This window comes from Manacus vitellinus, unplaced genomic scaffold (genome assembly GCF_001715985.3).
Source record: "Manacus vitellinus isolate BGI_N305 unplaced genomic scaffold, ASM171598v3 scaffold_1_pilon, whole genome shotgun sequence".
Classification (NCBI taxonomy): Eukaryota; Metazoa; Chordata; class Aves; order Passeriformes; family Pipridae; genus Manacus; species Manacus vitellinus.
The window spans coordinates 9,272,160-9,382,626 of record NW_021939396.1 but is presented as its reverse complement, the minus strand read 5'-3'; the positions used below and the strand labels follow the sequence as shown (position 1 = coordinate 9,382,626).

The 110,467-nt window shown below is 41.6% G+C and overlaps 1 long non-coding RNA gene across 1 annotated transcript; it reads right to left on the bottom strand.

Moving 5' to 3' along the window:
- Nucleotides 1–8,712: 8,712 nt before the first annotated feature.
- Nucleotides 8,713–72,607, bottom strand: LOC108640225. Its single transcript, XR_001921008.1, has 4 exons — nucleotides 72,423–72,607; nucleotides 70,667–70,810; nucleotides 13,657–13,750; nucleotides 8,713–8,734 (listed from the first exon to the last, which is right to left on the bottom strand). It is a non-coding gene; the product is annotated as an uncharacterized LOC108640225 (long non-coding RNA).
- Between the last annotated feature and the right edge of the window lie 37,860 nt (nucleotides 72,608–110,467).

Here is a 110,467-nt window from a genome sequence, read left to right as displayed (position 1 = left end):
AAAGAAAAGAAAAGAAAAGAAAAGAAAAGAAAAGAAAAGAAAAGAAAAGAAAAGAAAAGAAAAGAAAAGAAAAGAAAAGAAAAGAAAAGAAAGAACCCCAAAATTACTTTACTTTTTGGACTGACTGCCCAATTCTCTTCATGCTTTTGCCAGGAAAGAATGGCATGGAGCTGAGAATAAGTACCTCTACAGAACAGATCTGCCAGTATTGCAATCCATTGCCCACTCAGCTTTCGGGATCCAGGATATTTTAAATTAATTAAAAGCCTATCTTGGCACCTTTCTCTCTCATTTTTGTGTGTGAACACAACAGATAAAACAGAGACAATGAAAACCACTAAACCAGAGTAGTAGCAGAAGGGATTTGGCTTCAGGTGCCAGTGCTATAAAACCTGTAAGCAATATGGTTAAACCCATTAGTCGTCTTCTGCACATCAGGGTTTTGCAGGACAGGGAGCAATAGCTGAGTAAGGGCTAATGCATCAATGTCCTTCAGGTGGAGCTACGTTTTGGGCTGACATTCCTAGATCACAAAGCTAGAGGAAACCCACATCAGTCACTTAGCCTGAATATTGTACAGCACAGACCACAGGACTTACTTGGCTAATTCTGGCTTCAAGACCCTAATTTAGGATTGAATGGTAGTTTTTCATTTTGTGGTCCATAGAAAGTACAAAACTTGCCATTAGAAAAGGGTTTTAAATACACTATACACAAGGGTATCGTGGCCTATCTTTGGAAGTGGGCCATGTTAGACAGGGCCTTGAGAACCTGATCTAGTGGAAGGTGCCCCTACTCACGGCAGGGGGATTGGAACTAAATGATTTTTAAGGTCCCTACCAGTTCAAGCTGTTCTCTGATTCTGTTATTACCTTCGGGAAATCCTCAGGGGTTCACATATGAAAGACAACCTGAGAGCACCTACTACAGCACAAATCTCTTTAGCATCTCCCCATATCGACCTGAAATTTTGCACTTCTACATCAAGGAGTCACTTAATGTTACCTTAGTTTCAACTACCATATTTGTAGTCCAATTATACCTTGCTTCAACCACCAGCTTTTCAATCTGATGTAACTTTTTCTGTCAAACTAAAGAACTATCTATAATCATGTTCCTGCTCTCCAAGTAGGTACTCATAGAACAGTGAAATCACCCTTAAAGACCTCAAGAAATTAATCTGTCTGCACTCCTTAAATCTTTCCAGTAAGTTATGTTTCATGGTTCCCCAAAGCTTCTCAGTTTTCTTCTCTGAACACTTACTAGCTAAACAAGGGATCAGACCCAGCCAACACGGGTTTAGGAAGGGCACATCCTCTCTGACCAACCTGATCTCCTTTTATGATCAGGTGACTCACCTGGTGAATGAGGGGAAGGCTGTGGCTGTGTCTACCTGGACTTCAGCAAAGCCTCTGACACCATCTCCCATGGCACACTCCTGGAAAAGCTGCAGCCCATGGCTTGGACAGGGGCACTCTGTGGCACTCAGTTCTGTTAGGAACTGGTTGGAGGGTGGGCCCAGAGGGTGGTGGGGAACGGAGCTGCATCCAGTTGGTGGTCGGTCACTAGTGGTGTCCCCAGGGATCGGTTTTGGGCCCAGCCCTGTTTAATATCTTTATCCATGATCTGGATGAGTGGATTGAGTCCACCATCAGCAAATTGGCAGATGACACTAAGCTGGGGGGGAGTGTCAATCAGCAGGAAGGCAAGAGGGTTCTTCAGAGGGACCTGGACAAGCTGGGGAGATGGGCTGATTCCAAGGGGATGAGATTCAACAAGGCCAAGTGCCGGGTCCTGCACTTTGGCCACAACAACCCCCTGCAGTGCTACAGGCTGGGGACAGAGTGGCTGGAGAGCAGCCAGGCAGAAAGGGATCTGAGAGTTTGGACTGACAGGAAGCTGAACAGGAGCCAGCAGTGTGTCCAGGTGGCCAAGAAGGCCAATGACATCCTGGCCTGGATCAGGAACAGTGTGGTCAGCAGGTCCAAGGAAGTGATTCTTCCCCTGTACTCAGCACTGGTGAGGCCACACCTCAAGTACTGTGTCCAGTTCTGGGCCCCTCAGTTCAGGAAGGATATTGAGGTGCTGGAGCAGGTCCAGAGAAGAGCAACAAGGCTGGCGAAGGGACTTGAGAACAAGTCCTATGAAGAGAGGCTGAGGGAGCTGGGGTTGTTTAGCCTGGAGAAGAGGAGGCTCAGGGGAGACCTCATCACTCTCCACAACTCCCTGAAAGGAGGTTGTAGCCAGGTGGGGGTTGGTCTCTTCTCCCAAGCAACTAGCAGTAAGACAAGAGGCACAGTCTTAAGCGGTTCTAGGGGAGGTTTAGGTTGGATATTAGGAAGAAATTTTTTATAGAGAGAGTAATCAGACATTGGAATGGGCTGCCCAGGGAGGTGGTGGATTCACTGTCCCTGGAGGTTTTTAGGATGAGACTGGATGTGGCACTTAGTGCCATGGTCTAGTAACCACGGCAGTGTTGGATCAAGGGTTGGACTTGATGATCTCAGAGGTCCTTTCCAACCTGGCTGATTCTATTCCATTCTATTCTAATTTATCAATCATTCCTGAAATACAGCACTGGACACAGCATTGCTGTGGATGCTGCACCACTCAAGTGGAGAGGTAAGAGACACTCTCCACACCAAGACATTGAAATTCTGTATTAGCATTTCTGGTAAAGTGTCTGTAGCTCATGTTCAGCTTATGATCTAATATGACTCATAAGTCTTTCCAAGACCTACACTTTCCCAGGACAGTCCTCATGCTGCAGAAATTACTTGCATTCATTGCTCTTCATTGTATTGACACTGTACCTGGTTGTTCAGATTTACTGGCAGTTATGCTCTTTATTTCCACTATTTTTGCAAAACCATTCTCATCAGGAACTCATCCTGACTTTAAGGTATAGTCAGAGAAGCTGTACCAATATTAAAGCTTCATTTGTGCTCTCCAGATACCTCCAACAGCATTCACTTCATACTCTCCTCAGCATTGCAAACACTTAACACATCCTCAGGCTTTCTGGAAACAATTAATGTGTTGTATTTATAAAAAATAAACCACAGGTACTGATCTGCTGTGGGCAAGCCTGATGTAACTTTACAGAATCTCCTAATATTTGTGAAATGTGTATTCACCTTCTGAATTCCAACCAAGCTTGATTTCACCAATAAAATCTGGTAAATTAGAAAAAGATCAATAATAAACATAGTTACGGGGGGGGGGGAATATTTTTGCCCATATTTGTTACAGATATTCACATTTACAGAACGATCAGACTTTGGAAACTCTTTGACTTCCTACATGGCTTTACCTGTATACCTCTGAGATGCAAGACATGAAAGAAAAAGAAAAAGAGAACCTGATTCTTGTGGATTTTTCCTGTATAAAGGAAGCAGCAATAATAGCATGCTGGCTTATGTCTCCCAAAGTCCACAAAGATTCAGCCTATGGCCCAGGGCAAGATCTTTTGATAGCATTTCATTTTCGTTTTGAGAGTACTGGGACATGACATGTGCTACAGACGTCATGGGTTTCTGAAAACACCTTGCTTATGTACTGCAGTTCTGCAAATATGTGATCCTTGCTTGCTTGTTCTCAGAAATATCAGGTTATTTCTGTACCTTTCCCAAGCCAGAGCCTTCTACAGGACTATTTGTCTTCATACAGGATTAGAGGATTAGTCCTGTCACATATAGAAAAGTAATACACCCAAAACAGCATTTTCCTGGTCAGCTCAAAATTTAGTCTCCAGATGTTTTGACCAAAAGCCATTGCAAATATTTGTGTGAAATGCTCTGCTGTTTGTGATTTCTCTTCATTTTCTGAAAATTTCAGAATTTTTTTCCTTTATATCTTTCTGGTTTGTGAAAAATTACCAAAGAGATTAAAATTCCCTCAGTAAATCCAGTTTCTAAGTCACACAAACACTCCTGAACATCCTATGACATGTTTTCAGAAGATGATAAATTGAAAAGAGTAGATTAAACTAGGAGCTGAATCTTCTATAACTTTAGCAGCTCTCAACACAAGCCCTTGAATCAAGAAGCTTCTGTAGCTCTAAAACTAACTTCTATCAGCATGAGCACTGAGATATTTATATCCAAAATTACCATAAAAACATAGGAACCTCAACTTGAGCTATATAAAATGAACATATATTGTTCTCTCTCTAAAAGACTTTCCCATCAAGAGACCTCCCAAGGCAGCCTAGTGTTTGATCCTCCACCCCAACACATGAAGGCAGATCCCACTGTTAACAGGATGCCCTATGAGAAATCTGTGGCTTCCTCTGGGCAAAAGTGTCTCCATTCACCTGATGGCTTTTCCATGACTGGAGGCTTCCCTGAGTTTGTAGCCTGCCCTGTGAATTAGATTGCACTTCACAGATATGTTCCATCTGCAATTTCCAAAGAGTAAACACAGCATTAATAACTTCAACTAATAAGGAATTAAGTACTTAGTGATTCAACAGACAATATGTGTGACCTGTAGCCTTGAGTCTGTAAATGACAATAAATTTCTCACCTGTGGGCCACATACAGCCCACAATATCACACAGTTTGCAGGCACCTAACTTCTTTCTGCATCATTATTGGGTAATACTACAGCACAGACAAAAGTCAGGCAAGCACATTTCTAAAGGGTGATTTAGCCTTCTGCTGAAATAATCATAGAATGGTTTGGGTTGAAAGGGACCTTGACAACCATCTGATTCCAGTCCCCAAATCTTTGCTGATGCTCTACTTTGTGATAGCCCTCTAACATTTAGGGCTAATTATTAGGCTTTTCTATATGGAACCATTACATGAAACACAATCATCAAATAGTTATGCCAAGGAATAATTTGGCCAACTGGATAAATAATAGATCTTATTGTGCTTTATTAATTTTAAATACATAAGTTTACAATATAATTGCCAGTTGCGTTTCTGGCTCTACAGCTTTCTGAGGAAGACCATCAAGGAACCAGTATTTCAGGCTGCAAACCCATGGAGACAGAGCCTGAGGAGACATTATCAAGAAGCAAAAATACCACAGTCACACACACAGAGGCACAACAGAGCTGAGGAAGGATTTTTGATCTTCAATTCAAACTGGTCCATGGTTAAGAACCTTTTGCTTTTCTAGAGGGGATGATGAGTCTCTCCTCGATGCAAAAAAACACCCTCACAATTCATCCTTGTATCACAGTCTCTTGAAAAAGGCAACACTCCACACTCATTGCTCTCATTTTAATCCACACTCTTTGAAAACCCAACACTTGCACTACTGCAGTTTCTTGTTCATGGTAGCATTTACTTTCTCAGCCTTCATTTCTCCAAATATATGTCCACACCACTTTCTAGCACTGAGTCCACACTCAGAGTCAATGTCAGATCAAGGCACTGATATATACAGTAACATCCACACATGCATACAAAAAGCCTGAGACAGTTGCCCAGAAGGGTTGAAATACCTCAGTTTATCTCAAATGATGGTAAATCCTGGACTCTCTTCTCTGGAAGTCCATTCAACATCATTTTACAAAAGACTTGTACTTTGACCAATCATTTCCTAATTTTACTCCTAAATAATCCGTTTCTGGGGGTAATAAGACATTTCTGCTGCCTTCTCTCAAAAGCAAACTTCTCCATGTAGCAAAAAGCTCCTCAGGAAAACAATCTTGCTTTATCACCATTCCTGCAGATTCTGGAAGGGAATAGAAGATCTAAAAAATTGCTGGGATGTGCCAGAAACAGCAGGTACCTTTTCAGGATGCTTTGTTAAATTTGTTGGTGACCCTACACCAAAAGCTTTGAACCAGAAAATCATTGAGGTCACTGAAACACATGTGTAATCTTCACAGTCACTGTTACCAATCAGTGGCAACAGCTGGACCCTCCAAGACAATGTTTTATTGTCAGAATCATTAAAAAAATTATTTGTCCAGTTTTAAAGGATTTATTTTCCAAGACACTATTTTTTAAAAAAGTTTTGACTCAGAGAGAATATGGAACGTTCTTAGCTGAGCAGCATCAGGACAACATATATTAATCTGAAAAACTGCATTAAACTGCATGGAAGGAATGGTCAGAAGGACAACACAGTGAAACACCCAAACTTTGAACAAACTGAGCTTGTTAGCAAATACTCAGGATATTTTGCTGAGATATCACTACTTTCTACCTCTTTGGAGTCAGTAAGTCTTTTTCATAGGTCAGATTCAGGCTAAGATTTCTCTTTATCTGAGCTTTTATATACTTGTTGAAGTGATTAGTTTAAGTACTACCTAAGATCTTGAGTAAGTCAGTAAAACTCAGTCAGGAGCTGCCTTTCGGGTGAGCTCAGACTGGGAACACGAAATCCGAGACTGCATTCCCAGAACTGGAATTGTTTCAGTCTTGAACATGGAGGTACCATTTAATTTGGGTTTTAGCCCTCGCTTAAATTCATTATTTCTGAAATCTATAGGAACACCATGGGCAGCTTTAAAATGTTCTTGATTGCCGTTGACACTAGGAGACTTCAGGAAAACACTCAAGGGATAACTCTTCAGCCGTTTACAGGCAGATATAAGCTTAGTCTGCCAAAGGTACAAGCTGACTCCTGGATGCATTAACTCGGTGCAGAGTCAGTGTATGCAGACTATCAGAAGACTTAGCTTAGTTTCAGAAACATGACAAGGAGGCCTACTGGGCTTCCACTTCGTTAACAGTACAGTCAGAGCAAACTTACACTTGTCTGGAAATACTACAGGGACTACTTCAAGAAAAGGTTCAGTTACACCTGAAAACCTATGCTGTTGCACCTGCAAACCCTGGATAACTTTATTCTTTCTCCTCCAAAACATAGCAATAGTGGCAGAAATGCAATTCTGATTTGTCATAGTAAAGGCACTGATGAACTTCGAGTGATGCTAGAAGACCTCATGAATCAGGTATTTGTCCTGCAAAATGCCTGTGTTTATGCACCACGAGTGATCCCAGCAATTCCAATAGCAATTTCAGTGTGTTTGAGATGCGGAATATCCATGTATCAGAACTCAGGAGAAAAGATTTTGTCACAATGACATGTACAGACATTTCTCCCCACTTTTTCTTTTTCTCTTTTTTTTTCTCCTGTCTTTGTTAGTCTAAACAGATGATGAAAAAGTATTTTTCTCATTAGCGAAAAACTAACTAGGATGATAGCAAAAGAAAAAAACTGAAAGACCAACTACGCTTAAGGTTGAATTTTACCAAAAAGCAACAAATTTTCTGGTTAAAAATATATATATATATATATATATTATGTATTTAGGAGTAGGTGGGCCTAAGTAGGATTAAAGGCAGAAAGGACTTTGTAGACAACTTTCTTTTTTTTTTTAAATAATATGAAATCTATCTCCTTTTAACATGTTGTTGGTCTGAACTGGGCTCTGTTTCTTTCATCAACAATTCAGTCTGAACCCAATACCTGCATGTGAGCCCTTGGTTAAGGTCAAATACCTATATTACACTGCCCTTCAAGCAATATTGAATCAGTAAAGTATCTTTTCAGCTACAGTTATATTAGATATAGCTATTGACTTCCTTCTTTTTTATTGCACTATAAAACACGCTGTAGTGAAAATAAAGGTTTACTTTGCAACAGAGAATTCACAGACATCTATTACTGCTGACTCTTCAAATCCGTGGACATGTGTCTTGCTGCCTGTGTTGATTGAGATATTCTGAAAACCAATTAACTGTCCTACAACCAGCATCTGACTGGTGTAATTAGTGCAGTGTGTTTCATGTATTTGTGTACAGAAATATTTGTCTGTGTCCCTTTATGTATAAACAATTAATAAAAGGTAAGGTTTCTTTCTTTCCTGTTTTCAGAAAACAGACAGAAAGCTGTCATCCTCACAGAGACTTTGGGAGTTGGCTACCTCCTTTTGATTTTAAAGATAATAGTGTCTCATCTTGATTCATCCCACTCGTAACAACTGAAGATCCAAGTGTTCTTTTGCCAAATATTGAGGTAGCTTTGAGACTGATGTAGCATCAGGAACAAGCAATTATATTCACTTTTATAAGCCGCAGATAGAAGGTTTGACAAAGAAAATGCTCTAAGATCCTGAAGTAAATAATCAGTAGCAAAAACAGGTTTAGATTTTTTAATTCCCAAAGTGTTCTACAAAAAAAATCATCTAAGACATTTTAAAGTGATATTTTTCAGACATCTGAAAGATGCCTAAACTGCATTACTGTAATGCAAACTCCCATGAGAAAATCTCTGGTCAAATTAAAAAAACATTCCCTCTTAGTAAAAAATAGCACTAATACCAAGGGGATATAATAGGAAGAAAGATGTTCCATAGTATTTATCTTCTGAAGGCATTCAAACACAGGCAGGTTAGGCAAAACCACGTTTTAACCATGGGCATTTTGTTTGCCTGGGTGCTGCAGATCCAGGCAGCTTCTCAAATTGCTGTGAAAATAGCAATAGTGTTCCCAGATCACAAATGGCTTTCACTTCCTACCTATCATGAAGGAACTTATAGGCCTGATAACCAAGATGAATCACAAAAGCACATATTGATGATTCCTATCAGGGAATGAAGAATCAAATTTGCTTCTCTGCTGAGTCATATCTCGTGAGGTCTGTCCACAAAGCACAAAGAGACTCCCAGTCACTGTAGAGCCAGGAACATTTATGCAGAAATCCAGGCCTGATTGCAGGACACCCCGTAATTACAGTCAAGAAAACAACATGGGAAGTGGGAAACCTGAAACAAGTGGGGACAAGGATAAGAGACACAAGCAGAGCAAATGACACAATAGCAGCAAACGTTTGCTATTAGGTCCACAGTCAGATCCCAAGCTTATTTTATTTTTATTTCTTTCTTTGAGGATGTCCAGGGAAACAATTGAAGAGGAAATGAAGAAACTAAGATGGAGGAAGGCTTGGAAGAGATTTCATACTGGAACAACTAGCCCAGGGTGTAATTGTCCCTTTGTGATATGGCCAAGCTCATCAAGAGTCACAGCAAACACCACTGCGGTTCACAGCAGTCCCAAAAGCTGCAGTGACACAGTTTGGGCAGAGAGAGAGAAGACAAAAGCGAGACATTTGAATTAAGAACCAAAAGAATGCATGGGTCCCAATTTCAGGTCTTCCAGAGAACTCATGAGTGAATCAGGCAGGTTCACCAATTTCCCTTTCTGTCCTCTGGACTGTCTGTTTGAAATCACAGGCATTTCTTTTCCGTATATTCGTATATGCTGGTACATACAGCAGCTCTTCCATTACTGCAAAAATTATATAATTTAACCATCTAACAAGTGTTAATTTACATAGTAAACTTTCAAAGTTAAACTAGGCAGAGTAAGTCATCTTTCAAATACTATCATGCGTCTGTTGAAGTGGTTGGGACTAGACAGCATCCTTGCCCTGGTGAGGCACAGGTAGGAGAGGTACTATTATGTGCTCCCAAGAAATCCCTTCATCCTTAAAGTAGGGTGTGCTTTCAGACGCAAACACACGCCTATTGGATTGTGCTCCAGAGAGGAAATGTTTGTCTGAGAGAGGAATCAACACTGTGAAGCAGCCTAAAACTAGACTGCTACTTGTGTTTTGACAAGGCTTTGAGAACCTCATTGTATGGGGAAATTATAGACTGATGAAACAAAAACAGTGAGGAGAGAGGGAGAGAAATGCCAAAGATGACACATATTATGATCCTTCTGCAGGTGAGTTTGCCATTTTAGTCTGTCACAATTTGCATCTACATTTGCATTTTAATTGTTCAGGGAAAACTTTTGCATTGGAACGAATCCAGAAGGAGCATGGATGAAACATGCATCCACACACGGATACAGTTCTTGGGTGGATGCCTAGTCTTATCCAGTGGGAAGAGCTTGCTGTAGGCAGAGTCTCAAAAATGAAACTATTTCTCCATTCACCTCAGGTGAGTTGAGAGAGTCCTTGCGGTAGGAACTGCAGATGAGCACTTGTCTGCTCAGGAAACCAAACAACTTACATCTATCAAAGATATCTAAACAGGGATTTAGGAGGCCTTATTCTGGTATCTGCCCTTAAAAGTACATAATTACATACTTCCAGTTGAACCATAGGAAATGCCAAAAGGCCCCAGCGCCGATCAGCAACGTCTCCTGCCAAGCACTGTGTTAACAGGAGAGTCAGGTCTTGCCTCAAACAGTTTACAAGACAGGGAAAGGAAATAATCACCATCTTATTTTTCTGGCATGAAACTGAGGCCCAAGGCCAAACAGAAGAGCTGAAGCTCTCAATTGAAGCAAGATTGCTTATTACAAATAAATGTCAGGCCAACAACTTAAATCAAGGCACTCTCCTTCATTGTACATCAACTCACTGATATCTCCTCAAATTCATGCTCAATTTCCATTCCTCAGCCAAGGAAGTTGTTTTCAAAGAGTTGATTGTGGGAGATTTATTGCAATGGAGGCTGGAAGTGAAAGTCTTGCCCCTTTTCTCTCAGCATCTTCAGAAGATGGCTCCTTTGTCTCTGTTCTAAGAATCATTCTCTCCACAAGAAGGGCATCTATTGTTTATTGACATCAACCATACAAACTGATCCGATTAAGAGAGGCTTTTGCAAAAGGAGGTGATTTAGGACATACAGCCTTGTTGCAGTTTTCAGTCCAGGGCTGTGGCACTTACTATGGGAACAGCATCCTGGAGATTGGTTTTGCCTCACAAGCCAGACCACAGTGGCAGTAAGTCAACCTGGATCCATTCTGCTCAATAGAAATTACATCTAGTTTGAGTATGGGAGGATGGAGACTCAGGGAAGATAATGATTTTTGCTTCACTGAAGCAGTGTTGACTTGAGGTTTCGTTAGTAGGTATCAATTTAACTACTATCAAATGCAAAGGGATGTTTCATTAAGTCAAAAAACGGGTAAGAAGTTCTGAATTACAGACTCCTAATTCTCAAACTGCAAAAGAGTTTAAAGGGGGTGTGGTCCTTCAACAATAGAAAAAAAGAGGGTACCCTGGTTTTTAGGTATCCCTGTAGAACAAGATTGTCCTTTGACATGGGCAAGCAGTTATTCCTGGGACCTTGCAAGATTCACTCAGTAATACAGATTTGAAAAATTATCTCAGTCAAGTGAGAGAGTCTTAAAAAAAAAGTAAACCCTCATTTAAAAAATAATAAGTCAAAGGGGGGTGGTTTTGCTTTTTAATTCAGGTTAGTTGCTGAATTGGGTGAGAAGTAATCAAACAAATGGTTAAAGCTGCAAAACCAAATTGGAGACAACCTTCACAAAGAGCGGGGTGGGAAGGCCCAGCAGGGAGATAGCTTTGTTTGGCTCAGCACTTTTCAGAGCTGTTCATCTGATCATGCCCTCAGCAAAAGAAGTGGGAGGATTTTTTTTTTTTTTAAATGCCTGTGGGACCTATTTCGGAGCTTGTGTTCTTAACATACTTGAAAAACACTTGGGTCTTTAAAATACCACCCAGATGGAATGAAAAACTCAAAATCAAGTAACTGTAGACAGACAACAGTACCATCCCTATTAGCAAGTGTCTTACCTTTCTTTAGGAAAAGAAGGAAGAACGGGGCAGGAAAATTTGTGAAAAAGTCATTTTTTATAACTCAGGGCTGCATTATCAGACAGCAAGAACTGCAGAAATTAAGACACACAGCATCAACTTGACTCTGCTCCTTTGTGTATCCCTAAATAATATATCTCTTTCTAGCACCTCTTAATTAGCACCAATCAGTTACTCAGTAGAAAACAATGCCTGTGTGTCTATTGCATATACCTCACCTCCACAGCAGAAGGCAAAGGGTTAAATGATATAGGACACAGTTTCCTTTTTTATATGATAACTAAGAGCTGCAATATAATTGCCTGATTGCTCTATTTCATTAAGGCTCCTTTTTCCTTCTACTTCAAAAGGTTAATGCCACTCATATTTCCTTTTTTTATTGTCTGGCTTCACATAATGCCATGGGACAAGACAAAATAAGCAGTTGCTTCAACAAACTATAATTCATCCCAGTAGAACAACGACCGGTTGTAACTCAGTCTATTTTTAAATCCAACATGTAATGAAAATCACAAAAAATAATACATTTCCTAGAGTCAAGACAATAGACCTAAAATGTATAATAATTAGTGCTCTGGCCCAAGTGCTCCAGGCTCTAAACTGTTTTATGACTGCAAGATCCGTTCTTAGCAATCAGCCCAGTCCATTGGTACCTACTTAACATCTTTATTATTAACAAGTTTTTCTTGTACTCTCTATGTTTAACCACAAGCTGAAAGCACCATATGCCTGCTTAACAAAAAAATCAGTGCCTCTCAACTTGCTTCCCACCAGTTCAGGACACTCAGAGGTTACATAAATTAATTCATTGTCTAAAAAGGGAAAGTCTGGCAAAAAAAATACAAAAGACAAGGAAATGGCCTTGACACAGTTTGATACATAACCATATTTATATATATATGAATGAAAGCAGGCTGTAGGTGGCCAGCTGCCTCCCCTCAGTGATATGAAGTGGCACACAGGGACTGATCTCCACTCCCTCTCTTTCACAGTAGCATTCAGTGATCTTCAGCAAGACTCTCTGGGCTGTGAGAGTTCAAACTGCATGTGTGAGGGTATAATAAATACACAAAAAACATGCGGAATGGCTCCTGACAGCCTGACAAAAAAACCTGCTACTTCAGCAGCAGTGCTTTTTCCTAATCTGCATATGCTTTTTCCTTTAATTATTAGTTTACACAATGCTCTGATACCTGCCAAATTTTTTAGTACCCACAGTTTTGCACCTTCAGAAATGGCTCTTTGGGCTGAATGCATCATTTGGAATAAAATAAAATTAAAATAAAATAAAATATTAAAATAAAATAAAACAAAAGAGACATCTGTCTTATGGCATTTAAGTGACTTTCAGTGCTGGGTCTGAAAGTCATACAATCATAGAACCATTTGGGTTGGAAAAGATCAAGTCCAACCATTAACACAGCACTGCCAAGTCACCACTAAACCATATCCCCAAGTGCAACATCAACCCATCTTTTAAATCCCTCCGGAGACAATGACTAAACCACTTCCCTCAGCAGCCTGTTCCAATGCTTGATGATGCTTTTAGTGAACAAATTTTTCCTAATATCCCATCTAAACCTCCCCTGGCACAACTTGAGGCCATTTCCTTTTGTCCTATTGTTTGTTACTTGGGAGAAGAGACTGACCCCCACCCAACTACAATTTCCTTTCAGGGAGTTGCAGAGACCAGTAAGGTCTTCCTTGAGCCTCCTTTTCTCCAGGCTAAACAACAGCTGCTCCTCATAAGACTTGTGCTCCAGACCCTTCCCCAGCTCTGTTGCCCTTCTCTGGACGTGCTCCACCACTTCAAAGTCTTTCTTGCAGGGAGGGTCCCAAAACTGGACACAGCACTCAAGGCGAGGCCTCACTAGTGCTGAGTACAGACAGACAATCACTTCTCTAGTCCTGCTGGTCACATTATTCTTGATGCAAGCCAGGATGCCATTGGCTTTCATGGCCACCTGGGCACACACTGGCTCATATTCAGCTGTCTGTTGACCAGCACCCCCAGGTCCTTTTCTGCTGGGCAGAAAATACTGGCCCCAATACCGAGCCCCGAGGAGCACCACCTGTGACCAGTCACCAGCTGGATTTAACTCCACTCACCAGCGCTCTCTGGTTCCAACCATCCAGTGAATTTTTAACCCAGGGAATAGTGCACTTGTCCGAGCCATGAGCAACCAGTTTCTCCAGGGAAACACTGTAAGAGACAGTGTCAAAGGCTTTACTATCTGTCAAAGTCCAGATAGACAACATCCCCACCCTTTCTCTCATCCAATAACCAGATCACACTGACATAGAAGGAGATCAGCTTGTTCAAGTAGGACCTGCCTTTCATGAACCACACTGTCTGGGCACGATCCCCTGGTTGCCCTACATGTGTTGTGCAATGGCTCTCAAGATTCCATAACCTTCTCCAGCACCAAGATCAGGATGACAGACCTGTAGTTTCCCAGATCTTCTTTGCTGCTTTGTTGTAGATGCGTGTCACAGTGGCCAAACTGCAGCTTTCTGAAACATCCCTGCTTCACTAGGACTTCTGAAGGTTTATAGCTAACCACTGCAGCATTCCAGCTGTGTGAGTTGTCCCACCATGCTGAGGTCACTTGGTTTGTTCAGCTGAAAGTAAAGGAGACTGAGGGGAAGCCTCATTGCAGTCCAAGGCTTCCTGATGAGGGAAAGCAGGGGGGCAGGCACTGATCTTTTCTCTGTGACCAGTGGCAGGACCCAAGGGAATGTCATGAACCTGTGTCAGGAAACATTTAGGTTGGATATTAGGAAGAGGTTCTTCACCCAGAGGGGGGTTGGCCACTGGAACAAGATCCCCAGGGAAGTGGTCACAGCACCAAGCCTGCTAGAGTTCAAGAAGTGTTAGCACAATGCTCTCAGGCACATGGTGTGACTCTTTGGATTGTCCTGTGCAGGGGCTGGAGTTGGACTCGATGATCCTTGTGGGTCCCTTCCAAGTCAGGATATTCTATGATTCTAAGATTTTATATTTCCATGATGGCTACTATGTAATAGTATTCCTGCTATGCAGTGGCTTTAAGCCCCTCCTGTTTGTTGTCCATTCTCTGTGCATTGGTGTAGATGGACTTCAGTTGAGCTGTTGATCCCACCACCTTTTGGGGGTGGAGGAGCCCCAGTTCCCATGGTGCTCTGTGGGATGGTAATCCCAGTTCTCAGATACTTCTGTGATTTCTAACACATCAATAACCCATTCATCTTTGTTGCTTCATGGATCTCCATGCCCTGCCTCTTCTGAGACAGCAGACTGAAGAACCTTACCAGCACACTGTCCCTCAAATATTGTCATACTGCCCCCAGGCTTATCTCTAGCAAGCCTAGTTTTATCCCTTTTACCCTTCGAATATTGTTTAATGTAATTTTGACAAGCCCTGCTATCTCCTGTGCAAAGATCTTTTTCCAGTTTTGAGGCAGGTGTACCCCATCTGTTGCCAGCAGGCCTAATATTGTCTAAGCTAATCCACCATCAAAAAACTGCAAATTTTGCTGATGACACCAGGCTCAGAGTCAAGTACTGACCTACTGAATCTTCTTCTTTCTTCCCTCATTGTACTCTGCAACTGGAAAGACAGAGTAGAATACCACTTGTGCTTCTGATTTCTTAATCAGTCATCCCAAGGCCACGAAGCCTCTCTTGACTGCTCTCGGACTTCTTGTTGCAAATTCATCATTGCTTATTTGAAAAAAATAATAATGGTTAATAATCCAAGGCTGTACCAGGGCAGGACTGCTGCTGCTTCTGTTCACGTCTTTAACTCAGCCCCAGGAAGGCAGCAGACTTACCCAAGAAGTGGGTCCAATTTGCATATTGGGTATTCTATTCCCTTCATAAGGGAGTGTTCTGTGATAAAGACATCCCTTTTTTCTTTATGGAAGCAGTTTTGTTTCAGGATGTGGGCCAACTTAACCTTGGCAATACCTCCATGTTACATAAGCCATGATCTTTCTGTTTGGTTCCACAGCCCAATTCATTCAGAACTTTGCTTTGTTGAGCAAACAAGATGAATTCTGTTCCAAGTCTTAGCTTAATTGAGTTAGTTAAGGACAGAAAGGATTCAAAAGCCCTAACATAGACTTAAAACTCAGCTCATTAACACGCTTTGTCACCCTAACATGGCTATTCTTTATAGGCCAACATTGCTGAGATTCCCCACCCCAAGCACCTCTATGCTCACAACTGTACAGAAACAGAGGGAAAAGTCCCTACCCCAGTCTAGCAAATCTTGAGAAGGAATTTCAGTTGCATTGAAAAAAACCACACTATTTCATATTTAAGGGTTACTTTTGCCTGTTAGAATATGTCTGAAGGCTGGGAACAGGTGAGCCTTTATGCATGCAAAACACTTGCTGAAGTGGAGCCTTGACTGTGTGAAAGCATTAACATCAAGTCCAACTAGAGAATAAATTAGATATAGAAAAATAAGAACAGGGTAGAAATCACCACTTTGCTTTCAGTGTGTCATGCCAACGACATTCATTTTAGCCCACTAGTTTACACCTCCCATCATACAGAGATTCATCAATCTTGTATCTGACATGGACACCACCATTGCTGCAACACCATGAGGGCGCTTCACACTGGTGAGCTTTAATCATCACTTCCCTCACTCTTTCCTGGTGTGGAAGCAAAATACAACTACTGCTTCCTCAAAAGACAACTGCTGGCATGCTCAGGCAGATTGAACCCAAGACAAGGCCCAAGATCTCAAAGGCCCTTAAATGCTGGGCTCCCGAGTATTAGTACAGTGAGCATCAAGAATTTTAATCTTTATGAGAATCTGGGCTTGTACCACACACCCAAAGTGTTTCTTCAGCTGGCCAGAACATTGAACCTGTCTCTGCTGAGCCCCAGCCAGCCCTCCAGCTACAACCCAGACACACATTTTGATGCTTGCATTTGTGTGGAGGTGTGTATGCAGCTTAGGAGTAATTTGTATCCAGAGTATTACAAAACATCCCTGAATATAAGAGGATTAAATGTTCTTCCTTATTTGAGCTTGACTACAGCTGTTGGACTTTAATGTCCAATATTTGGGCACCAGTGGAATTCACAACTCTTCCAAACATACTGTCATCAAACCGTGACATCAAGGCTATGGTCATGTTCAGACCCCTAACCACTACATTGAGACTTCATCATGTCAACCCTTAGAGTCCATTGAGTAACCCTCCAAGTCTGGAGACTAAGTCTGAGACAAAATATGTTCCCTTCTCCTCACAGCATGTTCTCTGATGCATCCATGTGAACTGAGAAACATGAGGAATCAGCTCATGCCAACTTCAGCTCTCCTACTTCTGATCTCTTCCCACCTGCATCCAGCCTCCTTTTTGTCCTCAGAGCCAACTGTGGAAATAGAGACCAAGCTTGATTTCTAGAGAAGAAACAGGCTAGAGAAGAGGTTGTGGGGTCTCTCTCACTGGAGATATTTAAGAATAACCCGGATGCAATTCTGTGTGATGTGTTCTAGGAAGACCCAGCCTGAGAAGGGAAGTTGGACCAGATGACACCACCAGTGGACCCTTCCAACCTGACCCATTCTGTGATTCTGTGAATCTGTAACCCAGCTGCTGCTCTGGAAAGTACAACATGACTGTCCTTTATGCAGCTTCACTGGTACAATAGAGAGGCAGCTCAGGGGCTTTGGTTGGGTAAGGATTGCCTTCGGGGTGAAAATAAGTAGATCAGAATGCCCCCAGAATGCAGTAAAAAGCCCAGGGGGCTTCATTGAACAGCAAGGGTAAAGAGAATCCAAGAAGGACAGGGCAAAGTGCTGAGTAGTTTGTCATTACAAGAGCATGGATTACCTTGAACAATCAGCAAGGTAGGTCTCATGAAAGAAATAGTTAGAAGCTGTTACTCACATGAAGTGGATGAAGTGAAACTATTTAAAGAATTCTAGAGGCCGTTAACTCAAAATGACTCATAAAATGTTGCCTCCTTTCCAAGATTCACCTACAGAAATACAGCAATTCTTGGTCTACTTGTGTATAAGTTTTCTAGAAAAAGGAAAAAAAGGCTCATAATAAATATTGCTTCTGTGATAAAGCCAAACTGAACTTGTATTTCAACAGGTGTAGTATCAAGCAATTCAATATCTAGGTTCTCTGCTTGAGCTGAGCCTTTGGGATTGACAGAAGAGACTTACTGGGTTGAAATTAAAAATTACAAGGTAATAGTCTATATTAGTCAATAGTCAAGCACACAGTAAAAGAGGTTTTGTTGTTTAGATAAGATTTACAGTCATTAAGATTTTGTGTTCTGCCCACAGCAAACCTCAGCTTGACAAAGAAAGATTTTTAAACTAGGGAGTGCCAAGCCAATGATTTCTGCTGTGTGGAGCTACATAAACAAGACGTATGAAATGATGAAGCAGAGTTTGGGTAACTTGAGACTGTCTGAGTATTGTTATTTGATTGTTTTTAACCTTTCAAGTTTTTATGTTTGTCCAGTGACAAATAATTACTTTTCAATATTTTTGGCTTTTAGATCAAAATGCCGAGTAAACATTGTTTGTGATAGAATAATTTAGAGATGAACATAGGTTGTTCTGCTTTTTCATTATTTGCCTTTGATGATCTGCAGTCCTAAAGAAAATAATCCTCTCTATAACTGAATCTCAGACCTGGCTTTTCTCTAGTGAATAGAAAGAACTTCTTTGCAGTTTGACTAAATAGTTAATTGCACACCAAAAAAAAAAAGGACAAAGAACAAGCTGGAAAGGGAAAAAGAAACAGTAAACACAACCCTTCCTTTCTGACACCCCATAACTAATATTTCATCAGGAATGAAAAACAGAAGTGATGAAATTTTTAGGAAATCTGTCTGGGAAGCTGGAAAACAAGACTTATTTCCTGTATGACCTTGGCTAGTTATTTAGGACCACGTTCCGGCCACCAAGGACTACCAAAATAGCGGATGGAGAGAAGCAGTCATGTCACCTGGGTTAGGCAGCTGTAGCCACAATGTGGAGCAATAGGGCAGTGCACCCACCTTGGGTGCTGTGATTTCTCCTTGTGACCCTAGTCAGGAGCTGTGGTGTAGCAATGAGAATGTGACACCCTCTTTCCTTCAACACAGACAATACACCTTATCCTATCTCACTTAGGTGTTATAAAAATTAACGTTCTGGTGGTTTGGTGACTGGGTGCCAGTGACAAAGGTCAGGTAAACCCTTGTGCTGTAAGTTGAGGTAGTATCTTTCATTAGACCAACTGCAAGAGATAAGGACATATAGAGATAGCAGGCCACAGGACCATAAAGATCCCAGTGCCTCCCATACTCAGTTTTCTTTCATGTCCAGGAGTGGAATCACAGAGCCTAATGGGTGGTGAGGAAGTCGTAAACAAAAGAAAATGTGTATTTTGCCACACAATATCCATCTTATGATCCCTGCTCCTTGCGAGAACAATCTAAAAAGCTAAATTTAAACTAGACTTGTCGAGGGAGGGGGGGTACCTTTCCATCCCAATCCTGCCAGTCAGATGCCAACACCTGTAATGGATGCCCAAAACAGTGCAAAGGCATTCCAGATACTCCAGCCAGCAAGTTGGCTTTATTTGGGGCCCAGCTCAGATGTCTATATAGAAACACACACAGCATGGGGAACAAACAAGAGGAAATAGAGACGTGCACACGTCTGGGTGGATATGATATCACTGCCATCACAGAGGCATGGTGGCACGGCTCCAACGACTGGAGCATTGGAATGGAAGGTTTTAGGCTTTTTAGGAAAGATAGGCTAGGGAGATGAGATGTAGCCCTCTATGTCAATGACAGGCTGGAGAGTATGGAACTTTTCCTGAGGAAGGATGAGGAACCAATCAAGAGCTTGTGGGTCAAGATTAAAGGGAAAGTAGGGGTAGGGATGTTATTGTGGGGGTCTGCTACAGGCCGCCCGATCAGGAGGATTGTGTGGATGAAGCCTTCTGTAAGCAGATAAGAGCAGCCTCACACTCTCAAGCCCTAGTGCTAAAGGGGTTTTCAACTACCCCAATATCTGTTGGAGGGACAGCATGGCAGGGCACAAGAAATCCCTGAGGTTACTTGAATGTGTCAATGACAACTTCCTCACACAAGTGGTTGAGGAACCAACAAGGAGAGGTGCTCTGCAGGACCTTGTTCTCACCAACAGGGAGGAGCTAGTGGGGAATGTAGTACTCCAAGGCCACCTTGGTTGACATGACCATGAGACAGTGGAGTTGGAGATCCTCAGGGCAGTCAGGATGACACGCAGGAAGCTCACTGCCCTGGGCTTCCGGTGATCAGATTTTAGCATCTTCAAGGACCTACTCAGTAGAGTCCCATGGGATAGAGCCCAGGAGGACAGGGCAGCCTTGCATGGCTCCTGAGATAAGAAGAGGTGATCCTTGAATATCAGCCAACATTCTCGTGCCTGGGCAAATACCAGGCACACCTGCAGGTTAAGCAGAGAAGTAATTGAGAGTAGCCCTGCTGAGAAAGAACTGGGGTGATGGCTGATGAAAAACTCAATCTGAACTGGTAGTGTGAACTCACAGACCAGAAAACCAACCAAATCCTGGGCTGCATTAAAAGGATTGTGGCCAGCAGGTCGAAGAATGTGATTTTCCCTCTATACTCTGCTGTTATGAGACCCCATCTGGAGTACTGTGTACAGTTCAGGTGACCCCAATGTAGGAAAGACATGGAACTGTTGGAGCAAGTATGGAGAAAGGCCATGAAGCTGATAAGAGGACTGGACACCTACCCTACTAAGACAGGTTGGGAAAGTTGGGGCTGTTCAGTATGGAGAAGAGAAGGTTGCATGGAGATGTCATAGCAACCTTCCAGTATCTGAAGGGGCCTACTGGGAAGCCAGAGAAGGACTCTTCATCAGTAACTGTAGTGATAGGACAAGGAGTAATGAGTACAAACTGAAAGAGGGGAAATTTTGGCTGGATAGTTGGAAGAAATTCTTTATGGTGAGGGTGGTGAAATAAAGGAACATGGGTATCCTGGCAGTGTTCAAGGTCAGGTTGGATAAAGTCTTGAGCAACCTGGTCTAGTAGAATGTGTCCCTGACTGTGGCAGGAGGGATTGGAACTAGATCATCTTTAAGGTCCCCTCCAACCCTTAAAATTCTATGTTTCTCTGATTCTATGATTCTAATCAACACTGGATGTTTGGATGCTAAAAAGGTTAAAAATTCCAAGAGAAATTAATATTGTCACCTTGTACAGACAAAAATGCCCTGTTTGTTTTTAGCTTTCCTGTTTGAAGTGTTTCTAAACCTCAGCAGCTGTAGGAAAGACAACAAGCAAGGAGTCTTCTCCGTTAGCTCCAAGACCAGAACTCTATGCAGGGCTCACAACATGGTGCTGGATCATACTGCTTGTTAGCTGGGTCATTTGGTTGTTAGTAATTGCTCACACTTCAAGTTCTAGGCTGCTTGTTAGCTGTGTGCAGCAGCAGTAAATCAACTGTGCACTAAATCAACTCTGTTACACATTTAAATGGCATTTTTGGTGTTGTGGAGCCAGACCGATTGTCCACATAATATTCAGATTTCTCCCAAGCTCTTTACCTTACTCTCCAAATTATGTGTCAGAGGAGAGCTGCTCGGCCAGCTTTCTTTGCACGGCCACCAAGGACCAGCAGCACATCTGGGATAAAACACACCCACTGACTATGGGGGTTTGCTTCAGTTTGTGTGTTGTGTCCATTTCCCACAAAGGCTGCAATAAACAATGCTGTTTCCTTAAAAATGTGATACTGTGTATCCAGTGGAAGTATTAACCAGAAAAAAAGCCCTAGGAGAGCCTTAATCCACCCTTCCTCTGACCCAGCCATGCTGGCTGGTACCTGCAATCTCCATGTCACACAGTGGACAGCAGCCACCTTCCTCCATCAGCAACACCATTCCTGGTCCTGACCCTGATGTTACTGAGCATCTGTCTGCACACATTTCACTCCTCGTGTTAGCAGCTTTCTCTTAAGCTCTCATCTGAAACCTTTTGCCTCTCTCAGGGTCAATATGATGTCAGCATCATGCAGGATTTTGTCTGGTTGGAAAGCCTGAGATGCCCAACATCAATCAAACACTTTCTTGTGCCAGCACTGTAACAGGAACTGAGTCCTTGCCCTGACACGGAGTTTGTCCAAATGCACAAGATAGACAGGGGATAAATGTAATAAATGTTCCCAACAGCAAGGCAACAGCTAAGCCAGCAACAGAGCCAGTGTACTTCTTCGACTAACACCAAACCACCCAGAACCAGCCAACAACAGTTCAAAACATAGCACGGGGAAGCTGCTTTGGATTCCAAATTAGCCTCATAAGAATGACTTGACAAGCACTACAGAATAGTGACAGAACACATTTTTATGAAGGCATTTGTTTGCTTTAATTGAGCAAACAGTTTAATTAGATTTTTCTCACACATCAGATAAACAGCATTTCGCTCTGTCCTGTTCTGTATCTTGTGAATGATTCTTAGATGTGGTTCCCCCAAAGTCATTCCTTAAATTGGAATGGTGAACCACAACCAGTGTATTTTTGCTTGTGTACTAAATGTCAAACTAAAGGCAAGAATAAAATTATAATGTCATTTTGTGCTGGCTCCAAATTCAACCAGCTGGAAAAATTTCAACACCCATGAATGCAACCATTTTTCTCTTCAGGCAGTCAAAGCAGATGTCTTCATCAGCTTTCTTTGTAAGCACAAAAGCCGAGGAACCTTGACAGTGCTGTACACCATGGCTCCTACAACCTCTCCTGTTGTGAGCCGTGGAGCACAGTACTGCAAGTCCCTCAGGATATATCACTGATCAGAAAGATCAAATTGTACATAGCAGAACAAAATGAAAGAGATGTAATTCACTTCAAGAGCAGTGTTGTCTCCCTGCATTTCCTCCCTTTGTGCCTCATTGAGCCTTGAGGAGAAAGGAATTAGGAAGCAAGTAGAGCAATTGCTGAGAGATAAAAGCATCGAGGCCAAAAATTAGGGAGAGATTCAGACCTATGAAGATGCCAGGCTTTTTCCCTTCATTGAATCAGCCCTTCAGGATCACTTATAAGGACAAGAAATCTCTGTTTGCAGTTGCCACTTCACAGCACTGAAAGCGAGAGGGGCAGTGACCGGTTTCCCTGGTATGCCCTCGGCAATAACAGATCCCGTGCACAGGCAGTGAGACTGGTGCAGCACCATGTGCAGATGAATGAGAGGAATTCTCCCTCACAGGGCAACTTGGGCTCTCAGCAGTTTAATTTGCCATCTTTACCTACAGGATTGAAGGCAGACGTAACCCTTCACTAACGACCCCCTTCCCCCATCCACATGGATTTGGGTGCAGTCTTCTGGCAGTAATGCAAGTTAAGCAGCAACTCTCCAATGAAGCAGAATCCATGGAAAAAGGCTCTGTTAGTGTCAGCTTTTCTGGAAGTTGGCTTTTGATACTTCCTATAACCCAAAAACTTAAATGACAAATTACTTCTTATACATCAGCCTCATGTTCAGTGGTGCTAGCTGGCTGTGCTAGGCAGAGACAGAGGTTTTTTTATTATCCTGCCAGTACGAATTGACTCCTACTCTGGCATTAAGAAAGTTGGGCTGATGATTTTAGCCATCAGATCAGTTCGCAGTGACTGGATATAGCAGAAGCACGCAAATAGTACAGGTAAAATGCTTGTAAATAAACTGTTTTTATCAATGGTTAAGTTGCCAGATTCAGAGAAGAACTTCTGGCCTCCTCTACTTTTTATGTTATAATAATACTGTAAGATTATAAATAGACTTATTTAGTGTGTAGTGTGTTGGGGTTGTTTATCACATTTAGAAAGGTGGGACAAAATAGTATCTCAACAAAAAAGTGCACGGTAATCCTGACTTAGTTGTTTCTGAAAGTTACTGTTATTTTAGCTGCTCCAAGATGTATTCCAAGACACATATTTGCTTTTAATCTTTAGCAAAGAATATAGAGAGTTAAGATGGGGAACCAAAATGCAGCACAGATGGTCAGGGACACAAACCCCCTTTTTATGTTTCTTGCAACTCATACTTTGCGTGTTCTGAAACTGAAAAGAATAATCTTGGAATAAGCACTCACTCAATACAAAAGAGATCTGATGAAGAGTTTGTATACCTGGAAGTTTGTTTGAGATATGATTTCACAAACATACCAGTAGGTGTAAGAACAGCGCTTCCACTTAACAGCTTCCTCTCAGATACATGACCCATCATAACTGCAATCACTATTTTTATAGAAATAAGAGAGGTAGCTCTGATCATTAAAACTGACATTTCACACTTTGCATGCTGAGTAGGGTTTTTAACCATAAAAAGTCACACTTTTCTTTGTAACTCTTTCAAATATGTGTTCCTTTATTTTAAACAAATTTATTCTTCCTATCAGCTCCTTGATATTCAAAGGCAGTTTAAGGCAGGACACTTCAAGACAGGTCAGAATCTGAACTTTTCCAGTGACATTTAAATCTTAACTATAAAATTATTTCCATTTTTCAGGTTCTCTCAACAATTCAACTCATATTTCTCTCAGTACCTACTGTATCATTTCATTATTTAAAACACAAATGGTTCCCCATGTTACGAATCAGTGACTTACATTGCTTCACTCATGAAATGAGAAATTTTTGGCACCACACACTGACAGCTGGCACACAGTAATCTATCATGGAAGCTGCAGAAAAAGTAACTCAGCCCAAAAAGCATGTGTGTGTAGCCATCATCTTGTGTCTGTAAAACAAGTCAGTTTTACTTCATGGGAAAGCACTGAGTTGCTACAGCATCCCTTAGCCTTTAGGCAGAATTGTCAGCATTTTGCTCTCCTCAAAGTCCCCATTACTGTGTCATTTAAACACCAGGAACAACATCAGTGCTAGGGAGCAGTGGACCTACCTATGAAAAAGGTACATTGCATTAAAAAAATTCAACTGGTCATCCACCTTAAGGGTTTCAAAGTTATTTGTTTCAATGAAAAAAGATCCTTTTCTTTGAAGACAGCCTGATGAAGACTTCAGCTCAATATGCAGGTACAGGAAAGAAAAAAAAAGATTAAAAAAACCATTGACTAGATATTGCAGGCATGTGGAATAGCATAAAGAGTAGTGCAAGACACACAGTGCATAGTAAACCAACTGCTTAGCCATTCCAGGAACAGGGTATGCAGTGTTTCTTACAGCACTTCAAAAGGGAACTCTGGAATTGTAGGGATCAAAGGAGGATAGCAAAATACAGATTTGATAAAGACAGGGATTGCTTATCTTTAGGAGGGTAAATCAGAGGAGGACATGAGAAAAGTACAGAGTAATGAATAGTCTGGGAAAAGTAGACAAAGAATTTAATCTTTTCACCAGGGCTACTTTTGTTCTCAAACAGTTCATAAAGGTGACACAATATCTAAAATGAGCTATGACCCTGCAGTTCATATGTTTTTGGCCTAGAAGAACATAGGTATATATATGTCTACCTCAGAATTTAAAGAAAATTCAAGGACAGAACATATTCTTTCATGAATAAGAACACTCAAAATGGTAAAAAACAGCACAGAATTGATCTGAGAGTATATAACAACCTCTGCTCCAAGCTTCAGGTCAACCTCTATTTGTGAGGCGTCAAGAGGAAGAATGAAATGACAGAAGATGTTCTGTACCATTGTTAGATAAAGTGTAAATGTGTTGCTCTTTTTTTTTGTTAAAAAACAGCAGAACTACAAGGTGAAGTTCCATGGCCACTGAGGTGTGTGTGGCTTCCCGCCTTGCTCAAGACCATCCTTCCTCGGAGATGGGTATTCCATTGCTCAGGTGAGCATGTGTTCCCCTTTCCAGGAACTCACTTCATGGCCCAAAAATGTCCCTCTCAGTGGGGGAAAACCTCTGCAAGTTTCTCATTTTATTGGGCAGAAAGGAGGTCAATACAGAGCAAAAGCCTAACTCCAGAGCTTTGAGTTGCTCCCTGAAGCAGGTTCCATTAACCCCAGAAGCATCCTAAGGAGGTTTATCTGGGATGCTGGATGCTACAAGGGTGGTGAGAGTCCACACAGTGTCTATACACTACAACCATGCCAAGGGTAATTATTTCTTTAATAAGTTTCTTAAAACCTTCATACCAGGTTCTAGTCACCTTTGTACCTGAAATTGGGAATTTCAATCTGAAAGTTGATAACAACTTTAAAGCAGTACAATAAAGCTTACACTTCAAAAAAGAAGTCAGGATAATGAGTAACAGGATTAATCCCACCAGTATGAAACTAAACTGACAGCAGCATGCTGTGAAGCCCCGTAGATGAAAATTCTTGAGTAGAAATTAATAAATTGAAAATAAACTTCCAGGATTTAAATCTACTCCTATTTACAAATATATAATTCTTATTTAGAAATATATAATTCAGAAGTGACTCAAATCAAGCCTGCAGAGTAATTCAGGAGTTGAACAATCAGAGATCAAACAACAGACCACAAAAATACACAGAGAATTAAAACCAAAACTAACATAATGGCAAAGTCACAAAACCAAAAGTGGACAAGTGATGGATAAATCTTTTGTATATATTTTTTGTGAGTAAATACTAATGGAGCAGAGGAATACCACTTACAGAACTATAGACTCATGTCTCCCCACAAAAGGCTGTATGGATTCATATGTGTTTAATGGATCTCCTCCATAACATGCACCCTCATCTATTCTTTCTCTATTAAAAATCTCCAATAAACAATATCCCCTGAGTTGATGAGAACAACACAAAGGGAGCATATTGCCACAGATGACAGTGAGACAGAATTGATCTAGACAGATTTATTCCCAGGTTCAGCAAGAAATTCACAATTACTGCAAAAAGAAAGGAGAGAAAAATTACTTTTGCTTGGGGCAGTTAATGGCTACTGCACTATCCCTTACCTCTTAATCACTTGCTGTGGTGAAGTAACAATCAATACAGTGTAAAAGAGATCACAGAGGACCCGGACCAGGTCTCACTAAAATCAGTAGTGGAAAAAAAAAATCCTTCTCCAGGGGAAGTTCTCTGAGAGCCACAGTACAGGACCTGCAGCCCAAGAGCTGAGACCAAGGTGACTGAGCCACAGTTGTACTTTCCAATCAGGGCTGCTTCAGAGGACTGAGGCAGGTCCTCACGGAATACATCCCAGTCAAGACAACATCTCTGGGCCACTGCAGAAGAACAACACTGCAAGTCTTGCTTTAGCCTTGCCTGATTGTATCACTTCCCTGACTGTTCTCCCTGCCCCAGCTTCCACAGAGAGTGCTCAGAAGACAACCATGGCTGGGCTTCCATGGTGTTTCCATAGAAGGGAAGAGAAGAAAAGAGACCAAAGCTGAGACATCTGAGACTCTGTTCCTGCGTCTCAGGCCCAATACAGGAGACGTAGAGCAGAGGCAGAAAGCTTCACACTCCTCTGAGACAGTAAAGAGTGAGAAGAAGGAAGAGGGCTGATCCAGGACAACAGCATTACTCCAGAGGACCTTTAGGCATTACTTCTTTACCATTGGATCTCTGTGTAACATAGTCACAGTCATTTTGTTTATCTGCCCCTCATTTCTACAGAAAGTATACTTCTACATCACTGTCTTCAGAGTGGAGAGATGGGAGAAAGAATGATCACTGACTGACTTAAACTGTGAGCTCCTAGGATTGTAACATGAGAGGAGTATCAGGTTTCTATTAAAATTGCAGGTCAGACACATTCAAAATTTTGTGTTTATTATTTTATTGTAAATAAATTTTAAAAAATGAAAAATAAGGGTTTTTTCCTAAAATTGTGCCAATAGACACAACTAAAGTATGTACTCTGGCTTCTCTCCAAGGCTGATTACAACCCTGGATCTGCAATATAATTTTTAAATGAAATAATTACAAGGCTTAGACGTGAAGAAAGGATTTTTAATGTTCCACACCCAGCTTTGCTCCTGATCCCTCACTGACCTCAGGCAACAAACCAAAACCAGCTTAAACTCCATCTAAGTTTCACATCAGGAGGTATCAAGTCAGTAGAAGTATTCTTGTAAAGTCAGGCTAAAGGTCTATCCAATCCAATATTATTCTTCCAAGCATGGTCGGATGCCCAGATGAAGGATGGAAGAACCAAGTGATAATGTAAATTACAATTTGGTCTATATAACTCAGTCTCTGCCTGTCTACGGTTCGTGAACTCGCTCAGCAATGGAAATATCTTTTCATGTAATAACCCTCAGTGCATTTTTCCTTCAAAAAGGTAGCTAATGATTTTTTAAGCTTATGTAAACATTTGGATCTCACAACCTCTTCTGCCATAGGGCTTTTTAGGTGCTGCTTAAATAGAAGCCACTTCACAGTTTTGATCACTGTCATTGTCCAGCTTCTGAATATTTTCCCATTCTATTATATCATTTTAGTGACTGGAATACCAAAAATGCATTTCGTTCTCACAAGGCTGTATACACCACACAGAATATTTTATTCTCTATTCTCCTCCTACAAATTCTGATGAATATTGAGTTGATTTTTTCATAGAATTCTTGCAGAATTCTTGTTTTCTCCCAACTTCTTGTCTATAATCCCAATATCTCATTCCTGATGAGCAATGTCTACTCCATAGCCTGTTCTTCATAAGTTTTTCTCCATGTGTGTTATATTTGTTCTTTCTTGTCGAGTATCACGGGAATTTTCCTAAATTCTTTAAAAGAATTCTTTAAAAGAAGCTTTCATTTTGTAACTTTAAATAGTTTAGAACCATGAGCAAACTTTGTCATCTTACTATTTACAATTTTCCTAAACCAGTTATGAAGATACTGAACTGTGTAAGCCAATTGAGAATGTCTATGGGACACCAGTGGGGCTTTCCACCATTGACAAAACTGACAACTTAATCCTGTCCTTTTTTCTTGTGCCTTTTAACCACTCTTTCATCTATGCAAGAACCTTTCCTTTTATCCTCTTACAGCTCAGTTTCTTTAAAAATCTTTGATGAGAAACTTTGTCAAGGGCCTTCTAGAAACCCAAGTATTGCCTGGATCTCCCTTGTCTGTGTGGTTATTGACTCCTTCAAAGGATAGATTTATGATGCACAGCTCCATAAATGCCACAGGGACTCTTCCCCAGTATATCATATTTACCCACAGGCCTGCTAATATTACAATTTATTATAGTGTCTATCACCTTATCTAGTGTGAATGTTTGCTTTAATGGCCTGTAGTTTCCAGGGTTTTCCCTTACTCTTCCACTTTTCATTCCACTGACACCACAATAGTTTTATGCCTGAAGTTCAACTAATAACCAGTCGCAAGGTGTCAGGCAGAATCATAGAATCACCGAGTATCTCAAGTTGGAAGGGACCCATAAAAATGACCAAATTGAACTCCCTCCTCCTTGCAAGTACTAAGAGCAGAGCAGATACATCTGGTCCCCTTATTTCAGGTACAAAATTTGATTTTAGTTTTGAAAAACTCAAAATTTATAAAAATGTAAAAAATTCGAAGTTCTATTGAAACTAAGGAGTATCTAATAAATAAAGTTATTCCTCAGATTCAACTTATTTTATTTCATCAATCTCAGTAAGACAGAGACAAAGCCTTTGGTGTTTTGGGTTTTTTTAAAATCAAAACAGCATCAGAAGGAAACATCCTCTTTTCTTGCATTGATTAATGCAAACCTACTTTTTCAATGTGCTAAGCTCATACAAGAGACCACGAGCTGGAGCAGCAGTAGCATGTCAGGGTCCTCTTGCTGCCATGGGGGTAATGAGATCCAGAGAAGGTGCAGACATTGTAGGGAGGGCAATAACTTTTTAAAACTAATATAGAAATCTTTTCCAGAAGTCATCTTGCAGATGGCTGCAGTGCTGAAGAAAATCAGTCTTTTTTGGTTTTGCTGAAGAAATAAAGATCCTGGTGCCTGTTCTAATGGTGCATAAACTGCACAGTATAACCAGGGAAAGGTCATAATTGTTTTGCATATATTGCACTTCCTAGAAATGTAACAGCACATGCAGGAGAGTAAAGTCTGACAGGTTTGGGAAAAGCAGGAGAAAGAAGCACCTATATGATGAACTCCATTCCCTGTGACTGTCCCTAGATTTGAAAGGGATGACACTGCTCTACCCACATTGTAAAAGCAAAAATGCATTTCACTCCACTTCTACTCTGAGGTGATTTGTATGTACTATTCACTGTGCTATTGCAATTTCCTTTTACTAAAATGCCCCTGATGGATACCCAGGAAAAGAAGCAGTTACAGTAACAGCTTTGCCTTCCAGCAGCATTTCAGCATCGTTTATAAACCATCAAAGCCCAGCATAAACCATGTATTTTTACACTTGATTTTCAGTCTCTCCTTACACTGCAGGAACAGAATTGTTACTACAACTCTACAAGCTGAGACCCGTAAAACCAATAGATCAATAGAAAATAAAATTTTTTTCATAACAAGGGCTTTTGGATTTCTTTTTAATGAAACAACAGTCTGCAAATTTTCGGGAAAGTTCTGATCTTCAAAAAAAAAAAAGGGATGAGAGGTTATTTCCAAATAGGATTCATGGAACAATTGAGAATTATGGAGACTATTTTCTAAGTGAACTGCTTACAGATACTGATGAGAAGAGAACTACAAATCTGATTCCAACTCACCCTATTGAAAAACAGACTGAGAGTGTATGTCTACAAGATTGTCTCCTAGTGTGTTTAATGCATTTTGCTGCTTTCTGCTAAGACAGATAGCATACTAAACAGATCTGAGGCGTTCTTCACTGCAACTCCGGAGCATTCTTTTTAATGGAGGGTATAATCTCATTACAAGCTCTGGTAATCATCTAGATTACAATCTTAATTGCCAAAGTAGGTAAAATAGATAAAACATATTTCATCTGTCCCCTCCACCTCCTTTTTTCTTTCTAAAGGTTCAGCAAATGAAGAGTGGAATTTTTTTTCTCTCTCATGAGCTTTTAAGTACCAGAGAGGTTTCTTTGTCTTTGTTATCCTCCACATAGATCCTGTGCAAGATTATATTTCAAATTTCAAATTTATGATTATAAAGACAGATTCCTGTGACAATCTTCCATCAGGCATTGAGAGCACTCAGCAACTCACAGGAGGTGTTCCACACCTTGTAGGATTCACTCCTCATTACACTGAGTCCTGGAGCACACCTCTTGGTGGTTCAAAAGGTACAATCTCCTGAGTGGAGATCTCATTAACTTCACCATTCCCCACAGCCTGTAGTAATCTACACCATAGGCTATCTACATTTGCAAATAACTGTATAAACACCCCTAAATCAACCTCACATTGCTCTGGGAAGGGACATAATGTCTTCTTGCTAAACTTAGTTCATGTATGAGTAAATGGAGGTAGCAAGATGCGAGATGATAAAGCTTTTAAGTGGAGGGACAAGGAAATCTTGGTGCTCCAGCAGTTTGCTGCTACCATAACCCTACTGATGCCCTTGATAGGTCATGCGTTTAAACAGGTATCTCAGGTCTTTATCTTGCCACAGCTGAGGTTCCAGCTGTGACCAGATCTGAAGCTGTGCCACATCAGCACTGAAATGAGGTGCTCACTAAGAAAGAAGAGCTGCTGAGAAAATAAAGATTCACGAGTCCATCAAACAGCAGGAGGAGAGGGTCTCTCTCTAGCCAAGCACTGCAGTTCCGCACAGTTTCTCCAAGACAGTTCCTCCCAAGCGGCTCAAATCCCAGAGCAAATGACACCACTGATGATCAGCACTAAAATCTGGTTTCCAGAATACACTCTTGGGAGACATTTTGCATCATGGTGAGAGAGTTGCCCACTGCTGAGCTACTCCATCAGAAGAAAGGCCATCTGACAAATTTTCTAAATCCTGCCATTAAACTGCTAAAAAATGGCACTAGCCCAGAACATGATTTGCAAGGATCTGGAAAGCACTCAGCTCGTACAGACTCATGGACAAAAACTGACCCTTTGATGCATTCCAACTGAAGAAGTGCTTAGACAGAGACATCTTGGGATGACATTTATTCTGGAGAAAAAGGACACCAGAGTCAGTCACAATGAGTTCTCAACTTCCTTAATTTCCCTTGAGAAAATGGCTTAGCTCTGTTTTCCAAACAGAAAGGCCAGTCATGGCCAGTGTTGAAACACAGATCTGGGCAAAGACCTTCTTTGTTGAGTCACTTTCCCCAGAAGCACTGAGCTCCCGGAGTATTCTGGTCAGGGAAAGGGAAGTGTAGGATAACCCATCTCTCCACTACAAAGACATAGGAAGTGAACAATCTGTACTCCTTCTCCACATTTATGATAAAACATAAGTGGCTCACTTCCATTCTCAGACTAAAACAACTTGTGAACGTTGTTTTTTCTCTGCAACCAGACCATGCTAAAATGTCCTTGCCCCTGATGTCCTGCTCCAAAACCTGAACTCTTTATATTCACATTTGTGTTCCTTCTGGATTCATGGGTGTATTAGCTGAAACACTGGTGTCAGCATAGTTCAGAGATCAGAGCAAACTCGATACACTTAAGTACTGCTCACCAAAAATTACATGATATATGAGATCCATTTACAGCTTTTTCACTTGTTTCTTCTTGCTGCAGCTAAACCTGGGATTTGCACATGTAAATGACAAGCTATTCTGCTGGGAAGGTGTACCTTAAGAATTATGTTTCAAAATTAAAAGGAAAAAAAACTCAAAACAGCGAAATGCCTTTCAGCAGACAGGAACAATATTCCCCTTTGTAATTAAAATGTAAACAAAAGTTCTTCTAAAATGTATTTATTAAAGGGAACACATTTCTTTTCATTGGCTTGAACATCAGCATAAAAAAGTATTTAAAGTCTTAATAATGAATTGTATCTCACAATTAAATCTTGTATCACAAGATCATCACAACTTTGACAATATTCCTGCACAACTTCAAAAGCACATGATGTGACTATACTTGAAGGGGAAAGATGTATATATGTTTTTCATAGACAGTAATTCCATTAAATTTCTAAACTAGCAGTGGCAAGAGTTATGGAACCAGACATTTGGAAGATTCTCATTCTTTGAAGCCACTACATGTGTAAGTCACTCTGTGGAACATTGATTGTTCATACCCTCTCATTTAGCAACAGGACAGGAAAGTTTGTATGTTTTACAAGTCTGGACTTAAAGCAAAATTCTTTTGCCAGGCTACAGCTAATCCAAATCACAGAAAATTATTTCCATTTGTGATTGTTCTTTTTCACAGTCTGCTGGTTAGCCTGTCCTTCATGCAGCATGTAAAGGTCATAAGAAGGTGCAGGCTTCACAGTGCTGCAGGCTTTGCAAACACGTTGTAAGTGATAGCTCTGTCACTCTAAAGGGCTTTCATGGCTGAGGAGCCTGTGCAGATCTGCTGTACCATCTGCCACTTTTCTTCTTGCACATAACTATTTGCCATGTGACTTCTTACTCTCAACTTGACATAGCTGAGTTCCCCAAAGATTGTCTGAGAACTTTCCACACGAAGGTCAGTATCTTCTTACCTTGGAGTCCTTCAACCAACACTGGAAAATGTGCCTTAAGTTGAAATATTGTCATCCACATCTATGTAGTAAGTTGATCCTAGTTGTCCAGTTCACCCTTGAACATATATTACTAGAGTTCACTTTCAGTCTAAGGTGCCTGTAAGTGACAGCCACACAAACAAGGGACTAAATTGTCTCACTCAAGCAAGGACTGCAGAACTCCAGCTGTGGGTTTTCAGGAGACCACACCGTGGTCTGGTGCCAGAAAGCTTGTACAGAGTGTATTCCCCACTCAGGAATCACCTGGAAAGGCCACAGACCTGCCTTGCTCCTTAGTCTGGAGCACTGACACTAGATTTACCCTCATACCATGCTCACAGAGTGCCTTGGATTGCAGTTCTGCATTCAAGCTGAATGGAAACTGAGCACAATGCACTGCCTCAATAGCCTGTTCTTGGACCTGTGGATTTAAAGAATATGCAAAGCTGGAACATCTCTGTGAGGTGACTCATTGAACTTCACAAGCCTTACAAAAAGACTGGAGCAAGAATAGATGCTTATAATGGAGACTGTGCCACCTATACATTAAAAAAATACATTTCTGCCCTTTTAAATAATTACAAGTCATCAGTCACTTAACTTATCTACACTATCACTAAGAAGGAATTAAGAGCAAGCTGGAATATATTTATTGTGTATAACATAAAAAACCTGCACATCCACCCAAGTTCATATACATATACGTGTGTGCACCCATGAGTGAAGGGGGGATAACCATTCAGCAAGAGATCTGCTTCATTTCTCATTCTGACATGATCCTCCTGAATTCAAAGGCAATGCAAACAGGACTTAGTGGGAAGCAGTTTCTAATAAAATACTTGGATTAGTTTGTCAGTCAGAAGCTGCAAATCTCAGTCAGCACTAAAGATCAGTTCCTGTCAAAGGGGTTTTTTTCATACAGTAAATTCCAAAGAGATACAGCAGTCCTAAATAGATCTATTGCTTTCTAAGAATATAGTGCAGTGTGCCTGCTAGGCAACTTGCCTAGAAATTCTTTTCCAATGAAGTACTGGAAGAGACAATTTCATTTGCTCTGCTTCCAGTTCCTTGAGTGGCCATAGCTCCAGTGCACTGCTTCGGTTTCCCATATGAAGGCATCATGTATCTAGAAATCACTGTCGTAGTATGAAGGAGGCATAGAGTCTAAGGGCTGAACTCTGCTGTCCATGATCCACCATAAACCAATGAAGGTGGTCTTGTCGAAGACAAAATTACATCATTATTTGTGATTTAATTCAAACCTTACAGATCTCAGCAGGAAACACTTACTAACAGTGATACACATTTCAGTGGAGTGGTCTGCAATGTGGAGAGGAGAGGCTATGGACCTTTCTGCAGAGAAAGTCAGGAAGGACAGCACATGCATATAGATATATTTGAGCTAACTCCCTAAGGTGTTTTCCCAAACCACAAGGGTCAAAAGTAGAAACAAAACTTTCCTAGCATTGCAGCACGCACAGTTGCACAAGTCAATGTTTCATTTGAGAAAGACTCTCTTCAAGAACTCCTGTGGATTGACCTGGGACCTTCCATCCTCATTCTCAGACCTTGACCCCGGTTTTAAGAAGACCTGAGACAAATGGCTCTGTACATCATGAAAAACAGATGTTCCTCAACATGCATGTTGGCAAGTTAAGTCCTATCATGCCCTGTCATGTCTCTGTAGCTGCATCAAGCCCCAAGGACTCACACTATTCATCAGCTCCCTTCTTTACAGCAGCAGGCTACAGGAAGAGCCTGATAATACCTGAAACCAGCCAAATTCAAGGCCTAAGCTTGGAGACAACCATTGTAACAATTACAGATTTTCAAAGCAAGGCAGCCAACAGAACCACACACTGGATGCTCCTGTGGGGGAGAAATCAGGGTCTCTGGAAAAGCACTGATTTCTCATAGGTAATGTAGTCTAATACATGTACAATGTTTAGAGGAAAATAAATTATAAGAAAGTGCTACTGTCAGTACCTGAGTCCTACCCTGCTGCCAAGACACCTTCTTACCAGTATTGCAGAGTCACTTTAAGAGACTGAGAAACAAAATATAAAATAGTGAGTCCAACTTAGACTTCAGCAGCTTTCACACCACCCCTCTCACGAAGTTTTCTATTTCTCCCTTGCATTTCCTGCTGGTAGGATACACCCAGAACAATAGTTCCTAGTTTGTTGAGTGGAAAATCTCAAGGAAGATGAAAGCAGAGATTGTAAAACCAATTCCAACAGCCCTGAGAAAAGCTCCCTGGAATGTCTGCTTAGGAATTCCCCTTCCACTCCTGGGTGGCATGGTGCCAGGTAGTGCTGGAAGCTACAGCTTTCTCATCAGCCAGGAAAAGGGGTTTCAGATCCCACTCAAACGGATTTTATTGCCCACGGGTAGACAGGTAAAAAGTAGTGTTCCATTCCCAGCCTCTTAATTTATTCCAGGGAATTGCCCGGGTACTTTTGTTCTTTATCCTGAGCTACAGCCAGGACAGCTCAGACTCTTTGCCATGACCTTTTTCCTCCAAATACTTTGTGTAGTGGTGACGACTAATAGGAGGGAAGAACTGTAATTCCACTGTGGTAGCTCATAAGAATAAAGATATATCAGCTGACAAGTGGCAATAATTCATACAGAACATCCCAGCTGGATATGACCCAGTTTACAATTTTGTGATTCTAGCACTAGAACCATCTTCATATTGTACATTATCCTTGGTGGAATTATTGACTTGGTGGAATGTCCAGCCAAATCACACTAATGCGATCTTGGGGAATCGTGCAATGTTGTTTTCAGTCCAATGCTCAGTGCCAGAAAGTAACGCCCCATAATATGTTAAACATACCACAAGCAATGTAAAAATACTGCTCTCACTTCAAAGAGGGCTGAGCCCCACAGACTTCTGAGGATCAAAGCCACAGTCATCAATTGCAAGAATCAGTCTACAACAGCAAGCAAAGAGCCTTACTTATTCCCCACTGCTGGCATCAGTGCTGATCAGCTGACAGGAGGCTCATGGCACTGGTGCATTTGGAGTGAAGACTGATCAAAATGGTAGGCTAAGTATTTTAGTGTTGCCAATCATAAGCTACCCTTTCATGAGATATTGATTTTTTATATACAGCCCACAACCATGCCAGCTCCTAGGGGTATATCTTGCCTGGTGGAAAACATCAGGGCAAAACATCAGCTTGCTCCTCATTACTCTCTCCTTTTGTTAGTATTTTGGTTTGGTTTGGGTTTTTTTAATGCACAGAAAGTCCCTCACAATATTTGCAGGAATTCAAAATGCATGAGCCAGGCAGGATCAGATGGCTGGCTGTTGACTTCATAAGGAGGTGGTAAGAAAGCAATGCTAAAAAGATGAGAATGGGTTTGTGGTCAAAGCGTTGGCCTGAGAATACAGATATCCGGATTCAACTCCTCCGTAGTAACTTCAGGCAAGTCCAGTGGGACAAGTTGACCCATAAAAATGCATACCCACACTTGCTCTGCCCATGCCCTGGTCTCTTTTTACTCTTCACAGCTGGGCTTGTTCACTCAGCTGATGTGCGGTGCCCATTCAGCCACTCAGCCTTTGAACTGAAGCTGCCACATGTCTGTGCATGAAGCAAAACTTTCTTGCACCTGTTTACACTCAGATGGTTAGTCATAACCTCCATCTCCATGTCTCCACACAGTCCAATTACCCTTCCTTTCTCTGCTTTTCAGTAAGATGGATAGTGGGGGAGAAGGCCAGTTTTTCAGCACTTACCTGTCCCTTCAGAGGCCTAGCATTAGAGCACATAGTGTCCTTAATATGAAATTATATTTACTTGTGATAGTCTGTCATCAGCAGCCCATGTGGTCACCTTTCCAAAACCAAGGTGGGATTTTTTTTTGTTAGTTCCAGCAGCTGAGTCTGGCCTGGAATCTCTGCAGCCATTTTAACTCCGTAACCTTTCACAGCAGCCTGTTCCATTGCCTAATTGAGTAGCTGAAACACATCTCCCACATATGTAGCAGAAATTTTCCTTTCTGCAGCTTAAATCAACTTCTATGCTTCTTTCCTCTCTGACTAATGAGAATAACTGGCCCCTGTTACCTTTATCATATAATTTCATGTATTTGTAGACAGCTATTATGCCTTCCTTTAGTCTTCTTTGCAGACTGAACATGCCTGTCTCAGCTGCTTCTCATAAGTCTGATTTTTTAAATCTTTTGTAATTTTTCTTATTGCCCTTTGAGCTTTCTTTAATTTGTCAGTGTCTTTTCTTAAAGAGCAGCATCCAAAACTGAATTCACTGTGCCAGTTGAAGCTTTCACCAGTGTCAAGTGGAGCAGAAAAGCGACCCTGCTTGTTTTACTCCTTCTTTATGCAGTCCAGAATATTTCATTGTAAAGCATCAATGGTCTAGATATGAGAATATATGGATGGGGGACAGCTAAGAGAAAAAGAAATGTCTATGAGACTTCAAAAGATGTAAACACTGAAAAAGAGGACTGTTAGGTATGCTTGAGAGGAAGGAGGAGGCTAAGAATAATGGGATGAAATGAAATAGCAGGCTAGATATCAGAAAAAATATCATAACAGTTCAAACTGTGTAAAACTCTCTCTCTGGGGAAATGGTGCAGACTCCATAAGTTGAGTCATTAAGAACTAGACTAGACAAAGCAATGCAAACTGTATAGCAAGATGACTTAATATATTATTGGGACAGGGGCTAGATGGGCTGATAAACTTGGCATTTCTAAAGTTTTTGTTCTACAGCACTCTCAAATAATAGAACTAAACTTTTCTTACGCATATTCACTTTTCGTCTTCACTAACACCTTCATGTGTTCTCCATTCAACACATAAGTGTCAGCAGAGCTAATTTAGAGAGGCTTTGAGAATTTCTGGAAAAGTTTGACAGAATTTAACATTTTTCTTGTCTTTGAATACACAGGCCCAATATATTTGCCAGGTTCAAGTCATAGACAACTAAACACTAACAGACCTCACTCAGTACAGATGGAGAAAGCCAACACATCCAGCAGAGAATATTATCACCGCCTAAAGTGCCAAAACTCTACCACCACCATTAGCACCACAACCTGCCAATGCAAGGGGTCACAATGGTGCAGCAACACCAATGCTGGCATCCAGTGGTAGTACTCAGGACAAATACCCAGTCTAGACAAATCTACAGTTGTCATGAGCAAAACTCTCCAATCTCTAGTTCAAGCTTTCCTTTCAGTAACACAGTTTTAATACTGGTGGAACTCCATAACCTTCAGTTCCTGACTCACATTCCCATAGACATAATCAGGATCAGTGCAGAATTTCCCTTGGCTGAGAAGAGCAAAGCTAAGTGATATTTCTTTAGTTTTCTGGTGATAAGAGAACAATATAAATTCAAACAAATTCTAAATATGGTCTTTGCTGGTTTGTCTCCAGTGATCACAAGTGTAAGGTCCAGTGACTTGGGGAAGACCAGAGTTAGAAGGTTGTGTGTTCACCACTGTGAGATACTCAGGATCTCTTTCTCTTGGTGCCAGAGGTGTTTAGCTCTCATCTTGTTAGCTAGACAAGACTGAGTCTCAGGCTCAGATAATTTACCAAACTCAGAATAATAGCTAGAATAAATGTAAATTTCAGGTAAAGAAATGGAAGTTGAAAGGGAGAAAGATATTGTTTCACCATATACTGTGTACTCGAAAACAACAGCTACGTACAGCTGATTTCCATAGCCAAAGAGCTGAATCATTCCAAGCAGAAGTCTCCATTCCAACCTACATTCACGTTTTTAAAAAAAATGGAATTTTATCTTCATTTTGAATATTGTTGTATCCAAGTGGATGATGCCATCGGAACTTTCAGACCAGGTCTTTTACAACTGTGAAAGTCAGAACTTTTATAAAATAACGGTCACTGCTCCAGAGAGTCTACAGTCTAGGACTGGCAGACTAGTAAAAGAAAAACAGAGAACTATGTGAGACGTTAAGATGAGCAGCATTATTGCAACATGGGGAATGTTTTTCCACCATCAAGTGTTTCATAGCTGCCAGAGCAAAGGAGAGTCTCAGGGGTTTGAACAAAGCATGACCTTGAAGAGCTCTGAAAAGCCAGCCTGAGGTTAAATGACAAATTATTGCTTAAAGAAGAGAGGTCTGGTGTGCTTAGCTGTGTTAGTTGGTAAGTGCTAGAACCACTGGTTTACAAGGCCAAGAAGTGGCTATTACATTACTGAGATTATAGTAATTTAGTTGATGCTGTTGTATAACAGGCTAAGATGCCTAAATTCAGCAAAACTCTCTTGTCTGGCAGGAAATTGTCTTCTTGTAATAGCTGACCAGCTCAGTAGCAGGAGTTCTGAATGCATTCACTGCATCTGGTGCCAACACATGTCACTGCCAGAGCTCTCTAGGAAGGAGATGACTGTCTTTCCCCTCTTCTCTGTCATACTACTTGGCATCGTTACTGGCAGGGTGCAGAGACCTGTCAATGACAGGAAAGCCAGGGAAGAGAGAAATGTAGGTTATTGCAAGGACCAAACAAACATTTTGCTACCATTTGCTGAGCCACCACAGCACCAAAACACCTGAGTCAGATGAAGGACCCCTTGGCTCAAGGTTAGATGTTCTGAAACTTCTCCTGCACAAGTGACTCTTCACTAGCATTGGCATGGACTTAGATCATTCAGAGTCTTCCAGCATTGTAAATGGCTAGCCAAAATAAAAATTGATCTAAAAAGAAGTTTTAAGGGTTGTTTTATTTTTCTGTGTTTGTGTCCTATACAATGTGTCATTCTGCCTGTCTCTGTTTGAAAATCAAATCTACCTTAAACTTTCTGGGATGTCTTAAACAGTCAGGATAAAAGTGCAGTATTTTATGCCTTAGTTTAAGTACTCATAACAATACTTTTCAAAGTGTGAAGCATCTCATTTGTCACTGCTCTTTGTACTCTACAAGAAAGTGTTTTCCTTTTCACTGTGACTTCCACCTATGGAGTGAAGCATTCCTCAGAATCTTGAACAGCCCAAGTGTAGCCCAAGTGTAACCTCTATTCAGAGGCTTGCACAGGTTCAGCGAAATACAATAAGAGTTTTTTTTCAGTCTTTGGCCTTTTCTATTCACTTTTTTAGTTTACCATGGAGTTCAAAAGTGTTCTGAACTTGAACAGCTCCTAACTTTTGAATTAAACACAAACAATTGAGCATTGTCTCCACCTACAGAAGTTTGAACTTGGTGACCCAGGTGTCCTTTATTTTTAGTCTAAAAGACTCTGCTTTCACTCTGAGCTAGGCAAAAGTCTTGGACATGATCTGGTAAGTCCTACATCTCATAATGACCTCTTACACCAACAGGAATGTAAAGCACAGACTACGTGTAGCAAAATGTGCTTCTTTTAACACTGAAAGTCCTTTGTATCTATGCACTAAAGCAGGTAATTTTGTAACATATGCTGTAGGTACTAATGGTCTAAAAAAAGATAAGGTCTTTAATCACAGTCTTTTCCATTACTCAAGAAGAGAAGGAGTAGATATTTCTTGACCCCAAACCTCAAAACACAAAGAAAATACAAGCATTTCAGGCTTCAGGCATTCAATATTCAAAGTGTGAAGCAAATTATCATTTGCTGGGTTTTTTGCTTCTAGCAAATGCTTCATCTGTGCTTTCTCTGCCAACATGCTGCCATCACCATCCTTCAGGTTCCTCTGTTTAGATGGCCCTTGGCTCAAGGAGGAGTTTTGCTTTCATCAAGGCACTGAAAAATCCTTGTCTTTTCTTGACATGGAAGTCATAAATTTTGTCAGCTTGAGGGATCTGCATCAGTTCCATTTGAAACCGTTAACAAGCAAAACTGTTTAACACACACTGACAAGTTCTTATTATGTCTGCCTAAAAGACTTCAATTGAAATTCAATAACAAAAGTCTTTGTGCATTTGAATTCTCTTGCTATTAATACTAGCTGATCGAGTGAAAACAAATGGGATACATCAAGCATACCACTAGACATAGAAAACAATGGCACACATCAGTGTTTAGTTTGGGCTTGTGTTTTATTTTTTAAAAAAAGTAGTTTTGCTGCAATTAAGTCAAACAAGGCATTTTGCAGTATAACTAGGTGCTGTGAAGTTTATCACAGCTTCTGCCCTGAACCTTCCCAGGAATTTTATAAGATTTCAAAGTGATTTAGTTCAGATTTTGTTCAAACTTATTACCTGAGGACCAAAAGTCTTGCCGGTGGTGGTGGGAGCAGCAGCAGTTCTGCCTGTTGCTGCCTGTCCTCTCGAACTCTTAGCCCCTAAGGGGGCTTGGGGCTGCTCTTGCACCTCTGCTCGCTGCCTCCACCTGTCCTGGGGAATGGCAGGCTGGTAGATGGTGCACAGGAATTTCTGACATCCAATTTTCTTGCACATCTGCGTGGCTTTTTACTGGCTTAGAGGGACTTTCTTTCTTTGCCTATTGAGATCAGGGTCTTTCGCATCTATTTTCTAGTCTCGCACCTCTACAGCTATTGCTGGAAACAGTGCAGGTCACATATTTAGGAAATGACTATTCCTACAATGTCTGACCATAGCCATTTAAAGTTTCCAAAGATCATGTACAATACAAACTCTTGGGCCCTTAGTTTAGTTACCAAGAAAGGAAAATCCAGAGGAAAATAATTGTGGTTGGTGTACAGAAAACATGTTCCTAACACTATATCTTTAACACCCTGAAGCCAAACATATTAGTATCAACTTAAAAGAACACTGGGATCTGTTGTCCTTCAAATGAGTGACATGTGGTGGAAAACTTGGAGAGTATATACCCCCTAATCTACAGACAGCTTTACTGAAGGCCAGGAGGAAAGCAGTCATGAATCAAGGGATACAGGTAGAGAGTAAACAGCTCATTATCATCTAACACTTGTTTATTCGATGGCCTAATGTCCTCTGCCACTGGGAAAGCATCAGAAATTAAGGTAATTCTGCCCTTTTTTAAGATATCGAGAAGGAAAATTGTACTAACAGGATGACTATCCTTTTGCCCCTATGGCATAAGCCGGTAAATTTCCTGGTGTAAATCCTTATTCAGAAAGACCTAAGGACTTCTCAACAGATTTCTTAGGGCTGTGGTCTGGAGAAAAGGTTCTACTCTGCCAGACACGGGGATTTAATGTGTGGAAAGATAGGCTGGCTGGCTGTAAACCCTGGCTTGCCCAGTTCTCAGTGTCACCCTCCTCACCTCCTTCTGACAGCCAGTGTTGACCTGGCCTTTCTTACCCTTTCTTTCATCTCCTTTTCATTTTGGCACCTTATCTGACATTCCTGACTCTCCATGTACATTCATACAGCTGTGACTTTTCTTCCCTTCCCATCCCTGCTCCATCAGGCAAATTCATTAACAATTAAGCAGTGGATCCTGGAATGTAAACCACCAGCCTTAAACACAAGTCTGACAGTAGTGAAAAAGTAAGTTTGAGCTCCTTCACTCCCTGTAACATCTTCTCAAATACTGAAGCCCCATAAGTGCTGCCAGGTCCCTGTCCCTACCAGGAGGGCTCAATGCAGGATAACCCACAGACCTGTGAAGGTTAGTGGGTCACCATCCCAACTAGGAGGGCTCCAACTATTCCTAAGGGAGTTGCAATCACCTTTCAGTTTGAGGACAGCTTTGAGCATAACAGCACTAATAATGGCTTTAACTAAAGCACAGGTGGACACACCCAGTGCCATGCAGTGGGGGTGCCACAGTGGCATCTCCCATCATGCTGCTGGGGTGGGAGGTTCTCAGTGGGATGCTGGAATGGTGAAAAAGAGCTAAGAAACTGAGGGGGCTCCTCTATTTCTTCATGCTGCAGGGAAGTTGAGAGGAGGGGGCCAGAAAGCCATCTCACTCAGGCATAGTGTCAGACAGAAAAGGGACAGAAGGTACAACTATTCCAGTACCCTACCTCAAGTGGCAGAGAGGGTCCTTCATCCACTCTGGGAAAAGTCTGTGCTCCCCATCCACACCCTGACATTCTGCAGTCCATCCACAGAGTCCTGTCACTCAGTATGACATCTTGGAGCCCCTGCCCTGTGCTGCAGTAACTTTCCAGCAGGAAAACTCACCTTGCTGCCCACCAGTTACAGCTACTCAATCCACATGGGCCATGCCCAGTGTCTAAACAGACGCAGGGGCTTCTCCTGTGGAAAACCTTCAGTGACCTTCCTCCCACATCAGCAGTGACCCCATGAGTCTTCCTTGGAAGAGGTAGCTGCAGAACTACTGCAGTTTCTGTGTCACCACAAGGGTAGGCTGCAGGAATAAATGTCCTTGTATTGTCCCAGTGTGCAGCTCTGCACAGCCAGTTCTTCCTCCAAAACACTGAGGTTTCTAGTAGACAGAGTCTGTAAATCAGTCTCTTCTACTGACTTGGCTCTCCTAACTGCAGCAAACATGGGGAATCACCTTCCTATCTCAAATTCACTTTAAGACCTTCTTTTAGCATATTGGCCAGTGAAAGGGCAAAAGCTGGGGCACAGAAGACAAAGGGGAAAGCAAAGTTCTTTGTTGAGCCAGATGGACAAAAACCACAGTGCTCTGCCAATCTCACAAGGTTCTTGCTGTAGCCTCTGGATGCTGCATCACCACTTCACCTTCAGGCTGTTCATGCCTCCTTTCACCTTGTGCCACACTCATGTGTGAGCTCACCCAGCTATTGCTTATGCAGTGCACTCCCTCATAAAACATGCAACAAACATCCCATGGCAGCCCCCTCTGCTGCACACTGAGCTGGGGCTCTTCCAAGTGGGTCTGTGGACTGCTCCCTTTTTAGCTTCACCTTATGGAAGGGAAAAGAATCCAGTTGAAACTCTGCTTGGGGTCTCTGCATTCTCCATTTGTCAAGCCTTTTTCATTTTCAGGTCTTTAAGAGCTCCAGAGGCAATTATACAGGTCTCTCACTGTTTCCAATCTGTCTTCTGCATCAGAAGAATTTGCCTTTAAAATAGGCTTAGTTACTGCCAGCTTTCCCGCATTCCTTTGTCCTTGAGATTATTTTCCTCAGAGACCTTACTTACCAGTTCCCCAAGTTTACTGAAGTCTACTTTTTTGGAGTCATTATCCATATTCAACTGGTCTAGCTTTTTCCCTTGGAATAATGAATTTTATCATTTCATGCTTGCTTTCATCCAAATTACCACCCAGCCTTTAGACTGTCAGGTTGTTCTTCTCTGCTAGTCAGAAATAGGTTTAAAGTAGTTGCTCACCTGCCCATTTCTTCCCACTTTCTGAAACAACATCACCTTCACCACATCCAGGAACATAACAGCTAATCTATATCTAGCTGTGTTGCTCTTGGTAGAGGTATCAAAATAATTATCACATCTTTCTACTAAAAGAGCTGTCCTACTGATGTATCTTCCTGTTGCTCCAAAGAAAAAAAAATAGCCACTACCTGTCCCTATGAGTTGATCAATATCAGATTCAACACCCATTATAATTGTCACTGGTTTTCTTCCTTTGCCAGAAATGTTCAACAGGTCTCTCTTCTGTTCCTTTGCAAACACCAATGCTTGGTACCCAGTGCCTCCCTTCTCCTCCCCTGCATCTCCAGGACAAACGACATCCTTCTATACCTTCCATACGTTCCCATGGTGTGCCCCACAAGACTGCCCTTAAGGCTTACAGTTCTGCTACCATGTATTATTGATTTTATTACTTTCTTTTAGGAATAAAATGGATAAAAGTTTAATAGACTTAAATGATACAAAAAATTTTGGTAAGACAGAGAATCACAGAATATCCCAAATTGGAAGGGACCCACAAGGATCATTGAGTCCAGCTCCTGAAGGGATGTAGGAAGGGCTTGGTCTCCAAAAAGTTGTATGTGGGGGTAAATGGAAGACTAACATAGTCAATAAAAACCAAAACCAAAACCCAAACCAAAAACACAAACAAACAAACAAACAAACAAACCAAAACAAACAAGAAAACCCAACACCCTTAGTTTTGGCATCCAGGTTGCTGAAAAGCTGGAAATCCTGCATTGCAACAGATAGACAAAACCACTACATAATTTCTTGGACAGACCCCCACATACAGGTTTCTCCTGGATTAACTGCCAACTGATTTAACAGCAGCATGACTGTGGAATCCCCTTGTATATTAGAGAGAAGGAGTGGGCTAAAGGGCTGCAGCTCCTCATTGACCATATGAGGAAAACCTCCTTTTTTCATAACACATTTTTTCCCATGAAAGGGAAGAATGAAAGCTAACAGATGCTTTCTTCATGAAAACTCTATTTTCTTAGTGTTTCTCTTCAGAAGTGAAGCGTGCAATTCGTCCTGGCCAGACAGACCTTTCACATGCAGTATAAATCTACTGCATCTCTTGGAAGAGGGTTTGGAAGCCTTCCTAGCAGGGAAAATATCTACAGCAGTTCCCACTGGATTAAACTCACTTCTGTTCTCCATTTCAGTAGATTAAGGTGGGTGATCTGCACAATCTGTACCTTCTATAGGTTTTCTAGATGTCATTGCTTTCACGGACTTTTATAGATGTTCACTTTTCCTGTGAGCATTTTTGCCCCTGTGTCTTTAGACATATTTAATCTTCCTCTCCTCTGCTCCACCCCAGAAATGGCTGCATTGAGCAAGTTGCTGACTGAAGTTACATGTGAAGTACTTGATCTCTTAGGATAAAAGGTGTAATTTGAATGCAAAACACTGAAAGCTTCCCACTTCTAATGGTTTTGCTTTCCCACGCTGGAAAATATCTAGGATGTTTATTTCCATTTTTATTTTGTTTCCACTTTTGTGGTGCTTACCAAACTGAGGAATGCATGTCATCTGAGTGAGGGGAAGAGCTATGTGAGCCTCAACTCAGACTCCAACGTGCCAGATAACTCCTGTTCTAAGTAATGGTGCCAACCAGCTTCCAAATTCTGAATAAATCTGACCTTAGAGGGCATCACAATTACCATCCAAACTTTGTAGTGTGTAGGGCTAGAAGGAATATCTGCAAGTTAACTAATCCAATCCCTTACCCTCAGGAAAAATTTAACCCTCTCTCTGACTGTTCCATCTGTTCTTACCCACCAGTAGTCTTTCACTGGGCTCTTAGATCACTAGCAGGTGATAACCAAGATAGCCAAGTCCATATTCACAGCACTCTGCCCTTTGCAAACACCACATGAGTTTGCTACAGACATTTTATGCCCTGGGATGACATAACAAATAGCCAGACAAACCACTCAGAGTGCAGCAAGAACCACACCATCTTGGGATTGTGTCATGGTTTAGGAATGGTATTCTCCAATTTAGTGTTCCCACTTAAACCACTCCAAAACACGCCCCACTCGCTCCCTCTCCCCTCTCCCTTCCCTGTGGGGGCTGGAGGGGAGAACTGGAGGCCCAAAAGGTAAAGATCAGGAGTTGCAATAAGAATGATTTACTGGAAACAGCAATGAGATAAGAAAACAAACTGTAACAGCAACAATACTAATAAAAGAGCATACAAGAAATGAAGGATTCACATGTGAGTTCTCATCCCCAACAATACTCAACCCCTGCCACACTACCCATGGGGAAGGGAGCCCTTCCCCTGTACCCAGAAAATAAAGTGATGCAATATAGAACAACCTCCAGGTCCCAGCCTTGCCCCCTCCTGCCCTCCTGGCTACTGCAAAAATTAACCCTGTCCTGGTCAGAGCCAGGACAGGTTGGCACTGCAGCCCTCAAGGAGACACACATGGCAGCAGACACCACTGTCATTTGGGAAGGAGTGACTGCTTTGCAGATGCCCAGCAATTGAAATAACCTGCATGAAACAGGTCTGCCACCATGGGGGACTGTGCAGCCCCAAATCCTATTGATCTGCCAGCAGAGGCACACACACAGTCTTCTCACCAAGAACTGCTGTGCCCAGCACCCACTGCCCCAGTGCCCAGGGGAGGCTTGCCTGGCTCCCTCACCCAGCAGCATTCACAGCTGGGCTTTGGATTCTGTCTCGGATTGCTTGACACATAGTGATCTTTAATCACAACCAGCCAAAGCCTCTCTCAGATTATTTCATTTGCCTGCCTGTAGCTCCACAGTAAAATACATATGTTATCATCGTCGTTTTCTCATTTTGTTCCATTGCAAGAGTCTCAGATGGGGCCGGGTGTTCTGGGCTTTGATGTGCGGTTTTTTAAAGTGCATGAGAACTATATTTAGTTTCAGTTCACTTGCAGTGTCAGGCTTCCCTGTCGTGGCCCTCTGCCTTTACCTTGGCAGTGTTACAAGATCCAATTATGGCTTAAAAATCTGGCTGTGGAGAAGCAAAACTGCTGGCTTTTTCTTCATTACTAAACAAGGACCTTCTGTTGTCCACAACACGTGTCTGACGTGAAACCATTTAGGGGGCCCTTGAAGAGGCAGTTCTGCTGCTGTCCTGCCTTCATGATCTCTTGAAGTCCTCAAAGTCTTAAAGATTTTCCTGCTATAAAAGCCCATGAAGCCTTTGGTGTAAAAACAGAACTGAGTTCCCGTTTGCTCATCTCTTCTTTCACTTCCAGTCTGACCTGTCAGACAGAAATCCTACTTTACAAAAAAAAAAAAAAAAAAAAAAGGGGGGGATGGAAGTGGGAGCACTCATTTGAAGCCAAATAACCTGTTACAGATTCATCCACTTACCCTATGGGCTGAATTGTAGTACTCTGCCTTAGAGCCAACACAATGAAACAACATTTCTCAGAGAATACAAAAGGATTTTTTTTTTCCCCTTGGTTTTCCAGCACCATTTACAGTAGCTTTTATGTTACACTGGTTAAGAGTTAACTTCTGGCTAACACATATTAGGTTCATCCTCAAAGCAAAACATTTTCTTCTCTGACACTGGAAGTGAAGAATATATTTGTTTTAAAGTGACTGTTTCATTAATATATTTAATTGAATTATACACCCTATAAAGAAATATTGTCCCATTGTTAACATATACTAAAGTAAAATCCAAGAAAAACTTCTGGAGGAAATAACACAGTGAAAAGCCAGCTCTGTCTGCACTTTGCATCTTTTTTTTTTTTTTTTGAGCAGTGCTTTATGTTTCCTTGAACATAAAGGAGATACTGTCAGCCCAAAATTTTAAGAGTTTTATTTTCCAGATCAAAAGAAAAATAAGGGAATTCGTGCTAGTTTCTCCTTGAAAATGGGTTTGGAGTATTTTAATCTGTGACTGTGTTTCTCCGGTTGAAATCCACTACCAATGGTTTACAATAAAAACCTTTTTCATTTGCTTGACACATAAATGTCCCAGAAGAAACTCCCAAGTGATCTCTAACAAAATTATAAAGCCACCAATCAAGAACCCTGTTTAGGACTAAGAGTGAGTCAAGCTCCTGATGTCATCTTCCTCAAGGTAGCCATCCCCAAGGCACCACAAGTAGGAGGAGCAGCACTCCCTGGTCACTTCACCCTCAGAGCATAGGGGGACACTTGGACTATCAGGATACTTCTCCAACTCACATAGGCCTGGCTACACACGGAAATTGTCAGCCCTTAATGCTCAAATTGGTTGATGAGCACTTTATGCTGATTTAGCTTAATTTGGGAACAAACTCAATTAAGCTGAATCAATGTTATATACTAAAGGGGTTGCACCGATTTAACCAAATTAATTTAGAAACCTATTTAGTTAAATTGTAACAATTTGTGTAGTAGACAAACCTCCATTTAGCACACACTCCCTCACTGAGTTCGTTTGAAAGAATAAAACCCCTTGCAGATTACGCCTCCTTATACCCTTGCCTAAGGCACTGCATCTCAAAGGCAGATGTATGTACATGTATGGGCATATAGGTGCACACGTACACCCATCATTTCTTACAGACCCCTCCTTCAGTCAAATTTTCCCATTTTGCCTAATATCCAGCAAAGGTGACTCAGCCCAAGTCCCTTTATTTTGGTTCACACTTCACAAGTAAATCAGCAACAACCTCAAGAAGGGGAGACTGAGGGATGACCTCAGAGAAGTCCACAGCTTCCTCATGAGGGGAAGCGGAGGAGCAGGCACCAACCTCTTCTCTCTGCTGATAGGACCCGAGGGAATGGCATGAACCTGCATCAGGAGAGTTAAGACTGGATATTAGTAAAAATGTTTGGACAACACTCCCAGTCACATGGTGTGATTCCTGGGGCTCTCCTGTGCAGGGCCAGGTGTTGGACTCGATGACCCTTGTGGGTCCCTTCCGACTCAGGTTATTCTATGATTCTATGCTTCTATGATCTGCAGAAGACCTATTTTCCTTTCTTTTTTACATCTCTTTTCCTCCAGCACAGTTGAAGGGATATGCACACTGTAATAGGCCCTTGGAAGCTGTGATCCCTCAGCTGCTCTGCTCAGTGATGGAGGATGTCCCAGCAAGCACAGGGCAGGATAGGGACCTCAGCACTCTCAACTCCTCAGGACAGGACAAGGAACAGGCAAGGGCAAACGTGCTTATATTAGTCCTTGTTGTACTGGCTGGTGCTGCCACTTTGTGCTTCTTCTCTATTTGAGGTGGGGTCAGGATCTACTCATCATCTCCTCCCAGCTTCTGGTCACAGGTGAGACAAGGAACAACAGAATGCTACCCCCCATCAGATGGCATTGGTGGGAAAGAGGAGCAGATGTCCCTCTGTCAGCCCTAGTGGCATTTCCAGGGCAGATCTGAGGGTGGACAAGCAAGACAATTTCCAGTGTCACGAAGTCACACGAAGCCCAAATCTCTTTCTGCATTGGTCATTCATGCAAAAGCAGCACATCTCAAGTCCCCTTCAGAGGGATGAATTAGTTCCTTCCTACCATGCCTATACCAAACACACAGGGAATTGCAGAGCCCAGCTACCTGGGCTATGAACCCCCACCAGCTTTCTAAGGCAGAAAATTTTTCTGGTGGCGTAGTGGTCAATGTATTGTCCCTTCATTCTCCTCAAAAGATCTCTCCCTAAAATATCATAAAAGAAGTTCTAACCAAATAAGTTTAAATATAAATCCCAGTCTTTATTTTTGTTTCCTGCTTTATAGCACTAGAATACTGAAATGTAACACTGGAAACATGGTCCTGGCTCTCTTCTTATTCTGCTGAAGCAGAACCCTGGGTGAGCATCCCTCCATCGCCTGTGCTGCCTCCCGTGCCGCGTGCTTTGATACGGCTGGGTGCTGATAAAATTGCAGTTAGCAGGAGCAATATCCCTGTCCCCTTCTCTGTGATTTCAGCTTCCCAAGGATTAAAGTGGTTTCTCAGAAGGAACCTCAGTATATAGCGCAACACCAAAGCTCAGCGAGGACAGAAACATCCTTTGTTGTGCAAAGTTATGACAGGAAATAACACTGCGTTGGACTGATAAGCCTTCAGCATTCACCTGCTGCATATCAAATGTTTGGGAAAGGTGTGTAGCAGGACATTCGAAGTCAGTTATTCAACGCCAAATCTTTATAGCAGCTTTGTAGATGGCAGGCTTCTGGGTGCAAATAAACTTATATCTCTCCCACAAAGAAGGTTTGAAAAGTGTATTGATAATGCCTTGGTAAAAAGACTGCCTGACTGCATTAGTATTAAAACTGCTTCCATCCCTGCCAAAAACAAGCCTACGATGAAACAAACACCACTTTATTTTTAACACTACGGCAGTTCTGTGTTGAAATATTTTTTCAGATTGCCAGACACTGCGCTTGTGATCAGATCCTGTTGGATCACAGAGGTTTCTAAGCTGCCTGTCAGTATTTACATAGTGTGAGCGTCTGTTGTGTTTCATATGGGATTAAGTATAATCAAAATTCATGTTACCCTTTGCAAGCTAGCATCAGAGGAAAGCATGCATATTTCAGCTAATTAATTAACAGGATGGATGTGCTAACGTGAGCCTCTTGAGACTCAGGTTAATAACCCACTAAGGGTCGTATTTGCAAGTGGCAAAGCTTCTGTGGCTATACAGTGAGCCATAAATTATGGGCGAGGCCATTTTCTTTTCCAGTCCTGACTATCTAGATACAGGGGGTTGTTATGGCTCAGCTTTCACAGGAGGGTGGAGTTTGGGTTTTTTCCTTGTATCACTCCTGTTTCTTTCTGTGTAACTAATTAAAACCCTCTAAATGGCACTGATCACAGTGTGAGGAAACACAAGAGTCTCTTTTTCACCCACTCAGAGGAGGCATGGAAGCTGTGAGGCCTTCATTATCTAATGCTTCTCTGGTGTTGTTAAGTTGGGAACTGAAATTAATTTGCAAGCATCACACCAAGCCATGCCCATGTCACTGTGAAGAAACAGCAAAGTGATATGCTGTGGAGACACATTGGCTTTGCAGTGGCCTGTTGCCAGCTGAAGACTGACCCTGTTGGAGGTCATCTTCCTATCTCTGCTGTCAGTGAGTCACTGAGCATCTGAACCTACAGGGACGGGGACAGTCCGCCCTTTCACTTGATGAAGGTCTTTCCTTGTATCTCCTACAAGCTAAGCTGTGGAAGTGGGAACAAGCTGAGCAGTGGAACCCACCTGTAGCATTCCTAGACCCAATTCCCAGACGGGCACACTGAGCCTGAGGCCAAATCTAAGTTCAGCTACAAAATTCAGATGAGAAGCTGAGAGCTGCTGCATCACCTATCCACACTCCCTGTTCTGTAGAACACTTCACAGATCTTCAAGTCTTTGTAAACCACCAGTTAGCCAAGATTTTGAGTGTCTCTTGAGAGAAGCTGGTGAAGGCCAAGCATGAGATCACAGCAGACTCCCCTCTGCTTTCCTACACACGGCCCACAGCATGAACCTATGAAAAAAAGACAAGTCCTTCTGCAAAAAGCAAGAAGCTTGCTTTTTAACACATTTTAATTACAAGAGTGGTGCAAAATAAATACTGACAGGGCTACATGCAGCTGGCAGAGGTGGGGAGTACGCTTTCCTTGGAAGTGCTAACTTAGCAGTTGGACTCAATGGCCTTGGAGGTCTTTTCCAACACTGATGATTCTGTGATCCTGCCCTGGTGTGCTCAGGGGTGTCTACCACAGGTTACATGCACAGGTTCCTCACAGAACCATGAGCCTCCACGCAAGAGCAGAGCATGAGGGGAGGCCAGAGCAGCTGGAAGAAGGGTGTCAGGACCCTTTTAGGGAATCTGGCTCGTCAGTGGTCTTCGAGGGAGAGAAAAGTTGGAAAATGGAAGAAGCATAAAATCTTGGATGGTGATTGCTCTGCTGCTGGACTCTTGCTGCCCTCTTCTTCCCAAAGAGCACAATAGGTACAGAGCCAAGCCATGAGCTTGGGCCACATCCCTCTCTGGACTGTTGGGTCTGGGGTTACAGCTGCACTGGCAGCCTGTCCTGAAATGGTTTTGGAAGGGATAAGAGTGTTCCCCACTGGGATGGCTCATAGGCAATGATCTCAGGCAGGATCAGTGGAACCCTGTGCTGAAGGAATCTTGCAGAGACACACAGCTCCACGCCAGCTGGGTTGAGAAACAAGACTGCCTTATCACCACCTCCCTCTGCGGAGATCCTCCAGGCTTACACACACCCTGGATGTGTGGGAGATGGGGTATAAGGGATGTTGAGTTTCTCAGGCTTCTCACTCCTCCAGCCCAGGTCTCTCCACAAGAAAGTCCTCATTATTTGGGGAAATTGCAAATCCATGGTGTAACCTCTTCAGTGACAACACAGGGGGAGGGAACAGCCTCTAATAAAACAGAAAGCTCCAGCATATAATCTGAGGTGTTCATTTCAACTAGGGATGAGCTCCATTACTCCTTAAATTTTATAGCAACTGTAGGTCTCAGCTCCTATGAAGTGTTAGGCTACACGACAGGAGATACCTGAAAAGTCTGGTGGAAGAGTGGGTGAAATTGCACAACACATTCATCAATGAAGTGCCTAGGGTCAGGGTTTATTTGAACAGGTCTCTGGCTACAACCAAGAGGCTTATGGATCTTGCCTTGAGGAACAGAGCAATTCAAAATGCCACCGAACACATTTTTCCCACAGCATTTAATTCCTTCTTAGTCCTGTTTGGAGTTGGTGAGTTAATGGCCTAATCACTTGTAGCACAATGGCCCAGCATAAGCACCAGGGAGAGTGGGAAACAGTACTGTTCATCACTGCTGAGCTGGCATTTATCTGTATAAATAGGAGCACACTGGGTTACAAAGCATGCCTGAGTTGAAAATTGAGGGAAATGAGATCTTAGTCCTCTCATTTACTCACACTTTTGAGCTAGAACTCAATAGCACACAGATGCACATCTGCCTTAAGAGGTGTGTTGCACAGGTCACAGACAAGATTTCCATTCTCCTACAGGAGTGTGGGGAGTTTGAAGATGCAGGGTATAGGCAAGAAAACCAACCCAAATACTGCAGTTAAATCCCATGGTTGCTATTCCTCCTTTTCGTGCTCATTACCTTTTGCAGGGCAGTTCATATCTGCAATTCAGTGGATCAGCTGCCCACCAAGCTACTCTGACCAGGCTTAGGGAGAGGACGCAGCAGTAAGTGTATTTCCTTGTCCTACCAGGATCCCATCAGACCTCAAACAAACAGGTGCTATTGAAGCATCCCTCCCAAGAAACATGCTCAAGAGCTTCTATCAAACATGTCCTTCACATGCTTCTAAGTGGAGATGGTGTTTCTAGCTGCAGCCTGGAGAAGCCACAAACTCCTGACTAGTTTCTCAAAAGGCTGCATTTAGTGATCTCTATCTCACTGAACACTTCATTAAGGTGCTGGGCATCCACCAGCAATAGTAGGGGGGGTCATCAACTAATCACCAGTCTCTTCCCATGCCCTGAAGTTGCCAACCCTCCAGATCTATCAGTGCAAATGTACAAGAGTTGTTCCCTACAGCTGTCTCATCTGCTCACATCTGCAGGCGTGTCCTCTCAGCAAATGGTTGTGTTCCTTTCTCTTTCTCTCTGCCCCAACTGCACAGTCCAGTCCTTTCCTCTACCAGTTCTGGTGCTCACCTAACCCTTTTGAAGAGCTGATTTGACTCATTCACTTAGTAAAAAGTTCATGCATGGATGTGACCAGCACCTGAGCCTAGTACAAGAGAAACAACAGGAGTGTCTGCTCATGTTAGTGGTAAAAGTGGGTGACTTCACTTAGTGACAGTAAATTGGTGTAATCCATACCACCAGCCCACTGGTATATTAACCTTCCTCTTCCAAAAACACATAGTTCAGAAAATCACTCATTCAATCAATAGATAAATAAATAAATGTTGCTTACATTATTAAGTTTAAACCCCCCTCATTTGGTGGAAAGTTCAGGTTAGGAAGCGAGTTATTTCAGGAGGAATTGGGATGGGAGTACTCAGAGCAGTGAAGATAACCATGACAAGTAGACAGACACAATAACCTCCTGCCCTGGCTCAATTCTATCTGGAATAACATGTCTGATCACAGCCTAAGACCACAAATGAAAAGCTAGAGGTATGAGTTTACCTATCCCACACACCAGTCATCAAGCCCGGCCACATTCTGCTGCAGCACACCTCTGAGAAACCATTCTAACCATGCTGCAGCTGTGGTTTTGTTAGGCTTGGATTTGTAATCGCAGGCTCAGCATTCACTCTGGAAGCAGCCTGTTGTATCTAATTTCAGGCAGTGCCCTGCCTAACAGTCACGAGCAAGGTGCCAGCTAAAGCTATGCAAGAAGGCTATTGTTAGAGCTGGAGAATAAGAGGTGTCGCAAGGAAAAGACCTTGGCAGCCCTGCTGGAGGACTACAGAGGTACATGCAGGCTGCAAATAATCACACTTACTATGATAGCCCAGCTTCACTGAAGTGCCAATGGAGTGGCAGAGGCTTTGCAAGTGAATCGGGTCTTCACCACATCTGCAAGTCGGCACAGAAAATATGCTCCTCTTTCCACTGCATTTTTTCAGTTGTTGCCATGATGAGGATGAATCTCAGATCTCCACCACCAATTGATTAAAGGAGGGTATAGAGGACAGTCTCCACCTCATTTGCCTATCAGTTAATTAGCACATAGGAATATGATGTGGATAAAGGTTATTTTTCCATTTGATTGGTCTCTCAAAAGCAGGTTCTGAAAACAGATTTCTTACCTGAAAGAAATGAAGAAGTACAGCCACTGATGCCCTCCGTCACAGAGCAGCTCTTTGCATGGGAGTGGGGAATAGAAGGGCAACCTCTGCCTCACTTGAATTTCCAGCCACATGGATACTTAAGAAGGCCAAAAAAAAGGAACCTTCCACCTATTTCATAGTTGGGTGTGAAAACCGAGCACAGCTTTAATGGTACAAGGTACCAAAAAGATCCTGAGTGCTTTTAGAAAGAACCAAGCATGTGATTCAGTAGCTATAACAAAACTCCAGACATTTAATTTCCATCTGACCCTCCACTATCTTAGTGTCATCAGCTTGATAAGATACTCAGAGTTATCTTGAAGTGCCACAGCACAATGTGTGAAAGGCACCTCCTTTCAATCTGGAAACAAAACATTTTTGTGACCAATGCCTGGGTTTTATTTATAAATATATATACACACACACACATATATATGCCATCAGCCTTTAGCTAGACACATGTGAGTCCTGCTGCCTGGATGGGCCCCTGCTGTTGTTAATGGAATTCTGTGCACCTATGAAAGACTTCCTGCACAGATTGGATTCCTTGACAAGAGCCTAAATGTAACATAAACTCTGTGCAGATACAGGACTCACTGTTCATAAAGAACCCCAAGCTGTCTGGAAGGGCAATGCATCATACTACTTCCTCAGCCTAATTCTGGTTGTTCTCTGCAGCAGTGCACTTCCATTAATGTCACTGGAGTCAAATCACTGTAAAATAAGGTAAAGAATTTTTTTTACTTAGTTGAAGCTGATCAACAGACTTGGGTGTACATCATTGACCTTAATGACAGTGTTTTTGCAAAATATGCAAGAGGCACCCAGTTATACAGGTGTATGTATGTTGTCGAGATACAACCTCAGCCAGCAAGTAAGTACCACACAGCCACTCACTGCTACCTGCTCCTCCTGCCTCCAGTGGGATGGGGAGGAGAATCAGAAAAAGGTAAAATCCGTGGGTTAAGATAAGAACAGTTTAAAAAGACAAATAAAGTTTTTAATAATAATGATGATGATGATGATGATAATAATAATAACAATAGTAATTGTAGATAAAAGAGAGAGAGGAATAAAACACAAGAAAGACAAGTGATGCACAATACAATAGCTGACCACTCACTGATCGATGTCCAGCCCATCCCCAAGCAGTGATCAACCCCTCCTAACCAACTCCTCCCATTTTATACATTGAGTAGGAATATGGTGTGGAATATCCCTTTGGCCAGCTCAGGTCAGCTCTCCTGGCCACACTCCCTCCCAGCTTTTGGTGCACCTCCTCACTGGCAGAGCATGGGACACTGAGAAGGCCTTGACTCAGGGTAAGCACTGCTTAGCAACAACTGAAACACCAGTGCATTATCAACTTTATTCTCATATGAAATCCAAAACACACCAGCTACTAGGAAAAAAATTATCTCTATCCCAGCTGAAACCAAGAAACATGCCATGAAAAGCAAGCTTAGTTGTTATGAAGGTTTTGTGCACCAGAGTCCTTCTAAGTTATGTAAGGTGCAACCAGGAATCATTTCCCACACTGAACAGCTAATGTAATATAAATTTAAAATGGAGAGAGGGCAGATTCATCAGATATAGAAAATACCAAGAGATGATTAGACAAATAGTGGTCTGAGGGATGGGAGACCTAGCTCACCGGCTGCTTAATGCTCACATGATGCACTGACCCAGAAAATTGATGTCTTCATAGGGATAACTGTCCCACTCTACACATGGTGTGTATATTAATAAGTAAGTAAAGTCATACATAAGTAAGCCAAACATAGGAGCAATGTTGCTTAATGGCAGGTGTCACCTGTTAAGTCAGAGAAAATCTAGGTAGTCATGGCCACATCTTCAAGAAGAGCTACAGCTGTACAAACAGTTGGGCAGGTGAAGCCTGTGAGTTCTCTGGAAATATCAGGAGGATTATGCAATCCTACTGCAAATGTTTTGGAAACACTGTTCATTCTTTTTTCTGTTCACTCAGCAGGGATTACTGGCACAGTAACTTCATCTATCATTTACACAAGGAGATAAGGGTAAGGAAGGTGTAGAGCAGATCAAGTATCTCTCCTTTCCCCACTCTCACACTTCCTCCACTGCAAATTTAAAAGACGCACAGAACAGCTCATGTGAGCACCTCTTATCTAGTTAATACAGGGCAGGAGAATGTTGAATTGGTTTATTACTTCCTGCAGCTGTACCACCTGAAGCTCTGATCTATCTCATCAAATATCGTAAATGGCTGTAACGATGGACAGACGTGGACCTGCCTACCAGAAAGGGACCTCTAGAGAACCTACAAACAGCATGGGGGTCTCTGTAGTTGGAAGCATTTTGCTGCCAGCTTTCAGAGGCCACAGGATCCAACATCCAACAAGGACATTGGGCCCAAATCCTGGGCTGCATCAAAAGAAGTGTGGCAGGTAGGTTGAGTGAGGTGTTTCTCCCCCTCTACATTGCCCTTGTGAGACCTCATCTGGAGTACTGCAGTCAGCTCTGGGGCCTCCAACATAAGAAGGATATGGAACTGTTGGATCGAGTCCAGAGGACGCCAGTCAGATGATCAGAGGGCTGGAATGCCTCTCCTACAAAGACAGTCTGAGAGAATTGGGTTTGTTCAGCCTGGAGAAGTGAAGACTCCAGGGAGACCTCACTGTGACCTTCCAGTACCTGAAGAGGGCTACAAGAGAACTGGAAAGGGCACGTAGTGATAGGACAAGGGGGGATGGCTTCAAACTGAAAGAGGGAAGAAATTGTTTCCTGTGAGAGTGATGAGGGACTGGAACAGGCTACCCTGAGAAGTTGTGGCTGCCCTGTCCCTGGAAGGGTTCAAGGCCAAGATGGATGGAGCTTTGAGCAACCTGGTCTAGTGAACGGTGTCCCTGCCCATGGTAGGAGGGTTGGAGCTGGATGATCTTTGGTCCCTTCCAGCCCAAACCATTCTCTGATTCTATGACATAAGCAGACTGCTTATTACAAAAATATTTTGGTGAGTTTAGCCCATATCTCAGTGACCAAGGTATGGAACATGTTCACATTTATTCAACGAACTTTGTGCAGAAACACATATCAGGTCTTTGAGTGTCTTCACCTGGCCTGATAAATATTTCATTCTCCTTAGTTGTATAGAGCAAAGAGGAGACCTACAATGTGCATTAGGACCCTAAGTTTACCTAATTTTCAAAAACCTAATCAAGCAATTCCTAAATTCACTATATGGTCAAAGAAGAGAAGGGCTCTAGAGGGAGATGCTGCTAATCAAAGTTTCCCACTTGGCTTTGTGCCCAGATGTAATTTGATTGAACTAACATCTTCTCCAGTCTCTGAGAGGTGAGGGGGCTTTGCTTCAGAGAAGATGACTCCATACATCTCAAATTTCCAATTTGTGACAGTGTCAATTCAAGAAAAGGGCACTGAAACCCATGATGTTACATGTGATACAAGTGCAAATTATTATAAATACAAAGTGTGATTAGTTCTCTAACTGCTTATTGAAAAACCTCTAAACCTTCCACAGTGATGATAAAAAGCATATAGTGAACAGTGTTTCCCAAAAAAACAGCTATGTTCTCTTGAACAGCACTTTTTTCATACATGATTTGGTTGACTCCCTCTCCCATCCCCAGAGGCTCTTCTTTGAGGGTGCTTGAGGAACCCACAGAGTAAGAGCCACTGACAATATTTACTAAGAGTCTGGTAGCAATCAAGCAACCTATATGTCTGTTTCTCATTATTAAATATTCCAAACTTTTATTGAGATTATTAGAACCTATTTAATGGCTCATTGATCTTAGAAACCATACAATTTTCCTGTTAGCCATTTCCATCTAAATATTTATGAAAGCAGTTCATATGAGAAATAACAAAAGACACAGAAAATGAGGAAGAGGGAGGCTTTTCCTCAGATGCCTGGGAGCAAGATCTCTCCGTAACTCTAGCATAAACCAGTGGTGCAACTTGAAGGAAGCTGACTGAGAGACATAAAGCAAATCTGATGATGATGAAAGGAGAACTTGGTCACGTCTTTAAGGGAGTCTGCATAAATTTGGATACAAGGCTCTTTTCCATGATTAAAGAGAATATTTGTAACTACTCATTTCATTTCTTTTGGGTGTGGTAAGGAGTATTCCAGTTGAATCACTGCCTGGTATATACTGATTTATCTATTTTGAACTAGACTATAAGTCAAAAATCCAACATATTTTCCATCAGTATACCAAAAGCACAGCTGTGGAGGAAGAAAAGAAATAATTTTGATTTCTTCTTTGGATGGAGTATTGATAGAATTTTGAGGAAGACATAGTTGTGAGGGCTTGGCAACAAATTGATGTAACCTGTATCTTCAGATCCTCTAAAACCCCTATATTTCTAGATAGTCTGAAGTCTGAGCTATCAACAGAGCAGAAATTAAGAAGATGGAACTGTTCTGTTTATCTAATTATGAGAGGGCAGTCCTGCTCCCAGAATTCTTCAATACATGTTGTTTGGGTGCAGTTCTCTGTGCCAGTCAGAAAGTGCAAGCAAGTCAATGCAGGTAAGCACCCTCAGAAGAATGTGAAGACGACACAGGCTGTGGGGGCAGGCGCCCACTGTCTTGCTTCTGCTCTATGCATGTTCCATGAGAACAGACATGTGTAAGCCCAGTTGCATTAACGTGGCACTGAGCCCGAGTTAGATGCCTTGTCACTAGACAGGAATTATTGGCCCAGGCTAATACTACGATGCACAGCTCCCAGGCAGGATCTGGCTTGCACCCAGCTGGCTTGCAGCACTAGGAAAAAGGACATGAAAACTTTCTGACCCATCCACAAAGAAACACTGACATTCAAGGGCATAATCTTCAAAATTGCTGTCTCATGGTACAAACACCCTTAGTTTTCAGCTTAAAGTTGTGTAGGTTTCTAATGTTCTGCTTGAGGGCTCTGTAGGAGTGTTGCACAATACCAAGAAGAGTGAAACTTGGCACCTAGTTCAATCCTAAACCTGACCAGGAATGTCAAAAGCCAGCTGCTCTTCATTTTGGAAAAGAGAGAAGGTGATAGTGTGTACAACCTACCAGTATTAGAAAGGTGAATCAACAACAACCAAAAATAATGTGAAGTTCACTTTTCTTGCTTTTCCTTTGCTCCAAGGATAAAAGGCTTGAGCAGAATAGAAAGTAATTGCACACAGAATACTGTGAAAGCTGATGTGGGACTGGTTATGTGCAATATACATAGGTATGATTTGGAATCTAAATATAGGAGTGACAAATCACTAGGGCTGGGAATTCTCCACTGACATAGCCACTGTGATGCTAAAGAAGAGCATGGCTCCAGCTAAATTAGGTCATGAGATATTAGCACCTTTCTCTTTGTGTTCCTTTTTCATAAGGAAATAAAATAACACAGGACCCACAGATAATAAGATTATAAAGCCAGTAATTTGAAACACATATAATGGAAGAACTGAAGTCATGTAGGTGCCTCCTCATACCATCCACACATATACATTAAGGAACACTCATTTTCCAGGAAGTTTAATCTCCAAAATTAGTTCTGAGGAATCTTGTCATGCAATGTGAGAAATAACAAACATCCTACTGTCTTCTCCTCCCTTCTGATGGAATTTGTTCCTCCCAGAGTAAAACCACTGGAAAATGCACCTGTTTTCATGCAAAACATAGCAGTTTTGGTGGGAGCTGTTCTAAACCAAAATGCCAAGCCTTGCAGAAAAATGACAGAATATAAGCACGCATTTATTCCTGCTAATTCTCACTAAGGTGGGAAGGTGTAGACATGTCTGGTGGCATGCAGCAGGACAAGTAACTCTGGGATATACAGTGACATATGCACACTTGTTTGAGTGCTCCAAGTGAGTAAGATTCTGGGCATGAGGAAACCTGATCTTTTCAGACAGGAGCCTCAGGGAGGGGAAGGTGGACTAGCGAGGGGAAGGTGGACTAGCGACCAAACTGATGTACAATGTGTCCCTTGGCCTAAACTCTGTATTAAAATTTCCAGCTAAAGAACTTCAGTAATTCTTTGCCTGAAAAAAACCCAGAATGATTGGCTGCATGCATGCACCAGTGGAAGAAAGAAACTCATCCCAGTTCCCCACAGCTCTCTGATATGACAGGATGGCACACCACAGTGCATGGTGGTAGCTCAGCTGAGCCAGCCCCACCTCAGCTATTCCCTCTGCAGGCAAGGCTTCCAGGGTCTGCACTGCAGGAGGGCAGGGGCTTCAGGCTTGAGTGTTGAATTTGGACCATACTCAAAAGGAAGCATATAGATCCTGCACTGATCCCAGAAGAAAAACTGCAATGCTAGAGAACAGAGCCTCTTTCTGTGGAACAGGCTCTTCTCTTTTACACCCAAAAATGTCAATTACATTATCAGGATGACACCACACAAACTCAGGATAGGGCTTGTGTCTGTAAGGCTCCCCTGTGTCAGTGCATGTGTTGCCTAATTACGCTTTTTCTCAATCAACTCAATACTGATGAATTTGTCATCATCTGCTTTCTTTTTAAAATACAGCAAAGCTGAAGCAAGAACATGATTTTTCTATGTCTATGACATACAACAGACTGAGTGATAAGCTACAGTATCAATAAAAGCAGGGAATCATAAGCAACGAACTTAGTAAATACTGGTTTTCAGATAGTACATTAGATATAAAGCCATTTAGTTGGAAGATAATAAAGTTAATACAGCTAATAAGTAAGTCTTGTAAAGAGTGTTGCAGACTTCATTGTCTGTGTTAAGTCTCAATCTCTACTCGTTGAAACTCTGACCTTCCCCTAGGTCTCCTTCTGTAGCCTGCAAAGAACGACTGGACTTTAAAGAACCTCCTCCTCTCTACATTTTGAAAATAGAGGAGGTACATAACTAAACACAAGAACTACACTGGGTCAGACCAGAAGTCCATGGAGTGCTAGATCCTGTTCCTGGCAGGGGCTAAGAACAGGTAGAACAAAAAAGAGATAACAAGATGGTCATACAGGGATTCCTTCCCAGAGAAGTCCTGCAGCCTGGAAATTTTCCAAGTGGAAAATAAACACAGATTGTTCAGAACTGGCCTGCCCCAGCACTTCTGGTCTTCATATCTTCATTACGGTGGTACTGCTCTGCCATGCTCCAGACCATCTCTGCTCAGTCCTGTAGACACAAATGACAAGACAAAAGCTGAGCACTTAGCTAGTAAGAGATTAGAGATGAGAAGGTAACCAGGACCACCTGGAGACCGGGGAGGAGAACCCCATCTCCTGACTCCCAGCCCCATGACAGCACAGTCCTTCCCAGCACACTGACTCCTCCATGCTTTTGCAGGAGCTGGTCAGCCAAGGCACATGCTCATTTTCCCATTTTGAGCCTCTCTGCTACTTGACACGTTCAAGACAAACACAATAAATCTCTACTGACAGATACAGTGAGCAGTGCTTATTCTTTGTACAGTTCCACTGAAATCTAGGCAAAGTATTACCAGCATTGATGCAATTTCCCTTTCTGCTTGCTGAGTGCAGGAACAGACAGAGCCCAGCTTTGCTACAAGAGGTTGATTTCTCCACACCTGACTCTCATTGCTTTCTGAGGATATAAAGAGAAGAGGAAAACACATCTGTCACAAGAAAGGAGAGACACAGAGATAAGTTGCAGCACTCCTGTATGAATACCAGAGCTCCCAGTGCCATCACAGAAAAATGGGACAGACAGCAGGTGATACAAGTGCCTGAAGCCCTCCAAGTACCTCATTGCATGGCATACACCTGCAGAAAGGTTGTATATGTGTGTGTCTGAATTCCGAACAGCGGCCACAGATTAACTGTTGCATTTTTGCCCATATGACAGTTTGATATTCAAGTCATCGTTCTTCCAGCTCTTTTCCCTCTTGGATGGGTTTGGAAATTAATGTTCCTTAGTGGGTCAGATCAAGCAGCACTCTGATTTTCAAATGTGGCTAGGCTTTCAAATGAGATATGGACTTTGAGAGTTTGGAGGCTATACATTACAATTGGAAACCAGAAAATACCTTCTCTACCCTTTTTCCAGTTCTTTCTCCTGAAGAAGTTTTCCCAGATATTTTATGATTAGACAGATTGGAAGTACAATGGTCAGCGCAATTTCTGCTTTTTTCATCTCTCACTTTTTCTTTTCAAGAACATGTTATATAGACTTCAAAAAAACCCTAATTTTATAGCATAATGCAGCATCATATGGCAAAAAAACTCTGGAAATTGTGGGAGATGTAAACATATAGGAGTGATAGTCATTGTATAATGTTTCAGTGTACAGCAGAGAGCACTGTTTGTATCTCTGTTAGATTAAATTTCCTTGCTGCCATTGAAGAGCTTGCTTAACAATATCAGTTAAGACCTCAGCCTTTGAAATCACTATTTTCATTTCCAGAAGAAGGAGAACAGGATGAAGATCAGTGTATTTCATCACAAATCTTCAGCAAGAGGCATGTATATGAGTTCTCTGGGATGTAATTTTTAGTGGTATCAAAACTGACAGAAAGATAAAAGAACTTAAAGGAAAAAAATATACACATCTGCAAATGAGGTCCATCTTTTCAGTTGACAAGCATTGGAATTAAAAGAGAATACAGGAAAGAAAAATAGAAAGGGACCCATCCATACCTACCTCTTCAGAAAACTGACCATGTGAGAAAAAATTATCACGCACAGGAGACAGCCTCACTCTCAGAGCAGGCTGGCTGTGAGGAGATGAGCCATGGTGCCACTCGCCTCAGTGCACAAGTCTGCCCAGAGCCCTCTCATGGGGGTCCTTATTGGTAAATTGGGACCTCACAGCACACTCTGCACCCAGGAATGTCATCATGTTAGTAATAACACTTATTTGTATTGGGATAGGTTCCCAAAGGTCTGCCTTTCCAGGTCAAGGACCTCATTGTGTTTGGCATAGTAGAGTGAGAAAATCTGTCCCTGAAGAGCTGACACTTTAAACAGAAAGTACTAGCTGCAGTGAGAACCCAAATTGAAATTCAGGAGATACTTCATTTCTTCATGTCATCATACCACTTGACAATGAGTGGTACAGAAAAATAATATGATGAGACATATACTATAAATAATTTAATTCATAATTAAACGTTTGCGTGTCAGCTATCCTTAGATGTAGGTCTTCCAGCAACTACTGAAAACAGGAGTCTACTCTAAAAACAAATCAGTTAACACCTGAAGGCTGTAATCTGCACAAATGCAATCACTTAAATTAGTAACATTTTTCATTTCATTGTGTTTGTTTATATTCATTTTTTGGAGCTAAATTGGCCATGAATGATGAAGATATTGTAATTTGATTTCATACCAGATGTAATTGGGCCAACAGGGCATCATTTTATATGTCACTGTAAACAGCACTGCAGAAATGAAAGCATAGGAGGGTACTTGGATTTTTAAGCTTGAGAAAATGCTGAGCTGAGAAGTTCCTGTCTATGTTGATCCCGGAGCTCAAGAGAGGTTTGTGTCCAGTGTGACATTTCACGTGCACCACTAATACAGGCTCCTTAGTAGTCACTGGATAAAATCTATTCAAATGCATCAACTTCACAAATGTTTTTATTAAAGATCAGGCATGGACAAACCAAAAGGTTAACTCTATCCTCTGGGTGTAGGGGGACAGGGAATAGCATCATCTAATCATGCTGCAATTCCTGGGGATCAGGCAGTTCAGCTGCTTAATAAAATGTAACATCTCTACTGAAAATTCAGAGGTGTTTAAAGGGACACCCTTAAAGCAGTAGTGTGCAGTATTTTATATTGAAATATTAGTTGATCCAGCTGAAATAGAGATGGATTCTTTATACTTCTTCCTTTTCTCTACAATTTCCTCACGAGAGTGATCCCTTACTTGTGGCATCCATGCCATTAAAATTACCAGAGTGAACAAAAGCATACCATGGCAGTAAGAGGCTCCAGCTAGACAGGCATCCACCAGAACTGAAATCACCTTCATTATTTTTAAAATTTGCAATATGTCACTGACACGCTGAGAGCCGGCATCTGAGATTTTCAGTGAGATATTGGTGACGTATTTATTGCTTGTCCTCCTTTATCTAAAAGCCAAAACACATCCAGTGGCTTTGAACATGGTTCTTTTCTCTTTCACTGGCAAACATGCCTGCTGCGGTAAAGTTTCCCAAAGCCGATTCTCTCCTCCTATGGAAATCATCACCTGCCTTGCCAAGTTCACTCCACAAGGGTAACCTCAGCTCCTTCAACCCTGCATCCCATAAGTCCCATCCAGTATTTTAGTTTCCTTCCTTTTTATTCCCCTCAAATCCCATTTCCAGACATCAGAAAAGACCCTTAATGGCAGGTAGCGGTAAATGGCAAGTCATTCACCTGGCATCTTCTGCACCAACTTGTTTCAGATAATGGGCAGGCATTAAGAGCACTACATTTTAAAGCAAGGTACCTCACATTTGACTTCTGAATAGATGTGTTGATTCCCAGGCTTTCTGAGTAACCAATTTCTCATCATCAGGTTATATTTTTGCAGTATATTATTCACAGAGTAGATGCCCCAGATAACATGTGGTCTTTAGTAAACAACAAAAACAAAGGAACATAAATCATATATAAACCTCTTTGCAAATTTGGTTAGCTACTTAGCACAAACATGCATCTTTAAAACTCAATTTCTATTTTTTTTCTCTTCTTTAGGGTGAAATCTGGATTAATTTTTAATTCTTTTTTTCTAGTAAAAGTTTGCAATTCTATAAACTCTCTTTGTCTTGGCGGTGGTATGAGTTTGCAAGTCTTGGCCTTCCTTTCCAGTCATGGGTTACAGCACAGTTAAACTATAAACTAAAGTTAGCAAATTCTCTTCATTAACATTCCAGACATGATTTTGAATTAGAGAGCAGATTGTACAAATGTTCTTAAGAGAAATTCAGTTTAGTTTATTGGGATGGCAATATCTGTTGAAGAATTTTAGTGGAAACTTGTATTTACCCCTGGAAACATCAAAATACAGACCTGCTTCCATCTCTGTGGGGTCACAATGTTTCCAATACTTTAAAACATAGTTTTGAGTAAGATATGTTTTATGGGTGTTATGAGAGGGACTTTTGAGGTCTCAGGATCTTCAAGCACTGCTAAATCCAGTAAGGATGTAGAATTACCAAGGAAGAATATTGGTACTTCCCTCTTCAGTAAATGGTGTTGAGATCTTCTGATGAAAAGCATACATAAGTGAGGTACTATCTGTGCCACCAGTCAAATCAGACAGCCTCATGCACAATCTGTTTATTTTTACAGTGAAGTATATTGTACTGTCAAAGGACACTTAATCATCTATAATAAATATTCATCTACATGTATCATGCACTTGAGCTGCATGAAAGTTGAGTTCAGAGTACAGAAATGAATGAGAAACTTGTAAGATAAATGTCACCTTTCAATGCTGTTCTTGTGGATAAATTGCAGATGGATATAAACAAAGTCAATTATTTCATACAAGTGTTCCTTGACTCAACATGAGTGTTCCTTATGCCTAGACTAAAATCCTAAGCCTCATCATTTACTTTTTGTCAGAGAATGGCAAGAAGACACAGTATGAAGTTCCACTAACTGAGGATAAGTACAGTAACACACAAACATTATCAAATATATTTTCCCAGAAGCAAAGGTTGCATGCTGTGGTTTAGAACAAATCTCACCTGTGCTTATTAAACGACTCTATTAACTTCTAAAGAAATATTTTTATTAACACTAGCAGAGAATGTAGCACACAAATTGAATTTCCACATGCAGTTATCAACCAGCAATGACTCTGAAGCATGGCAAAGTATCATTTCCATGGCCTCAGTCACAGAAGAAAAAGCAAATTTAAACTAATCTTTAAATTTGCTTCTCTTTAGATTTGCTGAATTTTGAATATATTAACATATGTTTTAACTACTTTACTTTTATTCTTAATTTTCTAAGGAAATAAAATATTTTTCCTGGGACAGTCTTTTATTTGGTTTTAATCTGTCCACATTTAAATAAGAACTCTTTTTCATGAGCAACAAGAAGAACACTAGATGCAAGAACTCTATTTTGTGATATACCCAGAGAAGCAAAGTCACACAGTTGGGAAGGCCCATTTTCCTATGTTCTGTCATCTGCAGATAAAACAAAACAAAAAGAAATTGTCTTGAAGAAGTAGTATTAAGATTCAATAACTTGTGAGTGTTAATTCTGAAAATAAGTTTTATGCTAATAAGAAGATACTGAAAGTGGTGTTATGGCACTGTCACCTCTGTTAAAAAACATGACATTTAAGAATTATGTATAACCATTCTTGTCTTAATTTTGATTATTTTTTTCTGCCTACTAGAAGTTTGGTGTCATTTTAACATTAAAGCCTGGAGAGCATCTGAAGGTTCAGTTGCATGGCTGAATGCAAACACGCTGTGGCTGTTTAGCAAGCTAACTGTGACTGCCCTCCTGCCCAGCCAGAGACAACCACCTATACATCACACTTGGTCCACACAGCCCAAGTCAGGAGGCCATGCACATTAATTCACCTCAGGTAAGGCAGCTCAATTTACTTTGTCTCAAAGCCAAGGCAGCATACAAACAGGGCAGGGTCACTTGTTCCACCATATTCAGCATCACACTTGCCCATATGCCCAAATATTTCTTTTTCATGCTGTGTCTAACAACACAACCTAAAAATCCACCAAACCCAACTACATCACTGTATCACAGGGGTCTAGGCTTTAAATTTTTCTTTTTTTTCTAAGTATTGAAGCAGCCTGTTCTGCCACTTACTGACTACAGCAGTAAATGTGTTGCTTGTGCTGCCTTGTGGGGCTGCAGGTTCCCACTCCATGATTGTTTGAGAGATCTGACCCTGATTGTCTGACTCGTGCCTCCACACCAAGAGCCAGCCAGCCCTGCCTGCAGTGTTACTGAATTGTGCCTTAATGAAATATAGGAGAATAAACAGAGATGCTGTTCCCTTGAAAGACACTACATCTGAAAATTGGCAGGCTGCAGTACATTATACCACCAACCACAGGGTCATAATGTCTAAATACATTGTATATAGAAAATAGTTACCGAAAAGTAAGTATAGTCAGCATTTGTAATAAATAATAGCTAATAAAATAGTGAAAGCATTACATTCTAGGATGTAGGATTCTATGTCTTCCATTATTTAGTAATTTATCATGTGAAATCCACTGACCTTTCCAAGCTTTCCTTTTTCTCTTTCTTTTTTGTGAAGCAGGAGTGTTAATTATGCTTTCGCTTTTTTTATTGAGCAACATTAGCATACAAATAGGCCATCAATAAGCAATTACAATCTCCATCTCAGAAAGAAGAGAACTACAATATTAAGTGTAGCTGCTCACGCATACACACAAGTCCTTTTAAAAAAAGACAGAGCAACTCACAATTGAATAAAACAGGAATGCACAGGAAAAACAGACAATGATAGATGGATAAATATCAGGCTAGCTCCCGGGCAGGGAATTCAAAAAGGTCCTTCTTATTCATCAGCCAAACATAAGACTCAAAATAACCCTAGTTTTCCCCAGACTGCCCTGCCACTGACTCCAGAGATTAAAAATCTGTTCAGATCTCATGCTGGTAACATTTATGAATTTTACTCAAGTGGAAACTATCAGTTGTGTCAAATGGCACTGACTTATGTCTTAAGCAGCATTTGACTTATTGCCAGCGAAACACTAAATCTGCTTGCTTCTTTTTTATAGTGGGGGACCTATATGGGAGAAAGGGTTCGTTTCTTGCATTTATCACTGCAAGAGTAGATTTGTGCTAAAGATGAATAATAAAACAATCACCACAATATTTTTTTCTGTAAGTACAATACATTGCTGTTGTGCCTTTCATCCAAGATCCAGTGTAAACCTGAACCTGCACTGATTTAAGTAGATATGTTATTTTAAACCTTTTTAGGTTTCACTTCATACTGATGGCCTAAAATTGACTTCAAATGCAAATAGAGGGAAAATTAATTTTTAAGAGTCCACATAAGATGTTTTCACCTAACATTTAAGACCATTTAATCTTAAAATCAGTTATGTTTAAACATACTGTCAATCAGCCAATGCAGTTATAGAAGTCACTGACCCTCAACTGAGATATAATAAATAACCAGATTCTGATTCACAGACCATTGTGGAAAATGTAAATAGCTTACTTTAAAACCATCTTTGATTGAAAGAAGACCTCTTACACCACTATGCCTTGATCTGTTGCAAACTTCATGTCTGAAGCAGCTTTTGCATATTCTGTTTGAGCTGCACATGCTCTATGGCAAAATATAGAGTAAACACCCTGAATTAATGAAACTAAAGCCCACTGAAGAAAAAGCTGCTTACAGGTTTCATGCAAGTGATCTTGACCTCCTGCCCTATGGTTTTTTCCATCAAAATAATAAATAAATCTTTGAAAACTACAAACATTGGTTGTCTAGGAGGTCTTCTATTGTTTAGGACTTCAGCAGTTCTGCCAAATCCTGCCTCGTCAGCTGTGGAAACGATTCTCTTGGCTTTCCACCTTGCCTGCCAGCAGCAAATACCATCCAACATGGACACAGAACCACACAGGAATCCACTCAGCAGAAACTAGTTTGCAACTACCATTGCAGTTTAACCAAATACGGGTTAAGTTGTGAATTTCAGTTGTCAGCATTGCCACTGCTCACTCCACTGTTCCATCTCCCCTTTGAGGGTGCTATTTTCTCAGTTGCTCAGGAGGATTCAAAGATATTCATTAACAACAGCATCCTCTTAACACAGTTTAACAACCTGCCTCTCCAGGTTTCCTCCAGTTCAGGCAAGATTTGAGCTGCTAAAGTCCCAGCTGCTGTCGAAAGATTTCTCCAGTTTTAAAATACAATGTGACATGCCTAGAGAGTGATAAATACATTTTAACTCCACTATTCTCTTCAGTTTTGTAAAATCTCAATTTTTTTCCTCTGGCATTTTAGTGCTTTACCACTGACACTTTGCATGACATTTTCTGATGGCTTTTTTCTGGTGGTGCTAGTACATGGGTTTATGACACTGCCAAGGACCATACAGAAAAAAATTTTGATACCCTGATATCAGCACTGAAAAGAGCACAGAAAAGACTTGAGGGCAGCTGTTCAGAGGAGCAGGTTTTAGGGTGAAGTCCCATGACTTCGGGTGAGCCAACCTAACAATTCATTGTTGACACTGGTGTGATTATTGTGGTTCTCCCCATCTTCCCTCTCCTCCCTATGACACTCGTCCTCCCCCTATTCTTATCTCGGGCTGGCTCTGATGTCTTTGAGCCACTCCTTTCACCAATTCATTTCTCTAACCCAGCACAAACTAGGCTGTAGGCTGGGAGGAAAAGATCAGATAGTAGTTTCTGTAGGCTTAGTGAGATCAAGGACCAAAGTCAATGAGAATCTCGGGCTGGAAAAGATCTTTAAGATCATCAAGTCCAGCCATTAACCTTGAGGTCGTACAACCAAGAGAAGAGGAGTGACACCCACCCTTCATGGAAACAACTGGACACAGGAAACCAAAGTTTAACCCGACTTCGTCTATCATGGTAGGACGTTTCCAATCACTCTCAAAGAGTTTGCTGACCTGTTCACAGGCTTCTTGCTCTTTGATTCAATTGTCCAAGTGGTAACATCCACAGAATGGTGCAGACAGGGGAATGGGCTATTGGAAAGGAACATTTCATACACAGACTTCCCCGCTGGTTATCTTTGTGATTTCAGAAAGTACCTAGAGAATAAGAGTGTAAAAAGACAAAAGGGTCTCAAATTCTCAACAATGAGAGGCAGAAAAATCTATTCCATTAGTTGATTAGCAATGTGCTAACAGATTCTTTCTCCATAATTAATAGCACCAGACTAGTATTATTAGAAGGAAGGGGACTTTTCAAACTCAGCTCTCCAACATTGTTATTTTGGATTTCTGTATACTAAATGTATCTCAACTTGAAATGAAAAATTTCACTTTTAAGTGTTGTGATTTTTGTCAATTTTAAAATAAATATATTTTTTTGAATCTTTTCTCTATTTAAAAATAGAAAATATAATCAAAATTAACATTTTTTCTGAAAAAATAGATTTTTAAGAATTCTAACTTGGCAGAAAATCTTTTTCTTGAAAATGTGGGACCTCCCTTTAATTAGATAAGCTTTAACACTCTTGTTGTAACTCTCTTTATAACACTGCACGACCATATACCCAGGCAAAGCTTTTGAATTATAATTTTGCAAGGCAATATTGCAACTCATTTTCAAGATATTTCAAATCAGCAGCCCAGCCCAAAGACATCCATTCCAATTGTTCTCTGATTCTAAGATTGCTAAACGTTCACACTTAATCATAAACACAGACTGTAGAACTGCAGCTGTTATTAAAATGGAGATAAGATAAATCTTAATTGACTGGTTGTACATCTGTAAACAAATAAACTAATCCTATCTCCCTGAATTGCAAGTGACAGCTTTGCATCAGCCTGAGGAGAAGAGATTTTTTTTTTAATTTCTTACTGGTTATAAATTACAGTGATAGAAAATGTACAGTTTGAAAACAATAGAATTTTAGCAGTTCTTTCAAATTTATCTCGATGATTAATCTGAGAAAGAGAAGAGTTAATGCATATTCTTATGCTTGTCTTACCAAAACAGACATAAGCTGGACTAGTAAGTGACACTGCATTCAGCTGTGGTATTTTGTGTGACAAATCCATCACCGGGGCAACTCCAATAACTTTAATGTTCCTGCCATTCCTCTGAGAAATAAAGTGAAACAGAAAAGTTAAGATCACAGCTCTAATGGTGTCTTGCCTTTGCTGATGACCACTTTTGGATGTCTCCAACAAGCACTAATATTTTGTTACAGTTTGGATATTCTGATATGATCTATGTCTGTGATCAAAATCTTCCCAATCTTCAATAAATGTCTACATATTATACTCCCATAAATACAGAATTCTACATCAATATTTCTAAAAGGCTATCTTAGAGTTATTTCAATGATGTTTTTATGCATCTTATTGCTAAGTCAGTAGGGAGAATAATATTCCTTTAATTTACTTTTAAGTTGATTAAAACTTACCAGTTCTGTGATGTCTCAATAACTTCCCTAAAGTCACCAATTCATTTTACACATGTTACAGAAAAAGACAGCTGATAGTGTCAACTTCTGGGTCTCTTGTTTGGTCCACATACACTTGACCAAGTTAAGGTGAGAGGTTATGACTTGATATTGCTTGTTCTCACACAAATGAAGATCTGGAAGTGTGGATTCTATCTGACGAATCCCCTGGTATTTCTGAGATGAGTCGTGGTTACTCACCAAACAAAAAATTTATGTCACCAAATTACCTTTGATGCTGTTATCTCCAATGAAGGAAGAAATGTGGTCATTACTAGATGCAATGGAATTTCATTCAGCCTAGAAGTGTTTACCCTGCAATAAAGCCAAACTGCTTTGGTAGAAGAGGTCAAACAATACTCTTGAAAACAACCCTGAAAGCAAAATTTTGTTTTAAAGGTATTAATTTCAGTTTCTGATTTCCTTAATAAATGTCGATTTCTTTAAACATAAAATCGAGGACAAAAAAAAGAAAAATAAAATTTTTTGGTTGGTTGGTTGGTTTGGTTTTGAGAGGGGAATCATAGAATCATAGAATGGTTTGATTTGGAAGGGACCTTAAAGATCCTCTAGTTCCATCCAGCCTGCCACAGGCAGGGATTCCATTCACTAGATCAGGTTGCTCAGACCCCCATCCAACCTGGTCTTGAGCAATTCCAAGGATGGGGCAGCCACAGCTTCTCTGGGCAACCTGTTCCAGTTGCTTCATCACCCTGTGAGTAAAGAATTTCTTCCTAAAATCTAATCTAAATCTATCTTCTTTTAGTTTAAAACCACTGCCCGTTGCCCATATAAAAAGTCCGTCTCCCTCCTTTTTATAAGCCCCCTTAAGGTGCTGGAAGGTGCTGTAAGGTTTCCCCCAAAGCCTTCCCTTCTCCAGCTTGAATAATCTCAGATCTCTCAGTCTGTCTTCATAGGAGAGGTACTCTATTTCTCTGATCATCATCATAGCCCCCTTCTGGACCAATGCTAGCAGGTCCTCGTCTTTCTTGTGCTGAGGTTCCAGAACTGGACACATTACTACAGGAGGGGTCTCACGAGGGCAGAGGGGGGAAGGAGAATCACCTGCTTCATCCTGTTGACCACCCCTTTTTGATGCAGCCCAGAATACAGTTGTCTTTTGGGGCTGCAATCGCACACTCTTGGCTCATGTCCAGCTTTTCATCCAGCAGAAGCCCCAGGTCCTTCTCCTCAGGGCCGCTCTCAATGACTTGATCCCAGTCTTTACTCACACCTGGGATTGCCCCGACCCTGGTGTAGCACTTTGCACTTGGACTTCTTGAACTTCATGAGATTCTTGTGGGTCCACTTCTCAAGTTTATCCAGGTCCCTCTGGATTGCATCCCATCCTTCTGTTGTGTGAACTGCACCACACAGCTTGGTGTCACCTGCAAACTTGCTGAGGGTGCTCTCGATCCCACTGTCCGTGTCATTGATGAAGAAATCGAAGAGCATGGTCCCAGGACAGAGCCCTGAGGAACACTACATGTCACCAGCCTCTTTCTGGACATTGACCACAACACTCTGCATCCATCTGGCCAATTCCTTATCCTATGGATAGTCTATCCATGAAAACCATGTCTCTCCAATTTGGAGATAAAATTGTCATGGAGGGGCATATCAAAGGCCTAACAGAAGCCTAGAACGATGGTATCTGTCGACCTTCTCTCATCAACCATTGCCATCCCTCCCTCTTAGAAGGCCACCAGATTGGTCAGGCATAATTTGCCCTTAGTAAGGCTGTGCTGGCTGCCTTGGATCACCTCCTTGTCTTTCACGCGCCTTAGCATATCTTCTAGGAGGATCTGCTCCATGATCTTCCCAGCACAGAAGTGGGGCTCACCAGTCTGCAGTCAAGATAGAAGAGAGGAAAGAACTGAGGAAGATTTTCAGGAAAACTTAACATTTCAACAGAAAATTTACAGTTTTTATTTAATTAAAATTTTCAAATAGAAATACTTATCGTTCCTCATACTATGTCTTTGAACGTGCAGTCTACACAAAGGTAATCTGATAATCCTTAAAATACCAAAATGTTGATATAAATAGACTTTTCCAGGAAAGATAAAAACACTGGCCAGATGTTAACCACAATATTGAAGCAAGATTAGACAGCAGTGAATATTTGTACTTCTTAAGATATGAAGTTCTAATCTTACATGGATAATTTCACTCAGGATTTTTTAATTGCTGAAGTAAATTGCTGAGGTGTAATTTTGGCTTTGTAACTCACTTGCTGTTTAATGACAGCAAGAAAAGAAAAGCTGCCAAGATTTCCAGTGAGATGCAGTTGAAAGTATTTGTCTTTATTATATGCTTAATCATAATCTTTACAAATTCTATAAAATAGCCAATTGACTCCAGAAATTAACAAAATGTTAACATTAGCGGGAATTTCTTACTAATTCTTACTAATGTGAGAATCAGTGACCTATGTTTGTCATATATACATGTCCAGGGGAAAAATATTCCTAGATTAGTTCTGAAAAAGTTACTACAATAATCCCAGGGATACAATTAGCCTGCTCAGCTTAAACCAAGAAAAATTATCCTGAACTGTATGTCTCTCCCTCTCTTCCACTAGCAATATAGATACTAGAAAAAAGTGAAGTATAAAATAAAACAAAAGCAGATATATTACAAAAAGAAAATCTAAATATATATATTTTAAAAGCTATTTTGATGAAAGACTTGAGAGAAAGCTACTTATTCCTTCTCAGTTTCTCCCCCTCTTTCCTGTTTGGCTTCACTATAAAGCAGTAAGCACCATCTGCTTTTGGAATTTTTTGCTGCTTTGCCCATGGTGCTTCTTCTATGAAATTTCCCTTGGGCCAGAATTTGCTGAGCAACCTTATCTTTTCAGAAGTTAGTGGTTTTAGGAGGGATTCAGATCCTCAAAATCTCAAATTCCTATCATAAACTTCATGCCTGTTGATGTATGCCTGGATCCCCTTGACTTGCCATCCTCTTAGAGGGCTCTGTGAAGGACCTCAGTCATTCCACAGCATTCAGACCGAGGACAAGCACGTCCAAAGCATTTTAGACCAAGGATAAGCACTTCTAGAGCTTGGGTCTGCACCTACCATTTGTTGCTTTTCTCTTTCCCTCCTTTCTTCTCCCAAATGAGGTAGGTAAGGTTAGATTTCATGGCTTTCCCCCACCATGAGAAGGGGACTTCTTTCACAGAAATCTTTTACACAAATCACTGCACTCAGCCCCTGGCTGAGACATAGACACAGAGTTGAACCTCTGTATCCTGTGCTGTACATGACACCAAATCCTCTCTGAACACAGGCTGCCACCTCTCCCCTCCTGAGTGACGACATGCTCGTGCCATCCATCTGCAGCACACTTAGAGAAACTGGGGCTGTGAGATGAGACATTTTGCCTGCTGATCTGATGAAAAACTGTCACTGGTTGTCTGAACTGCGATCTGGGCTTGCTCATCCAGGAGTTACAAGCACCTCACATCAGATTCAGGGTGGAGAGATGGGAAACATACAGCTGGAGGCACCAGCAGCAGAACGTCTCTTTTTAGGAGAATGTGGCTACACTGATAATATGTAATATGAAATTTTACTGTAGGTTGCGTGTCCTCTGCAAAATATTTCCTGGGAGACAGCACATCCCAGAAATGCTTTGTAGGGTATGATTTTAACTGGAGATTTTCCTTCTATATTAACCTTAATGGAGCATTTGCAAAGTAAAACAAGCTAGAGCTACCCTTCCCACAGGTAACATAGACCCCCCTCAGTCCTGGAATAAATGTTACAGGAGTATCTGTGTTGCCTTTATCTAGTATATGAATTAACTCAAATAATCTGGCAATCAGTTAGTTTTAGAAGAAAAGTTCTCATCTGCACATGCCCTAAGCAAAGATCATGTTTCTTTTTTTGTCTGATCTCTCTCTCTGCGCTCTTTAAACTCCTCCACAAGTGTATCATCCTTTAGCTGTTCCCCAGCACACAGGCTGTTGCTGGCATGCAACCAGTAAAACTCCAACCCATAACAACATCAAGAAACAATTGCTGCTCTTACTATCACAAGAATCCTGTTCAACTTTGGGGGTGGATGGTTCAATCACAACCATCACAACAGATCACCCAGGCCAAAGAACAATTCCCTTCTGAAGCTACAGATGAAGAAGTAGTAGAGAAATGAAAAATGCCACCCAAACACCTCTGAGGAATTATTTTCATTATGTGGAGATTTACTCGTAATATTGTTAAAGAGATTACTGTTTACAAGTGGTCTCGTATCTTTAAAGTATTCCTAACTAATACGTATTGGATGCTTCCTCATATACGCACCACCATTGTCCCTTGGGTTTAATACATTACCAGTTGTGGAAAACTATGGGGATACTTAAAACAGCAAACATGCTATTAATTTTGTGATTATGAAAATTAGTAGATTGCAGCTTGTTTCCTGGAACAACTTCTTCTGGGGGAGCTGAGCACAGTGCTCATTTAAAAAAAAAAAAAAAACAAACACAAATTGTTATTCACTGAGTGACCAAAGCAACAAATCCTTAGATATTAGCCCAGATATCTGAATATGTACAGAACCAACAAAAATATTGTAAAAATCCACAAACAGAAACAAACAAAAAAATAATCTGGAATTGAAATTCACTAAAGTTGATGCATATCTACAAAAGTATGTGCCTGTATTTGGGAAGGACATCTGAAGATGTCTTTACAGGCAGCAGAGAATTAGACAAACAAATTAATGAAGATGGTGACACAATTCACCTCTTTAGTCTCCTCCATTCTTAATTGCATCTTACCAGTTCTATTAGCTACTTTGACTAGATCTCCCTTGGCTATATTAGATGTTCATGATGCAGAGATCTAAAAACGATCGACCTCACCCTGATCTGCAAGATGTTCTCAGCTCTCCAACACCAGAGGACCTTCATTGTGGTCTGAACATAAAAGAGTTCACTTTCACATTTTTACTTATTCTGAATCTTTCTCACATTGGAAAATTGTACTGAAATCTCAATTGAGGGCCCTTCTAATCCGTGCCTAACTGCTTGAGAGACAGTGTGTTCAAATCTTTAAATATTATTCATGTCAGTGTTCACATTGGGTATGATGCTTAAATAAGATTCATATGCCTGAAAATTCTTTATTAAAAATGTGATGTAGGGGTACATGACATATAGTGACATGCCAGCTCATTCACTACTAACCTAACTGCTCATAAATCACCTCTTCAAAGATGAACTAGAAGAGCCCAGGAACAGTTTACTTGCAAATACCCAGTGGCTCAGGAAATATAAATTCCATGCTGGCAGAGCATGAGTATGTTTAAGAGATGAAATTATTTGCCTCTATCCCATAGTTTAGGTATAAGACAGCTGAAGAAAACAAAAACATACAAACAAAAAAATCCAAACCACCCTTATGATGCCATGTGTACATCATACAGGAAATTGGCCAGGAACCTTCCTGCTGCCCTGATCTCTGTGACGAAAAGACAAACAGGTACCTGACCTGTCCAACTGCCCCTAGCAGAAGGGCAGCTGTAGGTTACAGAGGCAATGGCCACTCCACCTTTCTTTATTGGCATGATTAGTGACCCTCGTGATCAACTCCCTTGATGGTGCACACTAAGCATTGCATAAGAGAGCAATAAATCACGGTGCTGTTGAACAGTGACCGCAAGTTTTCCCGCCAAACTTATCAGAAGTAAAGGTGAAGGAAGTTCATAAACACAAATAAAACTGAAATTCAGAAGTTGGATCTTCAGGACTTGCCATCTGGGTCAAATCACATCTTTCCACAAACTTCCTATGCCTGTTTGGATGTGTTGCCAAGACTCTTTCTGCCTTATCCTGTTCTTCTCACCAGTAAAGGAGAGCAACACTTCCCTGTCTAAGGCTGAATACATCAAAGATTATGATGTACCCACATATTTTGGCAATAAAGTTGTAGCAGTATCTCAGGTAGATAAAATCTCCTGCAAACAGAACACTGGATTCTTTTAAAAGATTTTTTTTTTCAGTTCAATCAAGCTAAAAGAACAATGTTCATTATACAAACGGGTTTTCTGATGTAATTACCAGGGTTTCAAAGTCCCCTCCTGTACTTAACACTCAGGGTTATGGAACTTGTTGCCAAGCAATTACCCCTTAGATTTGCTTTAATCCATGCCGATCATTTCCCAGAGTTGATCATTACTGCAGACTTTAATTGCCTTTGTTGGCTTGTATGTTGCTGGAGTTCAAACAGAACAGATTAACAGGAGGCTGCCAGCCACAGAACCCTTTGAAAAAAAGGCGGGAAGCTGAGTCAAGAACCTCACAGTGTACTTTACTTCAAGGACTTCCCAGAAATTGTGGTTCACACCTATATTAACCTCAGAAAAGGTCTGCAGGAGTTATATCCTGATCTCACTGCTATCAGTTTTATAGTGGTACCAGCCATCTGTGTTGTATGGAGTTGCTGGCATGAAAGTAGGTAAGGAATTGGAAAACCAGTGACTGAATCCAGCAGAAAGAAGGATAAGAACATTATTTGCAGATAGAGCAGTATGCAAGACAACGGAGATATCCAGTGCATGTAAATCTCAAGCCCATGTCAATAGGAGAGCCGGTCCCACACTGTCACTCCTGCGTGGTTTGGGTTTGTAGGTCTTTGGGAGAGAAGGGCATTCTCATTCCTACCCCAAACGCAACCTGGTTCCCACCCCTTTGGATCATGTCATTTATCTTAAGGAAGTTGCCAGGTGTAGCAAGGCAGCTGGATTGAGTCCATGATAAAAGCAATCTTTTCCTTCAATAATGTGGTTTATCTATTAAGTGAAGCTGCTTTTAGAGGAAGTTCAGTGTGTTTGCAACATCCCCCTGGTAATGAGGTTAATGTGCTCGATACAGTGATAACTGTGGAACATTCATCAGGACCATCTTCATTTAAACGTCAGATATATTTGCAGCTGTTCAGTACCTTCCCATCTAAACCAAACTCGTCAATTTTTCTGGTTTTCAGTTTGTTTCCTACATGAACATAAAAACTCCTTCTACGTTTCCTTACTTTTAACAGAGATTCAGGATATTATAAATGAGAGGGAAGTTTTGTCCACACAATACATTTTTCTTCCCTCCCACACCATCGTTATCTCTTTTCCTTAGTAGCTCAGTAACACCTAGAAGCTTTGGCAGCACACCAGGGGTTTCACCAGCGCCCAGCATTGTACAGCCATCTCAGGCAGTCTCAGGCTTGATTAAGGTGGTATCACAAAACCCAAGAAAAGCAGGGACAATGCACATACATGCAATACAAGAAATGAGCAAAATCTATGAAGAATAAAGGAAGGGAAACCAAACATCACATAGAAATATGATGAGGGATACCTGGATCTACAGTAAGTTAGTGGTGACATACCATCATAATGGAGTGACAAGTTTATGTTTACATAGTTTATGTGGCAGGAACATGTTTGTAGGTGCTACAGCCACAAAACGATTACCAGACATATTACATGTTTGCACACAGCTGTGCCAAGAACAAATTTTATAAGGAGAGAAAGAAAAAGAGCTAACTTCACGGGAATTTGATATGGCAGCGCACAAACAACATTTTGGGAGCCCATTATGCGGTCCTAATCTTTAGATATCTGGGGACAAACTTTTTAGCAGGGCCTGTTGCTATAGGACAAGGGGTAATGGTTTTAAACTGCAGGAGAGTCGATTTAGACTAGATATAAGGAAGAAATTTTTTACAATGAGGATAGTAAAACACAGGAACAGGTTGCCCAGACAGGTGAAAACATTCAAGGTCAGGCTGGTTGGGGCTCTGAGCAAGCTGGTTGCTAGGGGGCTGGACTGGACGATCTTTAAGCTCTCTTCCAACCCAAATCATTCTATAATTTTGTGGCCCAAACTCACAAAGAATACTTTCTTAAAACTCCCAGTAGAGGTACCCACCACAGTCTCAGGATAAAGGCCCAGAGTAAGAAAGATTTTAATACAGTCCCTGTGAAAGACACAGGCTGTGCTCTGCACGCAGAGAGGCTGTAAGGCCAGTGCTCCAAAGTCCTTCTCTTTCCTCCTTCCTTGTCTAGATAAACAGATATTCTCTATCTGTAAGAAAAAAATAAACATATTTAACAAGAAGGTGCAATCGTGCTGTGATATCTCCAGAACAACAGACATTTAGCATGTAGCTGTCACCTTGAAAATTATTTAAACTGAGCAAAATGGAAAATGAAAAATAGGAGTTTGCACACCTTACTTGCTCTTTGGGGGAGAAAAAGCAAAAGACTATGGTAAACAGGAAATTTGGGAAACGCAAAGAAATTAGAGTGGAGATCACCAACCCCAAGACAAAATATTTTAACTGAGAAATTGATGATGCAGAGATGAGAGGCATTGCTTACACTGCAGAACACAAGATCATCATACAAGGAGAACAGGAGAACCTTTAATAGAGATGGACTGGAATGCAAAAGTATTAAATGCAAGGTCCCACACTTAGGAATTAACACCACTAATATTAATCACAAATAGGGGCTCAGTAAATAGATACAGAAGATATTGTGTATACAGTCAACAGAAAACTGTGTGCAGCCACTATGTTACAACTGTCAAAAAGGATAATGGAATGCCAAACTGTTTTGTGATGTGATATTTCAAGAAAAAATGAAAAGGGACTAAAGCCACCACACCAAAATGTAAGAATAAAGTGTACAATTCCAGCCACACATTTTCAAAGAAATTTAAAATGGGAATACAACATTTTTTTTCCTTATAACTGTAGGTCTGAACTATGGACTGAAAAAACATATTTAAGCTGAAGGACTTTGTTGACTCAAGAGGGAATCAAGTACAAACCAGCCATGAATAGAGTCAGCTTGGAAATTGCAAGAAAAAAAATCTATCTATCAGAGCAATTAATCTCCAGAAGTTTCCATAGGAAAAACTCCAAAGCATAAACAGAGTTATGGTGGAACTCGATAAATTTACTAAATACATTTTTATTACATATTTGCCTCCAACAGAGTGGGAACAGATTTAGTGAACCAGGAGATCACTTTCCACTCTATGTCTAAACCAAAATTCACCCTCTGTACAAAAAGCAAAATTCAAAATATAAATATTCTTGAGCCTAGAGTTTGAACATTTACAAGGGTTTTAAATAGTTTTAAGATTCTTAAGTTTCACCCATGGCTCATAACTTGTATATCACACGTCTGTTTGGCTCTTAGGTTTTTATAAGTAGTTTAGAGAGACATTTTTTCCTTTTGTGGGATTTGTTCCTTTTCATTTGTGGGATCTTCTGAACACCAGATTAAAAGCATCTGCATTGAACCCATCTCAGACATCACTGCCAGCATTCAGTTCTGCCTTCACCATAGAACAGGGTTTTGTCAGGCTCCCTCAACTTGACAGTATTTTACATCTGGAAACACAAACCGAGAAAAGCTTAGGGAAAATATAACAAGAAATAATAATACTCATTTTGGCTGAAGGAAAGTGCCAGAACTTGCTGCAGAAAATGACTGGTTTAGTGCTTATGTAGGCTTTTCCTGCCCAATTTAAAGGGAGAACCCTCAGAAAAACTTGCTCTGAGAAATATTTGCGCAGAAAGGCTACAAGTTAACAGCGTAGGAAAGACAGAGACAGCTATTCTGCAGTGCACATATCAGATTTTCTCTTCTATCCACATGCATCAATGAATTGGAAGTAAGTTGCTGAAACTGTGCCAGCCAGGATGCACACAGCTGAGGTGCTCACCCGCATGCGAGGCTTGCCCTGACCTCATGTCGGTGTCGTGGTACCAGAGGTTGTTCCAGGGGATTTAAAGTCAACATGAGCAGATATTCACAGAAACTGGGAAAATTCACATTTACATCGAACCCCTCCAATGCACCTCCACTTGCTATTTTGTTAAACCCAGGTCTTCTCAGACAACCTAACCTGCAGACCCTGATGTATATGGTCATATTTAAGGACAGGAGACAGAGATGTTGTATATCTTCCCTTCCTTCAAACTGTATCAACATGAACACCAGTACTCCTGAGAGCTGATTTCTGAGGAATCTGCACCTTGAGGCATCTGCACCTCTTTGCTGCCCATGGTACAAGCTGTGGGCAAAACTCTTCTCATGTCTGAGGTGTCTACAGGAGCTCTCTAAGGGGTGGATTCTCTATTTCTCTCACAGCTGAGGGCATGCACAGGGTAATTTTTTTTATCTGAGTGATAATTTTCACTAAATTTAGAAGAACCTAGTTATGTTTACAGTTTTGCTTTCTTCCACTATGACCAGAGTCATCAAACAGGTTCAAAATGTACCAGTGTAAGACACATGGACACACTTAAGCAGTGTATTGCAACATATGCCTTTTTTTCTTTGAAAACAAGGCTAAGAAGCCTGTTCTAAAATATAGAAAATAAGTTAAAACACACAACAGTATTTACTTTTCTTTTCAAAACTTGGGATACAAAGAGCCTTCCTCCCACTTCATGGACTTAGCTAGCTGACAGAGAGAGGATTAATTACTGCACTCACAGAAGCAGCAAGGTTTGGATTCATCACATCTCAAGCAGGTTGAAGACTCTGCCTTGTACTTAGTGGAGACCAAAAGGGTCAGAATTGCCTCCTCACAACACTTTTCTCTCTATGCTGGTGACAGAGAAAGCCCAGAATGATTTTGGTCCTGGTAACTGTGAGTGCTGACTCTGGCTGGAGCACTGTGTTTATCCCACCACAGCATTTCCTCTGGCACAAATTGATCTGGAAGAGCTGCAAAGGCTTGTGAGCAAAAACTTGATCTAGGGCCCATAATTGCTGCACAGGATGATGGTTTCTGAAATGGAGGGGGATGATGAAAAGGTTTGTGTTTCAGGAACTCTAAACATGGGTGGCAACTGCATCATTTGTGCTGATGGTACCAGTTTGCCTTCTTTACAGCTATTGCATAAGGAAAATATCTACTGCCCACTTTTCAGTGATTTGCTATTTTTACTGTGCCAAAGCAAGGTTTTGTAAGTGTCTCTGTCTTTGCACATTAAATCCAGGGTGTGTAAGGCAAAAGGAATGTGGGCCTGGTGGAAAAAACACATGGGATTTCTTAAGGAAATTTTTCATTGTGTGGCAGAGACAAGAGAACCAAAGGGTCTTTTATCTGTAAAAGAAGAGAATTTGAGAAACAAATTTTAGGCAGAAAAGTCTAATGCTTTTTCTACTTCCTTTGGCCTCAGGAAATGGAGAATCACTTTAAAGATTAATTGTGAGAGAACACTTGAATTTCTTCTTTCAATTAAAATGAGTACTCACTCTTAGATATTTCAAATAAAAGCAACACTTTTGAGCAGTACTCAGTCAAAGAAATCAAGGACTGGCTCAAAGAGGAAGGTTAATCAGTAGATAGAGTATTAGCACAGAATTTACAAAACTCATTGCAGAATAGGGAGCTGAATACAAGCCTCCTATATGACCTTAAATTACTTCGCCTTTCTCGATCTTGCCTTTGCTTTTTTTTTGTATACTTGAGGTGTTCCCACAGTACAGTAAAAAGGGGCACTGGAGAGAGACATGGATTAAGCAAAGCAAACTTCAAAACCAAGGACAAAACCAACTCAGTTGTGACGAGAATTAATAAACAAAATTAAGTGAATTATCTCAAGTTTCAGGTCCTGTTGCATATATTTTACACCAGTCTTTGAATGAGTACTTTGCCCTGCACATTGAAAACATTTGTGGACAAGGCATTATCTAACAGGAGAAGGTGGATGAGGTTCTCTTCAGTGAGGACAGTTTCTTGGAAAAAATGAATGCAAGGATATGAAGTGAAAGGAAAAAAATCCAAGTTGCATTGTCATATCAACTATTCCAGGTTTGAACTGGTGTGTGTGCAAAGACCTATGCACCTCTGCATCCTCAAAGCCTACTGAATCAAATTCGCATTTCACAAATACAAATTAATCCAACAAATGTCATACATGACTGCATATGCCTGTAACCTTCTCTAGCTAGAAATCTGTGACTTGGTTCCAGCTAATCTATCTTTTTTCTTTCCTCAAATTGCTGTTTCCTAGATGTTAGCTACAAAAGCCCCTTCCTGGCACACTTAATTCTGTGTGTTTTAGTCATATACTCCAGTATGAATGAGAGGTTTTACATGTTAGTCATAAAAGAGCAATCCCTTCAGAAAAAGTATCATTATCTGACACTGTAGAAAGTGCATACCAAATTGCCCTTAACTTTTAGTCATTTAAGGCTTTTAATTTCTGAATGCAATTGTAAAAATGAGAGCTTTGCTCCCATCTCAAGCTTGGTTAATCACACAGTTAAAAATGAGACAAAAAAACATCATCAACAAACCCAACTCCACCTGATAATGGTTACCACCTTCACTCAGTGACTGAACAGGTTTCTTCATTTCCACAGGATGCAAGAATGGAAATTCTTTGAAAATGTTATAAGTAGCATTTCTACTTAATCTGTCTTTATCTTGCTTTATTTTAGTAATCTACTGTTTACTTCTCCTTGCACTGGCAAATCAGGAAGCCAAAATATATGTCATCAATATATTTACATCAGTTTTAAATACCTCATAAAAAAAGCTTCTTCTTCCCTTAACATACCTTTAGTAAATCCATTTTTCCATCAACAGCTCCTGCTTTTGCCTCTGAGACACCGCCCTCTGCTCTGATGTAACACGCTACATTCACACACTCATTTCCAGCCCAGCTCAGGCAATGGTAATGAGTGCTTTAGGAAAACAGACAGGTGGATATCTAAGTTTGAGTTCGTGCTCTGATTCCTTGCTATCAGCATCCCATAATCCTGTTTCATTTCCTGCTTTTGCTACCCACTGCCAAATCACAGCTAAATGCAGGTCCCGACCATAAAACCTCATCTGCCCAGATGGGTTCCTGCACCTGTCTGGAGCCTGGCACCTCCGTTTGGCTCCCTGTTGGTGTGAAGATTTGTTTATAGCCGTGCAAAAGCCAGATTAAGGCTGATGTGGATGAACTCCACAAGGTACTCTGTTCAACAGTAAAATCTCGGGCATGTTCACTAATACTCTGAAACGGCAAATTAATTTTCCAAAATAATATTGTGTCAGATCTGCAGATTGCACTGATGCTACCAATACTTTCATCACTGGGTATTAAGATTTCTTTTTCTTTCCTTTAATCTTTGAAGATACAACTTTCCACCTGATAAAAATCAGAAAAGTATGTTGATAAGCACATCAACAGCTACGCCTTTAGATTAGGTTATATTTGATTTACCATTATTAATTATTCTGCTTTCCAATGAGTAATTCAGCCAAGTGATTGCCTACCCAAGCCATAGCAGAACCTCCACATATATTGTGTAACCTGCAACTGTGGTAGCCTGAAGGATTCCTCACAGTATAAAGGTCTGGATAGGAAACTCGATGAGTTTCAGGAATTTCTTCAGTAGCTACAGACACCTATAAGCCAAAATCTGGACACCATGTGCAGGTGTAGGATGTACAAAAATCAAAGCAGAAGCAGGACTGTAAGACCATGAGCACATGTTAGCATCAGTAGCCTTCATCCATCCTGGGCAATAAAACAGTTGAGGTTGAAGTGTCAGCGTAGGGCAAGAGAAGAACCTAAAGGTGAGCACAAAAAGACAAAATCTCTGTTAATATAAAGAGCTCCATCAAAGACAAGAAAAGACTAAAAGACAAGAAACCATGGTCAAAGGAACTACAGAACTTTATGCCAACCAAGCCTGCAGTCAAGAGAGTCTTATATGCACACCAAGACACCAAATATTTCTTCATAAACTTAAAGCTAGACAGGCCCATTAAAAGATTAAGTCTAGCCTCTTGCATGATCCATCAAACCACATACTACACTTCTGGGTTGAGTGTAGGAGTTTAGGTTTGACTAAAGCTCATCTTGCAAAAATGCATACAGACTTGATTTGAAAATGCCAAGAAATGGAAAATCCTGTCCTTTCCTTCAGGACTCTACCCCAGACTAAAATAAAAATTAAAAAAAAATCCAAATGAAACCCACAACACAATGAAACAAAAAAACATAAGCTGTCTCAGTGGCAAAACTTTCATTCAGCTTAGAGACCTTGTTTCAGATGAGGTCTTTCTGTGGTAGACTGACCAGAGTTCAACAACCAGTATTTTCTCTACTGAAAATATTTCTGTTTCACAGTGAAGTCATCCCTGTATCTTTCTTGCTCAATTAGGCAGATGAGTATCCTTAGGTTTCTCACTGTTTTTTCTGCTTAGAAGAAAGAGTTCACTAACTAGATTGAAATTACAGCTAATGATTACAGTTTGCCCCTAAAGGTGAGAAAATTAAACAAGTTAATCAGTAAAACTGATAAATTTTTTAAAGGTTAAAAGTGTCAAAGAAGAGAGAAAATAAATTGTGATAAAAACATCAACAAAGACATACAATGGGGAGTTTCATTGTGGTCTGTCACTCAGCCATTAGATGTCCCCATGAGCCATCAGGATCAGACACTGGCCAGGCAAACAAGAGACCAAGCAGCAACTGAAGCATTCGGGTTTGTAGCATGCACTGTGTGTATGTGTTTCATATACACTTACTGCTGGGTAGAGCCCTTCCCAAATCTTCGTTCGTGAAGCCTAGCCATGATGATGACTGCTTGAGAGCAATAATAATTTTATGAATGTTGGCAATAACTGAATGGCTCCAGAGGGAAGACTCCAAAGCTGAAGTTAGTATGAAACAACTCAATTAGGATCTTATTCAAACAGCCACAGGTTGAATCTTAGTTATTAACATCACTGATCCCTGTATAAAGAAGCAAGATTGGAGTAGATGACAGAGGTCAAGTTATTGATGGATATTTATTTACCTGCAGATCAGATCTAATCATTTGGTTTTCCCTCACTACTGGCCAAATTGCATTTGCCCATCAGAACCACACATGATTTTAGAAAGCAAACAGGATAAGACCATATCTTCAGCTGCTATAAATTAAAATTAGTCAATAAATACCTTAATCTCAAACACAAGTGAGATGGTTGGAGCAGTTATTGCTTGCAGAGTTTGCCAGCACTGCCACTGAGGCAGCCCAACAAAATGACCCAAACCCACTGAAGTCTACAGAAAGGGATGTGAAAATAACCCTTGGTTTGAGCTCTCAGCGTGGTAGTTCAAGATCAGCTTCATCAGCATTTCAGCAAGGTGATGATCACCAGGAGAGAAATGAGGAGGACAGCTAGAAACAATATCTTAGTCATCTCAGTCCAATCTACCTATGCCCGTGAGTGACCTCCCTCCTTCAGTGAGAAGCCTTGATAGCTTCAATGACATTTTTAGTTGAAGAGCAGGTGCTTGAGGGTAATTGTTTTACCTGCATTTATCCATTATTTTAGTTAGCTGAATGCTGAACTTGCATCCTTAGTTCATCTACTGAATGGTGCAACTTGTTTGCTTATTATGAGCATTGTAGTGTTCTAACTAATACCTATTCTTTTTTTCACAAAATCAATTCATTTACTAAAACAAGCACAAGGACATGGTCTTCTTTTTAGCCCTACTAAGTATCAACATTTTCTATGCTTCAACGGCCAAAAAAAAAAAAATCTTAAACACACACAAAATCATTAAGGAATGCAGTGATAACCAAAGGATCCTTTCTAGATTTACTTAGTCAACACACAGGAATATGAAGACACTCCCCTTTTCATTAACTAGAAGCCAGCTTGGAGATGGCACAGAGAGTTTCACAACATTTCCTTTCTGCACAGATGAAAGGCTGCAGATTATTCAGTAGTGAAGGTGAGCCAAGGGAAGACAGGAACATCCAGGATGACAAGGCTGTCCACACCCATTAGTAATTTTTAACCAGAGGATTGAGGTACAAGCAAATATGTGCCAGCTATATCTGTAAAACTATTTCTTTTAGACAGTTCAAGGTCCAGACTGCAAAGGCTACAGAGGAGAATTTGTTAGCCACGTGCATGAAAAGCCACCACCGACAGACTGACATTTCAATAGAGATGTTGATGGGGTTGGCCCAAGTATCTTTAGCTGGATTTGCGTCAAGACCCTGCACAATTAAGGAAAAGTTTCTTGTATTTGAGGACATTGAGTTTTTCTATGTCTCCTATGCTGTTCAAGACATTAGTGGCACTATGTGCTTTACTTGGAAAAAAAACATTCATTTCATGGCAATAACAAATGTACAGTCAAAAACACCCTCACTCCACCACACTTGCCTCTCACTCTCTCGTGCTAACCAACTGGATTACAAGCAGGAACATATGGCTCTTCCTTTCTCCCTCATCCTTCTTTCCCTAATCTCAGGACAGCAGGTACTTACCCCAGCAGCACTGGAGAAGTCAGTTTCACAGACATACTTGGCTCACACCACAGGTGGTTAACCAAGACATCAATAAACTACTCAGCAGAGGACTCCAGGGACTTACCTCCACTGAGTTCTTCCTTGCGGCTGGATTCCAGCAATGTGAAGCCAGCTTCTGGCTCCAGGTCCGCTAGGAGATGGCTGGTGCTCTGCACCCCGTTGTCTGGCTCCCTGCAGGCTGAGGTTTTGGCTCTGGGGCCCCAGAACACGTTGCCTCCTCCTCGTTTGCTTTGGCTGGTTTCGGACAGCTGGCCTGAATCTCCCCTTGACACTGTTGCAATAATGGTTTGAGGAGTGCAGGGTCAAGGCAGGCCAGGAGACCTGGATGGCTCTGGCCGGGATTTGTTCAGCCAACAACAGGCAGCAGGTTTGACTCTTTTCCCAGGACGAGGGCTATACTATAAAAGGCCTGAGGTTTTAACTCCAGGGCTAAAGCTGGCAATTCAAAACCTCCTTCTGTAGATGCACTTTTTATGGGCCAAAACAAGCCCATATAAAAGAAGTCTCTACCAGGAGCACTTCTGCCAGGTCTCCAAGCAGAATAAAAAGAGCATTTCTGTGAGGGGATAAGGGCATGCTCACAACAGTTTGGGTCAGTCTCAAAGTGTTGCCTGAGATCCTGGAGTCCTGTCTGGTATTTCTTTGGTACGCCAGCAAAAGCTCCTTGGGCAGACCTGGCCATCAGTCAACCCAAAAGGAGTTAGGCAGCAGTTGTGCAGCAGTGGGGTCAGTGTCACATCACAAACCAGGGGAACCCCAAACCTTGTGGTTGCACTCTGATGAGAATCCAGTCCCTTCAACCAATCCAATTTTCCCTCTGGAGACCAATGAGCAAGGATGACTTATACATCAGAGCAGAGCACACTGAGCTAACTGGGGAGGTAAAACCACTTCTCCACCTCCTGTAAGCATGACTACCAGCCCCCAGAAATGGAGGAACTCTCCCTCCTGACTGGTGCATCTCCTGCCTCCTCCCAGCTGTCCCACTCTTGCCAGTTAGGGAGCACCTTAGACCAATCCAGAGGCCACTTCAGTGAACTGAAGTGCTAGGCATCTCAGAACACAGAGCTAAACCAGCTCTCAGGGGAGCCTGTCTCCTAGAAAGTCATGACAGGTTTCAGTAGCTGGAGTGGAAATGTGATAACCTTGACCTTGAGACAAGATGCCATTTCCTGGAGGTAAGAATGATTAAACAGTGGGATAGTTTGCCAAGTGAGAGGAGGATTCACTTTGCTTAGATCCTTTACAAGAAGATTAGATCTCTTTATCAAACCTGTGAGTTAATCCCATTTCTCGGGAGAAGTTCTATACTCTAAGTAAGCCAGAGGGGAAAGGGGGTGAAATTTGCTAATCAGTGCCTCCTTCTTGACCTGGAGTCCATGTGTCCTTGAACTTAACATAACTAATGGCAGCTGTGGGGCAACAAGATCAGAAATATTTATTCCTTCCTCCAGCACACCTTGCTTCAAAAAAAAAAAAACCAACAAAACAAAACAAAAACAAACAAACAAAACCCAAAAAAACAAAACAAAAAAAAAAAACAGGAGTGAGTAGAGTGCTGGAGGACCTACGGGTTTATGATTTTTCTAACCCTGCATATGTGAGATCTCAGAAGTCAGATAGTTTTACAAGTAGCATTGGAACAGTGTCTCTTCCACCAAGTCTCCTATGGATGTGAGGTCACCCTCATATACACACTCTGGTTTCCAAGTACTGCGTCTCCTAATCCTGATACAACTGGTAGCTTTCCCCAGGAAGCTACACAGCCCTTGAGGCCCCACAGCAAGAATGAAGTCAGGTCACCCTGCTGCCAGTGTCTGGGATGAGGCAGGAGGTGAGCAAGTGAGAGACTCTCCCAGATAATACATGAGACTTGACAAGTCTGAATGTAGTCAAGTAGGTTTTAGACCTTCCAGGGATTCCCTTCGAGCAAACTGATTTCCATCATAGATGACACAGCTAATCTCTTCTCTCTTGTGCCCTTCAGGAAAGAAGAGGGGAGCAGAAACAGAATTTAGTCTACATAGTAGTTCTCGTCACAGCTAACAGCATGCTCCTATTGCATTTGATGTCTCTGTCCTATGCCAGGGCTTCACACACTTCTTTAACAAAAACACATCAGCTCATCCACCAAACAAGACAGCAAATAAAGAGAAAAGGGGCAAGTTAGAAATTCTGTAGTCAGTAATGTCTGAAAGAATTATTTTTTTTTTCAGCCAGAGTAAAATATTCTAAAACTTGTAATGCATTAGACCAATAGTCGTTCATGTTTGTAGGATTGCTACAGCATCCATACCATCATTAATCTCACTATATATGGCTCACAGATTTTAAGGTCAGATGTTTAGGATCATCCAAGCAGTATAACACGAACTGCTGAATTTCATCCAGAATTTCACTCACATCAATCCCGTACATTCAGTTCAGCGGATTTCTTGGGCAACACCTTCTTTCATCTCAGTGAGATCTTTGATTTGCATAAAGATGGTTCTAGTTCTATTTTCTTTGAAAAGGATGGCCATGGTTAGAGGAAAATAGAGACAACAACAACAAAACCATCTCCATCAATGCAACTCTCTCCCCACCCCAGAAGTTTAGTAAGGAATTCTGAGTAATTTGCACCAGAGACACCCACATTTTATGCAAACTGCCATAAAGTGGAAAATACCAGGTGACAGCTCCATTCTGGAGATGCTTCAGCCCTCAGTGGGCTTATGTAAAAAGCCATAATACACATAAAAGTCTAATGTGCCTTCAGAATTACCTCATCTTTTATTTAGAGGTTATTTCACCCTTGTCTTCCTTTATTGCTCTTTATATGAGTGAAGTGGGGAAGCTGGACAAAATTGAGGCAATTTAGGTTACTAAATGGAACTAGAGTTTATGGTCAAAGTTAGGCTCTGGAGGAAGAATTCCCTGTCACCACGCCCATAGCCAACCCACCTCTGCTTTGCAGTCAGCTTTGTTTAGGTGCTTCTTCCCAGCTCCATCCCCCACCCTCTGCTTGGTGATAAAGCAGTCTACTAAAAGAGGAGAACACAAACAGAAAGCTATGGAGGGCAGCTGGATGAGGCATAAAAATAGCAGTGCATCTTTTTGTAGTGGCTTTCTCTGTGCCATTAGAGTGAGAACTCTGCCAGCATTTCTATTTCATGGGTGGGTATCTCTGACGGGGAACACATATACTCCAAAAGAAAAAAAAAATAAGATTATAGGCTGAGTTTTGGCCATGTCAGTGACATGAGTTAGACATTAGCTAGAAATCCACAAAAACAACACTCAGGAAAACACTGGAAAATCCCTCCTGGAGCACAGGGTGATGGAGGACACCACTGAGAAGTCCCACCTCCAAGCTGTTTGGCAGCCTGAGCTCACACTACTTCCCCTTATCTTTTTGTTGTCCCCCCTCCACCCTTTACCTATTTTGAGTCTATTTGGAGCAGGCTGTCTCTATCTGTGCAGCACCTGGAAGACTGATTATGATCTCTAGGCTCTACCATAACATAAATAGCAAGACTCCAGTTAGTTCCAAGGTCCACATATCTCACCAACTACTAACAAGTTAAAAGTTTCTACTTCTTGAAAAAAAAAAAGGAGTTATTCATTTTAAAATTAGTAGTAGCAGCAGATATGTAGCTTATATTTTCCCATTTTAAACAGAAGTGGTGCTGAAGAGTAAGATAGAGTCATCAAGGAAAGAAATATCAATATTAGTTTTTCTTCCTCTCCAGAAAATTCTTGATATTTCTTCTAGGCTTGCTGGAATAAATTATCCCTAAACCTATGAGGATTAAGACAACTTTTTCACAGAGATTTATTGTCTCCTAATGGTCTTCTGTAGCTTTCCAGTGAAGTTGCTAACCCTGGGTATTTTCCAAGATTAGATCCCAGACACTTGTCTGCAATTCTCACTCTGTTCCAGTATTTCTATTGCATTCTGTTCCTCTGAAGACCTTTTCCATCAGCTGTTATAATGTAATCTGCCAGTGATATTACTGATGCTCCCCTCTCATCTGTTCAGATTTGGAAAACTTTCTGCAAGCGGCTGAGTAAGCAGGCCTTGCTGGCTCCTGTCTCTTAAATGGCCTAAAAAAAAAAATGCTCCAGATCCAAACATCCAAGCTCTGGCTTTCAGTAGAATTTAATTATGCAGTGAATTCAAAGCCCAAAATTTCAGTTCAGATATAAATTAAATGCAAACCTGTGGCTTTCAGGTTTATGATAATCCTCAGTGGCATGAAATCAAATGTTTTCTGAAGTTGACTGAGAATTGAATTAGTCCCTTCAGGTAGATATTCTTCTGTTTGCTTTAGAGGATGACACTGATGCAGCTTAACTCATTAATTAATCAATAATTTAATTTTGATCCCTAACTAAATGAAGCTTGATAAATATCAGACACTTTTATATTGGGTTTAAATAATGTTTATGCATGTATTTGAGGGCTCTGATTCACAAACTGTGGCAACTCCACACTGAAGCAACCTAACCTTGTCTTTCTGCTAGAAGACACTTCCCCATGCCATGTCAGAAGCAGCAGATGGTCCTCAGACATGCAGGGTTTGGGTGCCCTCATCCTAACGGGAAGTAATGTTGTAAACCTTATCACTATGCTGGTGTTCAAAGGGAGTGATGTAGGTGATGTGGAGGGGCAGAAAGGGACATCAAAGCTGCAGACGGGGAGGGGCCCAGCTTTGAATTTCCAACTGTGGGTTAGAGGCAGCTCAGAAACAGCTGATGAGAGTGATGAGCAGCACAGAAAGACGTCAGCACAGGGAGAGATGGAAGAGATTGCATCTGTTTCCTTCAGAGACTATGCAAATAGGGAGTGACATAGTGCAAGCGTATAAAAGAATTAATGGTCTAGAGAAGTTATGTCTCCCAACACACGAGACTCCTAGCAAACCAGAGGCAATTTCACTTCAGCAAATGGATATTTTAAAGGTGAAACCATCTGCAGATCTCATTCTCATCATTGGTGAACACCAGAATAGCAGAAAACTAAGCAGAGCCTTGAAGTCAGCTTCCATTTGGCCTTATAGAGAAGAGTATCTTGCTCTGTGGAGAAGGAAAGCTTAATTTCCTGAGCACAAGCCATGCCATGCCTCTCGCCCTCTGGGCTGGAGCAGGTCCTGGCCTGCTTTGTGTGCCAGCACAGAGACAGATGGTCAGGTGAAGAAATTAGCTGGAATTCAAAAGGTGCAAGATCCTTATCAGGACCCAGCATTGCACTCAACACAGAAGGAAACTGTGAAAGCAGAAGCCAACAACTTGCTGGTGGAGATTACAAAGAAACACACTATAGGGGTATGTTATTCCCAGCGCTTCCCTACTCTTCTTCCAAAGTCACTGATACTGAGGTTTGGTGACCCATTGGGCTGTCACTGTGGTTCTCAGGCATCAGTACCCAAAATTGATCAGTACTCCAACAACCACCACCTCCTGATGGAAATGATCACAACCTCACCAGGTAACTATCTCCGTCACTTTACAGCTTTCCTAGATGCAGAACACACATGCATAGTGCACACTGGACTGGTCTGGGAAAACCACATACCATGGGCAAAGGAAGATGCGCTCCTAAATGTGAGTTCTGCCAGCATAACCATATTGGCCCTTAGGATTTCTGCCTGGAGAGCTGCGGTGCTGAAAGTCCATGCTTCTCCATGCCCTGACATAATGAGAGTGTGCATTTATCTATCACACTTCCTTTTAAATAAATATCAATATTTTTTCCCCTGGCCTCTCCATTCTTGTTTTGTCAAGGGCAATGATTGTATCACAGCCAACATTATGATGCAAAATTAGAGGGAAGAAAATGCCTTAGAAAGGTGGCATCACCTGAATAGATGTGATGGCTGCTTGCATTAGCTCAGATATCTTTCTCCCTGAAGTCTGACCCTAGGTGTAAATCAGAGAAGCCTGACGGAACATAAAAAGAAGTACTATCCTGTTGACCCAGTTTTCATAGAGAGCAGTGTGTATAATTATTTCGGCCACCTGCAGTTGATAAACCAATCCGGTGTGAGGTTAAAAATTACCCAGGCAGTTGCTGGTGACACAGCAGTATGCTAGAAACCTGCACAGCAAACCTGCTCAGCCGCACTGTGCTGGAAGGAGGTGTGGTGAGGCATGAGCCAGGACTGAGATAGCTCTGCTAGCAGATGTCCTGAGCACAGAGAAAGCTCTACAGGCTTCTGCTTAGGTTGTTTATTTTGTTCAGGAATGGTAAAATAAGTGATATCACAAATACCTTATTCTGAGAAAAGATTGGAGCTGCACATGGTCTGTGTTTATGGTGCTGCAGCCTGCAGGATTATCAGTAGTTTTCAGCAGCAAATAAAGCACTCCTGGAACTCCTGCATTGCTGCAGGAAAACCACTCCCTGTGGGAAAAGTTTGCTACCAAAAGTGCAATTTTCTTTTTTCTATAAATAGCAGCAGTGTAAAGGATTTCTGCCAGAAAAGCTGTGACAGTGAGAGTGCCCCTTCTGCAGGCCCCAGCAGATGCTGGTGTGCCTGCAGAAGTCCACAGCAGAGACTGGGAGGAATTTGCTGAGATAGCATCCTCTGTGCCTGTGTTGATGACAGCCATTCCTGCACATTCCCAGGCCATGATCATCTGCTACTGGGATTGCAGTGATGAGCTCCAGCAGTTTAGGTTTGCACAGTACGCTTTCCCCACAGACAAGGCAGGTGCTCCCGGGCAGCAGGGCAGCACAAATTAGGCACTCAGGTGAGAACATGACCTCCAAATGTTCAGTGTGTTCTGCAGCCCTGAGAAAAAGATTTCTGAGAAATCCAGCATGGTACAAATGCAGCCCCTCACAAACCACTTACTCATCACCCCCTTTTGTCATCCCCCACTCAACCTCACCATCTCTTCTCTTATTTTTCACATTTTTACTGTATTTCTTCACAGGTTGAAAATGACTGGAAAAATTATATATATACATATAAAAACATAATGTTGGTTTTATGTAGAGTTCATAACCTTCTTAGATCATCCAATTGGTGTGTGAGAGACAAATGTTTATATGTTTTAATTTTTTAATATTTTCTCAGCTAAAACATTTTTCTCCTTTTTTTTTGTGTGTGTGTGTTTTATGTGTTAAAGACCCTCAGAGAATACCCAGAAAAAAATAGTGATATAGCTGTTACTAATTGTTCTAAAATTAAGCAACCTACTTGAGAAAGCATTTTCCCTGTAACTTCATACAGGAGTACAAATGGATATAATTATATAGGCATAACTTCCTATTCTGTCTTGGTTTTGTTTATGTCATTTGGGAGGGGATTCAAATTCAGCACAAACATTCCAGTTTCTATGGGGAAAACAAAAAGGTGAGATTCTTAAGATAAATTATAGTTATACTTCACAATCTAAAACATTGGTATTAATGGTAATGGTATAATGCACCATATTAAAAAAAACCTAATTCCCATATCTTTCATTACAGCTTATATCCTGATTTCATGCAAAATTGGAGTAACCTATTAATATCAGTGAACTTCCTAAAGATTCACTCTAGATTAAAAGATTCACATCTGCTCTTAGTGTGGAAACTGCAAATATTATTTTAATAAAACACAACTGAACTGTAAACCAGCTCATTACATTTCAGGTCTGCGCTAAGTAATGAGTATCCTCTGTTAAAAACATCATTACAGGCAAGTTTTCCTTTAAAAAATTTCCTTAAGATTGACCAGCTAATGAACAGAGTTTAATGATGATACTGAGCCATTTTTGAGGAATTACTGAGATTTGTACTCAAGTACAGAAAGTATATGTCAGTCGTACGTCCCATGTGTCCTCACAATCTACCAGGCCTGCATGGTCCATATCCCCATGAATTATCATGTTTATAACACATCTACTATAGTAACATCTGCAGGAGAAACATAAATTGGGCTCCCTTTGACACAGATGAGTGACAACATGGTGATAAGGACATTTCTGCTCAGCAAGCCAAGCACAGCACAGGTCCTCTGTTGAGAAGGTGCACTTTCTCTACCTCCAAAGCTAACCAGAAATTGTGCTGTGGTCTTGCTTGCTTGGTGCCAGTTTGCTGTGGAGGCCAGGCCCAAACACAACCCAAATCAAGTTTTCTGTGATGGATAAAGCAGTGCTGTGAGGTCCAGTTGCTGCACTGCTGGGATGGCTGTGCCCTGGTGGCACTCAGATGGCACCCATCACCTGCTCAGTGTTGACAGCCACCCTGTACGGAGTGCTATGGGTGTGAGATATGGGTCCCAGTTCCTTTTTGGCTTCTGCTCCCATCCTTCAGAGACTGTGCTTTTCACAGCTCAGTTATCAAGGCAGATGGCTGCCTGCAGAGCCCAAGGCAAATGGACAGATTGGCTCTCCTCCCCGCAAAACTAGGAGCAAGAGCTTGCTGACCTTGCCTGTTTTCTTGGCTGGAATCAGTCAAAAAAACTGTACTGTAGCTTTGATTCCTGATTGCACTTGAAGTAAAATGGAACCGATGCAAATCTTAGTTTTCCTCCTCTGCCTGCAGACCCAACACCAGGTTGGGGCTTGCCACTCCAAGATGAGCATGAACTATTCCTAAACTCAGTGGTGCTTCATCTCCTTCTGAACTCAGATTGCTCCCCTGCTGCCTTTGTTCCAGATCTGATCAAACAAGGAAACATTTAGCACATCACCTCTACATATTCCAAGCAGCACATTACCTTTGTTCATATTCATGATTACATGCATTTATGGTACCATAAATGCTTAGAAGAGCTTTCAGTATCCATGGGAGGAGGGAAGAAGGGATAGCAAGGAATATAAAGGAAAAGTTGATATGGGAATATGCTGACCTCAGAACAAATTTAGATTGAAATATGGAAATAACTGACCCATCACCTGGTGACAAGCTTCATCTGATGCTGTTACCCTTGAGGCAGATGTGAGGTGGTTAGGCACTGGAACAGGTTGTCCTAAGAAGTTGTGGATGCCCCATCCCTGAAAATACTGAAGGTCAACCTGTTCAAGTGGGTAGCCTCTCTGCCCATGGCACAGGGGTTGGAACTAGATGATCTTTAAAGTCCCTTCCAACCCAAACCATTCTGTGATTCTGTGAGAAACCATAAAGGGAATTAAAAGTAGAAACAACTGAGCATTGAGAAACTTCAACCCTCACTCTCAAAAGCCAAGATGAGAGTACCTGCCTGGAAAGGCAGAGGTTTGTGGAATGCTAGATTAACTTGGGCAGTCCCTTCTGATGTGAATTTTCTGTGATTCAACTCATAAAAATAGGGCAGGGGGAAAAAATCCCAGATCTCTTACCTTCATGCTAAGAGTTGAAAGAATCAGTTTGGTCAGTTTTCAATCTATACAATCCCTTCTCCGACCTCTGAAACACAATTTCACATATCTGTGCTGTGGGAGCCAAGACAGCAAGAAGACAAGCAGATACTTGGTGGGACACTGAGGCCTTCGCATTTGGTCTAGCAAACGTTGCAACAATCTGAAAATTGCACCAGAGTTGCTGAAGACAAACCTGTAAAAACTTATGAAACGTGACAGACCTGCCCCCAAGGCTTGTGAGCTTTAGCAAACCCCTCAAGAAGCCTGGTTTGAGGAAGGAATTTGTGAGAAAATTCCAAGTCAGCAGCTTTATTGTAAATATTTTACACTGAAGTTCATCTGGTTTTCTTCCTTCTTTTATACTAATGTTGCCTCATGTTCTTTCCTTCTCCCAAAAATCTGTCATTTACACTGCTTTATTGTGCTACAATCTTCTACTCATAGATCTCAATCCACCAAAAAAGCCAGCAGAAAGAGGAATGGAGGAGACAGGCAACCCCATGGAGAGTAATTGCCATTTTGATGCCATGAATCTGATGTTACGATTTCTCAGTAACAACAGGGCAGTCCTGCTGAATTGAAGAGGAAAACTGCTGGCTTTTAGTTTACAGAGCTCTTGACTCACTGCTGAGCAAAAATCTCTCACCTACTTGCTGAAGTCAATCCTGCATCACTCCAACTGCAGGACTCACACAGTGGTCCATTACTGAGTGAAAGCTCTTCTCCTACCACCTCTTTGGTCTCCATATCAGGAGATTGTAGATGAAAGTGGAATGCAGCTTTGTCTACAAAACTTGCTTTAAAAAACGGGGTGCTCAGGGAGTGGAAATCTAGCATAGAGATTGGGAATTTAAGAACCTCTCTAGTTACCTATCAAAAGTGGAACCCACAATGACATCATTGTTCTTTCAGAGCTTGCAAGCACCGCCAGGCATATCTCTGAGGTCCCAGCTACCTGTACTTCCATCTTATTCCCAGCAGGCTCTGCCTAAGGTTATGAGGGACACCAACGCTTGTCCTCAGGAAGAATCTCAAATCATTCCCATGTCCCAGACTTTCCCCTTCCCATTCCCCTTTGGATACTGGCACCCTGCAACATTTTTTTATCTTCCCTCCACAGGAAGTAGTATCTACACCAGCCCAAACCCTCCAGTTCGCTCATGTGCAGGCCACTGGCCTCTCCTTACACGTCACCTCCAAAGCTTTCATTTGGCAGGCAGCTTGAAAACTGCCAGCGTCTACATTAACCTGCATTTCTCTCTTCATTCACCACTCTTAATTAGCATTTGGGAATGTATTAACGTGGGGCTAAGCCACAAAGTTTGCATCAGGGCTTGCCTCACGTTCGGAGGAGCTGAGCTAGCACCAGAGCCTGGTGAAGAGTCACCCCTTCCTCACGTAGCAACTAAAAGCAAGAGCATAGCAGTGACTCCCCACCACAGAATTCCCTCTTCTGCTTGAATATACAGTCACTGTGATTCTTCTTCCCCTACTTTCCCAACTCTAAGCCACTAAACAGTCATTTGGTCCAGTTACTGAAGCTGTTCAGAAACTACCAGCATTTCTAGCCTAACCAAAGTCTTTGCCTTCAGGCAAGGATGTAACAAAAAGGGACCCATGATAGTGGATGAGTTAAACAACATTAAATCTCTCTGTAGTCACTTTAGGAATTAATATATGAGCTAGTTATTACAAAGTTTCATGTATATGTGTGATAGATAAGTCTAAGTTTGCAGCAAGATAGTTACTCTGATACCACAGGCTCTGAAATAGCTGCAAGGTCAAGGAGAGGTGGCAGCAGAGACAAGAATATCTCTTTTGCTCTTCTCTGATGACCCATCTCACCAGCAAGGTACTGGGAGGCAAGCTGAGATCTAAACTTCTGTGGCGCAGTCTCTCCTACACTCTTCTATGCTTGGGAGACAAGTGTGTTCGCTAAAGTCTGTGGTTATGAAGGTGTAAAGGGGTCCTGAGGTTTCCAAAGTAGGGAAGGGACACTGAGAAATCTGTCCTCACCACTGCCCTGTCCCAGGGTTTTTTGTGGCCACCAAAACACTGCTCCCTGCCCCTCCTTGATGGCGTAGGGAAACCTGTAACTAACAACCAGCACTGCCAAGCAAATGGCTCTGCTAAGGATAACTACCAGAGGCAGCACCGTGCCAGGGACAGAAGTTATTCAAACTACCAGCCCTCACCTATAGAGGACCACGTCCCTTCTTGCCCCAGATCCTTCCCTTAGGTTTTCAGCAGCACTGACACATTTGGCAGTAGGAGTAGGTCTGCACTGCACACAGCAATGCATTGACGCACTGACATACCTGAGACATCACAAAGACACCCAGCTTATGGTACAGGCCCTTCCCCACCAATTGCTGATCTCAGAAGAGGCTGTAAAACCTGTATGGACAAAGTGAGGTAAGTGAATTTTGGTTAAGCTCTGAGCTGTCATGGGACTCCAAGTACTGAGGTTTTCTGGTTTAAAGCTGCTCAGTATCTGTCCTAATCATAATATTGCAGACATGTAACACACCTGCACTCATTTTAATTGAGTATCATTTTAATTGAGTGGCCTACAAATGCATTCTTCAATTTTCCATGTACAGAAAAGCTAAGGGTAGTTGGGAATCTTCATCATACGAAATAATCCAGGAGATTTCCCATTTCAGGGCTCCTCAAGAAGCCCATCTACTCGGTGTTTAGCAGATACAGCTTCTGGGGCTCTGAGGGAGGAGGTATAACAACTCTCACATTACCAGCAGTGCAGGAGAAAATGACCAAGCATGTAAATGTAAGGTTGCAAGGATGACCTTGCGCCTTCCAAATAGCAATATCATGACTAAATTCCACAGCACGCACACACACAGCCTTTGGCTCCATAGACATAATATCATTCTCTGTGTGTTTGGGAGGGAGAATAACAAGGGAAGCTGAGAAGAACATGAGCTGAAGGCAGAGATCCCTTCTGGTTAAATATCAGAGTGCTAACAACATAGTAGCTGTAGGTATTAGCGCTTTGTCTGTGGGGGCTGGCAAGTGTACCTAACCTTATCATCACATATGCAGACAGAACTTGATGTTCTGAAGCACACAATAGTCTCAACTCTAATGTGTATATTTTTTTTATCGTCCATTAAAAAAAATAAAAAATAAAAAATAAAATAAAAAAAAATGTACAGTCCTTAGTAAGGAGCAGAGCTAAATGAGCCCAAAGTACATATCCTTATTTTTTATCTCTGTTCTCACCAAAAGAGAGATGCATCTCTTATTGCCCTTTCCCATGACACTAACAGGAGGGTACATCTACACTAGAACTAGACTGGAGCTCTACTGGTACAGGAGGGTTATACTAGATCCTTCGGACACTACGGTTTGGATCTGCAGATAAGTCCTAAGACTGGGTGTAAATAATGTTCTTATCTTCTAAGAAATACCTCTGGCATCTCTGATTAGGTGATAAGTAGAAAGAAGAGAGACATTCTTAACTGCTGATCAAGAGGGAGGAGAGTGATTAGCATCCTCTGGGGAACACCTTGTTGATGATGGCTGCTTTGCATTGTTGAGGCTGTAAGAAGCACCTAAATTCCTCCTCCACAAAGCTCTCAGCTGCTGATGAAGTCAGTTCTACATTAATCCCTCAGCACACTCCTCATCAGGCCCATTTCTGATCAAAGCTTTTCTTGCCACTGCAGTCATAATTGCAATCCTCTGCAACGCTCCCATTTTAGAAAGGGACAGTCTGAATGTCAATAGGAGGAAGGACTGGACTTGGGCAACACCAAGAACCTTCTGAAGTAAGAAAATAAAATGAAACTAACCTGCAGAGGAACCAATCAGTAGCAAGGCTGAATCAATTCGTAGGAGTTTCACACTAGGGGTTGTGAATACAATCCCTGGTAGCTGGGTTTGATACGCTGGATCTCAGCAGTTCCTTGGATTTGCTCATCAGTGCACAGTGCACAGACATTTTTGGAGATTTAGCCCAGTTTCTGCCATGCACAAAATTAAGGCAAGCAGAAACAGGCCCAGTGAAACAGTATTCCTCCTACAAGGTCAAAGCCTGGACTAATGCACAAGTGTCCTGCAGCTTAGACATAATCTTGAGGAATGGATCAATGCAGATGTGTGGGTACAGCCCACTGCACTGATTTGCATTGGCGAACACCAACAGGCTTTCTCTATCCTCACCTCCCTCAGCACTGGAAATCAATGGCACTCCTGGCTCTGCATCCACACTGGGATCCTGTATGACAGCCTGGCTCTGCAACCAGGCACAGTGTGGTTAATCTGCAATGCTGCAATACATCCTGACATCTTCTTGCTGAGGCCTCCTCAGCCTGGGCAACAAAACACAGATATAAGCACATGCGCATTTGGGGTCCTTCTGTGCTTTAAACATCTCAGAGAAGAGCTGTGATAGGTGATCCCTCCACCCTGCATGCTTGCTCTCCTGGCAAAGGTGGGCCCCAGTGCTGTGTGAGTCCGTGTGCGCAATACGAAAAAAAGTGCCAATTAGATTAGAAATACACCTATACCTAACAACAACCTACACTTGGATAGTGTAGGAAGAAAATTGAACCTTGCACTTTCAGTTACAGCCCACCTCATTAATTGGGCAATATTGTTGCATAGCAGTGATGTCCTTTCTCCCCTCTTTTTATGCTTTTTATCTCCCCATATTATTGCTCACATGAAACATCGATTTTCAAGCATGATGTTTCCCTTCCTAATAAAATGCAGCAGGAGGTTCCACAGGTTAATTATAAATTGATTTTAAAAGCATTTACCAAAAAGTTATTTAAATCCATTTCCCTTAATTTCATTTGATGAAGCATATGTCTTGCAGTGCAAAGGGGAGATGCGGCTTTATTGCCACTATCTGCCAGATGAACATGTTCATCATCAACAGTGCAGGGAGTGATAAGTCGCTTATCTGATACAGAGAGACAAAACACTCCCTCTTTCTTATCAACAAATTGAGTTATCAGCCAAGTGAAGTAGTTTTTCGGTAGCCTTTCTGACTGCATTTTGCTTTTAAATCCATAGTGGCAGCAAATGTTCATGGATGCATTTGCCTCTGTTATGCTCTTGCCTCTCTTATGCTCGTTTCAAAATGTAGCAGCAGCAGCCACAGATAAGAAAGTTTCATCTCCCCAAGACGTCTAGTCTGAGTGCTGTTAAACAGTTCTGAATTTACTCTGATTGATGGAAAAATGAACTAAACTACACCGAAAGTAACCAAAATGGTGCTAAAACAGTCATAAAAAGCTCAGAGGAACACAGAGCTTTAACATTGCACAACCAAAGCCTGCTGACATGACCATCACTGATGGCTTAACCCACATTTCCCAGTGCTGTCCCTTACACCTGGGTGCCTGACCTGAGACAACTGGGACCCAGAAACCTGGGAAAGCACAAGCTTTGATCTAGCCAAGGTAACACTTTTGCTGCACCTGGCTACATACGCCCAAATTGATTCAGAATTAAGTGCACAGCATAATAAAGCTAGAGAGAAGTTAGAGTTATCAGCCACATAACTTTATTAGAAGACTGCAGATGAACTCACAGAAGGGTTTTTAGGTGTGAAGAGTTAGAAACCATCTGATGCCCTTTTTAGGACCCAGTTTGATGGTGTGTTCCCTGCTGGTGTGCTCTGTGCACTGAGCGGCTACTCTGAAGGGCTTTGCACAGAGTGCTACTCGTGAGAAAGGTGTCTCAGCACCACATTGACTTGAGCAGAGTTCTCAGTGCTGGAGTCAGTATCATTTTGGTTGAGTATGGATGGAAAATTAAGTTCACTGGGATAGCACTGAAAAGGATTTGCCCTTGACTACAGAGGTCAAGTGTGCTCATTCACCAATATCATTTTTAAATATGATTGTTCTCTTCCATAAACCAGCCCCAAGAAAACATGAGTTGATAACAGAAACTCATGGAGGACAGACACCTAGAGTCAGGAATATTTATTGTAAATACCTTCAAGCTCCTGGCTACAGGCTCATCTTCCTCTCTCACATAAGGACATAAACAGGACCTCCAAGATCAATATAAGGGTGGGTGACAAGAAAATCATTTCCCCTGCTGAGCAAGACAAGCAAAACCTGAGAGTGCATCTGAGCTTGCTCAACATGGAAACAGAAAAGGGAGCTCAGATGATTTTCACTAGAAGCTTCAACCAGAGCTGCGGCCTTTGCATTGGTTCAGATGAGTAGATAGCATACACCTTTCCACCTACACAAAAAATCAGATACAACCACCAAAGAGCTGCAACAAGACCAGCAATACCTCCAATTTGCAGTGTTTTCCAAAGCCCACACATTCTCCAGTGTTTTCCAAAGCTAATTTTTCAGACATTCTCCCTCTACAGGGCTATTTACTTTCCCAGAATGTGTTCCTGCGGCTGAACCTGTTAATTTGATAGCACTCAGATACCTCATCTCTAAAGCAACCAGCTGAATGATTCCTGGAAGGATCTTATACTCTCTCCTGTTTGCAGATGGGACAGAATTGTTGGATATTAATTCTTAAAGAGACAAGAGATAGCTATAAGAATGGCCCAGCTGACAATAGTTTCAATAGTTTCCAACATTGCTCTAAGCCGACACATTCCTTCCTCCAGATAATATCTGATGCACTCAGATGTTTCTGAAGCTGTGCCTCCACAGGATGTGTGGTAGGAACGACAGCAAGGTCCGTGCTCCTCTGTTTTCGTACCAAACCTGCAAGGAAGTTGCTACAGGAGGGGTTGTTTATTTTTATTGAGCATTAGAAAGAAACTTGCAGGATAACTTCCAATCCCTCCCTCCTCTCCAGCTCTGATGTTGCAGATTCCCTTGGTGTTGCATTGAGTGGAGGGGAACTCCCTCTGCCCTTGCAGGTGCAAGATGGAGGTGGCTTCACATGCATAAGTAGGCAGAAAGACTTACTCCTGCTGCCTCACACCTTATATAAACAGCACGGGTTTAGGAAAGGCAGGTCCTGTCTGACCAACCTGATCTCCTTTTATGATCAGGTGACACGCCTGGTGGATGAGGGGAAGGCTGTGGATGTGTCTACCTGGACTTCAGCAAGGCCTTTGACACCGTCTCCCACAGCATTCTCCTGAAAAAGCTGCAGCCCATGGCTTGGACAGGGGCACCCTGTGCTGGGTTAAGAACTGGCTGGAGGGTGGGCCCAGAGAGTGGTGGTGAATGGAGCTGCATCCAGTTGGTGGTCGGTCACTGGTGGTGTCCCCTAGGGATCAGTGTTGGGCCCAGTCCTTTTTAATATCTTTATTGATGATTTAGATGAGGGGATTGAGTCCATCATCAGCAAATTTGCAGATGACACTAAGCTGGGGGGGAGTGTCGATCAGCTGGAAGGCAGGAGGGCTCTGCAGAGGGACCTGGATAGGTTGGAGAGTTGGGCTGATTCCAACGGGATGAGGTTCAACAAGATCAAGTGCTGGGTCCTGCACTTTGGCCACAACAACCCCCTGCAGTGCTACAGGGTGGGGACAGCTGGAGAGCAGCTGGAGAGCAGCCAGGCAGAAAGGGACCTGGGAGTCTGGATTGACAGGAAGCTGAACATGAGCCAGCAGTGTGCCCAGGTGGCCAAGAAGGCCAATGGCATCCTGGCCTGGATCAGGAACAGTGTGGCCAACAGGTCCAAGGAAGTGATTCTTCCCCTGTACTCAGCACTGGTGAGGCCACCCCTGGAGTACTGTGTCCAGTTCTGGGCCCCTCAGTTCAGGAAGGACATTGAGGTGCTGGAGCAGGTCCAGAGAAGAGCAACTAGGCTGGTGAAGGGACTCAAGCACAAGTCCTATGAGGAGCAGCTGAGGGAGCTGGGGCTGTTCAGCCTGGAGAAGAGGAGGCTCAGGGGAGACCTCGTCACTCTCTACAACTCCCTGAAAGGAGGTTGTAGCCAGGTGGGGGTTGGTCTCTTCTCCCAGGCAGCTATCAGCAAGACAAGAGGGTATGGTCTCAAGTTGTGCCAGGGGAGGTTTAGGTTAGATATTAGAAAGAATTTCTTTACAGAGAGGGTGGTCAGACATTGGAATGGGCTGCCCAGGAAAGTAGTGGATTCTCCATCCCTGGAGATTTTTAAAAAGAGACTGGATGTGGCACTTAGTGCCATGGTCTAGTAACTGCAGCGGTAGTGGATCAAGGGTTGGACTTGATGATCTCGGAGGTCCCTTCCAACCCAGCTGATTCTATGATTCTATGATTCTATATTGAGTCCTGTGCAAGGGAGCATCACTCAGAAACTCTTGCCTGACAACACTGAAGGGACAGCAATGAGAGAGGCTCTGATCCCATTACTGCTTTAAAGACCAAGGCTTGACAATATTGGTACCTAAAAGGATCATTAAGTAGTTGCAAATGACCTTAATACTTTAGAGAGGACTTAATCAAGCAGAGATGGGATGTCTTGATAATCTTTTAAGTGCAGCATACAATTCAGAGAATGCAGAGGCCATGGGGAAGTATGACTGGCCTTTGGGGCTGGTTGTTCTGAAATGACTTCTCTTTTTCTTTTTGAAGAGAAATTTAAATTACCCAGGCTTTCAAAAATAACTGTTTATCTTTCACAAGGGCCTTGAAGATCTTCTCATTCATAACATATTTAAATTAGGATTAATTTGCCCTTAATCCACAGCTAGACTAAACTCTCTTCTACCAAGGAATACCAAAACTACTTGTGTTAGCTAGGTCCCTTCCAGTTATCCATGTCAAAAGGTGTTAATTTGTGTAGGAAGGGTTAATACAAACTCTACTTGTGTTTTGGCCTTGCTTCAGTGGGACTTAGATTAGTTTACAGGTAGTGTGTTTAAGCAGCAAAAATAGCTAGCAAAAAAAAAATCACTGGTTTGAGTTTTTAAGTTAGTTGTATACACAGCTGAATAGTTTTATTTTATATAGTTAAGAATAAACTAAACAAGGTCTGCCCTGTTTGAAAACAAACTAAAATTTAATACCAAAGGAACTGGAATGGTTTGAAAAAATTGCAAAATCTTACTCTCTGTAAACAAAATTAAATTAACAGCTGTAGTAATTTTACCCTGAAGCAATAAAGGTAAAGGCTGCGCACTATGAAAAGACCAAAGCAGGTGTAAAGGATTTTATTCTCTGTATTCAAAAATGGTAGTTACATTGCTGTCTTTCAATCTGATGTCTTCTTCAATTTCATGATCCTAGAGAACAGGAAAAGCGGGACAAATATATACCAACACGTGTCTAATGCCAGATCACCTTTAAAAATTGCTAATGGTTATGTTTCACTGAAGATTTGCTTTCACATGCAGTTGGATTAAAAAAATCAACACCTGAAATATTTGGTTTTAACAAATAATAAAAAAGTCCTATTTCATATGCACTGTCAGACTGAAAAATTAACATGTAAAATGTTTGGTTTTATAAATGAAAGAATGAAAGAAAAGTCCTAACTCTGGGTTCAGGGAAGCATCATTTTGAATCTTCTGTGTTTTGCTCAAGCCAAAGGATCAGTTCAGGCTCTCTCCTGATCCTCTTGATGACAAAACTTACTTTTATGGAGTTTCCATGGGTTTCTGTGAGGGATGTGGTACTCACTGCAGTTCTGGGGAGAGTAATTTAACATACCATAACAGCCTTCTCCCCATTCAGTTTTCATCTAATTCCTTCTGTGTGTTTCCCTTTTCCTGTTGGGAATAAATGGCCTGAGTTTTTCCATAGTGAGGACCACAGGCTGGCATGGTGCAGAGGAAGAAGCTGCTATGTTTGCTGCACACACTCTTGGGCACATAGCTGAGAGGATGAGGGAGAGTCAAATAAATAAATTACACCAGATGCCACTTTCAGTGACCCCATGACATCACTGCCTGAAGATGGACATCCACAAGGCAAGGATGAAAACAGCCTTGGCTTCTAACAGCAGACAAGACTTTAGTATTTGATATGTGCTACCCCTCGTTTAAAATTAGTACATTTTAGTTTAGTTTAGTTTGTCTATTCCTATTTTGTAATACTGCTGTCATTCTCTCACTCATACTTACTGATAACACATCATCTATAAAACCTGCTGATTTCTTCTGCACGTTTTATGAGCATTCTAAAGACTATGGCTGGGGCTGCCATACCGAGCTAGCTGAATGGAAACTGTGGTGGTGCTGGGTCCTCTCCATCTTCGACAAGAGGTGTATTTCAGACTCTGTTTTTCACCATGGTAAACAGACAAGGACAGTGGCCCTCTCAGACGTCTGCATTTCTCTTCTGTGCTGGGGAAGTCCACTGAGAAGGTACTTGTTAGCACAGTAGATGAGTCTTTCTGAGACTGGAAGAGGGGGGTAGCAAGATGTTATTAATTTAGTCAGTGCTGTGCAGCTTGCAGAAACACTGTCAGTCTCTGCCTACACATATCTCACCTCCTATTGTTAAAGAAATTACAGCTGCTGAAAGAGATGAAAAAGTAACACATTTCTTTTCTGGCTTTTATAGTAATAAGGTAAATCTGATTCTTCTTGGCTCTGCTTTTTGGACTGATGCCTTTGGGGTAGCAGTGGAGACATAATTCACAGGTGCTATCAGCTATGCAAAGGTGCCCTAACCTATTTTCATGGCTCTGACTGCACTGACCACATTTGTTTGGGTATATCACTCATTCAAGTAGTTAGGACTGTCTGGGACTAATTAATATCTAGTTAGTGCTTTCCCGTTTCTTACTGGTGGAAGGCCAGGAACCTGCAAAGCCACAGAGAGGTCAAGTGAAAGTTTCAGCAGAAATTTCTGAAGACAGCTATGAGTTCACAGAATCACAGAATGGTTTGGGTTGGAAGAGACCCTAAAGGTCACATATTTCCAATCCTCCTCCTATGGGTAGGGACACTTTCCACTGGACCAGGTTGCTCAAAACCCCATCTAACCTGGCCTTGAACACTTGAAGGGATGAGGGAGCTACAACTTCTCTGGGCACCTGTTCACCACTTTCAGAGTGAAGAATTTCTTCCTGGTCTCTAATCTAAACCTACTCTCACTTTAAAGCCATTTCCCCTCATCTTACCATTACATGACCTTGTTAAAAGTTCCTCACTTGCTTTCTTGTAGGCCCCTGTTAGGTACTGGAAGGTGCTCTAAGATCTCCCCATAGTCTTCCTTTCTCCAGGCTGTCTCAGCCTTTCCTCATAGGAGAGGTTCTCCAGCCCTCTGATTATCTGTGTGGCCTCCTCTGGACTCACTCCAGCAGGTCCATGTCCTCCTTATGTTGGGAGCCCCAGAGCTGGATGCAGTATAGAGTTCATGGTGACCCCACATCTATAAGACAGCTTATTGTCATCTGAAAAAGAAATTGCAGATGTTTCCTGAAAACAAAACATGCAGTAGGTGGCACAGGCACACAGCGCATTATGATATGTCTCAGGGGTTTCCAGACAGAGAGGTGTGAGAGCTTTTCCCGCCATCATCACTTCTCTCTCAGGTTTTACTTTCGTTTCTGCTTCTCATGGGTTCCCACTCTGCCATCACACGTAAATTCCACCCAGGCTCTCAGCTCAGTCCCCTCCCATTTCCTATTGATCACTAAACCCCTTCATGTCAAAACAATCACGTTGACTCTGTTGTTTCCTTAATGTTATACTTCTGCATTTATTCTTTCTGTGTAACAGCTATTTTGTCAAAATGACCTTTTTACTGCAGATTGATACTTTCTAATTTCACACCTTGTCTCACTTCTTTTTCAGCTGGGGTTGAACATAAGAAATCAGAGCAAAATGTCTTTCTTCATCTACACTGAAACTGCCACGTAAGAGCCACACTGGTGCACCTCAGAGTTGGCTCCTCAACAAAAAGCAAACTCACAGTCTGCATGAGGCCTGAAGAAATCCTGTAGAATATTTTAAAGACTGTTTCCTCTGAAGGCTGTATTGTTTCAATAGCACATTTCTCCCAATCTTCCTTTTCTGTTTTTCCATTCATGTGAACAGAGGGTATTTAAAGAGTCCATCTGCTAGTGTTACTTATTCTTCACTTTGAGTCATAACCTTCTGCGATATTACAGTTAATCACTCTGCCTATGATTATATTGCAATCATGATTTTCAAGCCTACCTCTACTGGAGTAATTTCAAAATATTTCTACTACTACCAGCTCCAGCTGAACTTCAACAGCTTTTACAATTTTGTGGATATTTATTGTGTATCTGGCAATTCTGATGCTGTTCTTAAATAGCCAAAAGTACCCATATCGCGTTTTACACTAGTTATAACTAGATTAATTTGGATCTTGCACCTCTCTGGCTGAGTTCAAGCCTGCCTTTAGTCATGTTATTTCCATTTACAGCAGTAAGGTTTGCTACAGACAGAGGGGGATATTATTTAAAAATAGCATGATGTATTTTAAGCGATTTCTGAACAAGGGTAAATCCCATTCTGAAAATGTCAGTAGGTAAAGCATCTACACCTCTGGTCCTACCTATTCAGCAGGTGAAGCATCTATGCCATGGCTCTTGGTTGTTTTATCATGCCGTCTGCATAAAACTGTCCCTCCTTTATCAACGGGACACCGTACAGAAGATGGCCCGAGTTTTCTCGTGTCCCTCTGCTCCATGCAGATACTTTTGGGACGTTTGCAGATACTCCACAAAACGCTGCTCTGCAAAT